At 44.9% G+C, this 136,195-nt stretch overlaps 7 protein-coding genes across 19 annotated transcripts in view; 4 read left to right on the top strand and 3 right to left on the bottom strand.

Moving 5' to 3' along the window:
* Window positions 1–16,039: 16,039 nt before the first annotated feature.
* Window positions 16,040–37,822, bottom strand: MRPS5 (mitochondrial ribosomal protein S5). 4 transcript variants are annotated; one of them, XM_032410444.1, is made up of 12 exons: window positions 37,588–37,822; window positions 34,365–34,445; window positions 32,370–32,507; window positions 31,420–31,545; window positions 29,771–30,004; window positions 27,980–28,014; window positions 26,104–26,194; window positions 23,199–23,245; window positions 22,675–22,732; window positions 22,303–22,365; window positions 19,270–19,406; window positions 16,040–16,519 (listed from the first exon to the last, which is right to left on the bottom strand). In XM_032410444.1, the coding sequence occupies exons 3-12, from the start codon at window positions 32,407–32,409 to the stop codon at window positions 16,295–16,297; spliced, it is 1,056 nt and encodes a 351-aa protein (XP_032266335.1). In that variant the 5' UTR covers window positions 32,410–32,507; window positions 34,365–34,445; window positions 37,588–37,822; the 3' UTR covers window positions 16,040–16,294. The 4 variants fall into 4 exon arrangements, with proteins under 4 accessions (XP_032266335.1, XP_032266336.1, XP_032266337.1 ...); XM_032410445.1 differs by having other exon boundaries at window positions 37,630–37,822; XM_032410446.1 differs by lacking the exon at window positions 37,588–37,822 and adding an exon at window positions 35,946–35,964.
* A 5,620-nt stretch (window positions 37,823–43,442) lies between these two features.
* Window positions 43,443–49,384, bottom strand: ZNF514 (zinc finger protein 514). Its single transcript, XM_032411179.1, has 2 exons — window positions 49,364–49,384; window positions 43,443–47,346 (listed from the first exon to the last, which is right to left on the bottom strand). Exons 1-2 carry the CDS (start codon window positions 49,382–49,384, stop codon window positions 46,339–46,341), a joined length of 1,029 nt encoding a protein of 342 aa, XP_032267070.1. The 3' UTR covers window positions 43,443–46,338.
* On the bottom strand, window positions 47,638–59,916 carry LOC116636063 (zinc finger protein 28 homolog). The gene is made up of 6 exons (XM_032410442.1): window positions 59,840–59,916; window positions 56,822–57,171; window positions 55,978–56,070; window positions 54,386–54,474; window positions 49,887–50,013; window positions 47,638–49,546 (listed from the first exon to the last, which is right to left on the bottom strand). Exons 2-6 carry the CDS (start codon window positions 56,922–56,924, stop codon window positions 49,455–49,457), a joined length of 504 nt encoding a protein of 167 aa, XP_032266333.1. The 5' UTR covers window positions 56,925–57,171; window positions 59,840–59,916; the 3' UTR covers window positions 47,638–49,454.
* Window positions 59,917–60,203: 287 nt separating this feature from the next.
* Window positions 60,204–76,631, top strand: ZNF2 (zinc finger protein 2). The gene is made up of 5 exons (XM_032410441.1): window positions 60,204–60,394; window positions 69,615–69,685; window positions 70,898–71,024; window positions 73,101–73,214; window positions 73,730–76,631. Exons 1-5 carry the CDS (start codon window positions 60,271–60,273, stop codon window positions 74,734–74,736), a joined length of 1,443 nt encoding a protein of 480 aa, XP_032266332.1. The 5' UTR covers window positions 60,204–60,270; the 3' UTR covers window positions 74,737–76,631.
* A 4,154-nt stretch (window positions 76,632–80,785) lies between these two features.
* Window positions 80,786–99,552, top strand: LOC116636060 (zinc finger protein 2-like). Of its 7 annotated transcripts, none has more exons than XM_032410433.1 (9): window positions 80,786–80,855; window positions 83,365–83,759; window positions 85,208–85,277; window positions 86,591–86,717; window positions 88,515–88,628; window positions 90,093–91,348; window positions 96,369–96,502; window positions 96,605–96,729; window positions 98,215–98,302. In XM_032410433.1, the coding sequence occupies exons 3-6, from the start codon at window positions 85,260–85,262 to the stop codon at window positions 91,145–91,147; spliced, it is 1,314 nt and encodes a 437-aa protein (XP_032266324.1). In that variant the 5' UTR covers window positions 80,786–80,855; window positions 83,365–83,759; window positions 85,208–85,259; the 3' UTR covers window positions 91,148–91,348; window positions 96,369–96,502; window positions 96,605–96,729; window positions 98,215–98,302. The 7 variants fall into 7 exon arrangements, with proteins under 7 accessions (XP_032266324.1, XP_032266323.1, XP_032266325.1 ...); XM_032410432.1 differs by having other exon boundaries at window positions 80,810–80,855; window positions 81,009–83,759; XM_032410434.1 differs by lacking the exon at window positions 83,365–83,759 and having other exon boundaries at window positions 80,810–80,855.
* Window positions 99,553–105,487: 5,935 nt separating this feature from the next.
* LOC116636061 (zinc finger protein 135-like) lies at window positions 105,488–107,902 on the top strand. The gene has a single exon (XM_032410440.1). It carries the CDS (start codon window positions 105,504–105,506, stop codon window positions 106,446–106,448), a length of 945 nt encoding a protein of 314 aa, XP_032266331.1. The 5' UTR covers window positions 105,488–105,503; the 3' UTR covers window positions 106,449–107,902.
* A 13,697-nt stretch (window positions 107,903–121,599) lies between these two features.
* The window catches only part of PROM2 (prominin 2), a 23,769-nt gene continuing 9,173 nt past the window's right edge, over window positions 121,600–136,195 (top strand). Inside the window, exons 1-8 of one of the 4 annotated variants that reach the window (XM_032410427.1) lie at window positions 121,600–121,741; window positions 133,126–133,328; window positions 133,423–133,543; window positions 133,900–133,963; window positions 134,225–134,314; window positions 134,590–134,789; window positions 135,128–135,202; window positions 136,000–136,063. In XM_032410427.1, coding sequence (XP_032266318.1) covers window positions 134,233–134,314; window positions 134,590–134,789; window positions 135,128–135,202; window positions 136,000–136,063 — 421 coding nt within the window. In that variant the 5' untranslated portion in view covers window positions 121,600–121,741; window positions 133,126–133,328; window positions 133,423–133,543; window positions 133,900–133,963; window positions 134,225–134,232. Of the gene's footprint in view, window positions 121,742–133,125; window positions 133,329–133,422; window positions 133,544–133,899; window positions 133,964–134,224; window positions 134,315–134,589; window positions 134,790–135,127; window positions 135,203–135,999; window positions 136,064–136,195 lie in introns of those variants that run through there. The other 3 variants (XM_032410431.1, XM_032410426.1, XM_032410430.1) reach the window with 3 other exon arrangements.

Genomic DNA, 136,195 nt, shown 5'->3' with positions numbered 1-136,195 from the left:
CTCAGTCATTAAGCGTCTGCCTTCAGCTCGGGTCATGATCCCAGGGTCCTGGGATTGAGCCCTGCATCGGACTCCCTGCTCATTGGGGAGCCTGCTTCTCCCTCTGCCACTCCCCCTGCTTGTGTTCCCTCTCTCGCTATCTCTCTCTCTCTGTCAAATAAATAAATAAAATCTTTGAAAGAAAGAAGGAAGGGAGGGAGGGAAGGAGGAAAGAAAGAAAAGGAAGGAAGGAACGAAGGAACGAAGGAACGAAGGAACGAAGGAAGGAAGGAAGTTACCTAACATATGTATTTTCTCCATAAGGCATATCACAGCTTTTTTGTACCAGCCAGCACTATGGTTGGGCACCATTTTAAAAAGCAAAATCACTAACAAAACCCACAAAACTGCAAGACACGTGGCATGACACAGACCACAGAAAGGACATTTGGTTACAGCATGAGGGCTGAAACACAAAGCAGAGCATCAGCTTGTCAACCCCAGCCAGAATGTGCACATCCAGAAACTCAAATTTTTTTGCCACAAGTGACTGCAAAAGTGCCACAGGTATTGAATTTGGGGTCACAAATAAGTGTTAGTGAGTAGATGAATTTGTGGTATGGAATCCACACTTAACGAGAGGCAACTATAAATATTCAGAGGAATACATGGCCCAAGTTGGATACAAGATCTTTGTCAGATGTATGTAGTGTGAATATTTGTTCCCAGTCTGTCTTTAGAAAAGCAGATTTTAGTTTTATGAAGACTAGTTTATCACTGTTTCTTTTTATGATTTGTGCTTTTTGTGTTTCTCAGACACATCAGTCTTTGCCTAACCCAAGGTCTTGAAGATTTTTTCCTACATTAACTTCTAGAAATTTTATTGAACTAACTTTTATATTTAGGTTTATGATCCATTTTGAGTTAATGTTTGTGTTTAGCCTAAAGTAAGGTCAAGATGTATTTTTTCCCCATATGAATATCCAAGGGTTCCATCATTGCATGTTGAAAAGACTATCCTTTTCCTCATTGGATTACCTTGGAGGCTTTGTCAAAGATGAGTTGACCCTCTATGTGTAGGTCTATTTCTGGATTCTCTTTGGTGTGCCATTGATCCATGTGTCTATCCTTTTGCCAATACCACAGTTTTTGTCATTGTACCTCTATAATAAGTCTTGAAATCAGGTATTGTAAGCCCCCCTTTTCCTTCTTTTTCAAAATTGTTTGACTCTTCTTTATCCTTCGTATTTTCATATAAATTCTTTGTCAATTTCAGCAAAAAACCCTGAAGGGTTTATGATTGGGATTTCATTGAATCTACAGCTCAGCTTGGGAAGGACTGATACTTTAACAGTATTGAGTCTTCTAATCTTTTTTTTTTTAAAGAATTTATTTATTTGACAGAGAGAGACACAGTGAGAGAGGGAACACAAGCAGGGGGAGTGGGAGAGGGAGAAGCAGGCTTCCCACAGAGCAGGGAGCCCGATGCGGGGCTCGATCCCAGGACCCTGGGATCATGACCTGAGCCGAAGGTAGACACTTAACGACTGAGCCACCCAAGTGCCCTGAGTCTTCTAATCTTTAAATGCAGTCTATCCTTCTATTTATTTAATCTCTTTAATTTCTTTTGGCAATGTTTTGTTTTCTAGATACATATCTTGCACATATTATTATTAATTTTCTTCCTTTTTAATGCTATTGCAAATAAGTTTTAATTTTAAAATATGTGGTGCTATATATAAAAACATATTTGATTTTTATGTATTGATCTTGTATGATCCTGCTAAACACTTATTAGTTCTAGAAGTTTTTCATAGATTCCTTAGGATTTTATACCCGTACAGTCATATCATCTGCAAATAAAGACAGTTTTACTTTTTCCTTTTCAATCTGGATGCCTTTTATTTCTTTTTGTTGTCTTATTATACTAGCTATGACCTCTAGTACAATGTTGAATAGATGTGGTAAGACTGGACATCTTTGTTTTGTTTCCAATCATAGAGAGAGAACATTCTGTGTTTCACCATTAAATATGATATTTGTGGCAGCTTTTTCACAGATGGTGTTTATCAGGTTGAAGACATTTCTTTCTATTCCTAATTCTCTGAGAGATTTTATCATGAAAGTTGTTGAATTTTGCCAAATTCTGTCAAATGCTTTTTCTGTATCTGCCGAGATAATCATATGGATTTTCCTCATTCTGTTAATGTGGTGGATTACATCACTTGATTTTCGAATGTTAAACCAACTTTGCATTCCTAGGATGAACTCCGCTTGGTCATGGTGTATTTTTAATGTTTTTATATAACAATACATGTTACTGGATTCAACTTTGTAATGTTTTACCAAATATTTTTGTGTCTTTGTTCATAAGGGTTATTGGCCTTTAGTTTTCTTGCTTTGTAATGTATTTGTCTGGTTTTCACATTAGGGCAATGCTGGCCATAGAATGAGTTGGGAAGTTGTCCCTCCTTTCCCATTTTCTAAGTTTGTGTAGGATTGGCATTGTTTTATTCTTTAAATGTTTGGTTGAATTAATCTGCAGTTTGCTTTGAGTGACAGCTCATATTTAAGTTCTGAGTACAAGGGTGGGCTTTCCTGGAGTGTCACTGCAGGGTGATCTGGATGGACTGTTTATTAAAGGAATCTCTAATACCACTATCTGTTAGTCTTTCCTCTTGCCTAGTTAGATTCTCCCAGAGCAGGCTCTTTCACTCTCCAGCCCAAAGGGGATAGACTGGCGCCCTGCCCTGTGGGAGCCCAAAGGGGGAACATTCCTATTTTAGACTCCTTCAGCCCAACCTCTAGAGTTCCATGGCATCAACAGTTCCCAAGCCTTTTGAGGATTCCATGTTATAGATTGGGTTGGTTCTAGGCTTTCCCTACTGCCTCCTCAGGGTTCAGGGGGTTTTTTAGTCTGAAAAGCTAGTTACAGTCTTTCTGGTTTCCAGCTTCTAAACTTTTTTGTCTCTCATTAGTCCTGTCCTTGTAGGTTTATGCCTTTCAAAAACAACCTTTACTATCATTTGAGTATAGTTTCAAGAAAGCACTAAAGTAGATATGCATGTTTCATCTGCCATATTTACCCCCCAAAGAACTTGTTTTTCTTTTCTTTTTTTTTAAGATTTATTTATTTATTTATTTGAGAGCGAGTGTGCATGAGGGGGGGAGGGGCAAAGGGAGAGAGAGAGAGAGGCCCCATGCAGGGCTCCATCTCACAATCCTGAGATCACCACCTGAGCTGAAACCAAGAGTCGGGTGCTTAATTGACTGAGCCACCCAGGTGCTCATTTTTATTTTCAATCCACTGTAATCTGGCTTCTGATCCCACTGCTCCACAGAAAGCTGCTCCTTCCTAGCTCACTAATTAACTCCTCCTTACGAAGTACAATGGGCCCCAATGAACATTTCTCTTCCCCAACTTCTCACCAGCATTTGATATCAGTGGGCTCCCCTGCTTGACACTGCTTCCTTCCTAGGCTTCAGTGACCTCACTGTCCTGGTCTCCCACCTATTTCTCTGGCTTGGTGACCTTCAACACTCCAACTGGAGCCATCTTCTCTTCTCCCCCCGCCCCATGTCCATAATCTTCCTTGGAGAAATCACTCAGATCCACGCCAATGATTCCCAAGTCCATTTATCCCTGCCTCTCACCCAAGTTCCAGATCCATGTACACAACTGCCTACCAAGTCTTTTCATCCATGAACATCACATGTCTCCATTTGATCAAGATGTTTACGTCCTTCAGTAGAGATTTGTTGTCTTCTTAAAAATCACATATTTTCTGTTGCGTGTGTTCCTGTGTTCTTTATAGTTGTGTTGCTATCATGGCTGGAACCTCTTTGATGTTACTTTGATGTTACATTCTCTAACTGGCCATTCCGGGGCACTGGCCTCCTGATGATTTCCTATGGGGTCACCTGTATCTGGCCACCTTGAGCCTCACTTGTATTCACTCTAAGAGTCTATCCATTGATCCTCTTGGATAATATAGGTGGACAATCATGTCCCCTGTAAGTGAAGACTGCTTTGCTCCTTCCTGTCCCTTCTCTTGTCTTGCTATGCTGGGTCAACTTCCAAGACAGAACTGAATGGTAGAGGAGCAGGCATGCATGTCCTGTCCCATATTTGAATGGAAGGAATGTTTCTAAGTTTTCACTGCTAAGTTCCAGGTTTACTCTGGTCAGGACCCCTTATCACATTAAAGGCGTTCCCTTCTACTCGCAGTTTGCCAAGAAATTTTATCAAGAGTGGGTATGACTTGGATCAGTTTTCTTTGGCCTCTCTTAGAGACATCACAAGGCTTTTCCCTTTTAAGCTGTTATTCTACTAAATTACACTGGTGGACTATTGTTGAACTAACCTTGGAGCCATTGTTCTGGCAGCCTTCTTGCCACCTTAACCCCATCATGTGATGATTTCTCCTTCTCAGGGGAGTGGACAGAGAGAATAAACCAGAGCCCATGTTCCTAAGCAAGTTTCACCAGTATCTGTTAGTCCCCTTACTGGAAGATAACCTCAGGTAGCAACATCGTGTAGCTCTGCACACTTTCCTTGTCTGATCAGTCTTTGGCGATTGGGCTTGCTTATTGTTTAGTGAAGAGTTGCACACTTCAGGTCCTGAAGGAGGATGGAGCCAAGCCAGGCTATGATCCAGACCTGTGATTTCTGCTTCAAGGGATAGAAGCAACCATTTAGAACACCCCCCCACACACACATCCACCTGCTCATGCCTTCAGTGCCTGGTTATGGATGGCAGCCAAACCCCTCTGTGTCTGCCTGTAGGACAAGTGAGCCACCAGCTCCAGAGTCCAGGACATTCAGGCTCAGGAGAAATTGTACCCTTGGTAGAAAGATGGCTGGGGGTGAGCAACACTTTTGCTAGTCTCTATCTCTTGGTGTCTTGAAAGTTCATCTTTCTGAGATCAAAGGAATCAAAGTAAAGATTCGCCCAGAAAGGGGATTAATTGACAATTTCAGCAGGGCCCAACACAGTAATGGCGTTAATGTTCTTTATATGCACCATAATTTATTGGGGATTTTGGTTTGGGGATGAATATGTGGGATTGATGCAGTTTTCTTTTCATGCACTGCATGGACTTGGGAAGCTTTAAAAAAATATATAGCACAGGGTCCAAGCCCTGGAGATTCTGATCCAGTTGCCCCAGGATGGAAACAGGAATCTGTATTTTTTAAATGATTTATTTATTTATTTGAGAGACACGAAGAAAGAACGCGGGTGGGGGGAGGAGCAGAGGGAGAGGGAGAGAGAATCCCAAGCGGACTTCACGCTGAGCCTGGAGCCTGACTTGGGGCTTGATCTCACAACCCCAAGATCACAACCTGAGCCAAAACCAAGAGCCACATGATTAGCCAACTGCACCACCCAGTCACCCCAGGAACCTGCATTTTTGAGAAGTTGTTTAGAGGCTTCTTAAGGACAGCCAGGTTTGGGAACCACTGACCAGGAAGATACTGGAAGGTCCTGGCCTCAGCTTTATCATCATTGAGATCTAGGGATTCCTGTAGGGTCTTAGAGATCACATGGATCCCACAGACCTTATAGCCTGATGTAGCCAAAGTGAAGCAGGAGTGTGTGTGTCTGTGTGCACACTACTGAATCCAGCTCTCTCTGGGAAATGGGGGACCTCAGATTTCATAGACTTGTGGTCCCTGCCCTGATAGTCCTGAGGATTGCATCTGAGTGTCCCTCTGGTACAAACACCTATATACTCTTTAGTGCTCTTTTTCAAACATGTGTGGATGTGTTTGTGATACCTACAATACAACATCATTTAAAAACACTGCTGAACTCAGAGAAGCCTTTTATAGGTTTTATTTTTCTCTATCAACAGTTACTAGAAGTGCACCTACTATTATAAGTGTCTCAGGTAGGGGGCCAATCTGTGATTTTTATTTTTTGCTTTTTCAATTTTAAGTAGGGATCTTCATCCATAGAAAGGCTGGGAAGTCCTAGGGAGAGGCCCTCTGGAGCCAGCAGTGTCCTTTGAGTTAACAGCAGCTGGGAGGTTGCTGCCCTGTCCACTGGGCAGGCAGTCACCACCCCCCAGTCCCCCCAACCCGCCTACTCGGGTGACCAGCTGGCCCGGGTGCTCTCCAGGACTTGAGTCATCCCAGTCTGTGACAGTGAGGCCTCCGTTAGAAAGGAGACTCAGGACCCAGGGATGGAGTGGGTCATTTGACTATAGAACAGTAGTAGGGGGTGAGGAGGAGGGCACTATGGCTGCCATCCAAGTGGACGCCTTCCCCCTCCCCTCCCCCACTTCGGGCTGACTATTAGATCCTTAGAGGATTTCTCAGCCCTCCCAGCTTTGAGTGGAAGAGTCTATGTGCTAGCGGCCTCAAAAGCTTCTGTAAGGGCCACGAAGACACCATGTATAAGCTCTCATTACCTAACCAACCTCATGGCCCTTCCCAAGCGAAAAGCTATAAATCTGGTGACCTGGTGGAGGGTCTGACTCACAGGCTTAAATCATATGGTCAAAGAAACTCCCCCATGGCTCCCTACTGAGAGGACATCAGACTTTGTTCCTGTGAACCTCAAGGGCACAAAAGCCCTGGCAATGCCACCATCTTGAGAACACACAGGACATCTGAGGTGTGTGTGTGTGTGTGTGCCTGTGGTAAAAGATTGCCTTTTCCTGAACTATCTTGAAAACCCTGTCCTCACAGCATTTTCCCCAAACCCCATTCACCCCAGCTGGGAAATTCTATTCAGTCCTGAGTAAACGCAGTTTCTGAGAAAAAAGTACTCCTGCCTTCTCAAGGAAACTTTAGGGGTCCTTTTGTTCTTACTCTTGCCAACCAAGACAGGTATACCTGCTTTTTGAAAGTTTGCATTAGGCCGCTTCGCTTTTACGAAAAAAAACCTGCATCACTACCTGTTTTCGCCAACTGTAAGAAATCCGAATTGGATTTTGCTCTTATGAAAAAAAGGCAAAAGGCAAAAATAGCTGTGCAGTGTTTATTTTTCAGTGAGCTGTCACAGAGGTGTGCCCAGAGCGAGAGCAGCGCCACCCAGCTCCTTCCCCGGGAACTACACTCAGCCTCTCAGCCTCCGGCCGCCAGAGCTTTGAGTCTGTACTTTATCCGGATTTCTTTTGTGCACACATTAGCAAGATATGTCCTAAGGTTTCAGAAAAGCCTAAGAGAGGTTATTTTTTGGGTCTGGGAATGCTCAAAGTTTTTCCCATATAAATTAATGGTAATTATTTCTTCAAATTATGCCATTTTGGCTTACGAATGGTTTCATAGAAATGCTCTACTTTCTGATAGCGGAGAAACCTGTAATTTTATTTTGCTAAAACTTTCGTGACAGAACGCTTAGAACTTTGCTCTTGTTTCCATTGTTAGAAGTGTTGCCATCTGTTCTCAGTGCCTTTACCTCCCGCCTGCCCCCAGCAAGGTCCTTTCCTGTTCTAGTGCTTTGAAGCAGCCGTCTTCCTCTGGCACAACATAATGACAAGGAACTCCTGGGGCGCCTGGGTGGCTCAGTCAGTTAGGTGTCTGCCTTTGGCTCAGGTCATGATCTCGGGGTCCTGCGATGGAGTCCCCCGTTAGGCTCCCTGCTCAGTGGGGAGTCTGTGTCTCCCTCTCCCTTTGCCCCTCCCCCACCTTGTGCACACTCACACTCTCAAATAAATAAATAAAATCTTTTAAAAATTAAAAAAAAAAAAAGGAATTCCTCCAGGTTTTGTTTCAACACAGGGAAAGAGGGGTTATCAGCTTTGGGGTGGGGGCTGCCAGTCTGAGGGCTTCCAGGGAGCAGAGGGCAGAGGCTACTGGAGGCCTGGTCACAGGTTACAGGCATGGGGTAAACAGGGATAAAGCCCCCTGGGCAGCAGGTAAGGAGAGCTGGCAGTTGGAGGGGAAGCCTTGCTCCCCAGGAGAAGACTAGAACCCAAAAGGGTATTGCCACCACAATCTCTGTGGAACCTTTAGAAAGGGCAGGGCAGCATCCAGGCAGGAAGAGACTGCAAGTGGATTGCCACTCACCAAGGGGACATCAGGAAGGGGTACAACTGTGGAGTCTCCTCTGAAGACTGCTGTGATCCCAGCATTAGCAAAAGGCCTGAGTGAGGTCAGACTCCCCTTTAAAAAGATCGAGGTATGGGCGCCTGGGTGGCTCAGTTGGTTAAGCAACTGCCTTCGGCTCAGGTCATGATCCTGGAGTCCCGGGATCGAGTCCCGCATCGGGCTCCCTGCTTGGCAGGGAGTCTGCTTCTCCCTCTGACCCTCCCCCCTCTCATGTGCTCTCTCTCATTCTCTCTCTCTCAAATAAATAAATAAAATCTTTAAAAAAAAAAAAAGATCGAGGTATGGGGGCACCTGGGTGGCTCAGTTGGTTAAGCATCCGACTGGATCTCAGCTCAGGTCTTGATCTCAGGGTCGTGAGTTCCAAGCCCCTCATTGGGCTCCATGCTGGGTGTCGAGCCTATGTTAAAAAAAAAAAGAGTCATCAAGAGATTCCTGAGAGCCACAGAGACCATGACTCATGGGCTTCTGTTTGCCTTGGAAGAATGCCCTTGGCCATGCTGATGGCAATCCCCCCTGCCCTTGATGCATCCCCTGGCATCTGCCCCAAGAGACTTCTCCCAGGTCTGGCCTTAGGAGACAGGGAAAACATATGCGGGGCCTCTGTCCTGGGCCCCCAAGATGACATACTTTGAAGAGAGTTTAATATCAGTTTTGGTGAGTTGAATCCCCAATGGAACTAGGGCCCACACTTCTGCAGCAGTGGCTGCATTTGTCAGATGAAAATCTTACCCTGATTTTTTACTTATATCTGAGTGTCCTTAAAGAGAGAGTCTCCTGGTTGATGTTTACTAGACATGAATTGAGCTGATCTCCGGGACATGATGAGACAAAAATAATACAGCCCTGCTGTGCGGTGTGGGCCCTCCACGGACAACTAGGAGGCCGGCGGCAGCTTCCTTCCCAAGGAGGCACCACTGCCAACGATGAACCTTAAGCTCAGGGCTTATAGCTATTTGCTCAAGAATGTACCATGAGTGAGTGTCCTATGGATATGTCCATCTCCTGAGCGGGGGGGGGAAGCTGTGACCTCACATCCTGCCGCAGTATCCAGATCTGTCTCCAGTGAGCCTGAAGTCGTGGTCTCAGCCCCAGTTAATGATCACTTGGTCCATCCCTTGTTTTATAGATGTGGAAACTGAGGCCCGAGGAAGCTAGAGCAGCCCCAGCTTGCTGTCTTTTTATTATTAGAAATTGGTGCCCCCTACCTGTGGGTGCCTCCGGCTTCAGTCTCTCTTGAAATCCTGGTATCTAACCGGGTTCGGGCAAGGGGGTGGCGCTCCCAAAGGAAACAGCGAGCGCTTCCTGACTCACTACCCCCTTCAGAAAGCGTGGTGTCCGGCGGGAGCGTCTAGATCCGCACAGAGCACTCCCTAAGCCACCAGCGGCTCAGCCTTGCAGGGTCAGAGGGGACAGGACAGGGGCCTTCCTGGTGAAAAAGAACAAAGTCTCCTTCCTGCACGTAGAGTCCAGGAGCCCAGCCCAAGGGGAAGTAGCAGGCCCGCTGTCCAGTAAGGGCTGGGGACACTCCCGAGGCTGGAGCGGGTACCGATGGTGACCCAAACACAAGGGCGCTCTCGCCCTGGGCAACTCTCAGGCGGAGACGGCCAGATTTTCCCACGGCCCAGGGAGCCGAGAACTGACGTCCTCCGGGCGCCGCCCGCCTGCAGCGGCCTCTCAGCTGGGAGTTGGGGGCTCCGCGCTGCTCCAGGGCTGCAGCATCCGGGCCGGCGCCGACGTCGGGGCGGGAGGGAAAGCGAGGCCGGCCGGGAGCCGGGGCCCTGCCGCCGACCCACCCCGCGCGCCTGCGCGGCTGCACGCACCCCGCCCCCTCCGCTCCCGAAAAGCCCCCGCGGCCCCGCGTCTCAGCAGGGGTCGCCCCGCCGGGCCCCCAGAGTTTCCAGCTAAGGCTTGGAACTAACCCCACTCCCAGGCCTCTGGAGGGCGCTCACCTGCAGTCCCTCAGTTTGGAGGATCGCCTACCACACCCACACGACTTCTACGCATCCCTTAAGGCACAAATTCCTTTACTTCTCAGAGCTCCCGGAGATTTCTTTCCAAACTTCTACGAAATCCTGTGACCTCCTCGAGACCCTCTGTGCTGGGTTTCCCCCCTCCGCCCCCAAGATTCCTCGATAAAGGAACTTCTCCAGCTTCTTAGGGGCTGGACACGGGAGCCTGTCTGCCTGGGGGCCAACCCTGGCTCTGCCTCTTACCGGCTGTCACCTTGAGGAAGTTTTATAATCTGGGAATCTCAGCGCTCAAGGGCTTTTTAGTTTAAACAAATAAGTGGATTACAACTCTGTTTAGTATGTGTTAAGTCCTCAATAAATGTCAGCCATTACCATGCTCATTATAGAATAAAAATTTAAGGGGCGCCTGCGTGGCTCAGTTGGTTAAGCCTCAGACTCTTGATTTCAGCTCAGGTCATGATCTCAGGGTCCTGAGATCTAGCCCCACATGGAGCTCCACGCTCAGGAGGGAGTCTGCTTCCTCCTTCTCCCTCTCCCTCTCAAATAAATAAATAAATAAATCCTTAAAAAATGTTTAAGTCACAGGACATAAATGCATGCCAAACAATATTCTCTGTAAGAATGAGGCTCTCAACATCAAAGTAATGGACAAATGTCTGAGGGTCTGGGATCGCTGACTTCATGCTAAGACAAAGGCAGGGGTGCACTTGCCTGGTACAGGTTACAGCACAAGGACAGTCATTGTTCCCAAGTATGCTCAGAGTGAGGCACCTTCTGCCCTGTGTCCGGGTCTCATTTGCCAGCAAGTGTTGCCTTTTTCTGAAAAGATGAGCCCTTAGAAGCAGCGGGGCTGGACTGGTGAGAGGAGCCAGCCCCACCTTACCCAGGTCCAAGAGTCCCCAAAATAGAGGACACTGGAGCCCCTCCCAGGACTGCCACTTGTCTGTTGTAGCCCACCAGCCACAGCTCTCCTCCATGGACTTTGCTCACGTGCTCCCCTCCCTCTAATACGGGCCCAGGCTGCCCCGGCAGGCAGTGTCGATTTTATAAGCAACATTCATGTTATTCCTCATTTTTAGAAAGCTGAGACTGGGGGCTGGAGGTGCATAAAGTGATTAAGCAACGTGACTGATGTCACACAGCAAGTTGGTGGCCTCTGAGCTATGGTCCCCAGACCCCGCGTGCTTCTTGCAGCTGCCCCCACCCCTGACTTACGCTTTGGGTTTGTAAACCTTAGTTTGAATGCAGTGATCTGCAGCTGAAAGAAATTTGAATATCCTCATGAGAGGAAGAGGAGCAAATGTGATTCTTTCAAGACAGTATTTGTAGCACAAATCTGAAAGCTTAACCTGAATCTTGTTGCTAGTAGGTGTTTATATCCGCCCCCCCCCCCCCCCGCCGGGGATCCCACCTCTAGCATTGCAAATTGGAATGGTTTATCTAGGTAGTAAGCAAGCATTCCTAACTACAAAATATTTCTTTGAAAGAGCAGAGGTGCATTTCTACTAGAATCATCAATTTCGACATTGTAGTAGGTCCTGCCTCATTGGATAAACAGAACAGGGACTATGTGGAGGAGCTCCCCCTGCCCCCTGGTGGTTGTAAGTATAACTCTTTAACAGTTTCAGTGAGGTTTAAATGACATAAACTGCACAGGTCTAAACGTACCAAAACTTCGGTAAGTTTTGACATATGCACATGAAAGCACTATGAAATCATCACCACAACCAAAATAATAAACATATCTATTACCCCCAAAATTTTCCTTATGCCCCTTTGTCACCCCTCCTTCCCACCCCTCCCCACCCTCTCCTAGTATTGTTGGTTTACACTTAAACAATAGAAATTACCCAATCTGAACAACAGAGTAAGCACACTACAAAAAAATAAGCAGAGCCTCAGATACATATGGGACTACAACAAAAGATCTAATGCTTATGTCATCAACGTCCCAGTAGGAAGTTGAAAAAAATAGCCAAAGAAATAAAATAATAATACAACCCACAGAACGGGAGAAAACTTTTGCAAGTCATATATCTGATAGGGGGCTTGTATCTAAACTCTCTAAAGAACTATTCCACTCAATAAAAACACAAATAACCTGATTTTTTAAATGCACAAAGGATCTGAATAGATATTGCTCCACAGAACATAAACAAATAGCCAACAAGCCATGAAAAGATGTTCAACATCCTTAGTCATCAGGGAAATGCAAATCAAAACCACAATGAGATACCACTTCATTCCTACTAGGATAACTACCACCAAAAGACAAAACGAATTTGGCAAAGATGTAGAGAAACCCTTATTCATCACCGGTGGGAATGTAAAGTGGTGCAGCCATGGTGGGAAACAGGTTAGCAGTTCCTCAAAGAGTTAAGCAGAGAATCACGGTATGATCCAGCAATTCCACTCCTAGATATATACCCCCAAAGAAAACACTAGTCCACACAAAAACTCATACAAAAATGTTCATAGCAGGGGCACCTGGCTGGCCTCAGTCAGAAGAGCATGTGACTCTTGATCTCAGGGTTGTAGGTTCAAGCCCCATGTTGGGAGTAGACATTACTTAAAAATAAAATCTTTTAAAAAATGTTCATAGCAGCATTATTCATAAGAGCTAAAAAGTAGAAACAACTCAAATGTCTTTCAACTGATGAATGGATAAATAAAAATGTGGTATATCTACACAATGAAGTATTTTTTGGCAATAAAACAAAATGAGGTATTGATATAGGTACATGAATGAATCTTGAAACATGATGCTCATTCAAAAATGCTGGTTACAAAAGACCATATATTGTGCGATTGCACCTACGTGAAATGTCCGGAATAGGCAAATCCATTGAGAGTAAATCAGTGGTTACCACAGGCTGGAGAGATAGAGTCCTGGGAAGGTACTGCTTATGTGTATGGAGTATCTTCTTCTTAAAAAGTTCTTAAATTGATTATGGTAATGGTTGCACAACTCTGTGAATAAACTAAAAACTACTAAACTGTTAAGAGAAAACTTAAAAAGAAGAAATTTTAGGAGAAAAACTTCCAAGTTTGGCAAAAGACAGATAAACCTACAGATTCAAGGAGAGCAAATACCCCCAAAAAAATAATCTGAAAGAAATCTATACCAAGACATATCATAATCAGACTTCAGAAAACTAAAGCCAAAGAAAAGTTCTTGAACACATAGAAAAGAAAAACAATACCTTGTCTGTAAGGGGAAACCATTCAAAGGAAAGCAAATTGTCATCAGAAACCAAGGAGGCCAGAAGTGACATATTTGTAGAGTGGTGAGAGAAAGACTGTCAGCCTGAGCCTGACACCTGGCTCCGGGACCTACTCTGAAAGCATAAGAAGAACTATAGTTGTATTAGTTGCATTATTAACTTAGCTCCACATTGTTTTGTTCCCTACCTAATTAACCTTTTCCACTCCTACTCCCTGTTTACCCACTGATGAGAATGGGATGGTAACATTGGTCTTGACATATCTGATTATGCCAGGTCCCAAATAGTGCCTCATTGTCCAGAAGAATGCTCACCTCCAGATTGTTTCAACACCGCCCCCCCCACCCACTAAAGGTTTTAAGAAACCCCTCACCCTTCTCTCATGCATGTAAGCTCAACAGGGCAAGGCAGATTTGGGAATGATCCCCTGCCTTCTCGTTGGGCTGCCCTTCTGATAATAAAGCTTTCTTTGCTTCAAAACCAGCGTCTCAGACATTGGCTTACTGTGCACTGGGGACATGGACAAGTTTGAGTATGGTAACAATCCTGCAATTCTCTATCTGGTGAAACTATTCTTTAGGAATGAAAAATAAAGAGATTCTCATTGAAGGAAAACTAAGAGAATTTGTTAGCTAGAGGAAGTTCTTGAAGCAGGAAGGAAATGTGTGAGATAATAGATTTATTTACTTTCTTGTTTGCTTATTTATTATAGAAAACAGATATATATATGGTAGAAAATAGAAAATAAAATACATATTGCTCTCTGCACCCAGTTCCTGGCACAGAGATCCTAAAACCACTGTCATTTCTTAAGTGATAAGAGCACTGGCAGCATCTTTTGTTCTAATAGTTGGTTTTTGACCCTAGTTCCTGACACTTCCTCAATCCCTTGGAATTTCTTAGGTGATGGCACGGTCTTTTGTTCTAATGAGGTGACTCTTGGTGGGCTCCTAGATGGGGTCTGGTCATCAGAAAGACCAAGCCATGATTAGAAGCTTAGAATTTTCAGCTCCACCTCCCATTCTCCAGAGAGGGGAGACGGGCTAGAAATGGAGTTAATGATCCATCATGCCTATGTGGTAAATGTGGTAAAGCCACCATAAAACTCCCAATAGTACAGGGCTATTGGGATTTCTGGGGGTTTCTGGGTTGGTGAACACACGGAGGTGCTGAGACTGGTGCATCCTTTCCCACGTACCTTGCCCGAGGCACCTCTTCCATCTGGATGTTCATCTGGATCTTTTATCATATCCTTTTATGATAAACTGGTAAACAGGAAGTAAACTGAGCTGCTTTAGCAAATTCATCAAACCCAGTGAGGGTGCTGTGGGAACTCAGAAGCACAGGGGACAATACACTTAACGACTGGCATCTAAAGTAGGGTGAGGGCGGTCTTGTGGGACTGAGCCCTCAACCGGTGGGGACTCCACCTTCAGGTCAACAGTGTCAGAATTGTGTTAAGTTGCAGGACATGCCAACTGCCTGGGGGAGGAAAACCCCCACAAGTCTGGTGTCAGAAGTGTTGTGAGTTCAGCAGTAAAGGGGATATGCAGGAGAACTGGGTGTTTCCCTACTCAGAATGCTAACAGAATAAAAATATGGGTAGGGCACATCTGGCTGGCTCAGTGAGTGGAGTGTGGGACTCTTGATCTCAGGGTCGTGAGTTCGAGCCCCACATCGGGGGTGGAGTTTACTGAATGAATGAATGAATGAATAAATAAATAAATAAATAAATAAAGGGACCTGGGTGGCTCAGTCAGTTAAGAGTCTGACTCTTGATCTCAGCTCAGGTCTTGATCTCAGGGTCGTGAGTTCAGGGCCTGCGTGGCGCTCCCTGCTGGGCGTGGAGACTACTTAGAAAAAAGAAAAAGAAAATGAAAAATTAAATAAATAAAATTCAAAAATACGGGTAAATACAATAGGCTTTTGTTTTCTTCTTGAGTTTTCCATATTATGTTTGATGACTGAAGCAAAAAAGTATATCTAACTTGGTCCTAAATGTAGGTAGAGGAAATTTTGAAACAGTTATAGAAACTGGGGAAGGTAAAGGATTTAAAGGGAGGTAAGGTTTCTACACTTCAAAAGGGTAAAATATCAACACCAGTAGACAGGTGATGAGTGATGTATGCATAATGTAATACCTAGAGCAACCACTAAAACAGCATACAAAGAGGTTTAAAAAGAGAATTTCTAGAGTCAAAAAGAACAGGGTTAGGGCGCCTGGGTGGCTCAGTCGTTAAGCGTCTGCCTTCAGCTCAGGACATGATCCCAGGGTCCTGGGATCTAGCCCTGCATCGGGCTCCTTGCTCAACAGGGAGCCTGCTTCTCCCTTTGCCTGCCACTCCTTCTGCTTGTGTTCCCTCTCTCGCTGGGTCCCTCTCTGTCAAATAAATAAATAAAATCTTAAAAAAAAAAAGAACAGGGTTTGCCCATTTTCCTCTACTTTCTGAGTGACTGTAGTCAAGTACTTAACTGCTCTGTAAAATGAAGTTAATAACATTCATTTTGGACAAATCAAAGTTAATATATATTAGCTATAAATATTATAGCAATTATTTTGCATATTATTTTTTATTGGATCAGGCTATAAGCCCTGTCTTCCTAATTCATTTACTTTTGCTAGTTTAAATGAATATTTAAAGTAGCCTTGAAGGGGTACCTGGGTGGCTCAGTAGGTTAAGCATCTGCCTTTGGCTCAGGTCATGATCCCAGGGTTCTGGGATTGAGCCCTGCATCGGGCTCCGTGCTCAGCAGGAAGTCTGCTTCTCCCTCTCCTTCTGCCTGCACTCTGCCTGCTTGTGCTCTATCAAATAAATAAAATCTTAAAAAATAAATAAATAAAATAAAGTCGCCTTGAATCTATGTATGTACTGTTCCTATCACAGTTCCTAGTATATACCACATGCTCAAAAAGTTAAAGCTATAGTTATTTATTATTTGTCAATAAAGAAGGTTGGCCTGTCCTTTAAAAAGAAAGTGACATTCCAACATGTGAGGGGTTGAGCCTCTTCTAGGTGCTGGACAGGACCAGCTGCTGCAACTGTATGAGGCCAGAGGGAAGCTCAGGTAGCGGCTCTCTTTAAATTCGACCATACTGAGCGCTTCATTCCCTGTGCGGCTTTCACTTCGTCCCAGTCCAGTTTGACGTCTGGAACCTCATCTTCTGGCTCGGGATCCTTTCTCAGGACTCCCTGCGGGGAGGCCACCACGATGGGCAGAGGGCCACATTCCTCCCGGAATTCTACAACGTGGAGACTCTTCTTATCAGCCAGCTGTTGATGGGTTTCCTGGGCAATACAAAATTGAGAACACCAGGTTAGGTCTATGAGAAACATCTGTAACTGAAAGAACAGGAACGTCCACGTACCACTTGGGGGACTTCCATTTCAGAGGATTCTGGGTAATGTATCTTGCAGCTAAACCATGGTACCTGGAGTGAATGGTATCATCTCCCCACTGGAATGGAGGAAGGGCCCCTGCCTCTGGTCTCTTGCCTTCCAAACCCCCCCAATTATGTGCCATGCCATGCCCAAAACTGAACTTGAATCTTATCAAGCCCCTAGTTCTAGCTACTGTTTTACAGGACATGCAGGGAGAGAAGACATTAAGAACCCACGGGTATTTAGCAGCACACTGGGAAGCTACAGGACAAACAACCCAGTTTCCAAGAAAAAAAAAGAGGGAAACCTACAGATTAGAAATGCCCTAAAAGACATGGCAAGAACTTATAATGTATTGACCTTTTCTGCACTCTAACTCAAACGAATTATGCAAAAAACTTTTGTAAAATTCAAACAAATGGATACGTTACTACAAACACTACCTAGGTAATTGATGATACTGCGGCACTGTTAACTTTTAGGTATAATAGTAGTGGGGGATAGTTTTTAATCCTTATCTTTTAGAAATACATACTGAAATACTTATGAATGCTACAAGGTGATGTCTGAGACCGGGTTCAAAACAACTGGGCTGCAAGGGGGAGGTGCTGAGAGACAAAGGTTGGCCACAGGCTGCTAGCTGCTGGCACTGGTGAGAGGGCCGTGCGGATTCATTACAGACAGCAGCCACAGAAGTCTGGAAAAAGGCAAATACACTGAGTAGATGGCTTAGTGATAGTACATTAAAATAGCTGGTATGTCCAACCTCATGTTTCCAGACTCTATGGCCATCTTGTACTATTCTAATTCTATGTAAGTTTGAAATTAGAAAAATGAGCTATTTCATAAAAACAAAATAAAATAATTTAAATTAGTGGGTCTTACAATCAATGGCATATTGTTTAAATTGGTGACATTCTTTTTCTTTTCTAGTGGCACATGAAATAATGTAACATTTTATTTATTTATGTATTATTTTTATTATTTTTGAGAGCACATGTGCGGGGGGGGGGGTGGTTTGGGGATATCCCAAACAGACTCCACCCTCAGCACAGAGCAATGTGGGGCTCAATCTCATGACCCTGAAATCTTGACCTGAGCCGAAATCAAGAGTCAGTCACTTAACTGACTGAGCCACCCAGGTGCCCCAAATAATGCAACATTTTATAGTTGATGGCATTTTAGAAGAGATGATACATGGTAATCATATCAGAAAATTCAAAGTACTAACATAAAACAAAAATATTACAGGGGCACCTGGGTGGCTCAATCTGTTAAGCGTCTGCCTTCAGCTCAGGTCATGATCCCGGGTACTGGGATCAAACCCCCCTTTGGGCTCCCTGCTCAGCGGGGAGCCTTTTTTCTCCCTGTCTCTGCCCCTCCCCCCACTCATGCACACACTCTCTCTCTCTCTCAAATAAATAAATAAAATCTGCAAAAAACAAACGAACAAAAAATATTACATAAAAGAACAAGTCTACTTGATCATAAATATAAACTATCTAAAACCAATACCTTAGTTACATCAAACAAACCTCTAATGAGAAGTCTGAATTTAGAAGTGCTTTTGAAGCATATTTTAGATAGTACCAACACACACACACACAACTGTTCAAAAAGGATCTTTCAACCAAAGCTTTTCTTCCAATTAATTTTCCTATTTTACACAGAGATACGTACAATTATTCCACGGACCACTTTACTCAAAACCAGCTATCACACTTTCTAAATATCAGGAAGACTGTCAAAGTTGAATCTCTTGAACCTGGCTGTCTTTTCTGCTCATCCAGCTGCTAAGGTCTACCCAGCCCTTCAAAGGATAGGCCATCCCTTGGAGCAGGTGAGAGGGCAGCCCAGGAGGAGGGGCTTCTCCGCTGTGGAGCAGAGCGATCGTGCGCCTTGCCCAGGCTGAGGGGGGCAGGCTGGGTGGCAGCCCAGGGCTTTCATCTCTGCAGAGAAATAACTTGGCATTTTAATGTTCATAGTTCAGGGCGCCTGGGTGGCTCAATCGTTAAGCATCTGCCTTCGGCTCAGGTCATGATCTCAGGATCCTGGGATCGAGTCCCATATGGGGCTCCCTGCTCAGCGGGAAGCCTGCTTCTCCCTCTCCCACTCCCCCTGCTTGTGTTCCTGCTCTATCTCTCTCTCTGTCAAATAAATAAATAAAATCTTTAATGTTCATAGTTCCTTCTAGCTCCGGTGTCCGTCTGAAATGACCTATGCGGGTAACATGAAAACCGGCTGTGCTTCTCCTGAAGACAGTGCTCTCGAGTGGAAAGGCTTCACTCTAGTCCCAACTGAACGGACTAAATTAGGTAACAGCCTTTCTCTTTCTACTTTACATTTCTATACCGTAAGAGTTGTAGAACAAGCATAAATTCTTTTTATAATAAAACACAGATTATAATTACTGGCTTTTATAAATATTTCATTTCACTTTAAAACAGCCATGAAGTATTTTTTAAAGGGTAATTTTCATGAACTAACTCTCCAGTTGGAGTAACTAAACTGATGCAGCCACAGGCAGCAAAGAATGCGCAAGCGCTCAGGCAGCGCCAGGACAGCAACTCCAAGAGGCTCCCAGGACATCACGGTCTAAATGCCCACAACTGAAATATGAACACGAACTTCTATTTCAGAGCCCAGGGAAGGGTTACCTGGTGGGAGAGCCCATGGAAGAGGCCCCGGGTGAGGTTGAGCATGTTGACGGACCCAGAGACCTTGGCATACATGTCTTTGATGCCAATGAGCCGGCAGATGGTGATGATGGCCCGATGGCAGCGGAGGCCGTAGCCTAGAAAAGGAAAAACGCCATCAGTCACCCTGCTGCCTTTCACACAGCTTTGGCCTCTGAGTTTGGGAGGCCCTGGTTCACATTCTGGATTCATCACTTCCCTGGAAAACTTCCATAATGACACTGATTTAAGTGAGATGTTATAAAGACTAAAAAAATAATGGGCAAAAGCAAACCATGTGGGCAAAAAAACAGGGATGTTATAAAGATTAAGAGAAATGCGTGGAAGTTCTTGACCCCCCCAGGCCTGAGCTGGCTAAGAATAGAGGGATACATCTGTTTTCACCCCCTCAATTGCTCAGTTGCACCGAGACCTTCCTCCTCTTCCTGGAAAAACTCCTTTCTTGGCTTTGGTAACACACCCTCTCCTCCGTTCCCTACAAAACACAGCATCTTAATTGCTGCTTTCAGGCACTTAGTGGAACTTGCTTATCTGATGTTTCCCCCCAGTAGAATGTGGGCTCTGTGAGGGCTAAGAAATTATTTCTATTGTATCCCCAGAGCCTAGATCAGTACCCAGCAAATGCAGGTAGCAGTGAGAGAAAGACACCCCAAATTTAGACTCACATTTTGATTAGCCAGATATGGAACTCAGCACACACCTCCCTGCTTTAAGGTAGAGGATCTACTCTATGTTACTGGCTTTCTAATTTCCAGTTTGTAATGGTAATTCAATATATGTATATAAAAATTCTATTTGGATCCAAGCACCTAACACAGAACCATCCCTTCTACTTGAAAGAGTCAATTAAATGTGGATCCCAGAGCTATGCCAGATCATGTGAAAACTAGCGACCTCAGAGGGTAGCTAAGACAGGCAACAACAGGGTGGTTTGTCCTTCTGTGCGGAGTTATATACACAGAACAAGTGTCCATGTGTGAACAAATGCATGCATGCACAGATGTGTATAAACGCACACACATCTAGAGACTGGTGCCCATGAAAGAGGGTGCAAGGCAGATCGTGGAAGGGCCTGGAAGGCAGACTCTAACCTGCTACTGCTCACTGGACGATCCCAGGCAAGAGCCTCCCTTCTCCTCCACACCTACTCAGCAGAGGTGATGCTGAGCTCCCGAGGGAAGGCAGGTAGACTGCACAGTCCCTGGACCACACACGACACTCCCCAAACAGTAGCCAGCTTTGTACATATACAAACATCCATGTAAGAGTGGTCACAGTCCTGTGGTGATTATTTGAATGTACTTTGATTGTGAACACTTCCGGGCAGGCACTGTGTCAAAACCCCTGTTTAATGAAAGTTAAATTTGCGTGTGTGTGTGTGCGTGTGTGTGTGTGGTGTGATATGGGACGTGCTTGGCAGTGCTGCGGGAGGCATTAGACATCATGCTGCAGCCAAGGAAGAAGCGTCCCATGGTCAAATCAGTTTGTGAACGCCGCCTTCTCCATCCCCCCGGGAGATTCACATCGCAGAGCATTAAAGACTGCGACAATCCCAAAGATGTACAAGCATCTTTTCTTACTTTCCCTAACTGTTTTCCCACATGGCACTCTTTCTGGAGTTCACACCTTAATTAATACCTCCTCACAGAAATAGCAATGCACAGGAACATAGTTTAGGAACTGCTGTCTATAACACAGCCTACTGTTTTAGCTTCAAGATCAGAATATTTAGCCCCAATGCACAGGGAACGGGTTCAACTATATAGAAACCTGAAAAATACAGCTTCAGGAGACAGGGAAGATAAAAAAAGCAAACTTCAGCAATTAATTCAGCCATCTTTCAAAAGTCTTTCAGATACAAATGTATCTACACCAACACTGTCCAAGAGAAATAGGACATAAGCCATAAATGCAAGCCATCTATGGAATTTTAATTTTCTCATCAACTCATTTTTTAAAAAGAGGTAAAATTCATTTTAGTAAGGTCTTTTCTTAACCTAATATCCCCAAAACACTATCATTTCAACATGCAATCAATAATAACTTTGAGATATTTTACCTTCTTTTTTTCCCACACTGAGCCTTTGAAATCTGGCATATACTTGACACTTGGCAGCAGCCACCTTTCAAGTGCTTGAGAGCCACTCGGGGTCCCAGCTACCCCGGGAACAGCACAAGTCAAGAAACCCTGACATCTAAGTGTGCGACTCAATACTTTTCTAATAAAAATAAAGGTTTTTATTAAGCATATAAATGATTATGATTTTAAAGGAGAAGGTAAGTTCTCTTGGTGCACAATTAGTACTGAATTTGATGTTTTTTCTTCCTCATTTATTTCCACATACTAGAAGCTTTGACATGAAAAATTTAGATATTTTATCTTTTTCTGATCCAAACTTTTTAAGACATACCTAGAGTATCATTTTTACTGTAGAACCACAGGCTAAACACAAATCAAAGTGCTCAAAGAACTGTATACCCAGGGTCCACTGGGCATGACTGCCCCAGCTCCGTGACCCTGAGCTCTGCCTGCCTGCTCTCCCACGGGACAGGAAGGTCCACCTCGGCATCCCCAGAGCTTAGCATAGCACCCAGCTCACAGTGTTCAATCGATACTTGACGATGTGAATGAAGGACTGGAACCGAAGAAGCTGTAAGAGTCCGCCATCTAATACCATCAATAATTCTCCAGGAGGAACTGATTGTCCCACTCATCCAAACCCAACAACTCACTCAGTTGCGCTTTCCCATTCAGAGTGTGCTCCTTCCACCCAGAATTGCCCTGGAACATGCCTGTGTTCATGGGAGCCTGAGGAGGCTGACTACTTTTTATTTCCCTGAGAGCCGCGGCCTGCTTAAATCTAACGTAGGCCTTTCCTTTTTGGTGTTTTCAAAAGGGAGTTCAATACATGTGATCAAAAAGAGAGGACAGGATGGATCTGTGATAATTTCTCTGCTTTATCTTTAACAAATTTTAAGAGTATTTTTGGTTACCTCTGGGTTGTTTCTTCATCTTGATATGTGTCCTTTTAAATCTTAAAGAAATATCGTGGAATACTGGAGGGTAAAAACATAAACATAAGAAGGATTAGGTGTGTAGCTTGAATGCCATTGTAAATACCACAGTGGAACTACTACTACCCTAAGCAGCTAGCACACACCGGCCAAGGATGAGTGACAAAACTCTGATTTCACTCATTACTAACCTTCTCAAGGGAGAAAATTTGTTTCTGTATTTTACACAATTATTTGTTCCAGAACATGATAACCAGCAGAGAAACACAAAGATAGCCATAGAGCTAAACTGTCACACTTAATGAAACAAGTGTAATCCTGCAAATTTTACAAGAGAAGATGAACACTCACTCGTATGGTCTTCGTATCGTTCTATATAATGCAAATAGTGAACTGCTCTGTTCTTCGCCTGAAAGAAAGAAGGAAAATAGTTTTCTTAAATCTATTGATGGAATTTACATTTTCTTGGAGATTTAAAAAAAATACCTTCCATAAAATATTTTATTACAGAAAATTTCACACTTATACAAAAATTTAATTATATACTTCTAAAAGCTAAAGATTTTAATTTTAAAAATTTGTAACAGTATCACTATCACACGTAAAAAACATTAACAATAATTCCTTAGTATCTTTGAACATCCTGTCAGAGTTCCAACCTTCGCAGCTGTCTCCCACTTTTGGTAAGCAATCACAAGTCTGCTAAAACCAACGGAAAAGAAAACAGGTGCTGCTAAGGCTGCTTTGGGGGAGATAAGTAACTTCTCACAGGAAGCCTCAGAGGAAGGTTCTTATTTTCATTTTTATTTTTTTGTAGTTCTAATGGTGACTAGCACACTGATCTTTTACTATCAACAAAAGAAAAATGTACATACTTTTCTGAAAGCATCCATCCGATCAGTGGCTTTCCCAACAGCAAAACCTTAAAAAAAAAAAAAAAGTAAAACTATAAAAAAGGGCATAAATTTGGCACACAATGTCTTTCATCACATTTCAAGTATCAGTTCCTACAATATTGCACAGCATTTCATTTGTCTTCTGCCCAAAGAAAACCTGTTATCCAAAACAAATGATAAAACATGAGGCTATAGGGGGGTGCCTGGCTGGCTCAGTTGGAAGAACATGTGACTCGATCTCGGGGTTGTGAGTTCGAGCCCCATACTGGGTTGTAGAGATTACGTAAATAAATAAAACTTAAGACAAAACAAAACAAAAACAAAAACATGAGGCTATAGAGACTCACGTTTTGGGGCATTTGGGAAAGATTACATTTGAAATTATCTATGAAATCCAAGGTTAGGTATATAACACTAACTTTTATAAACCTCTAGATAAAACTAAATATACCTTAAAAAAAACTAACCATGCTCTAAATTAGTAAGATAAATGGTTTTGAACATTTTTTTAAATAGATTAAAATAACCAGAAAGGTTGGGTAAAAATATATATTGCTATAGAGTAAAACCACGACTTCACTGGAACTTTCAAATGCAATTCAGATTTCAATTAACCAGGAAATAAAATCAACAATTCTAAGTTTGTGAATGCTTAACCCTATGAAATGAGATTTATCACAATTTAACAGAAATGTTGCCATTATTTGCTATTACGTTAATTATTTACTTTGAAGAATGTATTTTATTTTTAAATTACACATAGGAAAGTAATATAAAGTAATACTGCTCCATGAGATAGAAATGCAAGACATCTGAGAACCCGGGACAAAAGGGGCTGTAGATTTTAATCCCTAGTTTTGGTTTTATTTTTAAAGATTTTTTTTTTTTTTTAATTTATTTGACAGAGAGAGAGAGACAGTGAGAGAGGGAACACAAGCAGGGGGAGTGGGAGAGGGAGAAGCAGGCTTCCCACAGAGCAAGGAGCCCGAAGCGGGGCTCGATCCCAGGATCACGACCTGAGATGAAGGCAGACACTTAACGACTGAGCCACCCAGGCGCCCCTTAATCCCTAGTTTAAACAAAACAAATTAAGCCATATAAGTCTTAGAGGAAAATACAAGTGAACTTGTATTGAAGGCTTTGTAAACAAGACCCAAAACTAGAAGAGATAAAAGACTGATAAAGTTGCTATATAGGGACACTAGGTGGCTTCGTTGGTTAAGCATCCAACTCTTGATTTCAACAAAGGTCATGATCTCAGGGTAGTGAGATCAAGCCCCGAGTCAGGCTCCACATTGGGCATGAAGCCTGCTTATGATTCTCTCTCTCCCTCTCCCTATGCCCCTCCCCCACTCATTCTCTCTCTCTCTCTCTCTCTCTCTCTCTCTTAAAAAAAAAAAAAGCTGCTACAGAAAGGTTTAAAACTTCTGTGGATTTAAAACTTTTGTGTAGAAAAAAATTAAAAACTAAGTCAAATGTATGATAAAGGGCTAATGTCCTTAACTTACAAAGAGCTTATACCAATCAGTAAAGAAAAGAACAATCACCCAATAGGAAAATGGGTAAAACATGTAAACTAACAGATCTCAAAAAGGAAATAATGGCCAATAAACATGTAAAATGGTGTCCAAAATCTCATAATTAAAGAAATACAAATCAAAACTAAGAGATATGCTTAACAATCAGTGAAGTTTGATAATACCCAGGGCTGGCCAGGGTGTGTTGGTACGGTAAAACATAAACCGACGCAACCTTTTGGGAGGGCAATCTGGCAATACTTATCAACATTTAAAATGCATATAACTTTAAGGCAGCAATTTCACTGCAAGAAGCTTCCCCTATTGATATACTTGGAAAAGTACACATACAAGGAGCTCACTGGTTTTTATAAGTGGTAAAAAATGGAAATAACACATTCACCAAAAGGGAAAAGGTTACAATAATTATGTTTCTCCACACAATGGAACGCTATGCAGTCAGTACAAAGAATGAGAGAGAATCTGTTTATGCTACTAAAGGAAGATCTCTGGGCATAATACTAAGCAAGGAAAGCAAGGTACAAAATTATGGATATACTCTGATCCCTCTGTGTAAATTTTTTTAAAAGGTAAATGGTGATATATGAATACAGAATTTCTGGAAGATATAAAAGTAACTGTTAAGAGTGGTTTCTTTTGGCAACATGGTATCACATAGGTGACTTGTTTTGACAGTGTCAGTATGCGTTTAAATAGGAAGTTTTCCAGTTTTCTTTCCCTAATACATCCATGTATACACTTCAAAACCAGACGTTCACTGGGGAAATTTTACATAAAAGTATAAAGAAGAAAATTTAAATGACGCACAAACCTTTAGATTAAACACTAACTTTTTTCAGTGTATATCCTTCTAGTCTTTTGTTTTCATAGAAACATACTTACATTAAAAAAAACAAAAATTGAGATATCATACAGTCTTCTGTGAAGTTTTTTTAGTTGCTTGTTTTTAGCATTATTTTGTAAGTAATTTTCCATTATTCTTTAATGGCTACAGAATATTACAATGTGCGGCTATACTCTTTTTTGTAACTATGTCCCTACTGTTGAACATTTAGTGGCTTTTCCCCCCTAATTTTTCACTATTATACATAATACAACAGCGTCTTAAGCCCTTTCAAATATCCATTGTTCTCCATGGAAAAGGCAGGTAGAGGAAGATCTGTTCTTTTTCCTCTAAGGGATTTTATGGGTTTGCCACAAAGTTTGTGGACCCAAACCACTCAAAAGGTTTAATCTGTACAAAGAGTCTGGGCCGCAGCAAGAACCCACAGACTCCAGAGCCAAGCCCAGGCCACACCTGTCCTGTGCCTCCACCACCAGCACCGTGCCTATCACACCCCATTCACCTGCAGCTCCTCTGGCGTTCCCCACCGCAACCAGGACACGGACTGATTTCTTTCTTCCCTCTTTTGCTGTCATATTGAAAACATTTCTTACCTAAAAGACAAAATGTTTCATATATATTACACCTTAAGAAAATTCTGGGGGCGCCTGGCTGGCTCAGTCAGTAGAACATGCAACTCTTGATCTCGGGGTTGTTGAGTTCAAGCCCCACGTTGGGTGTGGAGATTACTTAAAAATGAAATTAAAAAAAAAGAAAAGAATATTCTGAAGTGAGGAACCGGAGTGACCTTGTTACACACACCTGCCCACGCCAAGTAGCTACATCATCGTCCAAGTCATGAGCACCAACAGCAAACTTTCTCCAAAGGAAACCTCTCTCCGCACTATTTCTTCAGTGGTGAAATGGACATAAGACTTTCCCTTCCTATTTCATAAGGTTGTTAGAAGGTTGGACTGAGATATCTTTTGAAGGGATTTAAAACTATACAATTCAATATACACTATTTTAATGAACTTCACAAAGGAAGTGAGTTGCTGATTAAATTTTGAAAGAATTTATAACTGACTGATAACATACCCCAATTATCAGAGATGTTAAGATATGAAAAAATGTGCATCTTAGAAATGAATGAAAATGCAGTACATAGAAAGAATTAGGATAAGACTGGATCTCTATGGTAAGGATTAGGCTCACCTGATAATACAAAATTTGGAAATACCTGCTTATTATAAACTACAGGAAATTCTATGTTTTATTTTGTTTGCTTATTTTGTTTTGTGGTTTTGTTTTTTTTTTTTTTGGTGTATTTAAAAGGCCAGGAATTATCAACCTGTTACCTTTAACTGCTTACATGGCAAGTCCTTTCCCATAAAATAAGGTTAAAGGAAAAGGGAGCTCCAGTCCACACCCATGGATAATCTTACAGGAGATCATCCACGGATACAGAATTTTTCAAAGGGATTACTTCCAAAAGGTATAAACTGGGACCCAAAGACATAAAATGCTTGTAAACATATTTTAAATTACTGATAATGATGAAAGAATATACATATCCGATCACAAATCAACAAGTGGTTTTTCCATTGGTATTTAACCCTGACCGTGTATGTGGTACTGGCTCAAAGGGAAGCTCACTCTCTTAGGAAGTGCCCTGGAAAGTGACTGAAATTTACCTGAGACAGGCTTCAGTTTAAGGACCCACAAACAGCCCTGCAGATTACTTCCTCATCAAGAGCTGGGCACTCGCAGCAACTCCAAGCTTTCTCCCCCTGCCCCATGGGGTTCCTCCCCTCTGCTCTCTGAACTGAGTGCCAAATACAGCTTGTTTAGGATTCAAGGATAGATTGCTAATCCTACTTTAGCTTTAAGAGGGAGGATTTTAATAGTAATTTCCAGATTCCATTCTCAACAATACCACTGAGGTTGCCTTGTCATGAAACCACAACCGGTCGCCCCCACAAAGGGCAGCAGTCAGGAGGGCCAGTGTCAAGTAACTGAAATTAAAATGTCATTATTTCCTTATCCAAATCAGCTCTGTCTCAGAAAAAGTCATGCATCAAGGGCTTTTCCTCGGGGGCACTGGGTGTCGCAATCAGTGAAGCATCCAACTCTTGATTTCAGCTCAGGTCATGATCTCAGGGTCATGACACTGAGCCCTGCATTGGGCTCTATGCTGGGTATGGAGCCTGCTTGAGATCCTCTCTATACCTCTCCCTCTGCCCACCCCTGCCTCCATCTCCCCCTTCCCCCCCCCCTGTACTCTCTCTCTCAAAAAAAAAAAAAAAGAGCTTTCCTCATGGTTCCTCTCGTGCTATTCCCACTCCACCCACCCCAACTTCTCCAAAGGCTCAACTGGGTATTTAATTCTGCATGCCTACCTCAAGTATCCTGGTATCAAAATCATCATATGTTTCTGTAGAGAGAAAAGAAGCAGGCACACAGATTAATGTGTCTATATAGTTAGTGCATGAAAGCATTTTTCAACACAGGCACCACCACCAAGTTTTAAGTGAGAAAGAATCTCAGATCTTTTGGTGCCACTCCCTGGTCGTCCATCACCAGTGACTGCTCCCGCACTAAATTCATAAACTCGGCCACCCTCTCCCCTGACTGCATCATCCCACCTTTCCAGCTCTCTCACCCAACAACTCACATGGTGATGGTTCCTGGAGCTCCCCAGCACCTCCAGACTCTTGACCACTATCTTCCCTTCCCTCTAACCCTCTCTGGTCTTCACAGCCTCTACCACTCAGCCAAGACACCACAAGCCATCACTTCCACCAGATCTTGCAAATGTCCTCAATTCCCTCACCCTCTTCTCTCTCCACCCTGCTATCCAGGCCAGAATCAATGCGCCTGTCTGGCCACACCTGGCCTGCTGGGTGCTGCTGGAGAGAAGTCAAAGCACAGTACACATGTGGGCCACTGAAGATTCATGGTCTCCAACTCAATCAAGTCCTCCTTGCTGCCCACTGGCCTTTTATGTCCTTCTAGGTCTTTTTCTACTCACCACAGCAGCCATTTCAAACACTCTCTGAGCTCTTTTATTTTTATTTATTTTTCCTATAGAAAATTCCAATCATATAAAAAATAAGAGAGAACAGCAAAATGAAATCTTACATACCCATTAGCCAGCTTCAATAATTATCAACTCATAGCCAATCTTCTTTTCTCTAAACTCTTAGCTCCTATTCCACTGGATAATTTTGAAGCCAGTCCCAGATACCCTGCCTCTTCATCAAAAGATTGTGGTGGCCATGCTCATCAATGTCCCATCCTACTTTCAACAGATGACCCCACGTCCTCCTCACAGACTAACTGAAGCCACCAGACAGATAGCACTCACACACCATGCCCCCAGCACGCACACATTTCCACTACCGATAGCACAGGCTCCCCTGAATCTGTAGTCACAAGTTAACCCATTTATCCATTCTGGATCTGGGCCCTCATTAGGGATTTAGTTTACGGGTTTTTTCCTCTCCAACCCATACCTTCATCCTCCCAACTGAAGCATTTTGCTCCATTCTAAGCACATTCACCTGAATCTCTCCATCTCAATTCCTCCTTTCCTCTTTAAGCCAAACTTGAGAAAGTAGCCAAACTCTTGTCTATTTCTTCATCTCCTAATTGACAAGAGTGAATTTTTCAGATGGATTTTTACTTCTTTACATATTTGGAATGGGGTTGGGGGGGAGGACTGTTTTCTAATTTGGCCTGATAAGTATTATCAATTTTTATTTCATGTATGCTTTTATAAAGCTGAACGACAACTATCTGGTTTACCTTCTGTTATCAAAACAGCACTCCCAAACCATGCTGCTCCATAGGTACCCCAGGGGAAACTGTTTTTGGGGAACTGCATCCTACAAGTGGTTTGTATAGATCCAAAATGCATACTACCACATTCAAGGTTCTGAGAAGCCACACAGTAAGGATGCCAAAAGCCAGTACTTTGCTTCCTATGTGTCAAATACTTCTTGGTTATGGGCCTCTAAAGTTCCATAAACTACAACTGAATAATAATGTGAAGTTATTCCAATAATGCTCAAATCCTTTCTTAGACAAAAGCAATCTAAACAGACAAGTAAATAAAATCCTATTAAGGAATTCTAGAACTGTAAGTGCTCTCTCTGTCACAAAGGGAAGCAACACCAGGACTCTGCTACCTCCATTGGGACCAGGGTCAGGGGGGCCAAGACTGACACCTCCCCATGTGTTTCCACTCCATCCTCGCTCCCGTTTAACCTTCGTCTTCCTCTTCCGGTCCCACTCTTCCCTCTGCTGGACCAGATCAGCCTCTACCTTCTCCTGCTCTTCCTTGCTTCTTTGGGCAATGGTCTGCACAGCTCCCTCTCTCATAAGAGGGACATTCAGACCAGGCCAGAGGAAGCCATGACGCCCTGAAGGTTTAAAAAAATACATTAATAAGAATTTTTTTAAAAATCATTCATTTCTTAAATGTTAAAATGGCAGGCAACGGGTGTACAGACAATGACACTGCTGGACAGAGCTTAAACTAACGATCACCTGGCAGGCCCCTTGGCACTGTCTATTAAAATTTTAAGTGTACCGTCCCCGTAACTGGTAATTCCACTTCATGATGTTACCTAGAGAAACATTTCTACACAAGTACAAGGCATAAGTGTGCTTGGACAAGGAGGGCCACTGAAATGTTACTTGTAAAGGCAAAGAGTGGAAACAATCCACATGTAAAGCAATATTGGACCGGTTAAATGAACTATGGCATCTTCAACCCATGAAATATTCTGCACTAAGCTGAAAGAGTAAGGTGGCGATATGGATTCTGATATGGAACAATTTCTAAGACCTATTATTGAGTGAAAAAAGTAAACTATAAGACAGTACATACCATGATATAATTTAATTTTTTTAAGAAAATATATGGTTTTTTGAGGGTATTTATGTATATAAAAATATTAAAAAACGTCAGAAGGAAACATCAAAATGAGATCAATGCCTTGCTTGGGGGCAGCAACTGGGATTGGAAGAGACAGAAAGAGCATCAACGGGACTTTAGATTTCTCTATAATCTTTGAATTTTTTACTGAGAAGGTATATGTAATACGATTGTCGTAACTTTTAAAAACGGTAAAAAATAAGATACAAGGTGAGTCACTAGAGAAAAACATTCAAATAGACAAGCAAGTGCAGTGAACAGTGTTTTCTTTATGCCTGGAAGCCTATTACAATAAAGGATAATTTGTCGGCCACCACAGCACAAAATATCGACTCAAGTACACTGTACTATGTACTCTTCAAAAAACACAAGTGTAAACAATCATGTGTTCCAAGGGTTGGCAAATTAAGGCCCAGGGGCCAAACCCTGCCCACCACCTGTTTTTGTCGAGCTTTACTGGAACACAGCTATCCCGGTTTGATCATGTATAATCTAGGACTGTTTTTGAGCTCCCATGGCAGAGCCAAATAGTTGGAACAGAGCAGAGCTTTAGTGACTCACTAAAGCTAAAAATATTTACTAACTGGCCCTTTACAGATAAAGTTTGCCATCTCTCTCAACGAATCATAAGCTCCTTGAGGGCAGTGACTGTTGCAGAAGATGCGGACACAATGGCACTTAAGGCTTGTTGAATGAAAAACTGAATGAATTCCTTTCTATGGGATTTTCTTCCCCCAGAATCATGGGGCATTAAGTGGGCCATCTGGTTGAACTCTAAAACTACAGACCCTAATGCCCTTCTTGAGAAATGTATGAGGCTTCTAGACTATAAAAATCTCTATACAACTAGGAGGAAAACCTTAAAAGGCACATTAGCTTTTTTATAAATAAGCTTACCTTCACCAATGATCTGACCCCTGTTCAAATCCTTTTTTCTCTTTTTCTTAGTTCTTTTGCCTCTTCCTTTTCTTGCTCCTGCTCCAGTCTCTGCTAAAGCGCCTTTCCAAAGCTCATCGGCTGTCACTGTAATGAAACAGGTTTTTTGGTTTTTTAATTACCAAGCAATGATCTATGGTCCCCTACTGAATAAAAAAGGCCAGAAGAGGCCAGCTTCACTTGTATCACTGTAGAATTATAGGTCATTTTCTTCTTTTTGATTTTCTGTATTTACCAAATAATCTAAAATGAACTGGCTTTATAATCCTCTTTTTAAAAAAAACAAACAGAAACTCTGTTTTTTTTAAGTAATCTCTACACCCAATGTGGGGCTCGAACTCACAACCCCAAAATCAAGAATTGCATGCTCCACCAAATGAGCCAACCAGGCACCCCAATTCTAATTTCTTTCAATTTGCCTAATTGTGAGTTCTGAAATCAATCTCCATTTATTACAAGCTAATTTCAGTTCAGATTGGACTATTTCAAATACCAGTGCAAGTAGGAGTAGTGTTAGCAAAACAATGTCTAGTTAAAATTAACTTTTCCTGATTTGTACTATCTCCCCAGCTAAAAGTGCAACTGAAAACAGACTTTGAGTATATTCTTGTTGTGAATCTAAATCAGCAGGGATTTGGGCCACAATTCAATACTCTTTAGGTCTCAGGTGCCCCAAACAAGGGGATTAAAGTAAACTAGTGCGCCCCAAAGTACAGTACAAATACAAAGTACAGTCGGTAGTATGTGAGATAATTCTAGGAGGTACACTGAGGAATATTTTACTTTAATAGCACATCATATACTAATTTCTAATGTGTTAATTCATTAAAGAAAGAAGAAAAATTAAGATACAAAAGCACCTTTTATCTTCCTGTTTCACGAAATGGGAAGTTTGTGGCCAGGCTACGTACATTTAGTGAAGAAACTATAGGATCTATACTGTTGCCCCATCAAATTACTGGGAGAAGAACTACAGCACTGTGTCTGTGGCGCACAGGTCAAGCTGCTGAAATGATGGTTGTCTCTGGTCCCTGGAGACGTGAGAGGGCCTGTAGGTAGATGGAATAAAACTCCGAGTTAGATGCCCGTGCCTGTGAAAAAGTATTGCCAGCACCAAATAATTAATCGTTCCTGATGCAAATAAGTCACTAAAATCCTGAGGACAGCTTTTCTTTAAAAAATAAATCAAAACTTAGACCACTGAGCTAACTGCCCATCCTCGTTACAGAAGTGATAGTTCATCCACATAATGGATGCAGCTGTCTAAAGAAAGAAGTAGATCTGTCCTTCCCGGGGTCCCCACGGTGCTATGTTGCCCTGACAACCCCATGATCAGCACTGTTACTCGGGGCAAATGGTGACCTCTGCTGTATTCAGCAGGCAATGTACCCGTGTGGAAAGACCTGTAAATGGTCTGGTTAGAAGAGCACAGTGCCTAACACTAGAGCACCCTACCCTTCATGTTGAAAAAACAAGCAGGGGACATGAATATACTTTACAGACTAATTTCAGAAGCAATATGTAAGAAACTGGTCACAGCGGTTGCCTCTGAGGAAGAAAACTGATGTGTTTGTGGTTAGTAGGAGAGATTTCCTTTTTTTTTTTTTTTTTGCGTTTTTTTGGAATTTTTCTAACCATATGCATGTGTCACATAAGAAAGTGTTTTCAAATAGCCATGTCTTAGAGGCAGCCATCTGACCAATCCCATGGATGCTGGTGTCCTGTGAGAGAGACGGCAGGGTGACAGGAATCAAGGACTCAAGGAAATGGGAATGTTGATCACAAAAACAGTGCACACACTCCACTATGAGAAAAGTGAGGAGGGGGAGAGAGGAAAGCTCGGGTAAGCTCTGGACCCCTCAAGCAAGGCATGAAGGCATCTCAACAAGTGGGGTTAACAAGATAAAAGGGAGTTAAGACTAAAAGTAAAGTTCAGCACAAAGAGTTCCAGAAGGTCAAGGACACAATGAGATTTCAATTCTGCCTTAACCATAGGAAAAGTGAAGAGAATAAAGTTGATTTCAGGGCACTGGGCTTGAACAGAAAGCCAAAGAGTGACAGCAGCTATTTTCACGTCTCTGAGAAGTAAGGCCAGCCTATGGCCTTCCTCACAGAAGCCTTCCACAGGCCCTCCAGCAGCTCAGGTTGGGGATACTACCTGGCTCAGAGTAGAGGGCAGAGTCAGTAGTTTATGAATGAATGAGTCACCCAAATAAAGGGAAGAGCTCGGGTAAGCTCTGGACCCCTCAAGCAAGGCATGAAGGCATCTCAACAAGTGGGGTTAACAAGATAAAAGGGAGTTAAGACTAAAAGTAAAGTTCAGCACAGAGAGTTCCAGAAGGTCAAGGACACAATGAGATTTCAATTCTGCCTTAACCATAGGAAAAGGCATTTCACTGACCACAAACACAACATGGGCTCAGGAAAGGCTGGCTTCCTTCCCTGCTGGAGAGTAACTGAAGACAGGGCCCTGTACTGTGTCAGTGTGGGAGCAAAGGCCTCTGCAAAGACACAGCTTTACTGGGATGCATCACAGTACCCAGACAGCTCTGGACCCAGTCCTGCCATTTACTGGCTGTGCGATCTTGAGCGAGTCACTAAGCCTCTCAGAGGCTCACTCCATCATCTACAAAATGGAAATGAAACCCCCTCATAAAAACTGGTAAGAATTAACCAATATAACATGTTACAAGCCTGACACACAGGTATTACTCCAAAAATCATAGCTATTATTTTTTTAAAGCCTTGAAGTATAACAACTGTAATCAAAAAACACTTGAAAACTATTCTAGCCCTTATGCACTTCCACTATAAAGAACGTGTGTTGTTCATTTACATTTATGCCTACATAAAGTACTCTAGCATTAGATCTTATAAGAAAAGGCAGTTGGATAAACGAATCTCACCGTTGCTGAGAACAGTCTTCAATGCCAAAATGGAAGCTGTTGGAAAGGTGTTTTGGTAAAGCTGTCTGGACCATATGTGACCTGTAAATTAAAAAAAAAATTCTTTTAAGATACATTTCTACATTAAAAGGAACATTTTTAACACCCAAAGAATATTAATATCTATAGGATAAAAGAACCAAGAGAAGTAAATGAGTCATTTCTGGGTCCCATGATCACTTGAATATCACATTGTATCTTCTCCTTCATGCTCACATCTAACCAGTTACCAAGCCCTATAAAGTCTCCTCAAAAATCTATCAGCCGCATCCTCTCCCATGGTCTTACTGCCCCTTCTTTGCTCAGGCGCCACCCCTCAGCCACAAGATAACGATAGTCCCTTAGCAGGTCTTGTTGCTCCCTTCTAATTCTCTATCTGTTATCAGGCAGGCCTTTCTAAAATAACGCCTGGTCACTTCCCAGGCCCGATTTATCATTCTTTGGCTCCCTACTGCCTGCAGAACAAAGTCAAAACTCCTCAACATGGCCTACAGGACTGCAACATGGCCCCAACCTTCCACATCAGCCTCACCTGCCACCACTACCCCCTCCACCCTCTTTCCCTACACCAGACTTCTAGTCGTTCTTGAACACACTCTGCTCTTCAATCCCTTTGAGTCTCTGACATGTTCTCCTGAAACATCACCTCTGGGTGAAGGCTCCCTAATTCCCACAGTGCTCCCCAAGCCCTCTGCTCTCCCCTCTCCTCCGAAGCCCCGGTGGCACCCGGCCGCAACCATACTGTGAGCCACTTCACTCGGAACAGTGCTTCCAAACAGGCTCTGACAGCATTCACTGGTAACTGATTTTTGAAAAGGGTACCAAGACAAATTAGTGGGGTAAGAATAATCTTTTCAAGAAATGGTACTGGTACAACCTAATATCCACATGAAAAAGAATGAAGTTAGAGCCCTACTTCATACCATATATAGAAATCAATTCAAAATGGATCAAAGACCTAAAGTTACGAGGAAAAACTATAAAACGCTTAGAAAAAACTCTAAGGGTAAATCATCATGACCTTGAATTTGGCTTTGGTTTCTTAGATATGCTAAAAGCATACGCAACCAAAATTAGATAAATCAGACTTCACCAAAATTTAAAACATTTGTGCTTCAAGGGACATTATATTCAGAGAGTGAAAAGATAACATACAGATTGGGAGAAAATTTTTGCAAATCATATATCTGACAAAGAAACTGCATCTAGAATATATAAAGAACTCTAACAATTCACTAATAAAAAGACAACCGTAGAAATGGGTAAAGATTTGAACAGACATTTCTCCAAAGAATATTTATAAATGGCCAAATAAACACAAAAAAAGATGTTCATAAGCCATCAGGGAAATGCAAATCAAAACCACAAACTGATATCACTTCATACCCACTAGGATGACTATAATCAAAAAGACAGATAATAACAAATGCTGACAAGAATGTAGAGAAATAACCCTCATGCACTGCTGGTGGGAATGTAAAATGATGCAGCTATGTGAGAAAACAATTTAGCCATTCCTCAAAAAGTTAAACATGGAATTACCATTTGATCCAGCAATTCTACTCCCAGGTCTGCACACAAGAGAAACAAAAATATTTCACACAAATATTTATAGCAACATCAGGCATAATGGCCAAAAGGTGGAAACAAGCCAAATATTCATCAACTGATAAATGGATAAACAAAATGTAGTATGTACATGCAACAGAAATTCAGCCATAAAAAGGAATGAAGTACTGATACATGCTACAACATGAATGAATCTTGACAACCTTATGCTAAGTGAAAGAAGCCAATCACAAAAGACCACATAGTATATGAAATATCCAGAACATGCAAACTATAGAGAGAGAAAGATTAAGTGGTTGCCCAGAGCTGGGGGCAATGAGGAACTGGGGAGATGACAGTCAAAGGGCATACTTTTGGGGTGATGAAAATGTTCTAAAAGTTGATAATATGGTGATGGTTGTATAGTTTTGTGAATATACTAAAAACCACTGAATTGTACACTTTAAGAGAATAATTGTATGGTGTGTAAATTACATCTCAATAAAGCTGCTACCAAAAGAAAAGTTTATAATATACCAAAAAAGGGGGTGGGTAAAAAAAACAAAACAAAACAAACAAACAAAAACCAGGTTCTGGAGCCAAGTGGTATGGGTACAAAAACCTGACCCCCTTCCAGTGTAACCTTGAACACATTTCCCAACCTCCGTGTCTTGATTCCCTCATCTGTATAATGGGAATAATAAAGGCATCTATCTCACAAAGGCACTGTGCAGATGAAGTGAGGAAGAGCATAAAGAGCTTAAGATAGTCCCTGGAACACAGTTAAGAGCTCATGAAGTAAAGCTACAAGTGCCACAGGTGCTATTTGAATGGAGCCTCGAAAAAGGAGGAGGTAGTCACAACACGGACAGAGGTAAAGAATGTTCAGGACAGATTTTTCTGCCAAATGATTTCAGGTTAAGTTTCCCAACAAAATGAGTTACAAGAAAATCTTCGGTTTTTAGAGGTCTTTGGGTTTCGGAATTACGAATGCTGGGTTGTGGATTTACAATAAAATAGAGCGAAGAAAAAAGGCCAAGTCGATCATGAAGCACAGAAATAGACCTTATGCTAAAGGATATATAGCAGATTGCCCCTCCTCAGGCTGCAAACCAACAAAGGTGGGAGAGGACAATTTAACAGCAAAACCACGGACATTCAAAACATCCTCCTTTTCAATAATGACACTGATCAGCCCGGAATCTAAAATGACTGATACTAACCTTATCCGACTCAAGCTGGAGGACTGCCTCCACCTGCCTCGAACCCACATCGACATCTCCACATGAACCCACCACCAAATGAATCACCATCACGCCCGCCGGGAGGACGATGCATGCTTCCCAGTTCCCCGCGCCTCTTAGCCAAGCACGCACGAGCAGTTTGGTGAACTGGAAGGAGCCTTGGACGGCGTCCAGTCCACCCTCACTTTACAGACAGGAGCCCTGCGATCCAGAGAAGGCGCGGGAGCCCGCAAGGTCACACAGCGGCTCTGGAAAGGACGGGAGCCGAGCATGATGGACCCAGGAGCCGCGTCCTGTCGCTTCTTTCCGCCCGTGTATCTGCAGTCCGCGGGCGAGCCCCCGCTCCCGCCCCGGCTCAGAGCCCCTCTCCCAGCATCCCGTCTCTCACCCGCCCGCAGGCCACACAGCGCAGGGAGGCAGCCAGCGGCGCGTACCGCCGCCGCCATGGTGGAGCCCTGAGAGCGCCTCCGTCAGGCCCGCCTTCTCCACCGCCTGCAGCGACTGCAACTCCCGAACGACTGGCCACAGCCTACGGCTGAATTCCCGAGGCCAGAGGGCCGCGCCGCAGCACAGACCCGGGTGGGGATTGTCTGTACCGGCAGCACGATAGAGTGAGTCCGGCGCAGCCGCGGACAGCCCCCTCTGGGGTCCTTGCGTTAGGACCCGGGGGCGGGGCTTGGGCTGGCTGCGGGTGTGGGCGGAGCTGGCTCATAGCGTACTCTGCCGGGAGGGGAGGACAGTGACCAGACCGAAAAGGCCGGGGCGCTTCGGTTCGGTAAGGTCCGCCTAGGGCTGACAGGAGATGGGGCTGCGGACCGTTGGCAACAGGAAGTGCGAGGTACAGACGAGCACGGAAAGGGTCTAAGTAAAGGTGCAGGGGGTGATGTCTCGAGGAGGTTTAGAATAGGTAAGACAGACAGTGAGTATAATAAAGTCGTTCATACCCAACTCCAGAAAAGCTCTGCAGTTTTTAGATTTATTAAGCACGTCAGGTACCTTGGCACGCATTTACCTGTTCTTCTGATTCTAACGTTTGGTCACACACTCATCTCCCAATCCTACGCTATGGTGTTTTCACCAACCCCGCTCATGGCTTCATAGCACCTGGGCCTGCCCGGATTGCCCAAGTATGTGGACGGAGAAAAGATACGGACTTCTTTTTTTTAATTTTATTTTATTATGTTATGTTAGTCACCATACAGTACATCATTAGTTTTTGATGTAGTGTTCCATGATTCATTGAAGATACAGGCTTCTTGTAAGAAGCTAATACTCCTGCTCAGCCAGACCTCCGATTTTCAAATTCAGTATAACAATTTTCAAACATACAGAAAAACAAAAATAGTGACAAATTAGGATTCCAAAAATTAAGATTGACTGGGCCGCTTCATCTACTCTTTTTCCTTTTTCTTTGCTGAATTATACAACCCGTTTCACCCCTATTTTATGATGCATCCCATTTCTATTTATTTTTTTAAAAGATTTTATTTATTTATTTATTTGACAGCACAAGTAGGGGGAGTGGCAGGAAGAGGGAGAGGGAGAAACAGGCTCCCCCGCTGAGCTGGCCGACCGGGACTTGATCCCAGGACTCTGTGATCATGACCAGAGCAGAAGGGAGCCACTTAATTGAGATACCCAGGCACACCTGATGCATCCCATTTTTAGTAGACTCTTAACATATGAAGTTGGGTAAATTAAAAGAGATTGATCACACAGCGCTGGCAGGGATTTGGGTAAGAGGCACTCAAACAGTGGATTAAAGAGGGAAAATTACTGGGTGCCTGGGTGGCTCAGTCGTTAAGCGTCTGCCTTCGGCTCAGGTCATGATCCCAGGGTCCTGGGATCGAGTCCCACATCGGGCTCCCTCCTCGAGGGGAAGCCTGCTTCTCCCTCTCCCACTCCCGCTGCTTGTGTTCCTGCTCCCGCTATCTCTGTCTCTGTCAAATAAATAAATAAAATCTTTAAAAAAAAAAAAAGAGGGAAAATTACTACTCAGTTAAAAAATTCATAGATGGTAGGATTTCTGCAAAGATGGTCCCAACAATTCCTTCTCTGCCTCTAACTTATATGTTATTCCTCCCATCAAGAAGTGAAGTTTAGGGGCGCCTGGGTGGCTCAGTCGTTAAGCGTCTGCTTTTGGCTCAGGTCATGATCCCATCGAGCCCCACATCAGGATCCCTGCTCAGCGGGAAGCCTGCTTCTCCCTTTCCCACTCCCCCTCCTGGTGTTCCCTCTCTCACTGTCTGTCAAATAAATAAAATCTTAAAAAAAAAAAAAAATACAGCAGTGAAACTCCAGAGAGTCAATTTTTCAGTACATATTTCACAACTAAAGAAGACATCTTCAGAAAGTAGATGTGATACAACTGGAAGCCTACTGCAATAGAGGACTTCAGACAGGATTCTCCAAGATACTCTAGAAGCAGCTGATCTTCAGAAGTATATAGCTAACCAAAGACCTCTGGAATAAATCGATGACCTCATAATGAATAGCTTCTCCCCAAGATGTCAGACCAAGACTTCTGTCAAAGTCCTGTTTTGTTTTTCTTCTGCTTGCTTATATTATTTTTCTCATTCCTATAGGTCTCTGGTTGTTATCCACCCATAATGGTTCTTTTTTCTCTTTTTTTCTTCTTTAATATAATTGTTAGGTCAGACATATTCATTCTAATGCTATTCTTAAATTATCCCGAACAGTAAGCACTACTCTCAGTCATACCACCTGCTAAATATGCCATCCATTGCCAGGCCACCATTACCAATTCTGGTCTCATCAAATGAGACTATAGGGAATTACAGCCAGTGGTTTTTCCACTTGTACCCACAGGGACAAAAGACCTTAAACAAATCAACCTGTGACTGCTAGTGTCCCTATCTCCCATAAAAGGCTAGCTATTACAATCTAATGATCAGACCACAGGTAACTAAATTTGAATTTGACAACCTTTGTAGTATAATGGGTGTTACTTATCACTTAGATAATAGGAATCCAAATAGGTAACAAAGCTAATGTAAGGCTTTGGTCCCAATCTCATGTCATGAACAGCCTTTTTCCCCTTGATTTCTATGTGCCCCTACTATATTCTGCTTCCTTTGCAGCCAGGACAAGTGTCTTGTTTTTCTCAGACTAAAACCTAATGCAGTTTAGGAATAGTATGCTAAGATCTGAGTGTGTACAGAAATCCTTTGTACAGAAATCCTAACTGTAAGTCACTGATGCTGGAAATTCTAACTCAGATAGGAGCTCCAGAATGAGGAGCTTGAATATTCAGGCACTCGGGCGAATTGCTAACTCATTGTTTATGTGAACAATCAGAGCAGTATTTCCAACGGAGGGAATTAAAAAGACTTTAAAAGACCTATCACTGGGGCGGCTGGGTGGCTCAGTCCTTAAGCGTCTGCCTTCGGCTCAGGTCATGATCCCAGAGTCCTGGGATCGAGCCCCGCATCAGGCTCCCTGCTCAGCGGGAGGCCTGCTTCTCCCTCTCCTACTCCCCCTGCTTGTGTTCCCTCTCTCGCTGTCTCTCTATCAAATAAATAAATAAAATCTTTAAAAAATAAATAAATAAATAAATAAATAAATAAAAGACCTATCACTGACTCTGGCAGAAGTTATTAATGATATGACCTCTTCCCTACATGGAAGATCTGTAAATCTGCCTTATTTCATTTGCACAAGTAGTTACGGGCACTTGCGCTACTCTAAACTTCTAATTGACTAACCATGGTGGTATCTGTGCCATGGCTATAATTTCTTGCTGTTCTTAGATATGTGAAATAGACATGGTAGCACTGGCTATATATTGCCTTAAAGAAAACACTACTTGGCTCAGTGTTTCTGCACAACTGCTCTATTATTAAATGATTGCTGTGATGATACAACAACAAAAATAGGATACAGTTTATATGGGGACAACTGAACAATCCCCAAGTTGTGAAGATCTGGAGGTCTAGTATCTCTGAATTGGCCTATGACCGAAGAGGGGGAACTGAAGAACTAAATATACCAAGCGACAGTGGACACACCATATATGACAATAGAACTCTGACACACACCTCTGCAGCAACCAGCCTGAAAGGCAAACCACAGCCTCTACAGCAATCAGCTCTGAACAGCCAAAACTTGGTCAATGACTGCTAGTTCCCTTATTTTGTTTGCCCCCACTTTCAACTTAGGATCAACCATAGAGAGCCAAATAAGCTCCCCAAACCAATCACATAAGATGTCCTGCTCCTAGCTAATGTACCTCCAGCTCTCCCATACCAACAATCTCCAATCAGGGCATACCTGAAGCTTCGTTCTTTTTCTTACTTTCTGCATGCCTCTGGATCTCTGCCAAAGGCAGGTGATAGTAGCTGATCCTTTGCTATAGCAAGCTCTGAATAGCCTTTGTGTTCTCATTTAAGTGGGCTTCACTTATTTTCACAAGTACAGAGCCCTTCATCTTACAGAGCTGGCTGAGACCCAGAGACCCAGAGAATTAAGGATGTGACTTCACACCCAAATGGCTTTGCAGTACTGGGTCTTGAAAAACAGATTCCTGGTCATCTGTCAATATCCATCATCCTCTTTTCCCTTAATAACAGAATCCCCCAAATTTTACTGGGCTCTTTGCTGCCCAGGACAAAGACCAATTTCTGGCTTCCCTTGCCATCAGCTCTGGTCCTGTATCTAAGTTCTTGCCAGTGATCTGTAAGCAGAAGTGGTATATAGCAGTTATTTGTTGAGGAATATCTAAAGTACAGTCTAAATGTTTATGCTTTATTTGGATAATAATTGAAGAATTGAGGATGTGGAGAAAAGGAACCCTCTTGCACTATTGGTGGGAATGCAAACTGGTGCAGCTGATGTGGAGAACAAAGGCAAAAGAATGTAGATAATATTAAGTCTCCTTACAACTTACAGCCCATTGACAAATACTTGGATTAAAAAAAAAAGAAGAAAAAAAAAATAATTGAAGAAGCATTTTCACATTGACTTGAGTGTGTGCTTCTGTCATAAAGAACTTGGTTCATCTTTGTCCTTGATTCCTGGGAGGTAACCCCTAAATCCTTGGAATTTCCTGAGTGATAAGAGTGTCTTTGTTATTCATAGTGGGTCTCTGGGACCACACCTGATAGTTCATGCTAATGAGATGACTCTTGGGATGCCTGGGTAGCTCAGTCAGTTAGGCATCTATCTGCCTTCGGCTCAGGTCATGATCCCGGGGTCCTGGGATCAAGTCCTGCACTGGGCTCCTTGCTCAGCAGGGAGCCTGCTTCTCCCTTTGCCTGTTGCTCCCCCTGCTTGTGCTCTGACAAATAAATAAATCCTTAAAAAAAAAAAAGAAAAGATGACTCTTGGTTGCCCCTGATTTATGCTAATTAGATTCAAGATGGGGGCTGACCAAGTCAGAAGGCTGACCAAGTCAGAAAGACCAATCTTGTGATTAGAGAGTTGGGACTTTGAGCCATGTGGTATCAGCCTGACTTCCAGGAAGGGAAGGGGCACTGGAGATTGAGTTCAACCGTGTGGTCAACCAACTATGACAACATAATGAAACCCCAGTGAAAACTGGACTATGAAGCTCAGGTGAGCTTCCCTAGTTGGCGGTACTCTGCATAGTTACACATTGCTATACCAGCAGGTGATGTGTTCCTGGGGAAGATGAAAGCCTCACATTTGAGATGCTCTCAGACCTCAATCTATGTGCCTCTTCCTTAGGTTGATTTTGATTTGTATCTTTTTGCTATAATAAAGTTATCATAATAAATATAGCCCTTTCCTGAGTTCTGAGATTTGCTCTAGAGAATTATCAAACCTGAAGGAGTAGTGGGAACTCCCAAATTTGTAGCCAGCTGGTCAGAAGAGTAGCATAGGGACCCCCAAATTTGTGGCTGGTGTCTGAAATGAGAGCAGTCTTGGGACTGTACTTTAACCTGTGGAGTTTGGCCTAATTCTGGGTAGTTGATATGAGAATTCATTGTAGTGCTACAAAATAAAATAGCAATGAGTTTTTATGTACACACATACCAACCCACCCCCCAAAGATGGAACAATGTCAATCTATATTTGAATTTGAAAAATAATTACATGAAGCAACATTGTATTTTTTAAGAAAATATTTAATAGGTAGTTTTCTAGAAGGAAAGTTTTTCATCTAGTACAAAAGTGTGAAGTCAGGGGCACCTGGCTGGCTCAGTCAGAAGAGCATGTGACTCTTGATCTTGGGGTTGTGAGTTCAAGCCCCATGTTGGGCATAGAGATTACTTAAATAAATAATATTTTTTAAAATGGGATATATCTATACAGTAAAATATTTTTTTTAAAAAAAGTGTGAAGTCAGAAGCAGTGAGAAAACATGGGCAATACAAGTTTTTCCCAAATTAACACATGGTTAGTAAGCACCTACTGTCTGCTCATTTCTGAGAGGAAGTATGAGAAATTATCTGAAGCAGCTGATAATCTGGTTCAGGAGACAAGAAAGTGGCAAGCTGATAAACAAATGATTTAAATAGATCAAGACAGTAATAAGAACTATCCCAAGACATCTTTCATTTTTAAAAACCTTAAGCAAACACAAATGCTTTTACAATTGCAAATCAGTTAAGATATGACTTCACATCAGTGTTCAAGACAATTCTTCCCTGATGAGAGGGTATTTGAACAGGGTTCTAATTATTAGGCTTCAGAGAAGTGGAGAGGTTATTCCAGGCTGGTGGAACAGGCAGGGGAGTCTGAAGGATGCCTGAGGTATGGCAAGCAAATTAGTTTGTCTGTAATAGAGGTTCTTGTCAGGAGCAGCAGGAGGTTAAGGCAGAGTGGAGCGGGCATTAAATGCCAAATTGAGGAGTGAGGATTTATCTTGTAGGCAGTACAAAGGCTTTCAGACAGGGCAGTGGGTACAGACTGAAGAATGGTTACCATGGCAAAGATACACAAGAAAGATAGATGTTAAGCAAAGATCAGCTACAAAGTTGCAGGTGTCCAGGTATATAAAGTGACTTAGGTTGGGGTTAGAAAAGGGTACTGGGAGAAAAGGTAAGACAGAACAAACCAAGCTATTACTAATATAAGAAATTTGCTATTTCTCTCCTGTGCACTTGGCTCTCTGGAAGGAAATCCCCATGATTTCTAGGTTCCTGGACTGGAATTCTGATCTCAGCTGTCAGATGCCTCCCGTTCATCCTCTCTGCCTGCACCTCTGCCTTAGCCAACCGCTTGGACCCCTAGATTCTGCCTGTCTGCATGGACCCACTTTGAACTGATTCCCTGAAGTCTAGGCTCAGCTTTCTCATCTGGACCTAAAATGCGTGAAGGACTGTCTTTAGTACAAGCTAATCTTTTTAGTCAAGGCTCTCCTGCTCTCTGCTGGCTCCTACTCCTGGCTTCTCCACATAAATTTCAGATGCATCATGATAGGAAATTGAGATCCAGTAAGCTTAGGGTTAACTCTTACAGAAAATAAAGACACGCAGATGGTTTGAAGTTACCAGACAAGATAGGAAAAGTAGTTCAGCAATAGTTGGTATATCTGTATATTTGGTATTTTTTAAAAAAAAATTTTACTGAGGTGTAATTTACATACAATAAATTTCACCCATTTTGTGTGCACAATGCAGTAATTTTTAGTAAATTTACTAAGTTGTTCAACCATCACCATAATCCAGTTTTAGGACATTTGCCCAGTAAGATTCCTTGTAACATTTGCATTTACTCCCAGTTGCCTCTCCCGGCAGCAGGCAACCACTAATCTACTTTGCCTCTGAGGATTTGCCATTTCTGGACATCTACTATAAATGGAATGGTGCCTGGCACCTGGCTTTCACTTAGAATAATGTTTTTGAAGTTTTGATTTTTTTTTCATACAATACCCACATTTTAATGATTTTAATGTTTAAAAAGATTTTATTTCAAAAATCCCAAATCTCGTAGCATAAAGATCTAATAAAAATTGCTTTTTGCTCAAACTTTAAAAATACCACTCCAATGCATGGGGGGTTTTGTACAGGAAGAACTTCAGTCTCTCAATCTCAAAACCACAGCTGTGAACCAGAAGAAAAAGAGGCCCAACCCAGTGCATGGCATTTTCAGATTAGTTTCCTTAGCCCTAAGATAGGGTCTGGCTAAATCAGTGGTGGCTCTCCACCTAGCTCAGCTTCCATTCTCTTCGCCTACACAATAACACCTCTGCTCCCATCAGTAACGGGACAGGGAGGCGAAGCATAGTGCAGATATAGAGAGCCCCCACCAGGTAGAAAACCACCAGATTTGATTTCTCAGATTCCCTTCAGCTCTTGTTTTATGAATCCCAAGTCTGAAAGGAACTTTCCCCACATTCATTAAGTTTCCAGGGTTTCTCTTTGGAGTGAAGCCTCAATGTATGCTGAGGCCTGAACTATACTAGTGGGTTTTCCCAGTTTCACCAAATTCAAAAAGTCACTCTAGGACACATTATCTGATGTGCAAAATGAGTGGAACATCGGCCAAAAGCTTTTCCACATGCATTACATTCCCAGGGCTTCTAACTAGCAGGGTGAGTTCACTGATATTTATAAAGGAAAGAGGTTTGGCTGAAGGCTCTCCCACATTCACTATTTCCATAGTGTTTTTCTCAAGAATAAATTCTCTGATGTTTATTAAGAGATGAGCTCTAATAGAAGGCCTTCCCACATTTATTGCTTTCAAAGGACTTCTCTTTTATATGTGTTCTTGGTGCTTAGTAAGGGAAGAAGTATTACAGATGGCTTTTACCACACTTGAGTTATCTGATATTTATTTACTTACTTACTGAACAGTATGTGACTGAAGGCTGTGTCATACTCATTGCATTGATAAGCCTTCTTGCCAGTAGAAACTGTCTTATGTTGAATAATTTGTGTCCTCTGACAAAAGCCTTTCCAAATCAATCACATTTACTTGGTTTCTCACTAATATGGAACCTCTGGTGTTTGATAAGAGGCGAGGTGTGACTGAAAGCCCACCTTCTCTCTTGACATCGATAGAGCTTCTCTTTAGCATGTACTGTCTGATGTTGAACAAGATAGGTCTTCCAACCAAAAGTCTTCCTACATACATTACACATATAGGATCTCTCTCCAGTGTGTGTCATGTGAATATTGTGTGTATTCCAGCTGAAAGCCTTCCTACATTCACTGAATTCATACGGCTTTTTTTCCAGCATGACTTTTCTGATGTTTAATAAGGGATGCAGTATGAGCAAAGGCTCTCCCACATTCATTACATTTGTAGGGTTTCTCTCCAGTATGAAATCTATAATGTTGAGTGAGAGATGAACTTTGGCTGAAGGCTCTCCCACATTTATTACATTTGTAAGGTTTCTCTCCAGTATGAAATCTATAATGTACGATGAGAGAGGAACTCTGACTGAAGGTTCTCCCGCATTCCCTGCATTCATAGGGCTTTTCTCCAGTATGAGTTCTCTGATGTTTAATAAGAGACGAAGTATGTCCAAAGGCTCTTCCACATTCATTACATTTGTAGGGTTTCTCTCCAGTATGAAATCTATAATGTAAAACAAGAGATGAACTCTGGCTGAAGGCTCTCCCACATTCACTGCATTCATAGGGCTTTTCTCCAGTATGAGTTCTCTGATGTTTAATAAGGGATGAAATATGACCAAAGGCTCTTCTACATTCACTGCATTCATAGGGCTTTTCTCCAGTGTGACATCTCTGGTGGCGCCTAAGTTCTGACTGGAAATGGAAAGACTTCCCACATTCATTACATTTACAAGGTTTCTTTCCTGAATGGGTTCTCTGGGAGTTATTTCTCCCTGAAGTCTGTCTGAATTCTGTATCACATCTGTAGGATCCTTCTCCTATAGGAACACTGTGTTGGTTAACAAGGACTGATCTTAAGCCTAAACTTCTCCCAAATTCACTCCGTTCATGATCTATCTTAAGGGTGGTAGATTTGTGAGTGATTGACATTTCTTTCAGATGTCTCTCCTGGTTTTTTGGATGTATCTCTAATTGGTCATCACAACCATAGGTTACTTTCAGTTTGCAGAAGCAGAGTTCATCTCTGACATGTTTTTCCACTGATGCTATCTGGAGTAATTCTTCTTTGGAAATTCCCTGATTTAGTATTGATTCCTTGGCTTTAGGCCTTTTCTCCCAGTCTGAGGGGGAAAAAAAAAAGACATTCTAGTATTAACTGTTTCATGTGCCCAGAGGAAGTAAAGTCCTATAATGGATGTAAGATAATCAAGTCTTAAAATAATATCTGGGATGGGGGCGCCTGGGTGGCTCAGTCGTTAAGCGTCTGCCTTCGGCTCAGGTCATGATCCCAGGGTCCTGGGATCGAGCCCCGCATCGGGCTCCCCGCTCAGCAGAGAGCCTGCTTCTCCCTCTCCCACTCCCCCTGCTTGTGTTCCCTCTCTCTCTGTGTCTCTGTCAAAAAAATAAATAAAATCTTTAAAAAAAAAATATCTGGGATGTGTAGTTTCTTTCAAGTATAGTGTATATCTGAAGAAGGTTTTGGAGTTATCAAGAAGTGATAAACAAGTGAATGGAGATTAGGAAAACCTGAAAAAATAGTGATTAGATTCCAGTACACAAGGTAAGTCCAAAGATCATAAAGATGAGAAGAGGGTAGGAAGATGTCCTCCACAAAGTCCCCTCAGCCCCTCAGTAATATATTACTGTATATAATTGTGATAGGCAAAATAATCCCCCCCCAAAGACATCCATGCCCTAATCCCAAGAACTTGTAAATATGTTACCTTATATGGCAAAAGGGACTTTGCAGATGGGATTAAGGGCCCAGACCTTTAGATGGGTATATTATCCTGGATTATTAAGATGGGCCCAATCTAATCACATGAGTCCTTAAAATCAGAGAACATTTCCTGGCTGGGTCAGAGAGATGTGTGAGAAGGACTCAGCCCACCATTTCTGGCTTTGAAGGTGGAGGAAGGGCACCATGAGCCAAGGAATGTAGCAGTCTCTAGAAGCTGGAAACATTCCTCAGTTGACAGCCAGCAAGAAAACAAGGATCTTAGTTTCACAGCTGCAAGAATTGGTTCTGCCAACAATTCAAATGCCAGAAAACAGAATCTGCCCTAGCAACTCCAGAAAGGAACACACCTCTCCTGACATCTTTTGTGAGACCCATGCCAGACTTCTGACCTATGAACTATTAATAAACTTGTGTTGTTTAAAGTCATTAAGTTTGTATTCATTTGTTTCAGCAATAATAGAAAACTAATACAATAATAATAACACTTCTGAAGAGGTAAATGATTAGTGATGCCAGTGCTCCCAGAAGCCAGATTCTGAGTCAGTTAGGTCTTATGTGACCCCTGGAGATCTGGATGTTTAACAAGCTCCCTGAGAGATTCTGAAACACAGCCATGTTTGTAGAGCACTGTCAACAGACAGGTATTTAAGACTAGATCCAGAGGTCACACCCTTGTTCCCATTCTAGAAGGAAAAAAGATCAAGGAAATATTAATATAGCAGAGATCAGCAACTTCCCTCTCTGTTCTCTATTCTAGGCTCCTTTAATGAGGCCCAGCCTGTGCTCTCAGGATTTGAGCACTGATTTCCTGAGATTTACCTCTGACCCAGGCTATGATTCTACCTCACAGATGGACATTGGCACAGACTGTCACCTTCCTCCATTGTGCCTGGGCTACACAAGGCAGGCAGGAGAGCTTGAGTCCAGAATTCTGCTCCAAGAGGTGAAGCCTGTCAGGTACTCTCAAGTTACCTAGGAATACATGGTCTCAAAGAGATGACATCAACAGACAGCAAGGAGAAATTTTTGCTCCTGGAACCACCTCTGTTGAAGCTCAGCTTAATCAAGCTTGAAGTGTCTTCACCTTGATCTTGACATCTGTCTGTCCTGGCCTGTAACTCTTTAATTTCTAGGCTACTCTACTGTTTGGTCTCTCACTAACTCTCTTAGCCTTGCTGATATAGGATAGCCTGGCCATTTACAACTGTCAATCTTTAGATTCCATCCAACAATGACCATATGACATCTAGTGATGCTGAGTGGCACCAAGAACCCAGAAGGGGTGAGCAGAGATGGGTACCAAAGGAAGTGTAAATGCTAGAGAAGAAAATGAGCATCTCTTCTTCTGACACCAGATATAATTACAAAAGCCTAAGAGTATTCAAAATGTTGCAGTGGAGGGCTCCTGACAAGTGGTCTTACCTTCTCAAAGGAAAGCCCCATGACCAAGGGTTCAGGGCAATTTCTCACCCATGGCTGGTCCTTATTATGTGTGATGCTGCTTAGGTCTCACTCACTCACCTGTTGAGATTTCTCCCTCTAACACATAGGGCTCTTTCCCTTCCTCCATCTGGGAGATCACATATGGTTTAGACACCGGAAGCCCTGATGGTAGAGAAAAAAGGATCATGACTATGTATGTTAGAGGCCAAGGCTTTGGCCCTAGGTCTTTCTGGGGGAGACCAGAGTGTAGATGTGGAGAGCCTCCAAAGAATAGGCACCGTAAAATATTAGGATCAGAATCATGAAACTTCTTATTACAATTTCATATGGAGCAGGACTTTTCCTAGGAATGAGAACCCCAAAGACAATGTAAATGTCTGATTCCATAACCCCAGGCCAAAACTCAGCGAACAGGTCTAGAAACCCCAAGCTTTTAAACACAATGAAATAAAGATGGCAGGCCTGACAGGCAGGCTTTGGGCTTTGGAGGAGCTGAGCTCACCCAGAGAGGCCAGGTTCTTGAAGTTCTCCAGCATCACTGCCCTGTATAGGTCCTTTTGAGCGGGGTCCAACTGCCCCCATTCCCACTGGGTGAATTCCACAGCTACATCCTCAAATGTCATCAGATCCTGAAACACAGAAGACACTCTTGTACCCTCAGGGAGCACACTCTTATACCCTCAGGGAGCACACTAACAGCCCCGGGGGGAAGAGTGGGTGGATCTCTGAGTAGAACCTTAGGATGTAGAAGGGATTCCAAGAGTTTCTAGCTATCCCAATGCCCAGTTTTGGGTTTGTCATCCCAAAAATATTTTAAGCTACTCCAGGGATTGTATTATCCTTACTACTTGGTATCCTACCCAATGCCCACTTTTGTCAGTATCACGCTGCTCAGAAATACAATCAGGATCTCAAGAGAATCAGGCCTACAGAGACATTCTGCTTAGGTAAGGGAGATAAATGCAATCCATTTCCTCAATCTTCAACATTTAATTAGAATCAACTAGAAGTAACAGGCTAATATGTTTTGCATTTTTTTAAAGATTTATTTACTTATTTGAGAGAGAGCATGAGTGAGTGTGGGAGGGGCAGAGTGAGAGAGAGAGAGAAACTCCAGCAGACTCCTCACTGAGCCTGGAGCCTGACGTGGGGCTCAATCCCAAGACCCCAAGATCATGACCTGAGCCCAAACCAAGAGTTGGGCACTTAACCAACTGTGCCATCCAGAGGCCCTTGTTTTGCATTCTCAAATGCACTAGTATCAATAGTCTCCAACTATTTTTGAAACTTGTGGCCTATGATTTTAAAGACAATTTTTACTAAGTCCAAACCAAATAATTTGGGATTTATAATAATTTATCACCACCACCACCACACAGTTCAGTGAAAGTATATCAAATGGCCTTATAATGAATCAGTAAGTCTTTTGTGAGTTTGATTACCACGAATCCTCTCGCCCAAAGCCTAATCACTTTTCAATTCCTACTCATTCAATTCCTGAATGTGCAAAACTGACAGTGAGACTCTGAATCCCAGGTCCCCACAAGGTACAACCATTCTGTGGGTCCCACCAGGACTATCCTGTCATCCTCTATAACAGCAATTAGAACACCTCCCATTTGACTTACACTGTACAATAATCCACATACCATGAACTAAAATGCAGATAAATGAAGACAGTATAAACTCCTGCTACTTTTCCCAAAATATGTTTAGAAATCAAATCCTATTTAGGCATTGATTTCATAGAATAAGTCAAAGTAGAATTTTACATTAACATGAAAGTCAGTCCAAAATAATCAAATATGGAAAACTCACTACTATAGTAACCTCTTGTGATAGATTATATTATTTGTTCAGAATATTCACTGGCTCTCCCTACAGGATTGAGTTCCCTGCCCCACTGACCCAGGTGTAGTCAAATAATCTGCTTTTGCAAATGGAATATAAAACAGGTAATGCAGGCAAGATATAGACCTTTGTTGGTATAAGTCTTAGGGTTTGCTGTTATTACAGCATAACTAGCCTAAAATGACTCATTAAAAAGCTGTACTTAATGTAGAGTTCTGCCATAACAAAAAGCCTAAAATTTGTGACTTTGGCTTCAGGGCCGGGTAGTAAAGAAACTTATTGGTGAAATGGCAACCCATGTAATTTGGTGGTGAACTGTGTGCTAAAACTGTTGTCTGTAATAACTGAAAAGATGAACAATGTAAGCATGAACTTGTGATGTTACAAGAAGAGGCTGGAACATCAGTAGTGTGAGTTGGTTGTTACTGGCAGAATTTGACAAAATATTACAAGAAAAAAAATGAGCTCAAGAGTTTGCCAGTTTGCAAAATAAAAATGGAAGGCAAAAGAAAGTGTCCAGAAATTCCAGGACTTGCAGAGTTAAGAGATTTAACCACTTCTCATTTCCAACAGGTCAAGACAATATAGATAAGGCTTTTGCATGACAGAGGATGATTAAAACTCAACCTTAGGGAAGGACCAAATCATGAGTGTGGTAGTCAAACCTTTTGTTTAAACCTCTGAATAATTCCAGATGGCTCCCAGTAAATCTTTCAGGGCCACTGAATTGCTTAGTGACTAAAACAATGGCTGTCCCAAGAAAACCCCCAGAGCTCCACAATTAAGCCTAAAAAGAGGGGCATATTTAAAAAAGAACTGTGGGTAAAATTGCTGACACATGGAAGTGACAGAAAACAGATACATTAAAAGCTGATGACATTTTGAGAGTTACACTGAACGTCCATGACTTGAAAAAATCCTTGGACATATCAACCTACTCAGGCAGGATGAAAAAGCTGGTTAGCCCTCAAGTGAGTTTCTTCTCCAATATCATTTCCTATGTGACCAAGGAGGATACTGCAAAAGGAACTTGGGAGGCAGAGCCAAGAGCTAAGGAAAACGGGACTGAGGAGCTCCACCCACAGAGCAGAACAAGGACATAACCAAAAGACTTCCCAGTCCCAAGATCGGTGGTTCTCACCAAGTCTGCCAAGTGTAATTTCATAGCTGTTACAGATCTGAGACTGCTGGGCTCCTCCCATGCTTCCCTGTTCTGAATAGGGGTGCTTACTGTGGTTATCCTGTCTCCATTGTTCCACTGTACGTTGGATATATGGATTCAGGCAATTTGTCCTTTTAGTTCATAGATCTCCAGATCCAGAGGAGAAACATCCAGACCTAATGTTGAGGCCATCACCCCATCCAGGACTCTGATCTTGATGTTCCTACTAGAGAACTAAATGGAGTTCTGGGGCTATCTTTTGGGGAGAGAATTTGTGTGGAGGGAGGGAAGTGAATATTTGTAAGAAAACAGACAGTGGTAGACTCATTTGTTCAAAATATTCATTGCCCCTCCCCTGGCACCCCTCACTATGGGAGGCTTGTATTTCCCACCTCACTGACTTTAGGCTTGGCCACATGACTTGCTTTGGCCAGTGGACTGTGGGCAGAAGCAACACATGTCCTTTCTGGGCAGAAGCCAGAAGAACCATCTCCTCGTTCTGACATTACACTTTTCCCTGCCACATAATATATCCCAGACAGGATTCAGCCTGAATCCCAGAGCAAAGAGGGTCTGGAGCAGTCACAGCCAGTCCACTACTGATATGTAACAGAGAAGAAATACACCTTTGTTAACTATAAGCCGTTGAGATCTACAGGCCATTGTTACCACAGCATAACTAGATTAAGCTCTCTGATGTACCTCTGAATGTGTACATCAAGGCCAAAGAGGTTTAAACTCTATTTATTATTCTACTAGCTATTTGTGAGACTTCCCTATTGGTGGGGGTTTCCCCCATTGGCTAGAAAATTAAACACAATGTCTATCATTAAGCTAGAATACATGAAACTATCATCTAGGTAGTACCAAGATAGTACCATCTTGGCATCCATGCTAGGAAACAATGTAGGCTTGCATCTACAGCCCTCCACTTGCTTCTCCAGCCTACTACAGCCAAACCTGAATCCACTTCTGGAGTCAGTCATTATTACCCCCTCTACCCCCATCACAACTGAAGCTGACAAAGACTAAGCAGTTACCATTTGCCAGAAGACTCCAGCAACAATATGAGGTAGTTGCATTACTGAGTGGTTAAGATCTTAGAGCCAGACAACCTGGATCTGAAACTAAAATGCCTTCCTTATGAGCTAGATAACCATGAACAAGTTACTTTCTCTCTCTGTGCCTTGGCTTTCTCATTTGCCTCTCTGTGCCTCAGTTGCCATTCCTCAAAATGAGAATGTTTGAAAGATGAAAAGAGTTAGTTTAAGTAAATTGTGTAGAATAGTTCCTGATACATATTTATTTCTCAGTACATTGGCTATTACTACTTTCATCATTATCATTAACATGATTACCATCCTCATTTTACAGTTGGCAAAGCCAATGCATAGAGAAGTTAGGTGAGTCTTCCAGCCAGGAAGTAGTGAGTTAAGTCTATCTCCTCACTAATCCCAGGAAGGTAACATCTGAACAGGGACATAGCTTCAAATGGCCTCCCCACCTGTCCATACCCTCAGAACCTCTTTGCCCCTCTTCTCCATGAGCCTTCCCCAACCTCTCCAGCACAGGCTGATTTTCCTTTTACTAAACCGTGAAGGAAAGGCCTATCTGTGCCACTCCCATCTGTCATTAAATCATGCACATCCTCACTGTGACTGGGGCTGCATCCTCCGTACCAGAGTCCTTCCCTTTCTGTGATAGTGACACTCTTTCAAGGCCAGGGCTCTCTCACATTACTTGGTACTCACTGCAGTGCTCATGACAGAAATAAACCAAAGGATCTGAGTGAGTGCATACTGAACAGAGAGGAGAGGGGCCCTGGAAAGGGGCAGGGAGGCCAGCATCCACCTTGATGGGCTCAACCTCCTGCAGAGCAGGGATTGGGGTCAGTTCCCTTTGGCGTTGAACAGAGGCTCCAGAGAAAAGGAGGCAAAGACATCCGTAGTTTAGTCATTTGAGGAAAAATGAAGAGAACCCCAACTCACCTGGAGCCTGGCTTTCAGGAATAAACTGGTTGTTCCCTTTTCTCCTGGGTATCTCTCTGGAGGAAGAGCACAGTCCTGAGAGGGGAGAACTAAGAAGGTAAAAGGAGCCATAAGGAAGGCTAACCCCATGGCCTTTGCAGCTCCCAGACTCCCCATGCTGGAGATTCTGAAGAGTCAGTGTGTCACCTCCACGGTTCTGGGGACAGAGCTGGGTCAAAGGGAGCTGAGGGGCAGCCTCTAGCTATCCCACACGAGAGAGAAGTACACAACCCCCCCCCCCCCCACTTCCTGTCCAAAGGCCACACAGCAGGTTGCAGGTAACTGAAGTATCACCATAGCCTGGCCACTCCACTGGACAGTTATTTACTGGGTATCCAATATATAGGTCCTTCTAGGCCTTTTAAAAATATAAACATGGAGAAGGCTTTCAAGGAACTTTAAATCTAGCCTGCGGTATGACAGGTTAAGCATACCAAACAAGGCCCAGGGCAAGGCCGCAGAGGGATACTGACTTTAAGGGAAAGAAGTCACACCTTTCCCCTCATCCTTGGGAAGCCAGCTCAAAGGTCAGTTCTTCCTGAGAAGTTCCCAAGCATCATTAGGTCTCTGCAAGCATACTTTGCAAGTCCCTCTATGATAGGGTTTTGTATCTGTTTTTAAAGCCTGAAAACAAACAAAAAACTAACCCCAACCATACCAGAGAAGTGGTCATAGCTAACAACAACAAAAGCATGAAAGTGGCAAGCAGCATGGTATAGTATAGGTCAGCACTTCTCCAACTTCAATGTGTGTATAGATTCCTGAGGATCTTTTTAAACAGACTCTGATTCAGTGGATGTAGGATAGGGCCTGAGAGTCTGCATTTCTAAAGAGTTTCGAGATGATTCCTGTGCTGATGGTCTACAGAACACAAGGCATAAAGGAATACAGAAGGGGTGACAGTCCCAGAGATTTGGCCCAGCTCTGCCATTGGCCAGTCTTATGACCTTGAGCATTTGCATTGAAGAATGAAAAGTCAAATTAAAATGCCCATTGGTGAAGGACAGGAGACTCTAAATTTACAAAGGAATGGCTTAAAACCTCCTGGGTCACCTGGATTGCCTCCTCCCAAACACTAGTGAAAGGGTGGCTAGAGGAGGTGCCCCCCATGTACACTGCTAATCTTGTATACAGTTGAGCTAGACGAGCTAGAGGAATCTTATTAGTTAATGAAGCAATAAAGGAAATGGTGGCAAGGCTCGAAATGGCCCCACTGCCCCCTGATCTCTGGCCAAGGACCACTCCCCCACAGGTTTGTTTATTGTTTACCCTCTCCCTTCCACACAGGAAGAGATCCTTTCCCGCCCGCCCCGCTCTCCTCTGGCCTTTTCGGAAGTCTTCCGTGGCCATCCCCTCCACTTCTACCATGGCGTCTGGATACTGGGACTCCATGCTCCTGGGCCTGGCAAATTAGGAAATGCCACAGGGAAGACGGTTGCAGGCTCTGCCCCATCAGTGGATTCCCCGGCTTCTTCCTAGGGTCGTCCTCCTCCTCGGCCCACTACTAACTCCCCAGAAGGGCTTCTGGTCCTCTGCACCCTCGAGAGCCAAACCTGATGCTGTGGAGTCCATAGCTGGGGCTAAGGGGCGACGTCCTTTCACTAGGTCCAATTCACTGTCCTGCGGCCGCAGCCCTGTGGTCCTCCCTACAGTTCAGGGAGCAGGGAGTAAGCTGGTAAGCTGGGTAACATCGGGCATTCCCACTCCGCGCGGTGACGCCCAGCCGACCCGCAGGGACCAGAGCAGGGCTATCAAACCCGGACTCCCGCCCGGGCGTGAAGCGCTGCCGCCCGGGGCGGAGCGGTTCCCCCGCTTTCAGGCGCGCTCTCAGACCCCTCACGAGCCGGGCCTGGGCGCACTAGCTCCGCTCCGCCGCCCTTCTGGGACCAGGCTCCGGAACCCAGTTCCCACGCAGACCCACACGCACAGTGACGACTACACCACCAGGCGGAAAGGCCGTAGCCGCGCCTGCGACCTTGGTGGCCAGTGCTCCTCCAAGGCCCTAAGACAGCAGGGATTCGGGGGAGAGCCGCACAGGGACACGGACCGGCCCTGCAACTCTTTCCCCTAGCTCCAAGGCCCCGTAGCCCCTCGCAGGCGGGCAGGCGGAGGAGCACTCCCAACTCTGTCACGGACTGGGGCGCGGTGCCCGGGACAGGCCTGCGCGCCGGAAGTCGCCGAACCCACAAAGAGTAAAGGCCACCACTGCCCCAGCCCCTGAGCCAAGACCCGTCCCGAGCCTGCGCAGACGGGCCGCCGCAGGGGGGTCAACCCAGCGAGCGTCCGGGGCGGGTCCGCGGGGCGGGGCGAGCGGCGCCTGCGCCCTGGGGGCCGGAGCGAACGATCTTGGGCGTGCGGGCCCGGAGTGCCCCGGAAGCCGCACAGTGCGCCACTGACCTGGGTGTAGGGTTTCCCGTGCTCTCACCACCGGCTGGGAACTGGGAGCAACTTCCATCTTAGGCTCGATAGCCGGGTTTGGGGCTGTCCAACCAGAAACCATTGGAAATTTGTTAAAAAGAGAAGCCTGGGCCCTACCCTGAATCTGCCCAATAAGGATTTCCAGGAGACTCTCTGGGCGTATCTCCTACGGAATGTCCAGGAGATCCAGATGGCTCATTGCTATTCTACAGGCCGTCCCGTGCCTCTCCGCCTTCCTCCCACTGCTCCATGTTCTGAGTGCAGCGAAGGGTCAACGAAGAAACGACTATGGACTCCTTCCTGCTCCAGAAACGAGTATCATCTGGGACCTGAAAGAAATGTAGAAAAGTTTGAATATTAAAACGATGGCTCTCAGAGGCAGTCCTCAGCCAGAGAGGGGACTTGTGAGGACTGAGAATGGTTTATAGACCCTATCTAGGCGTTCAGGGACAACCCATTGAGTCAGGGCAAAAAAACACCATTTTCCCCTCTTGCTTTTTCAATCTGTGTCACTTTTTGCCAGCACTCATGGTGGCACACATGGCCAGGATGGCAGAGCAAGTGCCCAACAAGCAAGCCCTCTTCCTCAGGGGTTGGGGAGGGGGCTAGCAGGTGGGACGGAGGTGCTGCCAGGGAACCATGGCTGGCCCAGGAGTTTCTCTTCCCTTCTGTGCTCTGGAACCAAGAAGGTGAAGGGATGGACAAATGAGAAAAAAATGTCATCTCATTGGTGACTTAGCACAACTAGATAGAAATGGAACTGCTCAGATTATCTTGAGGGGTGCCATCTGTCCCTGATGTGCCTTTTGGCATTGGCCTGCTACAGTGTCTGAAATTTTGGTCCTCTTAAATTCAGGACAGAGTGTGATAACAGAGGCCTATGTCACAATGCATATTTGTTACCCAGGAGAGTTAATCAATAGCTTAACAAGGATGTCCCCTCTTCCAGAGTGCTCTCATGTGCTACTTGATGTCAATTACGGTTAGGGTAGCTCTGGTTCCCAGCAACCTGGTAAGTTTGTGCATTACCCCAACATTCCCTTTTGCTGCTCCTTTGTAGTCAAACATTTCTCCCATTCCAACCTAGTGTGACCACTGATTTATCCCTATAGTTTAGCCTTTTCCGGAATGTCATATACAGGATTATACAGTATGTAACCTTTTGAGAGTGGCTTTTATCACTCAGCATAAAGCCCTTGAGATCCGTCTGTGTTGCATGGGGATCAATAGTTCATTCCTTTGTACTCTTGACTCCAGCTGTCTTGTAAGGAAGATTGTCCTAAGGAGCTATTCAGCACATCCATTTACATCCTATTTACCAGAACACTTGACCACATCCAGCTGCAGAGAAATGTACTCTTTAAATATGTGCCTGGCTAAAATTCTACTACCATGGAAGATGGACAGAAAAAACGGGAAACAGATTTTAGTAACAATATTGATAAACTATAGTTTACCCAGAGGAAGAGCAGGTAGCAAGAGCATCTCAAAGTCAAATTAGCCTGAGGGAGATGGCTCACCCTATTTTAAGCTAATTCTAAAAAACAAAAATGTGAAGGTGCTTTTGTAAGGCAGAACTGAAGCACAGATTGTTTTCTATAGGTCCCAGGTGTGCTCAGGCATCCATCATCACACAACCTCCAACTTTCCTGGGTTGGGAGCCCCATAGTAAAAACAGAAACTGTTCACAATTAGGGCTCAGGAATATGCAGTCATTGAGGGTGGACTAAAGATGCCCCAATGGTGGCCATTTTGAAAGAAGGTATTCCAAAAACAAAAACAGAAGTAGAAAGCCATTCCAATCTGGAATCAGACCTGGGTATTAAAAGCAGCAGTGTTTTTCAGGTATAGTGTGAAATTGTGCCTGAATATTTCTCTCCCACCCCATCACCCAGCTTCTGATCATACGCAATTTCCACTCAGTATTAAGGCTAAATAAATTAAAAACAACAACAACAACACACAGGAGGGAAGAGCAAGAAAAATATGACTTCAATCAAGTCCTAATCCTGGAAGGTCCAAACCCTTACTACAGTACAAAACCATCCCCAATCCGGCGCCAAATTATGGTTGTCAGCCCCTAAATACCCCCTGACCATTCATCTTGCTACAAATTTTTCGCACTTTTATCCCCTAGTCTGTATCTTTGCAGGTGCTATTCTCTCTGCATAGATTGCACTTTGTTGTTGTTGTTTTTTAAGATTTTATTTATTTATTTGGGGGTGGCAGAGGGAGAGAGAATCCCAGGCAGAGTCCACCCTGAGCATGGAGCCCAACTTGGGCTTCGATCTCAGGACCCTGAGATCATGACCTGAGCCCAAATCAAGAGTCCGAATCTTAACCAACTGAGCCACCCAGGTGCCCCTTCTTTCTTCTTAATATTCTTTTTCAAGTGGACCACTTACAAGACTGTAACTGTCATGGGCCTTTTCTAACTTTCTCAGCCATAGTTAACTGCTTCCCGGTTGTACTCCCCTAGTGTCTCGGACGTGACATTTGGACATACTGCATTGTGTTGTAATACTTTTACATTCTGGTTTTTCCTTTGGACCATGGTTCGTTTGGGGCAGTAACTGTGTCTTATTTATATCTGTAACAATGCCTTGCCTATGGTAGTCATTACAGGTTTTTTGAATGGAAGTGTAGACTTGTTCCTGAAGTCTATTTTATCATATTCTTGTAATCTCCAGTCTTCTCTGAAGCTCTAGCTCAGTGGTTCTCAGCTCTAGCAGCACATTAGAATCACCTGAAGATCTTTGTAACTCTCTCTCCTCAGAGTGGACCCCACGTATCAATGTGTCCAAAGCTTTTCAGGTGATTCCGACATGCAGCCAAGGATGAGAATCCCCACGATGTCTCCAACTAGGGAGGGCCCTTCCCGCAATACCAAGGCAGGCGGACTGGTGTGCGCTCAAACTGTCGGTAATCTGCCGGCTGCCCAGTTAAACAGATGTGTATCCTGGGCTTTCCTCTTCCGGCGCAAAAATGTACACGTACCCTGCCTCAGGCCCAGCCTCGTCCTAGAACCGAATTCTGCGTTTCTCCGGCCCCAATTTCAGAACCAAATCCCTGAAAGTGGACAAGCTGAAGGAGAAAAAAGGCCTCTTCAAAGTGCCAGGAGACTCGTCGTTTTCGGTCTTTCGGGCGGTGAAAACCAAGGGTACGGACCGGCCCCAAAGATCAGACACATTTCCTTCGGACGGCCCTTCCATCGGAGGACTGGAGGGACGTGACATCACACGTAGGCAGTACTTCCAGGGTCCGATAAGTCTCCCATACATCCACCAACGTTCCCTCACCCGGCTACAGCAACTGGAACGCTGTGACCGACCCACTTTGGAGCCGTCAGCCCCTTTCCCAGAAGCGTGCGCGTGCGCAGAATTTCATACGTCATATTGGAGCGCGCCGACCGCTGAGACTTCTGGGGAATGGAGTCTGTGAGAAGGCCGAGCATTATTGGGAGCGCAGACGTCAGAGCCTTCGCGCAGGCGCATTACTTTCCCGACCTGACGAGGCGCCGTCTTCCTGGGTCCCGAGCACTCTGTGCCGGAGGTGAGGGCTGGGTGTTTGACTTCGAGATGCGGAGTGAGCGCAGCGGCCGAGAGAAGGGGACACTGAGAACTTGGGGGAGGTGCTGTGGGAGTAGAACGGGGTGACGCGGGCGGTGCCAGCCTGCAGAGAGAGAGACTGAAGAGAGAGTGTAAGTGTGTGTGTATGTGTGTGTGTACACGTCCCAGCTCGGAGAGGTGCGGACGGAAAGTTGCCCCTCGCCCCCGATGTGTGCGTGTATTCCGTGGACTCTGGGCACTGTCAGGAGTGATCTTTCAGCATACACCCACTATATTGCCAGTTCCCAACTTTCAGGTTGGAAGTTTGGACCCTTCCTCCGCTCCTCTCGTCGTCCTCCTTCCCATATAATAAATATGGGTGGAATTGACATTAAATCTGTGGGGACACCCACTCCGCCCCCTCCCTCTTTCCCAGAAAACGTCTCAGATTGTCTCGGCTAGCTCCCTGTCTTGGGCCTCCATACGAGGCCCTCATTGAAGGATTGATAACATCATTTTTTAGACTACATCATTGAACTTTTTTTTTTTTTAACCATGGCACTTTAACTTTTAAGCTGGTTGGAATCCATTGTTGAAACCGATGGTTATTATTTAGCTTACTGACAAGTTTAACTCTAGAAGTAACTACATCTCTAAGATGTCTTATGATTTAAAAAAGGATATTCGTGAACTGAGTCTGAGATGCAGTCCTTAAAGCTCTTGGCTTGACATATATGGTTATCCATTAAACCAATAATTAAAGCTACCTTAATGCCTAATGTGTCTGTTTCGGCTGTCAACATCATGCACAATCTTTTCTTAGTTCAGAGGAATGAATGGTGAAACGAATGCTTTAATATCATTCTTTAGTTGCTAGGGGCCTTGATGAGGCGGGACCTTTCATGGAAGAGGTAGGATTTGAGGTGAAAAAAGAAAAGACAGGAAAGAAGTAGCAGAGCATTAGGCAGATTTGGGAGGGAGCTGATTTTAACTGGAGTGAAGTGTCAAGGAGTAGTGGGAGACAAGGGTGGAGAAAACTACACTGGCATGAGGACACAGAGGATCAGGACAAAACACAGGAGGCAGAGTGGATTGTATAGTTCTGATCTGAAGACTGACAGGAATAAAACTATTTGGGGACAGTAATTCTAGAGGTCATGTCCAGGACTAGAGAGAGGAAGGGACTTGTGGCAGGGAGCCAGTTAGGAATGCATAGTAATCCTGATGCAAGTTGTTACAGACCTGAATTAATGGTGTCAGTGGTAGGAAAGGATAAAAATGAATGCAGAAGAAGGGTCAGAAGGACCTGGTAACTAACTAGATTTGGGAGGAAAGAGAGCAAGGTAAAAGTTTGAATTGGGGGCATCTGGGAAAATAATAGAACATCGGACAAAAACGTCAAGCTAGGGAGAGGGGTTAATTGGGGAGTTGCATAGGAGAAGATGTTTTGAGGTGCTGGCAGAATGCCTAAATCAAAATTTGCAGTCACTTGGAAATGCAAGCTGAGTTTGGAAGAGATATTGGGACTAGAATGGGAACCATCTCTGTAGAGGAGGAAAATGGAGGGCCAGGTGGATGGACTTTCTGAGGGATAGCAAGAACATTGTACAAAGACTGAGTGTTGGACAGCAGCCAAGTTTCCAGGGCAAGACTGGGGAAAAGAAGCAGGAACTTGAAGAAGCAGGAACTTGTCAGAACAATCAAAAGCAGCAGAGAAATAAAGATAAGGAGAAAAGGACTATTGTAATTAGAGATGCATTGGTAATTTTCGAACGTACAGTTTCAGATGGTTAGGGGTGGCAAGAACAGAATAACATTCAAAAAGAGGAGATGGAATTGATAGGTGTGTGTCACCAAGAAGTTTGATCATGAAAGGAAAACCCAAATGAGAACTCTTTTGCTAGAGAGAGGCCATGGGATTCAGTGAAGAAAGTTTCAGATAGACGAGGGTTGTATCTGTTTGAGGATGTGGGAAAAGAAGCTACTGGTGAGGTGGGAGATGGTGGAGAAAGAAAGACTGGGTAATGCAGGGAACAGGTTCTGAGAGGCAACAGTAGTGGAAAAGGAGATAGGACACAGAGGACAATCAGGTAAAGACCCAGAAACGGAGACATTCTGTTTCATTGTCCTCACACCCCATGCTACTATGCACATAGCAGGTACTTGGACATATTTGTTGAATAGCAGGATGAATGAGTGGATGAATGGGTTGGTGTTGGGCAGTAGAAAGGAAAGCAATTTTCATTTATTGAACAGACTGTAAGATAAATGCTTTACATTAAGTGTTCATTTACTATTAAAAACTCTCTGTGAATTAAACAACTGGAGGTCAAATTTTAGCTTAAGTAATCTGCCCAAGCCTTCCCAGTTAATAATTAAATGCCTGTGGAATGCTTTTTACCACACAGACTGTCTCCTTTGGAACTCACTCTTGTGAGTGTTCTTCTGAAATTGAATGGTAGCCATGGAGGTTTGGAATAGCTACGGAGCAAGGATGGAACAGTAAAAGCTTTCCAGGCAAGGGCTCATTTGAAGATCTAGAATAAGAATTTGAAGAGTTTTTTTCTCCAGAAATACTCTGAGAACCAGTAATAGGACAAGAGAAAACAGAAGTGACTCCATGTGAATTTGGTGGATTTGGGGAGCCTTGAGTATCACTGAGCCTACTGAAGCGACTGCCGGGGAGGGAAGTCAGCCTGGCAGGGAGCCCACGGCTAATGAGCACCTTGGGAATATCGACTGCTTACTTAATGGCTGGGGAGCTTTTATGCTCACCACCATTTGTAATGTGTTCAATGCTCACTTCATGAAGTCATAATCCAATAAATAAAACTTTGAAAATTGTCTTTAAGGATTTAAACATTGAGCAGTTTCAACTACAATTTCAGATGTAGTTCCACTGATTTGTTCGAAAAGCTCAAATGCTTTAGACAATATATCCAAATACTTTGATTCCAAAGTTATTACTACACTTAACCTTAAACCTACTCTAAAACAGCAACAACATGTTGTAATTAATATTTTCGTTATTTCTACCTTCCTAAGGTTATAACATGACTTTTAGCTAATGCTAACACTTGGCATGTTATTCTGTATGCTTTATATGTATTCTACTTAAGCATCACAATAACTATGAGATAGGTACTTTCATTATTCTAATTTTACAGATGGGTAAACTGAGACAGAGGTTGAGAAACTTGCCTAAGGTCATACAGGTAGTAAGAGGCAGAGCTGGAATTTTATTTCAGGCAGTCTCTCCTGTATCTCTAAATACTAATTTACGCTCCTGTATCTCTAAATACTAATTTGGACTTCTTATTAGGGCCCAAGGGTAATGTTTTAAGACCCTCCTGGGAATGGAGGAATCTTGACAAGCAAGGGAAAGAATAGTGTCTTAACTCAGCTGGCAGGCTGCTGATGATGTCTTATTTGTTTCCATTTGTGTATATATCACTCTGCCTCCTCCTAACAAGATTCAAATCTCAATCTCTCCTCGGGTCAAAATTCTTTCTTTATAGTTATACTAAACATGTTTTTCCAATAAGTTTTTTTTAAGTTTTTACCTTTTGCATAGGTTTTAAACATTTTTGCACACTGGTGTTCACCCTCAAGGTAATATTCTTTTAAAGTTTTGCTTGGCCAGTGTTCAATAACCCATTGTCTAGTAAATATATATTGATCTGGTCTTTTGGTGTTTTTGAAAACTTAACTATATCTTATTAGTATCTCATAATTAATAAGACGAGATAGTGGGCTCATCTCCTAAGGGAGGAAGAATTAAGTCTGCATGGTTACTTTGCCTCTTTAGAAGAGCTCATGCTCTTTCTTCCTCTCCCCAGTACTGATTAGACTGTTTGGGGTTTGTAGTTCCTGATTCTGGAATTACTTGGTTTATCCCCATTCCCTAGATTTCTTTTTTCATGCTTATGTGAATGGACACGAGTATATAACCTAAAGATACATCTATACTTTGTGAATAGTCATACAATTAATAGAAAAAAAACAAAGTACTTATTTATATTACTAAAGGTATAAACATTGCCCTCTTTGTATTACAACCATTTTTAAAATAAATTGATTTTTCCATTTTGAGTATGGAACTCATGGTCTTTCAAAATTCAAACTATTTCATTCAACAATAATAATTTTTATAACTTGGCCAGTGGAAGCCAGAGTCACCTGATTTTTCCTATCCAAAAAATGTGGGAACAGCTTAAACTCTAAATATTCCAAACTGTACTCATTAGCTTTCCCTCTAAACCTTCTTCTCTGTTGCTCATCTCCATGAATGGTACCATTGTGCACACCGTTGTTCAGATCAGTGACCTGGAAGTCACCCTTACTTCTCCCATCACCCTCAGCCTCCACTTGCAATCAGTCTGTTGTCTGTTCTTCTTCTTCTTCTTTTTTTTTTTTTTAAGATTTTTTTATTTATTTGTCAGAGAGAGAGAGAGCACAAGCAGGGGGAGCTGCAGGCAGAGGAAGAAGCAGGCTCCCCGATGAGCAAGGAGCCTGATGTGGGACTCAATCCCAGGACCCTGGGATCATGATCTGAGCCCAAGGCAGATGCTTAACCCACTGAGCCACCCAGACGTCCGTGTTCTTCATGTCTTGACAGTAGTTCCCCTTCTGTCCATTTCTGCTGCCACTACTTTTGCAGTTTTCATCATTTTTCCTTATTTAATTATGAGATTCCTCACTGGTCTCCTCATCTCCATTCTTGCCCTCCTCTAGTCCCATTCTGCTATAGCCACCCAGAATGGCATGGCTGCCTGTGTCGGAGGTCCCCAAGATCACCCCACATTCAGGGATTTGCTGGAAGGATGTGGAGCTCAGCCTATAGTTGCACTCATGGCTAAGATTATGACCGTGATCTTGCAAGGATGTACAGCTAGGTCATATGGGGAAGAGACAGAGTCTGGAGAAACCCATATGCAGGCTTTCTTGTGCTCTCTCCCTGCCGTGAGGGGTCACACCATACACATCCTCTCCAGCAATGAAAATGCAACAACATGTGTGTGATGTTCCAGCTCACAAAAGCTCATTAGAGACTCAGAGCCCAAGTTTTTTTTATTGGGGGCTAGTTAGGTAGGCACCCTCTGCCTAACACATTCCAAAATTCTAGACCCTCTAGCAGGAAAGCAAGTGTTCAGCATAAACCACATTGTTTGCTCAAATAGTTTAGGCATAATGGACCACCCTTCTTTCTTAGGGAACCCTTCCAAAATCAAAGTTCCCAGACCCCAGCCAAGGACCAACCTGGCAAGTAGAACTTTCTAAGAATGGCTGTCTTGGATCTGCTGTAACTTTTCTGTATACCCCCATTCCTTCCTGTTATTTTTCCTGTACACCAAAGTAAATACATACTCATAAAAACAAAAATCAGGATATAAAGAATTATAAGAAATAGAATAAAACCACTTGTAATGCCACCACTCAAATTCCACTTACATTTTAGTATATATTCTTTTGGTCTTTTTTCTATACATATATGCATACACAAATAAGTAATTTTAAGTATGCATTCTTCACTTAATATTTGTGAATTTGTTTAAAAAAATTTTTTTAACAAAGCATCACAAACAAAGTTGAACTCTTCTGGTTATCTGTCCCAATTCCATATCCTTCCCTTCCCAGAGATAACTCACAATTTGGTACTTACTGTCCCATATAGATTTTTGTAGATATTATTTACCTGTTTTTAAGTTGTTGTTTTTTTTTTTTAAGATATATTTATTTGAGAGAGAGAGAAAGAGCGTGAGCTTGGTAGGGAGGAGCAGAGGGAGAGGGAGAGAGAATCTCAAGCAGACTCCCCACTGAGTGTGGAGCCTGATGCAGGGCTCAACCTCATGACCCTGAGATCATGGCTCTAAGATCATGACTTGAGCCAAAATCAAGAGTCAGAGGCTTAATCGACTGAGCCATCCTGGTGCCTTGTTTTTAAGTTTTATATAGTTATTACACAGTAATTCTAAAACTTTCTTATTTTTTGCTCAGTAATTTTTGTGATTTATTATTAACACAAGACTACTTCATTCATCTTAATGTATAATATTCCAATACACATAAGTTCACACACATAAAATAACAATTTATCCTTCTGATGAATATTTAAGTTGTTGCAGTTTATCACTAGTGATCTTTTCCTCAGTGATTCGTAATGCCAGCTCAGTTGTATATCAAGTTTCCCTACATGTTTGGATATGTTGGGGGATTTTTTATTCTAGTCTATTGGTCTGTTATCTGTGTGGCTATTTTTTCATGAAAATAAAAATCACATTATAGCATAGAGGTTAAAAACTGATTGACAGACCTGGGTTCAAATTCTACCTCAGCTTCTTTTAACCTTAACTTTCCTAATCTGTAAAATAGTACCATCCTGGGATCGAGCCCTGCATCGGGCTCCCTGCTCAGCAGGGAGTCTGCTTCTCTCTATCCCTCTGCCTCTCCCCAAGCTTGTGCTCTCTCTCTCTCACTCTCTCCCTCAAATAAATAAAATGAAATCTTTAAAAATTAATTAATTAATTAAATAGTACCTACCTTATTGATTTGTGAATATGGAATTAAATTATCCTGAGAAAGAGTGCTTAGTTGGGACACCTGCTTGGCTTAGTCAGTTAAGCGTCTGACTGTTGATTTCAGCTCAGGTCATGATCTCAGAGTCACGGGATCGAGCTCCATGTCAGGCTCCCTGCTCATTAGGGAGTCCACTTGTCCTTCTCCCTCTGCTCCTCCCCCTGCTTGTGTGCTCTCTCTCTCAAATAAATAAAATCTTAAAAAAAAAATAAGAGTGCTTAGCACAGTGCCTGGTAAGTGGCAAATACTCAATAAATGCTAGTTATTATTAATATGATATTAAATGGTATTACAGTGTATGGATGGGGTAGATTGCAAATTATTTAATCATATCTCCTGTTTTAGAAACATAGGGTATTTCAAATTTTTCCTGTACTGTAAGGATTAAATGAGATAATACATGTAAAGTGCTTAAAAAGTTACCACATGTAGTACTCAGTAAAGGTTAGTGTTAATGATGACTAAGGATATTTTCACTTATTTCCTTAGGACAAACTCCTAGGAAAGATTTGCTGAGCCAAAGAGTATGTGTATTCCAAGGCCCTTTATACAAATTGCAATGATCTTTCTAAAACACAAATCTGATGATAATACTTCCATGTTTAAATTCTTCAGTGATCTCCTTGCCTGTGGTCCCTCTTCCATGTATGGGAACATACAAAGCTGTCCTTGATCTAGCTGGTCTCTGTCTACTTCGCCACAGCACTGTTCACAGCCTAGACCTCTGCCATTCTAAACTAGTTACAGTTGTTAATCTTGTCCATGTAAAGACCCGCCTCCTCGTTTTTGAAAAACTTGGTGTTTTTCCTGCCTAGAATGTTCCACCTCCTCTCCCAAATCAAAACTTACCTTATATCCCATTTCTGCCAAGGAATCTACAGCCTTCTATGTAGGTGAGGCAAGCCTCTGATGGGCTTTCATAGTTTGTTGTGGGTATCTCTTTATAGTATGGATCCATCCTGTAGTGACACATTATTTGGGTTACTTGTTTGTCCTATGTTCTAAGCTATAAGCTTTGGGGGGACAAGGATAGTGTCCTACAGTTTTTGTGTTTGGTATAAATAGTTGGTGCTGAGATGTTGGTTGGACAGAAGGATGAGTGAATAGCAAGGATCAATACCCATATCCCCTTGACTGCAGGAGAGTAATCAGTGAGCCACCTCTTTGCCTCATCCTTCCTTGGGACCACACTTCCCGTCCCACTCATGACTCCTGGAAGTGCTTGACTTAACTGTGTTTAATTAGACTCTTGACTGTGGGAAACTGAGACCTACTCAGCTAACTCAAGGGAGTTTAGTGATAGGATTCACGCCAAGCCTAAGAAGGTTAGAGTGTTACAGCAATCCAAGAATAAATAAGGCTGGTCTAAATGCAAATTGGAGCCCAGGGGTGGTACTGCATGAATTGAGGGACTTCAAAGCCAGTAAAAAACTCTTAGGTCTTTGCTCCCGTGCTTCACCACTAATGTGACTAGGCTCTTCTTCCCCCCCAGCCTGAGTCTAGTCTTATCAGGTCATGCCTTCCACAGACTCATGGGTTCTGCTTCCTGGTAACTTTGGCTCCCCTGATCCTCATGGCTACTTCCATCCCTCATGATATTCTTTTCAGCTCATCGCCCACCTGTTGTCCTGACATTTCTTAGTTTATATTCACCTTTTCAAGCTAGATCACATCTCAGTCTACTACCTGCGGCCTACGTCAGTGTGGCTCCAGGAGTGAGACAGAGCATCACATGGAACAAAACATGGCTGCCCAATGGCTACTCCTTTAGCACAGGGTTGCAAATGGGGTATTTTTCCCTTAAAGAGGCTATGGGTGGGATGCCTGGGTGGCTCAGTCGGTTAAGCGTCTGCCTTCGGCTCAGGTCATGATCCAGGGTCCTGGGATCGAGTCCCGCATCGGGCTCCCTGCTCAACAGGGAGCCTGCTTCTCCCTTTGCCTGCCACTCCTTCTGCTTGTACTCTCTCTCGCTGTCTAGCAAACAAATAAATAAAAATCTTTAAAAAAAAAAAAAAGAGGCTATGGGTATTTACTTGACATGTCTTTCCATATAGTCATTTATAAGATTTCTTAGACTTTTTATCTGGTAACATCAGGGCAATATTGAATGTGAACTTATAAATATAGTATAAGCTTCATATGTTCTTGATTCCCAGGAAAAGACCTGTTCCTCTGGGATCATGGTCAAACCAGCACCCCCTTGTGTCCTGACTAATATCCATGGCCTTTTTTTTTTTTTTTTTTAAGATTTTATTTATTTATTTGACAGAGAGAGACACAGTGAGAGAAGGAACACAAGCAGGGGGAGTGGGAGAGGGAGAAGCTGGCTTCCCACTGAGCAGGGAGCCCGATGCGGGGCTCGATCCCAGGACCCTGGGATCGTGACCTGAGCTGAAGGCAGACGCTTAATGACTGAGCCACCCAGGTGCCCCTATCCATGGCGTTCATTCCAATTCTGGGTTGGGGTGGTGTTGCTCCTGGCCTTGCTTTGCTTTGCCTTCCCTTTTTGTAGGGTATTAAAAAAAAGAATGAGTATATAACTCACTGGTATTTGGAGATTTCTTGCTTTATGGGTCGGAAAACTACAAACCGTCTAAGACTGGTCTTTCTCATACCGTCTTTCCCATCCCACACCTCTTCTTCATTAGGACTCTGCCCTTTTCTACAAGGAGAGCACACAGGAGGAATGGCTGCTGTGTCTCCGACTGCCAGGTGCCAGGTGAGGTGGACTTTGTTTGTCTGTGAGTCTCCAGATTGCAACCACTTTTCTCTCTCTATCCAGAAGCTTCTTCAGTCAAACCTAGCCAGGTGAATGAAGGGCTCCGGAGGGAATGCATCTTTCCCATTTGATTTGTGGTATCCATCAGTGACCTTTTCTTGCCTTGAACATGTGCCCATTAGCTTGTCACCAGGCACATGGCCACTGTGGCCTTGGCTCTGAGAGCTTTTGCCTAAAAAAATGATGGTATAGGTTGGCTTGGATGGTTTGGGGAACAATTCTAGTCCTGACTTCCCTTCAGTGCATCCCTCTGAGAGCAGATCCCACAAAAGTGCATCCCTGTGAGAGTGGACCCCAAGTATTCCAGGAAGTGTTGGATTAGGCTGGGGAATATGACACTTGCTGAAGAGCCCCTCAGTGAGGTGGTAAGAGTCCCGAAGAGAGATGAGTGTGGGTAGAGACATGGGGCTTGCCCCATTCCTGCCTACGGACCTGGAGTCTTGAATTCTATGCTCTGGCTTATAACTTCAGCAAGCACACTGGAGACTCATCTGGGGTTTTAGGATTGGGGGTAAAGATGCAGTCTTATACAATCACAAAGCATTAGCATGAAATGAGGGGATCTGAAGGACAACCTAATCAACACCATCATTTTAAGGAAACCCAGATAATGGGTGGAATTCAAATAAGGTTGTAGATTATAGTATAATATCAATGATATTTTCTTGACTTTCATTACTATACTGTGATTATATAAGAGAATATCCTTGTTTTTATGAAATATGCATAAAATATGAGTAAAGAGGCATCATATTTGCAAGTTGCTCTCAAGAAGTTCAGGAAAAAGATAGGATAATGTGTATATACTGAGAGAGACAAAAAGATAAAGCAAATGTGGAAAATGTTAACATTTGGGGAAGCTGGGTGAAGGGTGTACATAGGCTTTCTTTGTTCTGTTCTTGCAAATTATAAGTATGAAAAAAGAGCCCCTGACATTCACAGGCTCAGCTGTGAATATAAGGATTATGACCAAGAACTTCATGCCTCAGGGAATTATGCCACTTACCCCAAGTGCTTCAAAGCCCTACTTTATCAGAACCATTTCGCTTCCCCTCCTTCCACAACCCCAGGGCTGTCACCTTTATGACTGTTTTGTCTGGTCCATATAAAGAGAAGGGTTATGAGTAAGGGACAATGGGATTGTGTTTCCAGGAATCAGTGACATTCGAGGATGTGGCCGTGATTTTCACAGATGAAGAGTGGAGGCATCTAGTCCCTATTCAGAGGGACCTCTACAAGGAGGTGATGCTGGAAAACTATAAGAGCATTGTCTCATTGGGTAAGGAGAACTTCCCGTAAGAAGTTAGACTCTGTACTGTGTTAATGGGGGGTTGAGGGGCCAATAAATGATACCTCTTCTCCCACCTGAGTTCTGAAGCACCAAGAGACAAGATGGAAGAGTAGAAGGATATGGCTTAGGTGAGCTTCTTAATCCTGAACCCCAGCATTGGACAGACTTGCTTCCTGAGCCATAGGCAGGTTGTACAACCCCAGCCTCCCTTGCTCAGCAGCCTGTCCCTACAATACAGAGGACCCACCCTCCAAAGGGGGAAAGGGGCAAACAGAAGAAGCTGAGTTACATATGCCCAGTTCCTCCCCCAGCTCATCAGTCAGGTAACTTACTCAGCTCCATCCAGAGGACTAAGGGCACCATCTTGTTGAGAGAAAATTTCTCCTCAGAGAAGCAGAGGAGGGGAGGGAGAAGTGTTTCCCTTTAAAAAGAGGGCAGTAGGGGTGTAGAAATACAAGGCTGTGCCTCAGAGTAGGTCACTAGAAATGAGTTTGATTTTGAATATTTATCTTAAGTGCAGTCTTAGAAAGAGGCCTGCAGAAGGCACTTTGCTGTTATAGACACTTGTGTGACAAAAGGAAAATTAAGAATGCCTGCTGATGGAGGCGCCTGGCCGGCTCGGTCTGTAGAGCGTGCAACTCATGATCTTGGGGTCGTGAGTTTAAGCCCCACACTGGGTGTAGAGCTTACTTTAAAAAAAAGAAAAGAAAAGAAAAGAAAAGAAAACGAATGCTGGTGTGAGATATTCATGAGAAGTAAAGGTTGGGCTCCTGTACATAATGACAATCTCCTAGGAGCTTCCAGAATAAGAGACTGAGACAGTGTGCAGATTCAGAAACAGGTGTAAAATAAGCAGCAGGTGGCAGTCAAAGGAGTCACACTGCAGATTTTCTATGAGGCAGGTCAAGAATTTAAATAGGCCAAATAGGAAAAACAGGATGGAATGTTCAGGGAGCATTAAGGGAGACTGCTGAGCCTTTGTCACAGACTTTGGTGGGATGAAATATTGGGGAGAATAGAATTCCTAAGATCAGAAACAGGAAGCCACAGGGAGGCAATGGATGTGGCCGATTTGTCAGCAGATGATCAACATTTAAGCAGATAGGTGATCCCTGGGCCCAGTAAGAAAGTGTTTCTCTTTCCCAAGTTGGGGGCCCCAATGGAAGGTGAAGTTTAGACTTCAAGACTACTTCTAGGATGGATTCTATTTCTTTAAATAACCAAAAATGGATAGATTCACTTGTAGAAATTCGTCCCAAGCAAATAATAAGATCAGCAGCCCCGGGTATACAAAAATGTTCATCACATCATTGTTTGTTAATAGCAAAACAGTAAAAACAGTCTGAATGTCTGTCAGCAGGAGATTAAATAAATTAGATTATTCCATACAATTAACATCATGTAGCCATTAAAGTGGTGACGTAGATCTGTGCTAATTGAAATAAAATAATATTTTAAGTTTATTATGTGAAAAAAAATCAAGTTTACAAGTCAGCATTATTTTATAACCCAGTTTTTAACAGAATGTATCTATAGGTATCATTCAGTTTCAAAATGAATAGAAAGAAAAAATGAATACAAAGTACAAAAGGTGATTTTTCCTTTTATTTCTACTTACCTCTAATTTTCCTACAACGAACGTGACCCACTTGTGTAAATAAAAGCTTAATACCAAAGGGTAAACCAACCAACAAAATCACACGTTTTTTACTCAAGATGATCTGTCTTCATTCTTATCTTCCCTGAGCCAAGGGCTCTTCCCACCATCCTACCAGTGCTAAAGCTATGACATCCCATTCACTTCAATGGGGAAAATAAACACATCAGTTCAAATGGATTTTATCAACTTTTTGACCAAGTGCTACTTGTTCCTTTTTAGAACCTCAGTCTTGACCTCCATTCTGAGCTTCCCTCATCCTTTTGCATTACTTTGTACTCTGCGTTCCTGGCTTGCGCCCTCTGCCTTTCCATTTTCTCTCAGAAGGACTTGGAGGTTGGGTTTAAGCTTTGGAATAGTTGTATATTTTCATCACATACCTGGCTTGTTTCTTTCTCCCTGAGCAGGACTTCCAGTTCCTCGACCTGATATCATTTTTCAGTTGAAGAGAGGGGATGAGCCTTGGATAGTTGATCTTCATGGATCTGAGGAGAGAGAATGTCCAGAGAATGTCTCTCTAGGTAACTGTGTATGAACAGGGCAGGGCAGGGCAGAGTTCTGTTTTGTGGTTGTTATTTGGGGGTGTAGGAAGGAGGCTCGGGTACCAGGTTTTTCTCACATTCACATCTTCTGCTTTCGTGTTTATTCTCTGTCACCCACCGCTTTCATTTTTTTCTCCACCCCTGAAAGTGTTACTCATCTTTATCCACCAAATGTTATTATTCTGTCAGATCTGTCACGTTGCCCATTCACACTTTGATATTCCTGTTGCCCACCATCCCCCCCACTTACCATATTCTCCTAATTATCCTGGCCATGCTCCCAATGGAAAGTCTTCTCTCTTCTGAGCTGTCCACTGTCAGTTCTGTTCCCTTTCCAAGTCTCAGTCTTTTCCCAGTGTGAACAACTGTCTGTGGGAGCAAGCAGGATGGTTACCGTACACTACTGTTCCAATTTATTGTAGCATCTCTTCTTTCTGCTGTAGTAGTTCCTACCCCAGGAAAGAAACTACAACTGTATTTTCTGTCCGTTCCAGACTGGGAGACTAAGCCTGAGATTCACGGTGCTTCAGAAGAAGAAGAATCAGAAGGAACAGCGAGGGGAAAGCTTGGAGGAGAAGTTCCTGTGTGTCCTAAATTGGAAGCTCATGCACTGGAGGGTGAGTCGGAAGCAGGAAAGGAGAGCCCTGCCGTCCAGACCTGCAAGAAGTCCCTTTCCCAGAAGGAAAGCTTGCAGCAAGGGTCTACCCCTCTTAAGAAAATTCTCACTAAAGAGAGAGACCAGGAATGCAGCCACTGTGGGAAGACCTTTTTTGACCACTCATCCCTTATCCGCCACCAGAGGACTCACACTGGAGAGAAGCCCTATGACTGTCACGAGTGTGGGAAGGCCTTCAGTCACAGGAGCAGTCTCAGTAGACATCTGATGTCTCACACTGGGGAGAGCCCCTACGAATGCAACGTGTGTGGGAAGGCCTTTTTTGACCGTTCGTCCCTAACTGTCCATCAGCGAATTCATACTGGAGAGAAGCCCTTTAAATGCAGCGAGTGTGGGAAAGCCTTCTTTGACCGTTCATCCCTTACCCGACACCAGAGAATCCATACCGGAGAAAGCCCTTATGAATGTAATCAGTGTGGGAAAGCCTTTAGCCAGAAAAGTATTCTTACTCGACATCAGCTCATCCACACTGGCAGGAAGCCTTATGAATGTAATGAGTGTGGGAAAGCCTTCTATGGTGTCTCATCCCTGAACAGACATCAGAAAGCTCACACTGGAGAGCCGCACTATCAGTGCAGTGAGTGTGGGAAAGCTTTCTTTGACCGCTCATCCCTTACGCAGCATCAGAAGATTCACACTGGAGACAAGCCATATGAGTGCACCGAATGTGGGAAAGCCTTTAGCCAGAGATGCCGGCTTACGCGACATCAGAGAGTGCATACAGGAGAGAAACCCTTTGAATGCAGCGTGTGTGGGAAAGTGTTCAGTTCTAAATCGTCTGTTATTCAACATCAACGGCGTTACGCCAAACAAGGAATAGACTGAGTTGGTGAAAGCTTTAGTCAAAGGACCTCCATAGAAACTCAAGATAGGTCTTCCCCGTCATAAGCAAATCCATCCTTTGAGCATTCTACCTATTCTGGCTACTAATCTCCTTTTCCATCTCTGCTACCACAGTGTGAATAAACATTCTCTACCTACTGTGTTATAGAACTGACGTGGGATGCCGGAAGTTAGGATGTGACTCTAAAGGGTCGACATTTTGTGGAAGTTTGTCAGACAACAGGATAAATATTAGGAGGTGATCCTTAGACACGCCTCTTGTCTGAGGCCCCACATATCACTGCACTTTAATAACTGGAGGCTTGAACAGGAGGGAAGGCAAAATGGGAGCAGCATTGTTGTTTCCAGAACAGTTCTTTTTATTGCTGTGTCCCTTTCTCTGGGAGCTTTTTTGGGCACCAACCTTGTTCTTTGTGTCCCAGCTTTTAGGTCCCTCCTCCCCCTCCTCCTACTACTAATTAGCACTTACTGAGTGCTTATTATGGGGTAAGCACTCAGTGGAGAGTTTGGGAAAGAGTAGATTATTTGGTCCTCTCACCAACCCTATGAAGTAGAAGTAGGTACTGTTACTATCCTCATTTTACAGGTGAGCAAACTGAAGTTTATAGGTGTTAAATAATTTGCCCAAAGTGATACAGCTAGGTGAAGCTAATCCTTGAATACAAGTCTACCTTCAAAGTCTGTTCTCTTAACCATTATACTATATGGTTAGTTTAATAATTTATGTACATGTATTATCTCCTCAACTAGATTGTAAGCACTTGGAGGCATGACTTATGTGTCTTTGCATCTCACACAGTGCCTTGCACATAATAGGTGCCCAATAAATATTTATCTGAATTAATGACTTTTCTGCTTACCAAGTTCTCTCTATTTAAAACACCTCTTGGATGTCCATCCTGTCTCTGAATTTTCAGTCTACCCTACACCTTTATCCTCTCAGGCTCCCATTACTGTGGTAGTCACTTCCTAATTTGAATTCTTCCCTCTTCACTATTGAACAGGGGTATGCTAAGCTCTGGTAACCCCCCAACTGAAGATTCATGTCTCACATAAAATCTGATGTGAGTCAGTCTGTCTTACTCCATCCTCATCATTTAGAACATGTTGCCTCTAAGGTTATCATGAAAGAGAAAACTGGAAGATATTTTAGGATATTTTTAAGGGCCATCACTTGTGTCCACATCTCATAAACCAGAACCCAGCACCAGAGGCTAGGAAAGTAAACAAGCACCTCAATATTTGGTTAACATCAAAAGCTTCTGTCACAAATTACATTTTGCACGTTACTGACATTTTGCACATTACTCTTAGACCAGTCTTTCTAAATGACCCTTTCCTGCTCATCATTGCCTTACTCAAGACCTAAAATAGCTCCCTGTTTAATGAAAGCTTCCCTGAATGTTTAAGGTCTGCCTTGATGTGATTCCACATCACTGAACTTTAAGTTCTGACTCCCTAAACTCTTCTATGCCCTGGACCCAGCCCTATATTTTTATTTTATTAAAGGTCAGGGACTAGGCAGCTTTGACCCTAGGCATCTGCATTCCCTTCCTAGTTGCTTGATGTGAAGCCCGGAAGAGGACTTGATTCTGAAAGGCTGTCTGGAATTTAGCTTACCTGCATGAATCCCAGTGGACCAAGATGCATTTCTCCTGAGAGGTAAAGTCAGATTCAAGAAGCTGGATTGCCGAACAGAACCACCCCCCGCAAATCTACTAACAACCCTATTTGTCCACCTTTCTTAAAGCAGATGAGTGACAGGGAAGACTTCACGTGTGGACTCTTGAAGCAACTTGAAGAAAAACACTTCAGAGAGTGCAGAATCTATCAGAGTGGATAATATCTGGTATTATTTAATAATGTCAAGTAGAAAATAAAAGGGACTATTGACAAACTTTTGACGGATGACTATATCTGAGAGTTCTGAATCTTCAATTTATTCCCTTGTCAAAAGTAAATTGAGGATCAAGTATTTCCCCAAGATATTCTGCCATTGTCAGCAAGATGAGACTAGAACAAATTCAGAATACTAATGGAGTTCTGAGTATAGTGTTAAGTGAAACAGAATGGGGACATAAATAGGATAGTTTCCCTTTGTTCCCTTTTTAAATTTGGTGATCTGCAGAGCATTTTTAAAAATGTGAAGTACTCTTCCACCTCCTACTAAAAATTCTGAGGGAAGGGCCATTTTCCCTTTTAACTGATATCTTCCAAGAGGGCATACAGTACTGGAGACCTTAAATTTTGAGGGTTTTTTTTTTTTTTTTTTAAGATTTTACTTATTTGACACAGAGAGAGACAGCGAGAGCAGGAACACAAGCAGGGGGAGTAGGAGAGCAAGACACAGGCTTCCCGCCAAGCAGGGAGCCCGATGCGGGGCTCAATCCCACGACCCTGGGATCATAACCTGAGCTGAAGACAGACGCTTAACGACTGAGCCACCCAGGTGCCCCCTTTTTTAAAGATTATTTATTTGAGAGAGAGAGCATGAGAGGGGGGAGGGCCAGAGGGAGAAGCAGACTCCCTGCTGAGCAGGGAGCCCGATGTGGGACTCGATCCTGGGACTCCAGGATCTTGACCTGAGCCCAAGGCAATCGCTTAACTAACTGAGCCACCCAGGCGCCCAAATTTTGAGGTTTTAGCTTCACCAAATGATCATTAGGAGTATCAAATCTTAGAATCTGAAATTGGTCAAATTGGAAGTATGCCATATTTTTAAAATTGAAAATGAAACTGGTAGAATTAATTTTAATATTTCGTTCAATATTTGAACTTAATTCAAATATTTAAAATTTTCATGCAATGTTATTTCAACATGTAATCAATATAAAAATTATTGAGATACCCTACATCCTTTTTAAAAAAACTAAATCTTCAGCTACTTTGTATTTAGAGCACATCTCAAATTCAGACTAGCCACATTTCAAGTGCTCAGTAGCCACCTGTGGCTAGCTTATTGAACAGCACAGTTTTGGATAGCCATCTGGAGCTTCTAGAGGGAAAAGATAAAGGGATTATTTTGATCATTGGAGATGTTGGAGGGATGCTTGCTTCTGGCCATGTGGCAAGCACTCTGCACCTGTAGAAGGCAGTCTTCTGCTTCCAGTAGGTCAAGTGGTGTCCAAGCCTGGGAAGCCTGTTGTTACCATCCCTCAGACACATTTTTAACAGATCTCAAAACAGCTGCTTTGATCTCTGTGTGCCTGACTCCTTTGTTCTCTCTGAGTTGGATCTTTTGTTATCTCAGGTGGGGAAGAGATGTTATGTATGAACCTTTAACAACCCAACCAGGATATGGAGGAGGAAGTATCTAAGGTTACCAGTTAGTGAAAGATAAAAGATACTTTGTGTGATCATTTCACCTTTTCTGAGCAGGATATTAGAATCCATTTATTATGATTCTGGAGGGAGGAGGATGTTCTATTAGCAAAGCACGAATGGGTGCTGGCAATGGATGTGCCCAGTAGAAGCCACTGGAGCTCCCCCACCACCCCAAAATTGTCAATATAAAACAGTCAGAAAAATTACAGCCATGATGATAAAGTTGGGAGGACCTGGGAATGATTTGTCCCACCACTTCCTTTCTGATTCCCTGATTTGTCTGGTCAAAAAGCTAGATCCTAGAAGTTAACTATCTCTGATATTACAGAAAAGCTAATGAAATGGAGTCAACTGTAGCTACTTCTGTGCTTCACCTTGTTTCTACATTGGAAGGTAGCTGTAAGTTGCCCTTTGACTGATATGTAGCCACCGATCTAGTTAACACATTCTTTTCTATACCCATTAAGTTGATCCACCAGTAGCAGTGTAAATTTAATTTCACCTAACACACTAGCAATTTACTTTTACTGGCCTGCCACTGAGATATTTTTTTGCATTATACCATAATTTGATAAAGCAAGATTTAAATCATTAAAATAATGAAATTATTCATCATACTAATGACAGTATCTTTTAAAAAGAGAAGGAGAAAAAGCCAATAAATAGCATGTAATCAAGTTAGTCACTGCCGTGGGCAACTGACACTCAATCCCACTGGGACCTGGGAGTCATGTTGAATGAGCCTCAGAATTGTCTGCCCCTGAAGTGAGGGGCATTTATCTACTGGCTCCCATCCCCTGTTGGTTAAGTGTTGCTGCATGAACACCCAGGGTTTCTGTAGTCATCCCCCATGGCAAAGTCAGAGACTAACTCCAGGGAGGAAAGTGACAAGGGTGGGGTACAACTGAAGCGAGGGCTTATCTGATTATGTTTGTGCAAAAGTGTTTGCTGCAGCATGGCTGGGGTAAAATTTGGGCCAAGAGAATATGAGGTAGTGTACCCAATAGAGAGTGAGCTCAATTGAATATATTGAGCTTGAGATGCTTGTGAAATATCCAGACATATGTGGAAATGTTCTGTAGGCAAGACTGAAGTTAAAAAGAGTAATCTCGGATATATGGATATCTGAAACCATATGAGTGATGGGAAATAGCTTATCAAAGTGTAGGTTCTAGGATAGGTCCTTGAAGAACACTGAGATTAAACGGGCATGAAGAGAGGAAGAGCCCATAAAAGGAGAGTGAATAGAAGAGGATAGGGAGGTAAGAGAACCACTAGGTGAGAGCAGGGTCACAGGAAAGACTTTCAAGAAAAAGAATAGTGAAAAAGTATTCAATGTTGCCAAGTGGTCAAGAAAGACAAAGCCTTAGCCTTTTCACGAAGATGCACCAAAGGCAAAGAAGGAAAACCCTGCCCATCCCAAAGCAGAAGACAAAGCAAAGGCTTTGAAGGCCAAGAAAGCCGTGCTGAAAAGCATCCACAGTCACAAAGAAAAGATCCGCAAGTCACCTACATTCCCACAGCCCAAGATACTGTGTCTCCAAAGGCAGCCCAAATACCCTCCAAAGAGCACCCCCAGGAGAAACAAGTTTAACCGCTATGCCATCATCAATTCCCCCTGACTATGGAGTCAGCCATGAAGAAAATATAAGACAACAACACATTTGTGTTCATTGTGGATGTCAAGGCCAATAAGCACCAGATCAAACAGTCCGTGAAGAAGCTCTATGACATTGACAGAGCCAAGGTCAACACCCTGATCAGGTCCGAAGGAGAGAAGAAAGCATACGTTCAACTGGCTCCTGACTATGATGCTTTGGATGTTGCCAACAAAATTGGGACCATCTAAACTGAGTCCAGCTGGCTAAATCTAAATATAAATTTTTTCACCATGGTGGGGGGGGGAGACAAAGGGTTAACGTTCCCCACCCCACCCCCCCACCCCCGTGTTTGTCGGTAACTTGGATGGTGGCGCCAAAGCCATATTGGAATGAATTTGGTTAAGGAATGAGTGGGGAGTGGAAGGTAGAAATAGCAAGTATCCTCAGTGCTGAGTAATTTGGCTTTGAAAAGAAGGAGAGGTCAAGATTGGTAGTTGGAGGGGAAAGTAAGACTAAGCGAATACTTCTTTTAAAATGTGAGAGATGTGAACACGTATCAGGATGCCTTCAGGTACAGGGGACAGAAAATTCTTCCCCAACTTGCTTAAGCCTAAAGGGACTTTATTAACTGATAGAATTGCAAAGCCCCAGTGTAGCTCTTGTTTATTGTTATAATTGGAGAGGCTGTAGAATGGACGTAAGGAAAGGCAAATTTTTATATCTGATTACAGGCAAGTATGGGAATTCTCTCTGATGCTTCTTCCGGTCCACCCCCATTCCGAAAGTGAGGGAGGAGATGAAGTAGCAGGTGCCTGAGGAGAGCAGAGGTTACAAATATCCTCCTGGAGAACTGGATAGAAAGCTGCATAAAAACAGAGGCATCCACGGTAGGGGTCCGCCTGGAGCAGGCGAACAGGGCCAGGAGACAGCTTTGGTTCTTCACCCTTCGGCTTCCCTTCATTTTTACTCCAAATGTCTCCTTCCACCTTTTGAGGAACGTATTCGTGTACCCCGTTTGGTACCTTAGGGGGCGGGGCCTCCGAAAACGGGCTGGGCCTCGTGTTTTCCGCTACGCCCGCGGCCTTCTGGGAATCGTAGTTTTCTGAGGGCACTGTGCGCAGGCGCTCTGTGGTCCTTGCTCCTTGTGGGGCCGCCGCGAGCGGGTTGGCACCCAAGGTGAGGACCAGGGGTCGGGTGTGGTGGGAGGGGCGGCCGGGAGAGGGAGGTGTTGAAGAAAGGACGGGGAAGGAAGGAGGGATACGAGGCGCGGTGACGTGAGGCTGGACCCGAAATGGGGTGTTTCGAACTATCCCTGGCCCCCGCCCCTAGGCTGCCCTTGATCTGACCTGCTGCGGGGCAGGGGAGGAGGCGCCAGCTGCAGGCCCGGCGCGACCCAGGGCGACGACGTGGCTGCGAGGTGAAGGGATATGTCGCTAGCCTGGTCCCGGAGTGTGAGATGACGTGCTCTGGGGTGCGCAGAGCCGCGCTCCGCAGTGCGTATCCCCCGGGTAGAATGGCGCATTCCCTCCCTTAGCCTTCCTTGCCGAAGCTCGCCCTGCGGTCCTTCCCCTGCTTACTCGTGGTAGGGGTTCAGTACACCAGGACTGAACTGACTCCGCGCAAACCTGCTGGTCCATCTTTCCCGGAAAGCACCTCCGTTCCGTGGGCCAGGTTCAGGCGTTTCAACCTCTTACACCCGGCTCGTTGGAGCTGCCCAGTGGCGCTCCCTCTTCTGAGTGCTGCTTTCCAATGCCAGCCAGACTTTCGTGCAAAACTTGGTATTTCAGTTAGTCAGCAAATAGTTCTTGAGTACTAACTATGTGGAAGTAGCTTTCTTAGTGTGAGGGAAGCAAGATGTGGCTCCCAAGATTTACCACCTACTTGGAAAGATAAAGATACAAAGATACTTATATACTAGGTGATTGAATCAGAAATCTGAGAGTTCAAAGAAGATAAAGACCCTGACTCTTTGTTTTGTGATGTGGATCCATTTGGTTGTAGATTGGGAAAGAGTTTATAGGCTTGGCTGGAAACATCCATAGCTTATTGTAATGACACTGGTGGGCATCTTAAGATTAATATCGCTTTTTGGTTCTGTGAGGCACATTGGATGCTGTATCCTCTATGTACCCCCAGGACTCTAAAGAGCTCTTAAGAGGAGAGGTCTGGTAGCAGGACATGAAGAATGAAACCTTAGGTGAGGAAGGTAGAAGCTTGCCTTTGCTACCTGTCTGGGTCTCTGGGTTGCAAATTACAGAAACCCAGCTCAAACTAGTATGGGGGGGGTTCATTTTGAGGATACTTGGTTAGGTCACAGAGCCCCAAAGAAAAGACTACAGGTATGTAAACTGGAACAAAACAAATTCAGGACCCTCTCTTAACCCCTTGCCCCTTCTTCTGTATGCCCTTATGTTTCATATTTCCCTGTCACTGCTGACTGGCTTTTTCTGCTCTCAGATGGCTTGACAAAATGTGACTGGCAAGGGCTCCCAAGTTTTCATGCCCTCAAGTGGAGCCTCATGAGAAGAGACTGATCTCTTTTTCTTGGTTCCACTTCCAAAATTCCATGGGAAGGACTAATTTGTTCAGATGCCAGTCAGCTTTGGCCAGGAAATGGAGTCAGTTTTTATTATTGTATGGATGTGGGTAAAGCTATTTCCTTGAAAAGAGTGAAGTGTTGGCAGAGCTCAAGAGACAGAACAATAGCTGCTGCTTGTTGCCTGTCACTCACCTTGAAGTAGAACTACTAAGAAAATTACTTTTTGTAGAGTAGTAGGCCTGTCCTGGCCATAGTCCCTTTCTCTGAGAACTGCTCTTTGTGCTCCTTGGGAATGGCTGAGTGGGCAAGAGGTGGAAACATGATCTAAGGTCATTAGTCTCTCAATGGCTAACAACCAATAGGGCCTTGAGAATTCTAAGTAGGAAACACAGAGACCATGGCCAGTTAATTGTGGGTGTTAGATCAGTAAGCCCAGGAGGGCTGGGAGTTAAAGACCTTATTGAACCTTATCTGTACAGAGGACAATGTTCTGAGAACATTCTCTTGGGGGATAAAGAGATGCAAGACCCATTTAGCCCTTGATGCCTTGAGAGAGTACCTTTTGTTTCAGCACCATTCTCATTTGTGGTCGCCTCCATGCACGTGTCAGATGGCCTGCATACACAGAAATTATAAATATAATCTTGCTATTAGCCATTCTAAATATCCAAGATGGTATATACAGGTTCTCTATGTAGAGCTCTTAAGAGCAAGAGGTAAAGATGTGCAGCACCGTCATCCTTCAATATCCAGCGGGGTACACAAGTCTATTAATGAAAAAAATAAAATCTGATTGGTAGTGGATCACAACCATAATTGGAATCCAGAAGATAGTGCCAAGTAGGATTTATCGCACTGGATCATATGGATTGTATTATATAGAATCAGCCTCAGATGAGCACTGATGGATCCCTTTACCCTTTCTTTTTCTACTCTTCTGTCCTCCCTACTGGTACTGACTCCATCTTGCAACAACTTTTGTAATAAATCCCTGACAGAATATTGTTGTAGCATTCTCTGTGGGCAAGCTTGGGGAGACCATTGTTCCTGGCTCCACTTCTGGAAGGGTTTTTCACTTTCCCTGACTAAAACTTCTGTCAGATGAATTTTTCTCTTGAGAATATTGTTATCTCTCATGTCTTCCAGGTACTGTTATGTTGCAGGTTGTCTCCATATAAGGCCCAAAGATGAGTAGGATTGGAAAGAAGAGGACAGAGATTCTTCATCCTGTTCCAGATGTATAGTTATTCTGTGTAGTCTGCCTTTGCTTTTTGATATTTGACTGCTGACAGCTTTTAAGACTCACTCCTCCTTCCCCTTGTGTCCCACACGTGGACAAGCTGATAAGGAAGCCTGAATGCTCTCTCCCTGGCATTGGCAAGAGATTCACATCACAAAAACCCCTTCCTGTGGGCATGGGAACACTCACCCTGGCCCTAACCACAATAAAAACCCAGGCCAGTCTCCTTTCCTCACTCTCTCAAGCCATTTTGGGCCTGCTTGAGAGACCTACCCTGGTCTCTCCCAGAGACCTCAGTTACGTAAGTAATAAACCTTTTCATACACTTGGTCTGTGTTTATGTGGCATCATCATTCTCAATATTGGAACCCAACTTTGGGTGGGTCCTATCTGCCTCTGCAGGTGACCATTACACTCTGGATACCCTAGCTCTCTAGCTAATCTTTTATTTCCCATGGTCGTCTGTGATGCCAGCCAATGCTGCAGGGGCAGTGGTCAGTCAGTCCATCCTGGTTGGTCCTGCTGCCCTGTTTCTCCTGCAGGAGAAGCAATTGTATTCAGTCCTGAACTCACCATTGAATATCTGGGTGTCATTTTGCATATAGCCTCCTAGTTCTGTGGAAACTTTAAAAATGACTAACAGAGGTGCTTGGCTGACTCAGTTGGAGGAGTGTGCAACTCTTGATCTCAGGGTTGTGAGTTCAAGCCCCATGTTGTGTGTAGAAATAATAAACTAAAAAATAAATAAATAAACTTAAAAAAAAATGACTCTACCAAAAAAAAATGATCCTAAAGAAACTGGCTGGAATTTCTAGAATCTGGTGTCTGACTCCGTTTTTTGGTTGGATGAGACCCGGTCACTTTCTTGAAACTTTGGCAATCAGGAAAGAATTAGGACAGGAGGCCAGTGCTCTTCAGATCCCGGTAAGGGCCACAGATGTCATGAGGCCTAGATGCTGTTTAATTACAGTATCCTTATAATGCCTACTGTACCCTAAAAATAACACCTGAGTTGGCTTGAATGTATTTCTGGTCCTTAGAATGAAACAAAACTTGATTAATACACTAATAAACTAATTTGCTTTTACTTTTTTATTCTTGATCATATGGACTTCACATTAGCTTTATTTTATTTTTTGTTTTTTTAAGATTTTATTTATTTATTTGACAGAGAGAGAGAGCCCAAGTAGAGGGAGCAGCAAGCAGAGGGGTGGGAGAAGCAGGCTTCTCACTGAGGAGGGAAGCCTGATGTGGGGCTTGATCCCAGGACTCTGGGATCATGACCTGAGCTGAAGGCAGACGCTTAACCGACAGAGCCACCCAGGCTCCCCATTCACATTAGCTTTTAAAAAAAATGTTAGTATAAGCATCCTCCTGGTCATCTTGAACTTAAAAGTCAAATTGAGTTATTTATTAAATTGCTTATTTATGTCAAAATACTACAGAGTATAATGCTTATTATAGATTTATAAAACGGGGTAAAAATTAACTTCATTGTAAACTGTTTGATTTTTTAATAGTTTTCTGGTGTGGGTTCTGTTCCCAGGAAGCTGCTAACTCAGGAACAGAGTTATGGCAATATCCATAATTTCCATCTCCTGGGAAACGAATTTACTTCTAGGCTTGCTTTGCTCTTCGTAGAGTATTGAGAGTAAGGGCTGTTTCATACCTAATTGATATGTAGAGATTTTTAGTCTGGGTCAGAGAACTACAAAATGCAGTTGGTCTCTTTCATGTTTCCTTCTCTAGCTCTGCCAACTCTGGCCTGGGCCTTTTCCAAGAGAACATAGAGGAGGAGAGAATGGCGGCCAGATGGCAGGTGAGTTGGATTTTCTTCAGTCCGGAGCTTCTTTGCAAGCCTTGGAGATTCATCCCATTATGGTAAAAGTTGGGCTCTGTAGAGAAGACGAGAATGTTTGCTGGCTTCAGATTCTCTTCTTTCTCACCATACAACACAGCTGTAGAGATCTTCCTTCTGGAATGGCCCTTCATAACGCCTTGGTGGCCGGCCCCATCATGTCTTTTGTAATGGTTGGGGACCAGAGGATTGAGGCAGCTCTGCCCTTAGCAGTGAGCTCAGGGAGTGCTTAGAGAACTCTCATGAGAATATAAAAATTCTGAATCTTCTAGTCTGGAATGTTATATTCCTTTCAAAGGGACACCATATTTTTTTTATCTTTTTTCTCCAGTTTTAGTTCTTAAAAGTATCTTCCGTTCCTCGTACACTTATCATGGATCTTCCCTTGACTTGAGAATCAGTTGTTCAGGCTGAGATCCTCATGGATCCATGAGTGTTAGAACTGAAAGGGAATTTAAAGATCATCTAATCTAATTCTTTAATTTTATGATTTAAAAAATTGAGGCTAATAACAGTGTCCCTGAAGTTTGGGGGCTCTGCCATGGATATGACATGAGGCTATCACCAAGAGTTTCATGCCTCAGGTCACAGACCTGTACCTCTTTTTTTTTTTTTTAAGATTTTATTTATTTATTTGAGAGAGAGAGAAATTGAGCATGAGCAAGGGGGAGGGCAGAAAGAGAGGGAGAAGCAGGCTCCCCGCTGAGCAGGGAGCCCAACGCAGGGCTCAGTCCTGAGCCAAAGGCAGACGCTTAACCAACTGAGCCACCCATGTACCCCATCTTTTTTTTTTTTTTTTAAAGATTTTATTTGATAGAGAGACACAGCGAGAGAGGAACACAAGCAGGGGGAGGGGGAGAGGGAGAAGCAGGCCTCCCGCTGAGCAGGGAGCCCGATGCAGGGCTCGATCCCAGGACCCTGGGACCACGACCCGAGCCGAAGGCAGACACCCAATGACTGAGCCACCCAGGCACCCCTCTTTTTTTTTTTTTTTTAAGTAGTCTCTATGTCCAGTGTGGAGCCCAACACAGGGCTTGAACTCACGACGCTGAGATCAAGACCTGAGCTGAGATCAAGAGTCAGACACTTAACTGATTGAGCCACCCGTGTGCCCCTCAGACCTGTACCTCTTATGTAAAGTATCCAGTGCTCTTACATCATTAAAATCGTTTCGTTTTTATTTCATATATCCTCCGGTGCTGTATTCTTTTCTCTTACTCAGTGAGACATAAAAGAAGACACATAGGTGAGTAAGAACATGTTTGTCTTTTCAGAAGTCACTCAAGTTTAAGGATGTGGCTGTGAAGTTCTCAAAGGATGAGTGGAAGCAACTGGTCCCTACTCAGAGGGCTCTTTACAGGGAGGTGATGCTGGAGAACTATCAGGGTTTTGTTTCTTTGGGTAAGCATGACTTTCCTTGGTGATTCAGAATCTGACATTGGGTGTGTGTGTGAAGAAGATGGCCCTTCTTTTCTTACTGGGGCAGAATTGTACATCTTCGGATAGATCCCCAGGAAGGGTGTAAGTGGTTTATTTATTTTTTGTTGTTTGTGTTTAACTAATAGCTGTCAGTACTGTCAGTAAATGGCCTTTTTGATCTGGATAGAATCTGTAGGATAAGTGAAGTTTGGTCTGAGACCCTAGCTTTAAGCAAAAAATTGTATTATATAAAATGGAAAATGGGTACCCCCTTTCCTGGGAATTTTCAATAAGGGGGGGAAATCAGATAAATGTTTATCTCTGTTTTCCTAAAATTGGAAAACAATGGAAACAACGCAGGCACTTGGGAATAGGGATTTAGGTAAATGAATCATTGTACATCCATAATGGAGTACATTGTACATCCACATGGGCCTTGACCATGAATGATATTTATAGAGTTAGAAAGATATTAATAATATCCTGTTAAATGATAAAAGCAGTATACGAAATGATTGGAACCTGAGTACATTTACAACATATATCTATATGCATAGGAAAAGTCTGGAAGAATCTACACCAAAATTTTACCCCTAATTATCTTTGACTAGTAGGCTTACAGGTAACTTTTTCTTTTTTTTATATTTCTTAATTGTCTACAATGAACATGAAATTTTTTTTTTAATTAAAAAAAAATTTTTTTAGAGAGAGAGTGTGTGTGTGTGTGCACAAGCTGGGGTTGGGGGGTGGCGGCTCAGAGGAAGAGGGAGAGAGAGAGAATCCCAAGCAGGCTCCATGCTCAGCACAGAGCCTGACATAGGGCTTGATCTCACGACCCTGAGATCGTGACCTGAGCCGAAATCAAGAGTTGGGCACCAAACTGACTGAGCCACCCAGGCACCCTGAACATGAAATATTTTTAAAACTGCAAAGATGAGGAAACATTTTTAAATGCATAGTGATTAACACCAAAGTTAGTATAGTGGTTGCCTCATGGTGGGGAGGAAGAGGGGATGAGGGAGGGGCTTCAATCTTAGTATTAATGTTTATTAAGTTAGATGGGTTCATAGGTGTTTGTTTTAGTCTTTATGCCTTTTGTGTGCTTAAACATTTAATAATGCAATTAAAAACTAAATGTAGAAAATTTATATATGTCACTAAATAAATTTATATATATGACATTTATAAATGTCACTACTTTAAATCATTAAAAACCAAAGACATTATAATTTTTCTTTTTAAGAATTTCTAAAAAATTGTTTATTAATGTTTTCAGTTTTAAGTCTTTAATATTAACTGCACATAAGTTGAATATATTTCTTAAACTGCTCTAGTTTGATTTGTAGTTGCATCAAATTCAGTATAATTGCACAGAAGTATAATTAAGGGATACAAATCTATTATTTAAAAAACTACAAAAGAAAATGGGATAGCTTCTTCACCTTAGTTCCTTGAGGTGCAGAACCTTCTCCATATTCCACTTCTCTAAGCTAAGAATTTCCCCTCAACTCACAAGAATACTCGTTCCATCTGGGGGAGGTTCCTAGATCAGAGAAAAATTAGTGAACTACTTCAATAGATCTAATTCAGACTTTCTAGAAAGTCAGTACTGACTTCCCTTCAGAGAAGGAGAATTAGCATCTTATCTCAGAAATTAGCATATGCTTTTTGGATACTTCCATTTTCCTCTCTAGAGAGTAAGGGGATCTTATTAAACCCTGGGATAGTTGTGAATTTCCATCCCAAACAGCCATTTCTCATTTTGTCCTTTGTGAGCAGGAATTCTAGTTCCTAAACCTGATGTGATTTTCCAGTTGAAGAGAGGTGAAGAGCCATGGAAACTTGATTTTCAGGAAGATGAAGAAAATGAAGTCCCAGGAAGCACTTTCCTAGGTATGTGTGAACTGGGTAGATGGGATTTCACTGGACAGTTCACTTAGAGACCACTCCTTGTGCTAGTCATAGGCCTATGGAGAGGGTCACTTCTATACTGGGTCTTTGTCTGGAAAACTTATGCCCAGGTAGCCATGTGGCTTTCTTGTCACCTTTTTCAGGTTTTTGCTCAAATGTGCTGCCTTCTCAGTCAGGCCTGCCCTGACGACCCTATCTGTAATTGAACTCTCTCCATCTCTTTCCTCCTTCCCTGCACTACCTTAGCTCTCTTCTCAGGTGTGTCTTCCTAACATACTATATTTTTACTTCCTTATTGTGTTTCGTGTTTGTCCATACCTACCCGGATGAAAATGTAAACTCCATCAGAGGTTTTATGTTGTTCACTACTGGATCCCCAGTGTTTAGAACAGTACCTGGTACATAGCACACACTCAGGTATTTGTCATATGAACAAACAGGTATCAAGGTCCCACCTGTTGGGGGTTTTGGGGGAGGAGGCCGAGGGAGGGTTGAGACCTATTTGTATTTAACTCTGATAATACTTTTTTATCTTTCCTACTTACCTTTTACCATATCTCTTCCTCTTCCTTTAAAAACCATTGTTATTGACAGTTCACTTTCTCAGGTCCTAGCTGGTCTTCCCACTTACTCTCTGCTGTTTAAACTCACTGACATGTAATAAACTGCCCAGTCATTTCCATGCTTCTTTGTGTATCCCCTGTTTTTCTGCATGTACCTCTCCCTGAAATGTTCTTCTTTTGGTTGTTCGCATGGTTAATATATCTTCCAGATGACCATTCTTAAGTTTTCCCTCTAAAGAAGACCCCACTCCAACTTCCATTCATTATTTCCTTCACTGGACTACCATATCTGTTACATTTTATTTGTTTACTCTTTGTCTTCTGTCATATAGAATATAAGCATCATGAGGGCAGGGACCATGTCCCTCTTATTCAGTAGAGTCCCAGTGACTTCTACTGTACGAAGCACTTTGTAGGCACCTAGTAAATATCTAATGAATGAACAACAGAAGCTTGTTTGGCGGGCTAATTGCGCACCTTCTACTTCTCTTCTCTGTTCTCTTCTCCTCTGCCATTTTTCAGCCTCTCTGTGATGTTTTTCTTTTGAGGAGTTATCAATAAACCAGGCAGTATTTTGTATTCATTCTTCTCTTTTTTTTTTAAGATTTTATTTATTTATTTGAGAGAGAAAGAGCGTGAGTGAGAGAGAGCACAAGCCAGGGGGAGAGGCAGAGGGAGAGGGAGAAGCAGACTCCCCACTGAGCAGGGAGCCCAACGTGGGGCTCAATCCCAGGACCCTGGGATCATTACCTGAGCCAAAGGCAGACACTTAACTGACTGAGCCACCCAGGCGCCCTTGTTCATTCTTTTCTTAACATAGATAATGTTCTTTTTTTCACTAATATTAAGACCCAGTTATATCTGTAATTTCTATTTGTTTTAGACCAGAATGCTAGACTTGAGAGCCAGAACTCAACTCAAAGGCAGGATGTTTCTAAAGAAGCAAAGTCACAAAAGACATTAATGGGAACACTCAGAAAAGATGGTCCTCTGGGTCCTGTACTTGGCCCAGAAAACCTTGAGGGCACCAAGAAAGAACATCTTTCAGGGGAGACTTTGAAGAAATCCTCCCCCAAGGAAGACTCACAAAGATCCACTCCTGCCAAGAAAACCAACAGTAAGGGGAGAAACCTTGAATGCAGCATATGTGGGAAGACCTTATATAACCACTTATCCCTCACTCGTCATCAAAGGACCCACACTGGAGAGAAACCTTATAACTGTCAAGAGTGCGGGAAAGCCTTCAGCTATAGAAGTAGTCTTAAGAAACACCTGATGTCTCACACTGGGAAGAGCCCCTTTGAATGCAATGAATGTGGGAAAACTTTCTATGACCGATTAACCCTTACCGAACATCAGCGAACTCATACTGGAGAGAAGCCCTTTAAATGTCACGAATGTGGCAAGGCTTTCTTTGTCCGCTCATCTTTTACCCGCCATCAGAGAATTCATACTGGAGAAAGTCCTTACGAGTGTACAGAATGTGGGAAATCCTTTAGCCAGAAAAGCATCCTCGCTCGCCACAAGCTCACTCACACTGGAGAGCGGCCTTATGAATGCAGGGGGTGTGGCAAAGCCCTGTTTGACCGCTCCTCCCTCATTCGCCACCGCAGAGCACACACTGGAGAGACCCCTTTTGAATGTAATGAGTGTGGGAAAGTTTTCTTTGACCGCTCATCCCTTAATCAGCATCGGAAAATTCATAGTGGAGACAAGCCCTATAAATGCACCGAATGTGGGAAAACCTTCCTCCAGAAGAGACCGCTTACTCAGCATCAGAGAGTGCACACTGGAGAGAAGCCCTACGAATGCAGCGTGTGTGGGAAGGTGTTCAGTTGCAAGTCCTCTATCATCCAACATCAGCGACGTTATGCCAGGCGGGCTTCAGACTATCACAGAGGTGCTTCAGCCCGGCAAGGGACCCCCACAGGAACTTAAGCCACTTTTGTGCAAGATAATGAAGATTTGTGTTTGAGCACCTTCTAACTGCTGCTTATTCTCATGCCTCCATTTGATACTAGAGTCTCAGTAAATAGTCTTAATGGACCATGCTATAGACTTCCCCTTGGATACCTCATACTTAGTATAATACTCTGAGGATCCCCAGATTGGTCAGAAGCTCTCCAATCAATATGTTTTGTAAGTGTTTGAAGGGGACCCTAAGATAAGCATCATATGTTTGTTATTTATTTATTTATTTATTTATAATTGTTTTTTTTATTTCTGGACCACTCCATAAGAATGGGAACTATTTCATATCTGTGCACTGCTGTGTCCCCAGTGTGGTGCCTGCCACTTATTACATATTTTCTCAATGAATGAATACCTGTCTAGTCATGAGAACTTGAGTCCCCAGTCAAAAGTAGTTTCTAGAACTAGAAACTTCAGTAAGAACATTAACATGAAGGTAATATGTATGTAGGACTGTAAATACCTTCACTATAACTGCCCTATTAGCTCTTAATCCACTCTTCTTGGAGGTTTCTGGAGCCCTGGTTTGGGTGTGCCCTTGTTCTTCCCTCAGGATCCTTAGTTTCCCTGAACTTTGGCTCTAACCTGACCTTTGGGCTCTAGTAGACTAACCTATCACCCTTGTTTCTAGGTTAATGGTTGTGTTTTGTTTTATATTTTTTAATCTCATTGATAACTAAAATTCCTTAGCCTGGTTTTGCCATTCCATCCATACCCTGGACACAACACCTTCCCTTTCTCATAATGTATTCGCGTATAATTGCTGATGGGAAAAATATTCACACCAAATATTCAAAGTCCAATTGCAAGCCGGCTGTAGCCATGGCAGATGGGTGGGTTTCCAGGCTGAAGAAGTCAGCTACAATGAACCAGGAGATGGTGCTATGTCTAGTCTCAAAGAATATCACAAAGCCAAAGTTAACTCCAGGCATAGCTCATCCATGAGTAGTCATCCTTCAGTACTAAAGCAGCGGACATGAGAATGTAACTGAGACCCAGGCTACCACATCCTATTAGACATGATGTCCTTCTTGCCAGAACATCAGTATCTGTGAAACCAAAATGCAGACTGTCCTATCCACACCTACACAGTGGAGACATAGATTGGCTTCCTCACACCTACATCTTGAGAATTCCTCCTTAGTAATAAAGCAATAATTCCAGAGAGCAGCTGAGAGAACACAAGCACTTAGATGAGGAGGAGGACAGGTTCCTCACATCTAGATGTTTTTTTTTTTTTAAAAAGCACAGTTGTTTTAATTTCTTATACCACATTGGTATTATAATGGATGAAGGATAGAGAATTAGCATGGCACTCTCTTCTTTCATCTTGTTAATAGACAGGAATCTGGAACCTTGGGCAGGACAAATGGAGTTATAGTGAAGCCCAGTAGCAGAGACCACAAAAAATCAGTCCCCATGATGATCAAAGATCTGTCCCCTTGTATGATGCCCAACCTATAAAACATGCCATAGGTATCATGTAAAAATGTGGATTCCTTTCCATCACACATGTGTCTAAAACCTGTGCAAAGTATGCAAAGAAGCAATTGACCAAATATCCCAGGATCAGTAGTTCAACTTACTGAGCCATCTTACAGAACCTCATGATTAAGTAACTTGCAAAAGCCGAAGTGTTGATAATAAGCATTGATTAATGCTTACTGTGGCAGAAGCTGTTAGTTGCCTAACTTGTAGTCATACTTCTTTTCTTTCTTAACAATAGGAAATCCAAGTCTCTTCTGAGCAACAGAGTGCTCAACTATATTGCTCAGCCTCTCTTGCAGTGAGGTATATCTAGTCAGGCCAATGAAATACGGATATATCAAATGTCAAGCCAAGTATATTGATATATCACATACCAGGTAAATGATATGTTGATATCATTGGAATTTGTTGGATAAGACTTCTAGAAAGGCACCTTAAAAGGGAGGGACATCTAAGAAACCTCCTTTTGCCTTTGCCTTTCCCTTCTTCTCTACCTGGAATGTGGATTTAGTGGCTGGAATTCCAGCAGCCATCTTGTGACTTTGAGGATCTAAGTCATGCCTGAAGGATGGGAAAGGAGAAAAACAGAAGACATCTGATTCCTTGATGATCTTTTGGAGATTCCATACCAGCTCTGGACTGCCTACTTCTGATCTTGCATGAGAGAGAATAAACCCTTATGTATTTAACCACTATATTCACAGCCAAAGGAAATTTCTGTTAAAGTTGATGGGCAAAGAGAAACAGAAGGAATTTATCTGATCAGATTCCTCCTGTTTCCCTCATACTTTCAGGTTGCTTCATCCAGCCACCCCTGGGGAGGCCAGATCCCACAGCCCACTGTGTGGCACTTCAGCAAGCCTGGAGGTGGTGCAAGGAACCAGAAACTTGAGCTGTGCAATTGTTTGGCCTGTGGCAAGCAAGTGGCACTCCCAAGCAGATAACTGCCCAGCTGAAGCTGGTGCAATCAAATGTCTGAGTGGGTTCATAGGCTCAGGCAGCTTAGTCTAGTAGAGCAAAGTGCTGAGGGTATGTGCACAGGCCCAAAGGTAACATGTAACTTGACTAGGCACATACTCATGCCTGATTTATTGCCTTTGCTATTTGTTTCCCGCCAAGTTTGATTACCTGTCTCAAGTCTGCCTTCTTCTCTCCCTACCCAAGACCTGTAGCACCTCTCTCTTCTGTTGAATCTCATGTCCCTGAGACCTCCACCTGTTTGCCACCCAAATCCACCTTTACATTTTCAGTTTTGCCCTCTTCTGTGGTGACTAAAGGATTCCTTGTTTATCACTCTGCATATCAATTTTCATCTCAAAGTAAATGGCCTTTCAAGGCACTATAGCTTCGAAGGAATGCAAAGATGCTTTCCTGGTGAGATTTTGTGGCAAACACAAAGACAGACTAGAAGGAAACAGAAGCACTCACTAAATTTAGGAAAACCCTTAAGAGACTATATCTTAAAGTGTTCCAACTCCACTCTACTGTGGAACACCAATTTATGTGCTTGGGCCAGCTGGTAGTATCCAGGGCTACATGATTTCTAAAATAGGGCCTCTGTAAATAAAAGTAGGATTACGAAGGAAGTCCAGGTTTTCCAAAAGCACACAAATGAAAGCCAAGAAAAACAATGAGGGCAATATTAGTTTCAGGCATTTACACCTTCTCTACAAGCACAGAAAAGAGTATACTCAGTTATTGATCATCTAAGTAGCAGTAAATACTCTGGGATACTCCTCCCATGGAGCTTAATCTGTGGTATATGTGTGTTGGGAGATACCCAATAAACAAAATTAATTACATGTTAGAAAGAGATAAGTACTATGGAAAAAAATGAAGTGGTCAGCGAAGGCTTCACAAGGAGAACAAAGGCTTGGAGGAGGTGAGAGAGCAAGCCATGTGGATACTTGGGGGATATCCACCCTTCACGTCTATCCAGGCAGAGGAAGAAGCGCAGAGGCTCCATAGTGGAAGCATGCCTCACTCAATTGAATGATAGGTCAGTGTGGCTGCAGCAGAACAAATGAGGGGAAAGTGGTAGAAGATGAGATCAGAGAGTTAGTGTGTGGATTTTGCAGGGCTTTGTGGGCCACTGTAAGGACTTTGGCTTTGTTTTGAGATTGGAGAGCAATTGTGTTAAGAATAGGATGTACAGGGCAAGAGTAGGAGTGAGACCAGTCAGCAGGCATTTGCAGTGATCCAGGCAACAGTTGATGGGTGGTTAGACCGGGGTGGCAGCAGTGGAGATGGCGAGACGTGGTCAGATTCTGCGTGTATTTTGAAAGTACGACCAACAGGATTTGCAGAGGAACTGGATGTGGGTTGTGAGATAAAGAGAAGAATGATGACTCCAAGGTGTTTGGACTGAGCAACTAGAAGGATGAGGTGCCATTTACTGAAGTAGGGAAAACTGTAGGAGGAAGAGTTATGGCATTGGGGGAGGAAGGGCATCAAAAGTTCAGTTTTGAACATCCTATATTAGAGATATTTATTAAACATCCAAGTAAAGAGATTGAGGAGACAACTCAAGGTCAGAGGAGAAGCCCATGTTAGAGATACGAATTGGGAATTGATCACATTTGGATGGTATTTAGAACATCTAGACTGAACAAGATTACTAGGAAGTAAGTGTTCACAGAAAAAGAAGAGCGGCCCAAGGATTGGTCTCTGGGACATTCCAACATTTAGTTGGTTCCCAAATGAGCAGCTTCAGCAGCCCTTGGGAACTTGTTAGAAAAGCAAAATCTCAGGCCCCACCCCAGAATCCTGAATAAGGTTAGATAGAGTTCAGCACTGTGTTTTAACAAGTCCTCCAGGTGATTCTGATCATGGTATAGTTTGAGAATCACTGGTTTCGAGGCTGGGGAGAAGGAAGAGGAGTCTATTTAGAAACTGAGAAGGAGTCATCAGTCAAGGAGGAAAACCAGAGTTTTTCCAGGAGGAAGGAGTAGTCAGTTTTATCAACCACTGGTGATAGATAAAGTGAGAGGAAGACTGAGAATTGACCATTGATTTGGTAACAAAAGAAGGGGGATTTCTGTGATGGGGTTGGTTAACAAAAGGAAGGTATACCCTGGTGTTCCAGACAAGTGGTGCCTTTCATATACAACAGTTTTTCAAATAAACTGTCCACTCCATAGCTCTTGCTATGGAGGGGGTTGGTTGGGAGGAGGCTCCTTTCAGCTGTTCTTTGAGCTGGTAGGGCTGTGTTCTCTACCACATGCCCTCTCTCCTCTCAGCCCTAGCTGATTGGACCAAAAGCAGCCAACGTTACAAATCAAAAGGTAAGTGTAGCTATGTGTATAACAAACCTAGTGTAATAGTGGCTTATATAAAATAGAAGTTTACATCTCTCTCACATTAAAGCTCAAGTTCTGTTCCACCTAATTGTCAGGGGCTCAGTTCCTTCTACCGTGTTGGTTTGCCATTTCTCTGGTGTTAACCTTGTCCACGTGGTCCACAATGACTTGTGTTCCAGCCAGCATGGAGGAGCTTTCCTCTTCCCTTTAAGAATCACTTTGCTCTCATTTCCCTGGCAAGAGGTAGGGATGATAAGAAATGTAATCTTTACTCTAGGAAGCTTTAGGCCTACCTAAAAGTTGGGAACGCTATTAGAGAAAAGACAAATGGACATTGTGGCTTCTACTCAAAGAGGGACAGTTAGGCTAATTTGATTTTCTTTCTTGGGAATTTGAACTAGAGAGAAAACTGGCTACTTTATTGTGGACGATACGTGAGACCATGCACCATCCTGAAGATACACCCAATCCCAGCTGACAGCTCCTCGAACTTCTCTGGAGTCTTGAGAGACTTCCATGTTCCAGTCGCCTTGAGGTTAGCGGGACCAGTTATTAACTAGTAACTTCTTGGGGATCTGACTGTGTCTGGGTTGAGGTGATTTCCAGGACTGAGATTCCACTTTTCCTTATTCTGCAGCCTGGAATACACACCCTTGGTTACTTTATATAATCTCTGTCCCCGTCACAATGGGCTAACACCATGGAGGCGCAGGAAGGAAGCGGTGGGGATGCGGGCGCCTCCCCTCGGAGGGAGTACCGCAGGTAAAGAGGGAATCCTGGGTAGGTGGTGGGGGCCCTCGGCCCGTCAGTTGCCATGCGAAGCGGGGTTTAGCTTGGCCGAACACATCTTCTGGGCCCGGGCCCAGAGTCGGCATCGAGGAAGGCGCGGCCTTTCGAGCAGCCAGCAAGGGGTTTCCTACGGGGCTCGACGCTCTTGGAAACCCAGTAACTGCATGACGTCGCGGGCTTATCAGCCCCGAATAGTGCGGTACCGCCCGGCCAGCGTCCCGCGGAGTCCTCTGGGAAGCGGCGTCCCGTGACGTGAGCCGCGCCCCGCGGAGGATTCTGGGAGTTGTAGTTCAGCCTCGAGTTCGGGCCGGCGCAAGTTGGCCCGGCGGATTTCTAGATACCTTTGTCGCTTGGCCGGGGCTTCCTCCGCGTGGTGCGGGAGGTCGAGCCTGTTGTCGAGGAGGGCTGAGCGCGGGGCCTTCCAAGTCTGAGTGGCCGGAAGGAGGGCGGCGGGAGGGCCACCCGGGTGGCGCCAGGCTGCCCTGCGAGGGTCGCGCGCGCGTTCCCGGGCCTCCGAGTGCACCAGAGCGGTGGACCCCCGGGGTCCCTCGCCCGTTCGCTGCTCCCTTCTCCCGAGGCAGTCGTCACCTGCGCGGGCCGGGGGAGGGAGTCGCCATGGAGCCTGGGGGCAGAGGTGAGAATTTCGGAGGGATGCGGCCGCAGAGCCTGCTGGAGAGAAAAAAAGGGGAAAGGCTGCCCTCTGGCTGGGGCAGGCTCTGGAAGGAGAAGCATCACGTCTTCTCTGTGAGACGACAGCCCTTTCCAACTGGTTGGTCTCACGTTGGGGTTTTGAGGGAGAGCCCGCTACCTCATTGCCCTGCTGGTCTTAAGAATGATGTATGCCTCCCTTGCACCCAAAATCACCAGATCCGACAATGTGGCTTTTGACAATGACTTCGTTTTGTCTTCACGGGAACCCCATAAGGTGGTTGGAAGGAGATTGTTATACCCATTTGGCAGATGGGGAAAGTGAGTATTCCAGAAGTCACAGGATTTGTTTAGAATCCTGGATTTTTTTCCCCCATAAGACCCGTTGCTTTTCTAAGAATGCCAGTATTGTATCTGAAAAGCCAGTGTTCAAGAAGAATTTAACTAGTCTTCCTTCATCCTGTGAGCCTGGAATAGAACAGGAATGAATCATTAAATGAGGATCGGATGGACACACAGAAACTTTGAATATTACTTTGATTCTTACTCAGCGATGAGAGTTAGAAATATGTATTTAATTTATGTGTCCAGATTTTCATAGCAGAGTCCTTCTAGAGTTTAAGGGCAGAGAAAGATAGGAGGAGTTGGAGGCAACGATGGTCATGTTTGTATTAATTCAGGGATGTTGTGGGATTGTCCCTTGATTTCCTGTGTTGACTTTTCTTAGGTGACAAGTAGCTGTGTGTGGCAGTATCCTCAGGTTTACTGCAAAGCAAGAGTAATCATCATGGCTTCTGTCTCCACTTGTAGGGTCACTTTCTGAGGACTCAGACCATCCCTGTGCTGGAGACCCAAAAGAAAATGGCATGACCACTGTGCTGCTGACCCCTGCATCCCAGGTGGGTTTAATTTCCTTTTTTCTCTTTTGTTTTCAGAACAGAAATACGATTTCCTCCATTGTTATGGAGTTGCTCAGCCATGATTCCTAGACTACTGGGTTCATCCTGATAAAATGATGAGTGATGAACCTGACAGTAAATGCTCCTCACTTGTGCAGAACTTTCCCTCCAGCATTACTTCTCGATCCACTTAGTGCTCAATTCACTCTTACTAGGTCTTTGGTGCTGTCATTGGCCTCATGGTCAGGTGCAAAATAACAGAAGCCAGTTTCCCTGACTCACAAAATTTACTGAGGAAATAAGACAGAGATAAGGAAAATAGTAATCAGCAAGAAGATATATATATAAAGATGCAGAAATGACTGGTACAGATAAGTCATAAAAGGCCTTGGAAGAGGTTTTACATCCTCTAGAGTATTTGGGTAAAAAATACTGGGATAAAAGCTGTACTTTGGAAAATAAGAGAGAGTAGGTAGTTGGAGAATAGAATACAGGATTATTCCAAGAGAGAGAAAAGCTTTGGCAGAAAGTCTGTAAGCGAGTTGGAGGTCTTCACGGGGTATGTGTGTCGCTGTAGGGTGAGCTAGAGTGTGGTAAGGGAAGCTTAGGTATGTTGTAGCCAGACTGCAGGAAAACCTACACGGGGTCTTATTCCAAAGGTAAATAAAACCCCATAAAAGTTTGTAGAGGCCCAGCAAGACGAAACATGCCTCTCTCTGATTGAAGGGAAATAAGTCAAGATGTTTCTGTAAGATCTGGCCTCAGACCCTGGGTGAATGGCAAACTCTGTGGTAAAGGCAGTGGGACTATTTGACAACTTCAGACCTGCCTCACAGCGCTTAGGTCTGAAACGCTGGGGGTTCTGATCTGAATTTGTAGATGTCTTTCAGAGGAAAGGGGAGAGAGAGTCAGTAGCCTCTGCTGGACAGTTTCCAGTTGGTCTTCCTGTGTCTTCCAGCCCCAGCACATGCACACTGAGCAGCAGCTCTTTAAACAAGTTCAATTTCTGAGGTTTTCTCAGGAAACTAAAGTCTGAAAGGAACTGCCAGTTAGTCTGTTACTGTTTGTAAAGAGAGGAGACCATATAAATTACATTGCTGTGTTGATCACTCCTGAGGCACATGGTCTTAAGGGACCATGAACTTAAATAAAAAGGGTACTGATTTTATACTTCAAGTATTAAAGAGTTAACATATGTGGAATTTAAGAAACAAAACAGAGGAGCATAGGGGAAGGGAGGGAAAAATAAAACAAGACGAAATCAGAGAGGCAGACAAACTGTAAGAGACACTTAACTATAGGAAACAAACTGAGGGTTACTGGAGGGGAGGGGGGTGGGGGGATGGGGTAACTGGGTGATGGACATTAAGGAGGGCAGGTGATGTAATGAGCACTGGGTATTATATAAGACTGATGAATCACTGACCTCTACCTCTGAAACTAATAATACACTATATGTTAATTGAATTTAAGTTAAAAGAAAACAAGATAAAATATTCAACATGAAATAAATAAATAAATAAATTATTTTGAGCAGGGGATTTTCCAAGTAGGTAGTTATCTTAACTTTATTTTATTATATGAATTGTTTTTACCATTTATTTTTGGAAGGCTGTATCATAAACACTAGAATGCTGACTGCAAGCAAAATTACCCAGTATATTCATATGTATGTTCAGGGAGCTATGGCAAAAGTGGTAGTTCAAAGAGAGACAAGACTGTTTCATTTGCTAGCATCCCAGGGACAGGTCTGTTTTAATGTATCACAATTAAAGTTGTACAGGAAATTTTTTATATAGAATTAGAAAAATTAGTAGACATCTGTCTTATCAGCAGTAAATAGATTCAGCTACAGATTCAGATGAGCATTACCCACTCTGCTCCCTTGCCCTACATTTTAGGAGACAATCTGAACTTTGTGCCTGTCACAAAAAGATAGATCAGGGTTAGGCTTGTACTCCTGCAATGTCTGATATCCTTCTCTTCCCCTCCCCACCTCTGTTCCCACACCCACTTTTACAGAACCCCATTTAAACTGTTTCTAGTAATTCTTCTTCAAGTGTTCCTTCCTTCCTTCAGCCTTTGACAAATACACAGTGTTTCTGCTCTGTGCCAGATAACTAGAGTTGCTCCAGTGAGCAAATTAGACCCGGCCTCTGCTCTCGTGGAGCTTACCGTCTAATAGGACAGACAGACATTACTCACAAAGTCCCCTCAGTGTGTGCATCACACAAGAGAAGGGGAAGAACATGGTGTGCCAGCCCAGAGAGCCAGGAAAGCCTTCCCTGAGGAGGTAACACCTGAACTGAGATCTGAAGTGTGAGCAGGATTAAAATAGCTGAAAGGATGCGGCAGGGGGAGAGCATTCAGGAACAGGAAGCAGCCTGTATAAGGGGGTAAAAGGGAATGTGGCACACATCTCAGGCAGCTGAAAGGCAGCCACCAGCTGGAGCACAAGGAATGTGGGAGGAGTAGTGTGTGATAGGGGAGAAGTAGACAGAGCCGGGGATGGGGGTGTCACACTGATCAGGGCCATTACGAGACATGGCAGGAACACTTGGGGGACTTTTGTAATTTGAGCTTGAGATACTGTTTTACAAATAAATCTACATTCTGTGACATGTATAGCAAACATCTTAACTTTAGTATGTGTTGGACAGATTTTACTCTCAAAGGAAAACTAGAGAGAAAAATATTTCCTGTTTCTTAAACTCCTTACAGTTTAAAACCATACCACAGAGAAAATAGTTAACTCGTAATTATATTTTCTCCCTTCCCCGTGTCTAAATGGTAAGGATTTCTGTAGTTGTGTAATTTAATTTATCGATCTATAGACTAATAACTTGGTCCCTTCAGGTTTTCCAGTGAAGGTTCCTTCCTCCTTGCAGGTTACATGCAGTTCTCTTGTATGGACGCAAGGAGCGAGTCTGGCTGCAGATGAGCCAGAGAATCTTACTGTTGGAAGGGATGTTAGAGGGCCTTTTGTCTAACCCTCCTGTCCTTCCTGTCTTCCTTCTCTTATGCTATCAGTTTGAGTCCCTCTCAGAGGCTCCTGGAAGATGCCTTGGTGAGCACAGGTGTGTTTGGTTTTTCAGGAGTCATTGGTGATCAGGGATATGGCTGAGGCTCTTACCCAGTGGGGGCAGCTGAACCCTCCTCAGGGAGATGTGCCTGAGAAGCATAGGAATCTGGTCTTGCTGGGTAAGGATGGCCTCCTCCCCTGCTTTGAACTTACCCAGTGTGGTACCTTTGCTTTCTCAGTTCCTAGGAGCTCTGAGAATCAAAGATTCTTAATCGCTGTGTAAGTCCTGAGACAAGCAATGTCTACTTTTGTTTCTGGATATATGTGTAACTCTGCCAGAGTTAGAGATGGACACCTTTGGATTGTATTTTCCTAGGTGGTAGCATCCTTCTTCTCTACTCCCTGACCAAGGATGTTGAGACAAAGTTCTAATGAAGATACCTTTTAAGAAATGGGTGCTTGGGGCGCCTGGGTGGCTCAGATGGTTAAGCGTCTGCCTTCGGCTCAGGTCATGATCCCGGGGTTCTGGAATCGAGCCCCACATCGGGCTCCTGGCTCAGCGGGGAGCCTGCTTCTCCCTCTCCCTCTCCCCCTGTTCATGCTCTCTCTCTCTCTGTATCTCTGTGTCTCAAATGAACAAATAAAATCTTTAAAAAAAAAAAGAAAGAAAGAAATGGATGTTTATTGTTTTAATAGAGAGAGGTAAAAACAAGTGACTTAGTTGTTTTGCTCAAGTAGACCCCATATCCATCTTCCTACCTTCTTCTGAGCACTGTTGAGGGAGAAATCTAGAACTGACCTCTCTCTTTCTTCCTCTCTCTTTTTTTTTAAAGATTTTATTTATTTGACAGAGAGCCAGACAGCACAAGCGGGGGGAATGGCAGAGGGAGAGGGAGAAGCAGGGAGCCCGATGCGAGGCTCGATCCCAGGACCCCAGGATCATGACCTGAGCCGAAGGCAGACGCTTAACCGACTGAACCACCCAGGCGCCCCTCTTTCTTTCTCTTATACTATCTTCCCTAATGACCAAGGAAATAACACTTGTTACCAAACGAATTTTTCTTTTCCCATGAACAGGGCTTCTAATTTCCAAGCCTGATGTCATCTCTCAGCTGGAGCGTGGGGAAGAGCTAGAGAAAGAAGTATCAAAAGCACCAGGTGAGTGATAACATAAAACCCAGGTGGTCAGTGGGATCAAATGGGTCAAAGCATCTTTGAAGTGCTTGTGGAGGAGCCTTTCCAGATTTCACTAGACCCATGGAAAAGTTGAAGTGAAGTCCCTTTCTCCCATGCCACACTCCAGCTCTGTGGATGATCATCTTTTATAAATGCATACTTTTAAATTTTTTTTTTTTTAGAAAATAAATACTTTCCACCCTTTCAAACCTATTCTTTTTCCCAAATAAGGTAAAAATTAAGTCAGCATTTTAGTATTTGTTCATAATATGCTTGGGTATTAGGCTCGAAACCAGGCTTTTTCATATTATTTTTTATTTTATCTCTGCAGGAAAGTGTGGCTTTTTATCTCGGACCAATGACTGAAAATTGATCTCTGAGTTTCCCCTTGCCTTCCTCTTTATCTAAGTAGAGATAGCATAGAATAGTGGTTGCATGCAGACTTTGGAACCAGTCTAAATGTGTTCAAAGCCAGTCTTAACTACTTACTAGCTCTGTGACCTTTAACAAGTGAATTATCCTCTCTGTGACTCGAAGTCCTCAACTATAAAATGGGGATAATGATAGCACTTAACTCATAGGGTTGCTGTGAAGATCAAATGAAATAATCCAAAAGAAATGCTTAGAATAGTACCTGACCAAATGCTAAGCAAGTAATAACTATTGATTAAGTCCTGGTAAATTATTTTGAAAGATATCATGAATTTGACCTGATCATTTCTATCAGAGTGGATACCACAATGGACTACCTGCTAATTATACGTTCCTAGTCTTACCCTTGTCTAACTGAGGCAGCATACCACTGCTGGATTCCCCACTCTGCCAGTTCTGTATTCCTCTACCTGCTTTCAAGGCTTTTGTTACTACCTGCCTAACCATTTCACCTTCTTTATCCTTCAACTTGAACCCTTAACACCAGACAGGCAATCTCCTACTTTCCTCCATTAACTGTGTTCTCCACGGACATTTCGGGATTTAATTCTTCCATTCCCCTTAGCTGAAAGTCCGTTTGCCTTTAACTTGTTTCTACCCATTTGCCCTTTAAAATCCCAGGTACTTCCCTGATTATATGTAGTTGAGAACATTGTATTGTATTGATTTATTTCATATGGAGTCATGGTTGGAATGGATATTAAAGACCATTTAAGCCTGGAAATATTTAAACATTTTTAGCTTTTCTCCCAGAACTCTTACGAGGAAACCTAGGATTTGGGGCAGTTTTCCTGACAGGTTGGGAACCAATCTGAGCATCTAGGGATTTGACCCTTCTTCTCCCTACATGCTGCTCTTTTTTTTCAAACTTCATTCTATTTAACTCTTTATAGGGCTTTTTTTTTTCCAAGATTTTATTTATTTATTTGACAGAGAGAGACACGGCGAGAGAGGGAACACAAGCAGGGGGAGTGGAAGAGGGAGAAGCAGGCTTCCCGCGGAGCAGGGAGCCCGATGTGGGGCTTGATCCCAGGACCCTGGGATCATGACCTGAGCCAAAGGCAGACACTTAACGACTGAGCCACCCAGGCGCCCCTCTATTTAACTCTTTAAAGTTTGTTAGGTGTGGGGCAGTCAGAGGTGATCAGTTGCTTCTTTTTTTTTTTTTAAGATTTATTATTTTATTTTATTTTAAAAATATTTATTTATTTGAGAGAGAAGAGGACAAATGGGAGGGGCAAAGGGAGAGGGAAAGAGAATCCCAAGTAGATTCCATGCTAAGTGCAGAGCCTGACATGGGGCTCAATCTCACGGCCCTGAAACCATGACAGCTGAAATCAAGAGTTGGACGCTTACTGACTGAGCCACCCAGTTGTTTGATTTGCTTCTTAATCACTAAGCTTTGTGATGATGTGAATTTGCTGATCTGGACCACTTTGTTTCTTTGTTTTTTTTTTTAATTTTTTTTAAGGTTTTATTTATTTATTTGAGAGAGAGAGAGAGAGAGAGCAAGTGCACAAGAGCAGGGGGAGGGCCAGAGGGAGAGGAAGAAGCAGACTCCCCACTGAGCGGGGAGCCTGATGCGAGACTCGATCCCAGGACCCTGAGATCATGACCTGAGCAGAAGGCACACACTTAACCAACTGAGCCACCCAGCACCCTGATCTGGACCACTTTGAATGCTAGCTTAGAGAATCAGTGTCTCATCTTGAGACCATGGAACCAACAGAGTTTTTTTTTTAAGGTTTTGAAGGTTAGTCTGTTAGCAGTGATTGGGAAATCCTGGGATGGGGAAAGATTGGTAGCAAGGAGATCAACTAACGATGGTCTTTCTCAAGGCATGAGGTGCAGAGGCTCCAGTGAGGGGGTAAAAGTGGGCAATCCCTGCAAGACTGTCTTTTCTGTCTCCACCTCACCCATTTTTAAATCTCATCTGCCATTTACCCACATGACTTCTGCCTAATCTTATTCTCTGTTATTCTTACTCATCTCCTACCTGCCTAGATAAAAGAGTATTGAGTGCCTGCTCACTCTTTCACTTTTGTGCAATTGCATTTCTTTGCCCACTCACCTTTCTTTTCTCAAGTTCTTTCAGAATTGCAAAGCTATTTTTGAGAGCTTTCAAGTTCCTGTGTTCTCTTGTAAGCATTATTCATTTGTTTATTTTTCATTCTTTTCCTACCACAGCAGTTATTTTTCTTTCCCATGTAGAAAATGATATATGTGTATTTTTGTTTCTTTCAGACTGGGAGACAATACCAGAAAGCAAGGAGCTTACTCCAGAGCAGAATATTTCTGAGGAAGAATCAGCCACTCGTGTGTTAATAGAAAGATTCCCAAAGGAAAGTTCCAGTGAATGTGAGGATTCTTTAGAGAGTCAGGAGGAAAACCATGAGAAACATTTAATACAGGAGGTTGTCACTCAGAAGAAATCTTCTGGGGAGGGAAGTTACCAGTGTGATGAATTTGGGAGAAGTTTTAGTCAAAGATCATTACTTACTCAACAGCAAGGAGAGAGACTACATAACTGTGATTCATTTAAAAAGAACTTAAAACAAAATTCAGATCTAATGAGGCACGAGAAAATTTGTGCAGAGAAGAAACCTTGGAAGTGTAATGAGTGTGAGAAAGCCTTTAGTTACTACTCAGCTTTTGTCTTGCATCAGAGAATTCACACAGGAGAAAAGCCCTACGAATGTAACGAATGTGGTAAAGCTTTTAGCCAGAGCATACACCTTACTCTACACCAGAGAATTCATACTGGAGAGAAACCCTACGAATGTCATGAATGTGGGAAAGCCTTCAGTCACCGCTCTGCCCTTATTCGGCATCATATCATCCATACTGGAGAGAAGCCCTATGAATGCAATGAATGTGGGAAGGCCTTTAATCAGAGCTCGTACCTCACTCAACATCAGCGAATTCATACTGGAGAGAAACCTTATGAGTGTAACGAATGTGGGAAGGCCTTTAGCCAAAGCACATTCCTTACCCAGCATCAGGTCATTCACACTGGAGAGAAACCCTATAAGTGTAATGAATGTGGGAAAGCCTTTAGTGATCGATCAGGCCTTATTCAGCACCAGAGAACTCATACTGGGGAGAGGCCTTATGAGTGTAATGAGTGTGGGAAAGCCTTTGGCTACTGTTCAGCCCTGACTCAACACCAGAGAACTCACACTGGGGAGAAACCCTATAAATGCAATGATTGTGCCAAAGCCTTCAGCGACCGCTCAGCCCTTATTCGTCATCAGAGAACACACACTGGAGAGAAACCTTATAAGTGTAAGGACTGTGGAAAAGCTTTCAGCCAGAGCTCATCTCTTACAAAGCATCAGAAAACTCACACTGGAGAAAAGCCCTATAGATGTAAGGAATGTGGAAAAGCTTTCAGCCAGAGTTCATCCCTTTCTCAACATCAGAAAACCCATGCTGGAGGGAAAACCAAAGAATACGGAAAAGCGTTTAGTGAGCATTCAGCCTTTGGCCAGCAAAAGAGAATTCATACTGGATAAAGACTATGTAAATGTGGTACATTCAGAACATATTTATCAAACAATTACTAAACGTGGTGTGAGGGCTACAAAGGAATTTCAGAGTGTGTTACACAAAAGACATTAATTGAGAAGTCATTGCTGATACAAGGCATAGCTTACTTAGAATGTGAAGGAGGGGTTTTACATTTTTTCAGTGCAGCAGAGGACTTTGAGTTTCCTTGGGGAAAGAGGAAGATTATTTCCAACACCCTAAGGTGTATGTAAGCTTCCAAATCCTTGTGGGAGAAATAGGGTGTGCAATGATGCAAAGAAGAGATCTTGTCTGGGCTGGATAGTCTCTTAATGCTAAGGAGATGAAGCTTTAAAGAGATGAAGGTTTCTTTTTTTTTTTTTTTTTTAAGAGATGAAGGTTTCTTTAGGGAAATTGCAGAGGCAGAGATAAGAGATTGAGAATTCACAATGAGTTTGTCCGGGGTTTGGGAGTAGAGGTGGAAGGAAAGTTGTCCTTAGGCTTAAGTATAAGGTCACTTAGGAGATAGATGAGAAGGTTCGAGAAAAAGAACTGGGGGAGTGAACTCAAGAAATGTTGATTGAGATAACTACTCAAATGAGTGCTCCCAACCAGGGAAAATATTAGTCAGACTCATTAGTTGGTCAGGTGCAAAGTTTCCACCCTGATGCCAAGGAACATTGGCCTGGCAGTCTGCTTCTGCGCTTTTTGTCTTGGAGACCTTGCTTATTGATTCACAGCCTGCTAAGAATCATATTAACTCCAGGGGTCAAGACTGACAGCCTAGAAAGAGAAGGTATAGGAGGGACCTTTGATGTTTTCAGTCTATCTTAAGGTACCTATTTTAAGCTAAGTTACCCGAGAATGTGCTTATTTATAAAGATTTTACCTCAATCGTATGTAGTTTGTACTTTAGACTTATTCATACCATAGTCAAATTAAGTTGTAGACCTGAGCTGACACTGCATATTGGATTGTGAAAGATTCGAAAAGGCTTTGAAATACTTACCTTTCACCATTTTATTCTTGGGTAGAGGCACATGACAGCCTTGTATATATGTATATATTTTTTTCCATTGAAACTTCGAAGGTTGTTGCACATATTTTGAGTATTGTGTTTTTAGTTTTCACAAGTTTGTTGATATGTCTTGATGTGGATTTCTTTGAGTTTATCCTGTTTTCTGAACTTCAATCTGTAGGTTTATGTGTTCGGGAATTTTTAGCCATCATTTCTTTGAACACATTTTCCAGCCCTCACTCCTTTTCTCCTTCCAGGACCCTGATGACACACATGTTAGATCTTTGATTGTAGTCCCACAAGTTCCTGAGGCTCTGTTCTGTGTTGTGTTTTGTTTTGTTTCCAGTATATTTTTATCTCAATCTGCTCCGGCTACCATAACAAAATAATGTAGAATGGGGGGCTCAAACAACAGAAATGAATTTCTCACAGTTTTGGAGGCTGGGAAGTCCAAGATCAAGGTGTCAGCTTTGGCCTCTGGTGAGGGCTCTCTTCCTGGATTGCAGAGGGCCACCTTCTTGCTGTATCCTCATGAGGCCTTTTTTTGGTGCTTGCATGGGAAAAGAGAGCTCTCTCTTCTATTTCCTATAAAGCTGCCAGTCCTATCTGGTTAGGACCCCAGCCTTATGACCTCATTTAACCTTAATTACCTCTGAGAAGCCCTGTGTCCAAATACAATCACTTTGAGAGTTAGCACTTCAACATATGAACTTGGGGGGCACACAATTCAGTCCATAGCATTCTGCCCCTAGCTCCCCCAAATTCATGTTCATGCAAAATACATTTGCTCCATCCCAACAACCCCTCAAATCTTAACTCATTGCAGCATCAAGTCTGAAGTCTTACCTAAATATCACATAAATCAGATATGGGTGAAGCTTAAGGTATAATTTATCCTGAGGCAAAATTCTTGTTCAGCTGCGAATCTCTGAAACCAGTTAAGTTATATGCTTCCAAAATATAATTGTGGGACAGGCATTTGATAAATATCCTCATTCCAAAAGAAGGAAAGAGGAAAGAAGGAAGGAGGGAGAGGTCCCCAGCAAGTCTAAAACCCAGCAGAACAAATTCCATAAAATCTTCAGTCTTGAGAACAAATGCTGTTTGGCTTGATGCCCCACCTTACAGACCCACTGAGGCAGTGATCCCACATTTTGGACCCACTGGGACAGCAGTCTCACCACCAAGGCTCTGCTGGCCTATTGAAACTGAGATGATGTCCCTACCCTTTCAAACAGGAGGCAGCAATGATCCTGAAATTGACTTGAGTCACTCTTTTTTGAAACATAAAGCATGTTCATGGCTGAGTAGCTTTATTGTCCAGTCCTGTAGGATCTAAGAAGTTGGACAGTCTTCCTCCATTTGTCTAGTTTTTCTTCCCTTGGGTGCCAGCTGGCTTGTTTCTGCTGGTATAATCCCTGGCTTCTGTGGAGATGCCTGAACTTAATCACACCCATGAGTCACACCCATGATCTCTTTTTCAAATGGTTGTTCAGCCACACCCTTAGTGTTCTCGGCAGAACAAGCTTTCTCATATTTTGCAACATGGGTGGACAGAATTTTCTAAATCTCCAAGTTCTAGGGTTTTGTTTGGTTTGGTTTTTTGTTGTTGTTTTTGTTTTTGCTTAACAAGTCTTCTCCAATTTATCTCTCACCTCTCATATTTTTATAAGCAGTAAGGAGGGCCCGAGCTGCACCTTTAACACTTTGCTTGGAAATCTGTGTTGAATGTCCACAGTTTCTTTGCTCGCAAGTTCTACCTTTCACAAAACACTAGAACACCATTCAGCCAAGTTCTTTACCACTTTACAATAAGGATTGCCTTCCTTCCAGGTTCCAGTAACGTGTTCCTCATTTCTGTCTGAGATTTCATCAGAGCAGCCTTTAACATCCATATTTATAGTGTGCACCTCAAAACTCTGCCATCCTCTACCCATTACTCAGTTCCGAAGGTGCTTCCACATTTTTAGGTATTTGTTAGAGCAGCATCCCTCTTCTAGGTGCCAAAATCTGTTAATCTGCTTGGGGGTGCCATAACAAAATACCATAGACTGGGGGCTCACACAACAGAAGTTAATTTCTCACCATTCTAGAGGCTGGGAGGGCCAAGATCAAGGTGCCTGCTGATGGGTTTCTGGTAAGAAGGTTCTCTTCCTACTTGTAGATGGCCACCTTCTTGCAGTGTCCTCACAATCCTTCCTCAGTGCATGCGTGTGCAGAGAGAATTCTCTCTTCTTACAAGGCTACCAATCCTATCAACTTAAGACCCCATACTTATGACCTCATTTAACCTTAATTACCTTCTACAAACCCTATCTCTAAATACAGTCACATTGATTAGGGCTTCAACATGAATTGGTGCTTGGGGGATGGTTGACACAATTCCATCCATGGTAATTTTCTTTCTGTTCAGATTGGGTATTTTATATTGTTTTATCTTCAACTTCACTGATTCTTTCCTCTGCTTCTTCCATTCTGATGTTGACTCCATCATTGGATTTTATTTCAGTGACATTTTTCAGTTCCATTTGATTCTCTGTATTCTATTTCTTTAGTGAAACTATTTTTTAAATTTGTGTCAAGCATGTTTGTCATTGCTCATTGAGGCATTTTAATGATGGCTGTTTTAAAATCTTTTATCAGGTAATTCTAACATCTGTGTCATTTCGGCATTGGCATCTGTGGGTTGTCTTCTCATTCAAGTTGAGATTTTCCTTCTGTGTGTGCTGGCAATTTTCAGTTGAAATCTGGGCATTTTGAGTATTATGAGGATCTGTGTCCTATTTAAAGCTTCTGTTTGGGCAGGCCTCTGTGGAGAAAGGGTTGAGGGGATACTGCTTATTACTGTAGGTTGGTGTTGGAGGTGCAGGGTCATCATTGGCCTCTGCTGACACCTGGATAGGGGGCCTCACTCCGGCAGGTAGGGGTGGGGGTTACAACTCCCTACCAGACCTCTACTGACACCACACCAGCAAGGAAGGGGAGAGACATCTTGTCTCTGGTTAGGATTGGAAGCCTACTCCCCACGTCATCTTCAGTGGACGCTGCCAGGGTGGGATGGGGAAAGAGTTGGTTTGGAAAATTCTGTCCTGACTTGACCCTCTCTGATACCATTGTGGTGTGGGGGTGGAGCACTGAGGAGCCTCGTTACAGACTGGTGAGGGTAGAAGTGTAGCCTCCCCACTTGGTCTTGGGTCTTTGGCTGGAGTAGGATGGTTATTGTCTAAAAGTTTTCTGTCTTCCTAGGCCACTTCTTTCCTCATCCTTTTTCCAGAAAGAACAGACTTTTCTTGCCCCCCTCCCCCCACTTTTTTTTTGGTCTGTGTTCATTGGCATTTCTCAGTTGCCAGCTTCTTCAGAATCCAGTCTGGGATAGATGAGGCAAAAGGAAAACCCAAGGACCTCAGTGCTGTGGTGTTCCTCAGGTCCTGAGGTCCCCAACTGGTCTGCATTCTCTCCACCTTTCAGAATCTTATATTGTTTTATACAGAATGTCCATGGTTTTTAGCTGTACTTTGAGAAATAGGGAAAAGCACTACTACATATTCCCCATGACATCCTTTAATTTGACACCAAAATAGCAGGTCAAGTTGTTGTCAGATTTTTGTGGCATACATAGGTCATTTGCAACCAGTTAGGATTAAGTACCAAGAGGAGTGCTCGCTTGTTCTTCAATAAAAGTTACCACGTTGGTAGGTAGGAACTACCAGGCTGCAAGCTTCATCTAGCTTTCAAGGAACTATAGTGTTTAAGTTGAGGAAATGCCAGTATTTAATTGTAGATTATAAATTTCAGAAGGAAGGATAGATATGATTAAGAATATAAACATATAAACTATTGTGTTAATTTTTTTAATTTATAGCTTTGTTCCAAGAGCATGTAAAAACCACTGGAGAATTGAATTCAGAATTTTGGTGTGCTTTTTTTCTATAATGTATTACCTGTATGTAGATGTCTGTTCATTTTAATTTGATATATAACACAGGATATCATAGAGAACCAACAAAGAATGAAAATAATTGGGATTTGGGACAAATCACTTCATCCTTTTAAATCTGTTTCCTCATTTGTATATTTTTTAAAAATGTAATACCTCCTTCAGAGTGGCTAGGTTATGTAGATAATGGATGCAAAGTGATTTGCAAGCTGTCAAGTGCTATATAACTATTAGGTGTTGTTGATATAGTCATTTAAGGCCTGTTCATCATGTATGCTTTATGATGGTGTAGTCCAATAAAAATGATGAATATAATGGAATGTGTCTTTTTATATTTTCTTAAAAATAACTTCTTGGACAGAAGTAAAATGTGTATCTTTTGAGATGATCATATGGTTTTCTTTAATCTGTTAATGTGGTAAATTATAATGATAGATTTTTTTTTAATGATAGACTTTCTAATGCCAAAAATACTTGCATTCTTGGGATTATCCAACTTCCCACTTCTGGAAGAGTTTGTTAGGGTTCTCCAAAAACACACAACCAATAGGATATATATATTCTATTGGACAAATAGTGATATTTATTATAAGGAATTGACTCATGCATTTATGGAGACTGATGTGCTATGGCCTGTTGTCTACAAGCTGGGGACCCAGGAAAACTGGGAGTGTCATTCCAGCCCAAGTCCAAAGCCTGAGAACCAAGAGCACCGAGGGCAGAAGACCAATGTCTCAGCTCAACAGTCAGGCAGGGAGAGCTAATTCAACCCTCGGCCTTTTTGTTCTATTTAGGCCCATAACATAGTGGACGATGCCCACCCTCACTGGAGAGGCACTCTGATTTTCTCAATCCCCCAATTCAAATGCTAATCTTTTCTGGGAACACCTTCATAGACACACCCAGAAATAATGTTTAACCAGGTATTTGGGCATCCCTAGCCCCGTCAAACTGATACATAAAATTAACCATTACACTAATATATTTTTACCAGTTAGTCTTGTTCTTCTATTTGCCTTTCCCCTCTTCTTTCTTGTTTTCTTTTGGATTGATTAATACGTTTTATTTCTTACTTTACAGGTTTGAAATGTATATACTCTGTTTCTATTCTTTTTAATGGTTATTGTTAACATTTTTAACAAGCTGAATTATATTAAAGCATGTTTAACTGAAACTCTGAAATTAATATCATTATTGTTCCTACAAAGACATTAAATACCCTAGAATGTTTTAACTTCAATCACAAGTGTATCAGTTATTGCTGCATAGCAAACCAGTCTAAAATTTAGTGGTTTTTTTTTTTAAGATTTTATTTATTTGAGAGAGAGAGGGAGCACGAGTGGGGGGGGAGGGGCAGAGGGCGAGGGAGAAGCAGACTCCCCCCTTAGCGCAGGGCTCCATGCAGGGCTCAGGACCCCAGGACCTTGAGATCATGACCTGAGCCAAAGTCAGACACTTAACCAACTGAGGCACCCCTAAAATTTAGTGGTTTAAAACAGCAGCTACGTATGAATCCTCATGAATCTGCAGGTCAGCTGGATGGTGCTGCTGATCTGGTCTCAGCTGGGATTGGTCCTGTGTCTGTAGTCAGGGGTGGGTTGGCTGAGGCTGGCAGAGGTTGGCCTTGGATGGAAAGGCTCTGCTCTCCTCCCTAATATTCCAGTGGGCTAGCTCGACATGCTCTCCTGGTGGCAGGGTCCAAGAGAATAGAAGCATGCAAGGCCATGTGAAGCCTCAGCTCAAAACTAGCGCACCCAAACTTTCATCACATTCCATTGGCCAAAGCAAGTCACAAGGCCAGCCTTGATTCAAGAGGTGGGGAAAGAGATTCCACCTCTGTATTAAAGGAACTGTACAATCACATCACAGAGGGTGTGGACACAGGGAGGGGTGAAGAACTGGGTCAGTTTGCAACCGATATACCACACTCCCCGCCCTCCCCCACACCCTGCCATCTTAAGTATAAGTGCTAACATTGTCATTGTTCAGATTCACCCAAATTTTTCTTTATTCCTTCTTGCATTCCAGAAGAACTTCCTCCTGGAGGCATATCCTTTCTTCCTGAATGAGATTTTTTAGAGGTTACTCTGGTAAGGATCTGCTGATGGTAAAATGTCAGTTTTTGTTGACTGATGTCTTTATTTTTGCCCCAGTCCTTGATGTATATTTTCAGCAGGTAAAGAATTCCAGACTGGCTGTTATTTTTCTCTCAGAACTTGAAAGATATTGTTCTACTTTAATCTGGCTTGGGTTCTCATGGTTTCATAATCATGAGTTATGAGCTTAAATGTTATTGACCTTACTGTGTGGGAATACTGAAAAAAATGGGTTGTGGGTGTTTCTCCAGAGAAGAATTGAATAAATCCATTTTGTCGACTGAGATTTCCTGGACCATGCAGGAAATAATACCTCAAATGACAAACGCTCCTCAAATAGGTCTGTGATTATGATTTACTAGAGGAAAATCCCCATCCCCAACTTCCATCACCAAGTTTGGGGGTGCTCACGTAAGTGTCTCTGTGGACTCCCCTTTTTGGTGGTTAGATTTATTTTCTGCCTCCTTTTCACAAAGGATCTCAATCATATGTGGTGTCCTAGATCTAACTCACCACTCTGATCCGGGCCAAGTCCTTGTCTCCTGGCCTCCAGTGGCTCTTAAATCCCCAAGTTCCAGGTTGTTAAGATTGGCATGCAAGGCGGGAAATTTCTGGTTTCTTTTGTTCTTAGAAATGGCAGTATTTTAGGGGCACCTGGGTGGCTCAGGAGGTTAAGCGTCCGACTCTTGGTTTCAGCTCAGGTCATGATCTCGCGGTGGTGAGACCGAGCTCCGCACTCAGCTCAGAGTCTGCCTGAGGATTCTCTCTCTCTCCTTCTGCACCTCTCACTCTCTCTCAAACAAATAAATAAACAAACAAACAAATAAATAAATAAAATGTTAAAAAAAGAAATGGCAGTATTTTATTAACCTAATGAATTTTACAATGAAACAACAGCAGGAAGGAAGCTGAGGATCCTCCCTCTTTTCCTCCCTTCCTTCTCCTTTTTCTTTTCCTTCTACCACATTTGCTTTGTCTATATGTTTTCCTTTGCTGAACTATTTGAAACTAAATTGCCTACATTGTGGCATTTCATCCTGATGTTGTACGTTTTGTGTATCAGCTTGCATCTTGTATGAGCAAGAACATTCTCCAACATAAGCACAATGCCATCATTCAACTCAAGAAATGTAACATTTATTCAATAATGTTATCTAACATAGAGCCAGTTTTAACTTATTCACACTTATCCCAAAATGTCATTTACAGACCCACCACCTAGTTTCCAGTCAATGATGACACGTTGCAATGTTTGTCCTGCCTCTTTAGTCTTCTTCAGTCTAGAATGGTCTTTCGACCTCTCTAGTCTTTCATTTTGAGAGGTCCAGACCAGTTGATTTGTCAAATGTCCCACAATCCATATTTTTGGATTACTTTCTCATGATTAGATTCAGATTAAGCATTTTTGGCAAGAAATCTACATAGATGTTGTGTGATCCTCAAGTCACATCAAGAGACTCAAGATGCCAGTTTGTCCTGTTATTCCTAATGCTAAATTTGATTACTTTGTTTACGTGTGGTGCAGTCCAAATTCCTTCATTGTAATTAATAATCTCTCCTTTTGGACTTAATAAGTAATCTATGAATACTTTGTTTCCCAGCAACAACCTTCCCCCAATGTTTTTGGACTCATTGATGATCCCTGCCTGAATCAATTATTAGTACTTACAGAATGGTATTTTTCTAACTCTGTCATTCCTTCTACATCAAGCAGCTGGCTGGTATCCTTACAAAAAGAACAACTTTCCATCACCACCTCCCACCCTGTTTTTGTGGTATCACTGTGGGTTCATAGATTTCTTTTTCAAATTTTATTTTAATTGAGGTTAAACATTCCTAACATGTATAAATCTTTAGTATGCAGCTTGATGAACTTTTACATATGCATAGACCCACGTAACCACCAACACATTTTAGGTCAGGATACAGAACATTTTCATTATTCCCGGAAGGCTCCCCGTTGCCTCTTTCCAGTCAATCCACCCCCACCCCACCTCATCTTCCCAGCCTCTCACCTCCCTGTCCCCCAAAGTAATTACTGTTTTGGTTTCTAATATCCTGGACTAGTTTTACCTATTCTTGATCATCATTTAAAAAAAAAAATCATATAGTATTGGGCTGCCTGGGTGGTTCAGTCAGTTAAGTGTCTGACTCTTGGTTTTGATTCAGGTCTGATCTCAGGGTTATGATATCGAGCCCCATGTCAGGCTTCCTGCTTAGCATGGAGTCTGCTTGAGTTTCTCTCTCCCTCTTCCGCTGCCCCTCCCTCCCTTCGTGCGAGCTCACTCTTGCTCTCTCTCACTGAAATAAATAAATCTTTTTAAAAAAAATCATATAGTATGTAATTTTTTGTATCTGGCTTCCTCACTCCACATTTTGTGTAATTCAACCATCTTGCATGTATCAGTAATTTGTTCTTTTTCACTGATGGTGTAGTATTCCATTGTATGAATATATGGCAGTTTGTTTATCCATCCTACTGTTGATGGATAGTTGAGTTGTTTCCAGTTTGGGGCTATTATGAGTATAACCGTTATGCACATTCCTAGTAGACATATGTTTTTCTCTTGGATATATATATATATTTAGGAGTAGAATTCCTGGGTCATGGATCACGCATATGTTTAACTTTAGAAGATAATGTCAAATGGTTTCCAAATGACTTTAGCAATTTACAACACCTCTATCAGGAAAGTATGAAAGTTCCAGTTTTTCAACATGTAACTTTAGTCTTTTAAATTTTAACGGCCTGGTTAGTAATCTCTCATGTTGGTTTTTATTTTCATTTTTCTGATAACTAATGATATTGATCACTCTTTCAAATGCTAATGGGACATCTGGATATCTACTTTTTAAAAAGTGACTAGTCAAGTCTTTTGTCCATTTAAAAGAATTTTTTGATTCATTTGTGGGAGTTCTTGATATATTCTTGACAAAAGTCCTTTGTTAGATATCTATACTGAGAATTTGATCTCCCATTATTTTGTTATGATGAAATGGAGAAAGTGGGAGCCCTTCATGCTGGCCCCTCTATCCTTTCCCTTGAGTGTACCCCCCTTTTTAGAGAAAGAGTGAGCACTTGTACACACATGAAGGGAGGGAAGGGCAGAGGAACAGGGAGAGAGAATCCTAAGCAGGCTCCACACTGAGCCAGACGAGGCGCTCGATCACACGACCCTGAGGCCATGACATGAGCCAAAATCAAGAGTCAGGCACTTAATGGATTGAGCCACCCAGGCGCCCCTAAAGTGTGGTGTTTTATAGAAGGTCTGCCTCACCTAATGCTGACATAATAGTTTATATGAAGGCTTCTTCTCCTTGTTTTGCTGCTCATGTAGAATTGGACTCCTCTGAACTTTAGAAATGAAAGGAATACTGCAGGTGGGAAGGTAAAAGTTCTATCACCATATTGGAAAATGATTTGGCAGCTTCTTATAAACATGTACCTACACATTGACCCAGAAAGGTGACTCCTGAATATTTGCCCAAGATGTGAAAATATTTGTTAGCGAGAAAACTTACACAGAACATTCCTAGTACATAGTACTATTCTTGGACACAGCCCAGATGTCCCTCAGCAGCTTAATTGAAAGACAAATTATGGCACATTCACGCAATGGACTATCATTCCACAATAAACAGAATGAGCTCCTAATACACGGATGAATTTCAAAAACATCATGTGGAGTGAAGGAAGTCAGAACACTACAGTGCAGACTATATGATTCTGTTTACATGGATTCTAGATTCTTTATCTAGAAAAGATAAAACTGGTCTCTAGTGACAGAAATTAGAAGAGTCACTGCCTCTTAGAGGAGGACTGCCTGGGGAAGGGCACAGGGATATATTCTAGGGTGATGAAAATGCTCATCTCAACTGGGGTATGGATTACAAAAGCGTGTATCTGTCTGTCGAAATGGTACAGTTAAGATGTATGTATGCAATGTATATAAAATTGTCTAAAATGTGTGTGTATATATATTATATATATATATATATAATGTATGTATGAGTGTGTGTGTATGATTCATGTCTCTGGGCTTAAAAAGAAAAAGGAATAAGCGACTGCTTTCAGCTCAGGTCATGATCCTGGAGTCTCAGGATCAAGTCCAGCATCAGGCTCCCTGCTCAGCAGGGAGTCTGCTTCTCCCTCTGACCCTTCCCCCTCTCATGTGCTCTCTCTCTCTTTCATTCTCTCTCTCTCAAATAAATAAATAAAAATCTTTAAAAAAGAAAGAAAGAAAAAGGAATGGAAGGAAATACTAATTGCCTGGCAAAGACTTAGAGTTAGCTGAGCAGATCTCGGCAGAGTTGGGGACTCCAGGATGCTGCTGTCCAGGAGCTCCCCCCGCCTTCCGCTCGGTGCTTTGAGAGATTTATTGGTCTTTTAAGAACTGCCCTGTAGTTCCCTTAGGCTTCACCAGGTGGCAGTGTTGCACCAGCCGCCAGGTGTCTAGGAGGGGTCAGATCGCTAGATACCCTGCTCTCTGGAGCCACTAAAGAGAACCGGTTTCCTTATGTTATCATCATAATCCACTTTAAATAGATGATATTACTCATCTCAATTGCCTATTTAATTCGCCAGCCTCAGCTGAAAACGACTTTTATCTTTTTCCAAAAATTAGTATCTAGGGCGCGAATGTGCCAGCACCGCAGGTATTCAAGAGAACGTGCCTAAGGCCCTGTTGAAAGCTGGGCTGAAGAAGGGCTCCCCAAATACTGAGGTGTCACCTCCCAGACTGGCTGACCTGTGGCGTAGTCCCCCTGGAGGAGTTTGGGAAGTCTACGTGATTTCCCTCCAAAGCTTCCTCCTTCGCGGGGCCGTGCCACCATGATTCTCAATGTATGAAGGAGCCCCAGGTTCAACTGATAATTACTACCATTTGTTGAGCCTTTGCCACGCGGCAGGAACTATTTTTATGCTGAATATTCATCATATCATTCCCACTGTGGGAAGTAGGGACTAGTAACACACCGATTTCCAAGTGAAGAAACAGATTAAAAGGTGTTCTGTGGGACGCCTAGGTGGCTCAGTTGGTTGGGCGTCTGCCTTCAGCTCTGGTCATGATCTCAGGGTCCTGGGATTGAGCCCCACGCTGGGCTCCCTGCTCATCGGGGAGCCTGCTTCTCCCTCTCCCTCTGCCTGCCGCTCCCCCTGCTTGTGAGCATGCTCTCTCTCTCTGTCAAATAAATAAATAAAATCTTAAAAAACAAAACAGATAAAAAGGTGTTCTGTGATGTCCCAGTGCTAGTGAAAATGGCGCTGGGCGTGACCCTGGCGGGGGGGACGCCAGGGCTACAGGTAAGGCTAAGTGGATTCAGACTCATTTGGTCGAGTGGCTGAGTAAAACCATGGGAGACATGTTTTGGCTGACATTTCCAGGATGGTATTTTGCTTTTCATCTCTTCAAAACTCTGGAGTGACTTCACCAGTTCGGTGTTTGTGGGTCTCAGTCGAAATGGTACAGTCGAAATGGTACAGAAATTAGAAGAGTCACTGCCTCTTAGAGGAGGACTGCCTGGGGAAGGGCACAGGGATATTTTCTAGGGTGATGAAAATGCTCATCTCAACTGGGGTATGGATTACAAAAGCGTGTATCTGTCTGTCGAAATGGTACAGTTAAGATGTATGTATGCAATGTATATAAAATTGTCTAAAATGTGTGTGTATATATATTATATATATATATATAAGATGTATGTATGCAATGTATATAAAATTGTATATAAAATGTGTGTGTATATATATGATATATATATATATAAGATGTATGTATGCAATGTATATAAAAATCCCATGGATTTGCTGACATTTGATCCAGAACCTTCCAGCGTGTCCGCTTCAAAAGAGAAGAAGGTGCCTGGTCTCTTTAGAAGCCTTGTCTATGGAGAAACAACAACAAGAAAAATGATTCTATTTTCTTATCATTGCTTAGCACAATACCCTGGTCCTTGCAATAGCTCCTACTAATTTAGGCTTGCTCCTTTTTTAAGCAAACAGAGTTGGAGAAATAGTCCTCCATTCATCCGTGGTTCCAGCATGGTGGTAGATACAGCATGGGCACTCGGCGAAGGTTTGTGGATTGAATGGTCTCTTGAGTTCTTGGCAAAATACACCTGAAATTATTTTTAGCCCTAATTTCAGTTTGCCTCATTAGGTGGGATGTCCTGTTCTCTGCTGGACTAATTGTTTTGGAAAGGTGCACTTTGCCCAAGGACAACTTCAAGTCACATTCAGAACCTTTGGTTTTCGTTTCTGGAAGTACTCCTTTGTCCAGGGTTTCTTATAAGGACTCCTAATTATAAATCTTTGTTTCAGCTTTACACACACACACACACACACACACACACACAGGTCTTTAATATTTCCTTTCCTTTTCAATACACACATTTCCTCAGCTGCGGACAGGCTGCTCTAGCGGACACCTGGACAGGATGGGGAGCCCACACACTGGCTTGTCTCCCAGTCTCCCACTGTGTCAGGCCTGGAAAGCTGTTGCCACAGAAATGACCAGAGGCCTCAGGATGGGGGAGCAGATTATAATCTGTGGTGGGGAGATGGCTCTGACCCCAGCTTGTCAGATGGGAAGAGGTGCCCTGGGGAAGGTGCCGAGGGAGTCTTTGGGATCCCCAAAATAGAGGCTCTGAGTTGAGGTTCCCTCTGGCTGCGCATGGAGGTGAGACTGAGGCCATTTGCCTGGAAATGTGCCTTCCGGGTGGTTCTGTCCCAAGCAAGGCCTTCACACACAAAATCTGTGGAATGTCTTATTGAGCCTGCCCTGAGTTCTTCCAGTGATGTAGTCTCACTTCTCAGAAACTCAAGTCTAGCAGAGAAGCGAACAGAAACAATTACACTACCAGAGGAGAGGTGTGGCCGTGGAGACAGGTCCTCGGGCCTCTGACCCCGCGCTCCGCCTGAGGGCTCTCGGGAAGGCCCCCTGGGTGGCGCAGGCGGAGGCTTCGCCGCAGAGAGAGCCACAGGAGGGCACTGGGGGTCCCCACACGGCACGTTCAGCGGCGGAGAGATAGAAGCATGACAGACTGGCCTGTTGGGGCAGAGACGCCTGAAGGCGGCTGTGTCTGGGGATGGGGGCGTGTGGCAGATGTCGGTGGAGAGAACAGTTGGTTGTGGGAGGCTTGGCCAGCACGTGAAGACGCTGGAGAGTGCCTGGTCCATGCGGTGGCTGTATTTAGTTAGGATAGTCTAGGTTCTGCTTCAGGAACCGCGTAACCACACATCTCAGTGCCTAATCCAACAAGGAGTTATTTTTCACTCCGGTCCCTGTGTGGTACCAGCCGGGCTTCGTGTGTATGTGGGGTGGGAAGGGGGAGAGGGGCTGGGTCCTGCGGCTCTGCCGAGGCCCAGGGATCCAGGCTGAGGGAGGAGCCGAGTCCTGGGACCTCACCCCTGCTTTTGCTGTGCTTTATTGGGTGTGGGGGGGTGTGACTCACTTTCCTTCCGCTGACAGCCTGTTCACCGGGATTAGTCACATGGCCCCAACCCAGCTACGAGGGAGGCTGGGAAAGGCAATCTTCCTCGGCCTGGGAAGAGGAGGCTGAAGCGGGGCTGGGTGAACACAAAACACTGTCTTTGCCGTAGCATTCAGCAAACGCTGGGGACAGGACCTCATTAGGGGGCAGGAATGGCCCTGAGGTATTTTAAGTAGGGGAGTGTTATGACCAGGTGGGGCCACCTGGGGGCCACCGTGTTTCTGGGGCTGTTACTCCAGGACAGGCCGAGCGGAGGCCCGGGGCCGGGGGCTTCTCCAGAGCGGGGCCCTGCGGCGCAGTCTCAAGGATTTTCTGCCAGAGTCAGAAGAGGGGATTCCAGCTCTGCCCACCCGCTGACCGGAGGCAAAAACCACGTCCCTCTGCAAGTTTCCAGGCTGCTCCGGGCTGCCTGACGTCTATCCAAGAAGAGCTACTCGAGCCTTCTTGTCAGAATTTCAGTTTGGAGAAACGTGGAGTCCTTGAGCCTGGACCCTGGAGCGCCCGCCTCCAGCGCACAGGCCGGGATCCTGCTGCTCCTGGGCTTCCTCCTTCCCTCTGCCTTGCTCTGCCTTCCTGCCCTTGACCGCCTGCCTGTGAGACAAGTTCACCTGCCCGGGGCCTGGGGCCTTGGTATCTGTACTCACCTGGGTCTCACCTGTGGATCTAATTCCTGCGGCGCCCAGCCTGCCAAGGCCGCCCCTTGCCAAACTGCTGGCCACCCGCCGGTTTGCCACCTCACTGCTTCCCGCTGACTTTGAGGTGAGTCTGCATCTGGACTCCACGCTCCCTGCCTGGGCCCTGATTTGGTCTAGGTCCTTGGTTCCAGCTTCTTCCCTTAGCACTCCCCATCCCGGCTCCGTCCCGCTGACACCCATAATCCCCACGCAGGCACGCTTACTTCTGGAGGGACTGACCTGCATTTGGGCCCGGTGCCTTCTTCACCCCAGTGCACTCCTGGCCTGGCCATTGAGGGGGCTCTGCTTCCTCAGATGGCAGTAGTTTATCCTATGGGTCACCCCACGGGGCAATGGCATTCACCCCCGTTGCCCCTCCGTCAAAGCCTTGATGTTCTCGGTCTCTTGGGTTTCATCCTCTGACCCTCTGTTGATATTTTCTTCAGTCCTCTCTAATTTGGTCTTAGAATACTTTCACTACTTTGGGACCAGGAGAGTAGAACATACAGGTACCGGGCAGCTAGATGGCACACATTCTCCTATAGGTTAAAGGAAAAGAGCCACCCCTCCGTGTGGAGGCTCTGCTCGACTCCCTCTGCATTTCACTGGCACAGCTCTGCCCCCATTGTCATCCTCCCTCACTGTCCTCTACATTGGAAGCACCGGCTGGAGCAAGGTGGGGACCTCACTGCTCTGCTCACTGACCTCCTCTGTTTTCCTGCCAGCTCGTTAGCCTGTCCCTGTGCTCTGAGAAAAAAGGCATCTGTAGGCAAATGCGCTTGGGATAGCCAAGGTGGCAGTGACGGCTGGATCCACCCAGTGTCCCACTTCCCTTCTCCCTAAGCCACAGAACCCTGGCTTTATTCCACAGGCACAGAACCCTGGCTTTATTCCAGGCAGCAGATCGCCCAGCCCCAAAGAGCATGCTTCCCAGCCTCCCTGGAGCTCTGTGTGGCCTCATGATCAAGCTCTGGCCAATGAAACGTACATTCAAGGTCTGGGAGTGATTTCTGGGAAGGCTGCTTTAAAGGAAGGTGCCTCAGCCAGAAGGAATATCAACCCCTCCTGGCCATCCCCCGTCTGGAATGTGAATGTGAGGGCTGGACCTCCAGTCGCTATCTGTTCCATGAAGCAATCACAAGGTTAGAAAGAGAAGGAGCCTGTGTTACTGTTGCTTCGTGGAACCACCAGGTTAGCCCCGAATGGCCAGCCTCCAGTCTCATTTCATGTGAGAATGCCCACTGTTTGGTTGGATTTTCTGACCTAGTCGACTGAATCTAATCCTAACAGATACATCTGACATAGAAAAAAAATTAATTAGCAAATTAAAGACAGTGGGAAGCTCTACCATAAAGAAAGCTCTCATAGGCAGAATTCCCAAGATGTCCCCTGAAGATTCTTGTCCCTTGGTTGTTCGGTCACATGGTCTTCTAGGAGTTGCTGTGATGGGACTTTGCAGATGTAATTAAGGTTATTCATCAGCTGGTTTTCAGATAGATAGCCGGTCTGGGAACATCCGGGTGGGCCCGCTGGGAGTCCCTAATCACAGACTAGGGAGCAGAAGAGGCCGCGAGAAAGCAGAGAGAGGAGATGGAAAAGACCAGAGGAAAGCAACACAAGGGGGGGTGGAGGGGATCGGAGGGATTCCAAGTGTGAGAAGGACCGGATGCTCAGTTGCTGGCTGAGGGGTCGAGGGGCCCACTGCCCGGAGCTGAGAGCGGCTTCGAGGAGCCGAGAGCGGCCCCCAGCTGACAGCCAGCAAGGAAATGAGACCCAGGGGCGCCTGGGTGGCTCAGTTGGTTAAGCGACTGCCTTCGGCTCAGGTCATGATCCTGGAGTCCCGGGATCGAGTCCCGCATCAGGCTCCCTGCTCAGCGGGGAGTCTGCTTCTTCCTCTGACCCTCCCCCCCTCATGCTCTCTCTCTCTATTTCATTCTCTCTCTCAAATAAATAAATAAAATCTTAAAAAAAAAAAAAAAGGAAATGAGACCCAGTTTGAGGCACTGCTCTGCTCTCCGCTCCGGTTGGAGGTCCACGTTCCCCTGTCCTCGGAGGTGGTCTTCCTGTCCCCTCTGCACGTGGCAGGCACCAAGCCACACGGACGCCCTGGAGGCAGCACGCTGCTGCCCAGTGTGTTTGCACATCACTGCGGGCTCTCTCGCTGCTTCACTGGGACTTCCTCCTCCCCTTGCCAGTGCATTTCGAAGGCACAGCTGCAATGTCCTCTCCCTGCGGAGGCTCTGCTCGACTCCCTCTGCATGTCAGTGCCACAGCTCTGCCCCCGTTGTCATCTTCCCTCACTGTCCTCTACATTGGAAGCACCGGCTGGAGCAAGGTGGGGACCTCACTGCTCTGGTCACTGACCTCCTCTGTTTTCCTGCCGGCTCGTTAGCCTGTCCCTAAGAGCTCTGTTGGGGCCTCATTAAGGACCCAGGGAACCCCAGAGGCTGCCCAGACCCTGGGCAGGGAGTTCTCGACATCTTCAAACATTCCGGGGACAGGTGTGAGTCCCCAAATCCCAGCTACTCACAACTAACTGAAGGCTTCCCAAAAGGTGCCTCTGGGGCCTTTCTGGGACCCAGCTCTCTCCCTGTGACCCACTGCTTCCTGCCCCTTATGCCCCGAGAACAGCCGAGAGACCCAGCTCTCTCCCTACACCTCCTTCTCATGCATACTGCCCCCCTCCCCGCCCCGCCCCGACCTCTATTGATCTGGTCCTCCAAAGCCTGGAACAGAGGCACCTGCCTGTGGTGGGTGGGAAAGGTGGGGGTGGAGATGGCCACAGGCAAGAATGGAATCCTGACACCCTATTCCATGCCCCCGCAGGAAACTTGAGGAGTGTGTGAAGTGGGGGTGCCCCTGCCCTTCAGGATAAGGACTGCTTTCCCGGAGGGGGGCTGGGTCGGCCCATGGTAGTTGCTCTTGGTTCACCTGGCCCATCAGAACCCGTGGGGAGCTCACAAAATCTGCCAATACCAGAAACCTGTCCCTGGAGAGTCACATTTAGTGGGGTGCAGCCCGGGCATCTGCAGGTGATTTTGTGGGCAGCTGAATTAAGACTCTCCCAACTGCCCGTGGTGTGGAAGGTCTTCATCTCTGCTCTTGCCCTGTTGTTCTTAATGGGTGAGCAGCAAATTTGGTCTCAAATGACAGTTCCCTTACAGTCCCCCAAAAACCTGTTCTCCAAACTGAAGGTTTAACAGGAAGAGAAGGTCTCCTGTGGGAATGAATAGTTTTGCCATGGTCCCCATTCCTCGAAAGCTGGCTTTTCTTTGGGTCAAGGTATGCCCTTCAGAAGTCCCTCCCACAGTTTTATGATGCTTCCTTGTGTCTTAGGGGCAGAGACTGGTGTGTAATTCACACCCCTAGGGGAGTCCCTCCTAATGTTTTGTGATAGCTGAGTTTCAAACAGCAGTATTTGTGCGTTGGATAAATGCACTACACGACACCTGTCATGAGATTCGGCCTTCTCTAATGAAATGGGGGTAAGGGTAGCATTCTTATTGCAGGTCACCTGGAGAGCAAAGACCTTCCCTTTCAAAGAGGCCCAGAAAAGCAACTGTCCAGTTCCTTCCTGTGGATAGTGTCCTGCCTCCTGGGGAATGCTACTGGGGGAATAATTCTGAGGGGCCTGCTGTGGGGTGCAGGAGTGCCTGTGACCTCCTGAGTGTCAAGGTGTTCCTATGTCTCCCACGGCCTAGGGGGGACCCTGGACACATTCAGCCCCATCCTCATTCTGGGGAATGCACCAGCTACGTGAGAAAGGGAAACAGAGCCCCTCTGTTGGGTCTGGACTCATCTCGTCCTTCAGTGGCCGTGACCCAGTCTTGGTGGCCAGGTCTGTGGAGGTTCAGAGAATGCAGATGAGAAGTGGTGGGAGGAGACAGGCAGGTCAGGTCCCTTGGCTCCTTTTAGTATGAAAGCCCAGAAGCCAATTGGAGCTTTTCCCTGCCCTTCCTATCCCTTCTCCTGACCTTTGGGTGGTCCTGTCCTGGACTCGGGTGGCTTCTCACCGCTTGGTGCTCTGGCCCTGCCTCATCTGGTCATGGCTATCTGGGGAGGGCATTCAAGCTCCAGAGCAGGGCTGAAAAGCACAGGACAATACCACTGGGCCTCTGCAGGGGGACCTTTGACCTCTCAGGCTATCTAGCATTACAAAGGCATCTTAGGTATCTGGCCTCATTATTGACTCATGCTAACTTGTGGTCAGCTGATCCATTATGGTCTTTTTGTCTCCACAAACAGTTATGAATCTAAGAATCTGTTTGTGAATTGGCCATAACATTTCTCCTGCTTCCATTTCATGCTGCAAGCTTGAGCCCGCCATTCCAGTGGGTCAAGATTCTTTCGAATCCTCATTCCATCATCGGGATCGCGCACCTTGCCTCCTGGTTTCGTGTAGTCGGTGTTGAGCAAGAGGGACAGATTCTGACCCAGAGCAGTCTCCTGGTTGTGGTTGGGTGGGCTTGTCTTTCCGGCCGAGCTCCTCTCTTCCAGGCCTGCAGTCATGAGGAGCCTCTGCTGCCGCAGCCTGTGTCCTTCCAGAGCTATCTCAAGGGGACAAAGGGTGGAGCCACTTTTTCCTAGTTGCAGTATAAGCTCTCTCTACTTCAGGCATTTGCCATAGAGCTCCTGGGCATCTGGGCAGGCAGGACATGCCCACAAGGAGACTCAGGGGTCAGACAGAGCTCCTGAGAGTCTGGCCGACGGTGCTGTCATGAGTACCCAGGAGGAAGAAATGGACACACGGCACCTCCAAAGAAGGAAAGTCAATAACCCTCCCTCGCAGGGAATGTGGTGACGGCAAGAGCCGGGACTGCAGAAGATCTTACAATAGGGCCAGCAGCTCATCTCCAACATGTGTCCGTTTGCTTTCTATGTCAGGCTCTAGAGGGGGCATGGCCTGCCCCTCTGATGCTCCTGGACCACACGAGGCTCCACATCACCCCAAGGTTCTGCAAACCAGACTCTGTCTTCTCCTCAAAGGGCCAGGGCTATAAGTGCCACGGGTGGAGGAGGGAGCAGATGTCCGTGTCACCTGTGGCCTAGGCCTTGACCTTGGAGAGAAGGGGTAGCCCAGGAGGCTGTGGGTAATGAGGAAGAGGATACTGGGTAGCCTTGAAGAGGTCTGGCTCAGGCCAGAAGATGCTGTCCTCCTAACTGACACAGAGACCAAGAAGTCTTGAGAACAGGATGACCCTCTGGTCTCAAGGGGATTCGCCTGGCCACGCAGAGAGTGCACAGCCTACCCAGGGGGCCTGGGCTGGAAGGACTGAAGTCTTCATCTGACCTGAATCCTCTGGACGATCTATTCAGTACCGGGCTGCTTCCTTTAGTAGACCAGAGCGCAGCCATCTCCATGTGCCTGGGCCCCTGCCATCCTGACTATGACCGCTTCTGACAAGGCTGCCTGTCCCGACACATCTGCCTCCCCTGTGGCTGTGCCCAGGCCGCCATGTTGAAAGCTGCACCTGGCCTCAGTGGTTACCACAGGGACGCTAGAGCACTTTGCTGAAGACCCCACGTGCTTCCTGTGGCCTCTCTTTGGGCTGCGCCCCATCCTTAATGCTCGGCAAGGCTCAGGAAGAAGTTCCCAGGGACATGCCACTCACCAAAGAGCCTCCTCCCTTTCCCGTCCCACCCCACCCCTTCCTTGCCTGCTTCACTCACCACCGCATGCACAGAATTTCAGCTTGGAGACTCTACCATCTCTCTTTTTTTTTTTTCTTTTTTAATTTTTATTTTAAGTAGGCTCCATGCCCAGCATGGGGCTTGAATTCATGACCCTGAGATCAAGAGTCACAAGCTCTACTGACTGAGCCGGCCAGGCGCCCCATCTCCCATCTATTCTTGAATCACATTCACTTGCAGACTCTCTAGCTGAGAGAGAATGTTTTATTTTCAAATGTTTTGAAATTTGCTTTCTAGTCTAGGGAAACATTTATTGGGAATACTTTGTGTGCCGAGTTCTGTGCTTGGGGCTAGGGGCCAGGGGGGACGTGAGGGTGAATAAAATACAACCTCTATGTTGGAGAGGCAGATTCATGACCCGGAAATATGGACCAGCCTCAAGGGACCCCCACCTGAACCTGGGGGAGGGATCTGGGAGCCTCCAGAGAGGATGACCGTTGAGCCAAGTCTTGAAGGATGAACAAAAATGGGGTGAAAGCAGAGGATGGGATACAGCAGGGGACCATGTGGGCAGGGACAGGACAGAGCAGGTATGAGAGGAGAGCAGAGCCCTGTGGGCACCACCAGGGGGGCTGAGGGCTCTGGTGGTGCTTGGGGAGACAAATTAAGGAATTCACTTTCATCCTGAGGCTGGAGAAGGAGCCACTGGAGGGTTTGAAGCCAAAGAGTCACATGGTCTGATCTGCATTTTCAATGATCCATTCTGGAGAAATGCTCAAGAGGTGGCATTGGAAGGATGCAGTTGAGTGGCTGGATGCAAGAACGAGGGACGAAGAGTCAGGGATGGTTTTGTGGCTTGGGGTATGGGGTGGTGGAAATTCTCCAAAATATTCCCACAAAGTTACACCTTCTTCCATTCTCGTGGAATTCTTACCCAAAAGCTTTTCAGAATGATACACATTAGGTGGCATACGTGTTTGGTGGCTTCTTAGAACAAGGTTCTGCTCCCACGACTGTGGCCCCCATCTTCTTGATGTTGCCTCCTGCTCAGAGGACTGTCCTCACGGCCACCACCCTGTCACTGTGGCCCGGGGGATACCGCCTCACACTGGCACCGTGAGTTTCTTGGCGCTAGGATCCAGAATGCGGCCCGCAGTGCTGTGGGCTCTGGTGACATTAGACCTGGGAGAACAGGTAGACTCAGATTGGCAGGACAGCCCTCTCTGTCCTGTTGGATGCAGAGAGGTGGTCTGCAGAGGGTCCTGGCCAATGCGCAGTAGGGAGAGGCCTCAGCCCCGACAGACCATCTGAGACAGAGCAGTGGGCACTCGATGGGTTTCCTGTTCCAGGCTCTGAGGCCCAGCGCCACCTCCCGGGCGTGGACTCCTCAAATGCCCTGTTTCTCTATAATAAATTCTCACTTTTCAGATCCTTTAGCAGCTTAACAGCCATTAGAAGAATGTTGACTAAGAAAATGTTGTGCTCCAGCCTCGACTGTCTGTCCCCTTGGGTTGGTTTATAACTCATTCGCGGGACACAGCATGGACACCTGAGGCCAGAAAGAAGGGGAATCAGCCTGCTCGCCTGATGTTTCCTTGAGACCGGCGAGGCATGCTCTCCCCTCTGTTTCCAGCAGGTGGCGCCTGAGGAGGCTGGCGGCCACACCTGGTGTCCTCCCACCCTGTTTTCTGAAAGGCAGAGCCCCTCTCCTTGCCCGCGTCTCCCCCTCCACACTCCCCACACTGACCTCAGGACTGTGGGGTTTGGGGACCATCAAACTTCTGAGAACTGTGAGTCAGGAGTGGGAAAGTGGCCCCAGGAAATAGGCCCAAGGTAACCAGGGACAGCTTATCCCAGATCAACCAGAGAATTTCCATGGAGGGCAGAGGGTCCCAGGGGGTCGCAGGAAGAAGGGACATGCAGCTGTGCCAGAAAGGTGTGACTAAAAGGAGGGGATGGAACAGGATGACCCTTGAACCCCTTTCCACCCTTCCAGAAGCCCAGCATCCCTGCTGCCGAACCGGCCCAGCCCACCCAGTCCCAACACAGCCACTTGCTCTGCTGCCCTGCCTCCAAGGAATCCAATTATAGCAGCAGGTTCCTGGCTCCTGCCTGGTGCCCAGGGCTGGCCAGGTGGGGCTGGGGGAGGGGGACGAGTCTGGGGCTGACCGGCAGGTCTGATGATAGATTGTTCCATGAGGATCCTGCTCAGGAAGGAGATTCCTGGCCTCCTCGCTGACTCGGGAAAGTCTCTCCTCCGGAACCTCACTTTGTCTACCTGTCAAACAGGCAAATTCAGTATCTTTATCGACCCTCCTGCCCCTTAGGCCAAAAAAAGAGCTTGGTATGTTTTGTTTCTTCTTGGGGAAATCTTACCTTCAAAGTACAGTGCTTTTATTATAGACACTTATGAAAACAATAGCAGTAGCAACTCATGGCTTAATTACAATAGTTGGGAAGAGAGAAAGAGTGGGAGGCTGCACGGGGTGGGGGCAGGGCTGCTCCTTTCCCACAGCCTCAAGCGTTTCCCACCTCCTGGGAAACTGAGGCCTAAGCTCCCCCGCCACCTCGCTGAGTCAGGGAATACCAAAAAACCCTAAGTGGACCATACTGCACCACAGGTGGATTACAGCAAGCTAGGAGAGGGCTATTTCTGGGGCAGGACTAACGTTAGGCAGTGCGCACCGGGGGAGGGGTAGTTCTTCCTAACAGCTCACACTATAGGAGAGAGAGCTCAGAGACCAGCCCTTCCCCTTGGCAGCTTCCAGGGGCCATGGTGCCCCTAGCGCAGGTGCTGGGCTCTGGGGAATGGGAGGGGGAGAGTGAGGGGTGGGCACAGCCTGCCTTTAGCTGTCCTGCATATTCTTGGGGCAGAGTGGTCAGGGGCCCCCCTCCACGGTCTGGGGTTGGGCCTCCAGGGGCAGTGCTGGTCCTGGACCCTCTCTGGACCCGAGGAGCCAGCACCCCCAGCCCATTCCTCATTGCAGCCCTGATCCTCATCTCTGAGTCACCCTTTGATGAGGTGCTGTTTCCTGTCTGCACCCCGTTATTAACTGGATTATTCCTTCTCTCACTGTACTCTTGTCCCGGCTCAGAAGAAACTTTGAGGGCAGCCGTAGGAAGGGTAAGGATTCTGCTGCAGGCTCAGCCCTTACTCAAATTGAAGTTACTTCTTTAGGGCTCACCCCACCCCCCACGAGCAGCCCGGAATCCCTGTGCCCCTCCCTCACCCCTGCCAACCCGGGCAGAGCCTCCTCGTTCACAGACCCAGCCCCTCCCTCCAGGGCTCCCACGGGAGAATGGAGCTGCCATGGAAACTCACAAACTTCTGCTACTTCGGTGAACACAAGTAACACATGTTTATTTCACAGAAATTAGCAAGTACAGGTGAGCAGGGAAGAATTAAAAATGGCCACGATTCTACCCAGAGAAGGTCAGTATTTTATACCTTCAGTCTACGTGCTGGGCCGTAAGCAGCTGTTGGCCCTTAAAGCATTGTATCTTTCAAGTCAAAAGAGCCATTTCCACATCATTTTCTTTACTGACCGCCCTGTGTGTCCTGTGAAATGCTCATTTCACCATTTCCTGGTGGTGGTGGCCCTCAGGATAGTTTCGTATCATGAATCATGCTGCCAGAAACATCCCCCAGCCGTTTAGCAGTATTTCCTCACAACCTGCTCAGCTTCAGGCACCCTCTGGGTGTCGGGCACACAGCCATTGACAAAGCGGAGACCTGTGTAGACACATCTCTGGCCCTATCCTTGATTATTTCCTTCAGCTGATGACTGGATGGGGCATTGCTGGGCCAAAGGGCACACCTTTGCAGGGATTCGCCCTCCCAAAGGATTGTGCCTGTCCCAGTGGCTTCTCTGAGAGCCACTCTGGGCAAAGCCTGGTGGCCTCTCTGCTCCAGATTGGATCGGCGACAGGTGCAGGCATGACCTGAGGGACAGAACGGGCCTCAGAGGAAGCTGGTGGAGGAGCCTGGTTCCTGGGTCTGTGCCGCCTGCCACCCCTTGGGCCAGGGCTGCACTGGGTGGCTGTTTTCCCAGCCCCACATTGGGCTGGTGGGTCTGGGTATGGAATATAATATTTGAAATTGGGCCACCTAAACAATCCAGAGCCACTGAGGTGTCTCCCCTACCCAGCTCGGAGGCGGCCCTCCCAGGAGGATCTGGGGAGGGGAGAGGGAGCCCGGACTCGCACCCCAGGCCGCTGAAGGCGGGTCCCCGCCAGGCCCTGCCTCCTTACCCCAGGCCTCCGCCCCTGCCCTTCCAGCACCGCGGGCGGGCGCCCAGGTAGCTCAGGAGCCCAAACCTGTCGGGCCGGTTTTGAGAGCCGCGGGGACGCAGGCTGGTGAAGGATGCACGGCCTGCCCCGCGCTCTGTCCGCACCCCCGGCCGCCTGAGCCCCGTCCGGCCTGCCCCGCAGCCCTCCGGCCCACCCCATGACGCGCGCGCCCGGCCTCCTGGCGCCCCTGCTGGGGCTGGGGCTGGGGCTGGGGCTGGGGCTGGGGCTGGGGCTGAGCCCGCCGGGGGCGGGGGCCGCGGACTGCGTGTCCCTCGGCGGCGCAGAGCGCCTGGCGTTCGCCCCGGCGGCCAGGGTCCATTGGCTGGCCCCTCGCGTCCGCCCGCGGGGGGCCCTGAGCCCCCTGTACGGCACGGTGCGCCGCTTCCTCTCCGTGGTGCAGCTCAACCCCTTCCCCGCCGGTGAGTGCGCCCCTCCCTCGGGTGGGCCTCGGAGCTGGTGGGTCCCCACTCCACGGCGGGGCTCCCCCGCCCTGTCAGCAGGCATCCGGAGGGCAGGGTCCCTGGCCTTCCCCACCCCCCACCCCGGCTTCCTTCCCAGAAGCCCCCTGGGCCCAGGGGCATCACTTGGAGAGACCTTCCTGCGTGACCTTGGGCAAGCCCTTTTTCCTCTCTGAACCTCAGTTTCTCTGCCCTCAAGTGGAAGAACTTACATTAGAAGTTCTCAAAGACCGGGCTGAGATTTTTCCCTGGGTCTAGTGGTGGTAGGGGTTGGGAGGGCCAGGAGGGGCTACAGCCCTGTCCCTCCCAGCCTGTCCCCTGCCTCTTGAGGGAAAGGGCTGCTGGGACAGGCCTCTTCTCTGCTTCTAACCAGGCAGGCGGCTTCTCCAGTGCAGGGCCTAGCTGTAGGGTCCAGGAGGAGGGGTGGGCCAGGCCTCCTCTCAGCCTCTCCCTCCTGTGGTGGCACTGAGGCCTGGGCATGATGGCACAGGGCTTCTCGGAGGGTGCCATGGTGGTGGGAGGAGCCCTTCCAGAGATTCCCTCCCCCCCCCCCCCGGCAGTGGGGGTGCACACAGGGGCAGGCAGGTGCTGTCCTCAACCCCCCCCTCCCTGGCCTGACTCTTTCCCTAGAGCTGGTAAAGACCTTGCTGAATGAGCCTGCCTCCGTGAAGGTGGATGAGGTGAGCCCTTGGGGCAGTGCCGGGGGGTGGGGGGGGAGTTCAAGGGTGAGCATGAGGGGTGAAGTAGAAAGGCCTCCTCAGCTCAGCCCACATTGCTGGGTGTCCCCCATCGTGGGGTCCCGGCCATCCCTTGCCCCCTTCCATCAGCGCTGCACTTGGCAGACCTGATTTCAAACTACAGCTCTGCCATTAACTGGCCCCGGGGTTTTGCAGGGAGCAAACGTGGACTTCAGCTTCCTCGTTTACAAGCTGGTAAATAACAAGGACCCCGTGCACCTTGCATGGGTTCAGGGAGATGTGTGCGAGGTGCCTGCCGTGTGTGCATTCCCTCCCCTTCTGGTTCCCCGGTGGCGCCAGGCAGGAGGCCGTGTGAGGTCAGGACGGCCGCTCACGCCTGCTGCCTCGCCCAGGTGGTGCGGTATGAGGCCGGCTACGTGGTGTGTGCGGTGATCGCCGGCCTCTACCTGCTGGTGGTGCCCATCGCCGGGCTGTGTTTCTGTTGCTGCCGCTGCTGCCGGCGCTGTGGGGGCCGAGTGAAGACCGAGCACAAGGCCGTCGCCTGGGAGCGAGGCACCCTCGCGGCCTTCCTGCTGCTGACCACCCTCGTGCTACTGTGAGGGGCGCTCAGGCCAGGCGGGAGGCGGGGGCTGAGGCCCGGGGTGCCCATGGGCGTCCAGCAAGCCCCTGCCTCCTCCCCATCCCTGCAGGATTGGTGTGGTCTGTGCCTTTGTCACCAACCAGCACACACATGAGCAGGTGGGCCCCAGTGTTGAGGCCGTGCCTGAGATTCTGCTCAGCCTCCGGGGCCTGGTCACCGATGTCCCCCAGGTAAGTACGATGTCCCCCAGGTAAGTACCGAGCAACCCCTCACACGGCCGCGAGCCTGCATGAGCACCAGCCCCAGGCAGGACAGAAGAGGGCAGGACCTGCGAGTTATTATTAGCACCACGCTCTAACCAACTGAGCTAACCGGCCACTTAGGACCTGCGAGTTAGAAAGGGCTCCCCCTTCAACGCATGCCTGCCTGCCTCCTGCTGGAGAGTTGCTGTAATACATAAATGCACCCAGGGCATCTTCAGGATGACCACCCAGCTGCGTGTGGCATCCCGGGAGAGAGCTGGGGAAGGGACGAGGGGGGCTGGCAGGTGGCAGGGGAGAGCAGCCTCCCGACGCTGTTTGCCTAGGAGCTGCGGGCCGTGGTACAGCAGTTCTCCCTTCCTCAGAAGCGAGTCTTGGAGGAACTGGATGGTGAGCGATGCGGCCGGCTGACAGACTGGCCGGCCCCCGGATCCCCCTGCTCTGGCCTGCCTTGGGAGACCCCTCTCATCCCCTTATCCTGGGCTCCCCCTGGGCACACCCTTGAAGAGGCAGGGGCGGGGCCCAGCCGGGGAGCACAGTAGTCCCTGTTGCTGCAGGACCAGTGCAGGGCCTGGGGAGGCTGGCTGGATGGCTGAAGAAGGCCCCTAGGCCCCTGGGGGCCAGCCCTGCAGACCACCCTGTGCTCTCCAGGTGTCGGCATGAGCATTGGGAGCACCATCCACACCCAGCTCAAGAGCACCGTGTATGAAGTGCTGGCCTCAGTGAGCAGCCTGGGCCAGGGTGAGTGGGCCCAGTGTCCTGGATGGGCGTCGCATGGGGGCAGGCCCCACCTTCACCCAGCCCGGGATTTCTTATGCCACCTCAGCGAGCCCCTCCCCTGACTTGCTCATGGCTTTATCCTAGGATCCCCAACCTGGCTTAACATGCCCTAGGGCAGTCTCCATTATGAACCTACAGAGGTTCATGACCCACATCCCTTGGGTTGGGGGGAGGGGGAGGTGTTCTATCTCCCACAAGGCCTCTGAGATTGCCGGGTCCAGAAGGTGGTCTCTCAGCCCTGCAGGTCTCTGTGGATCACCTGCAAGCCCTAAACACCATGTTGGTGGAGCTGCGGAAGGGACAGCAGGACCTGGAGCCAGCCGTCCGGGAGCACCGCGAGCGCCTCCTCGCCCTGCTGCAGGAGTCCGGCTGCCAGGGCTGCACCGAGGCCCAGAGCCGAGCCCGTGCCCTGGAGCTGGGAGCTGACTTCCACCAGGTGAGGGCCCCCCGAAGGGAAGGGGGCTGCTCTGCCCGCTGCCCCGGGAGTCCTGGGTGTTTCCTGAGGCAGATTCCAGCTCCCTTCCCTCGAACAGCTCCTCCCCTCTCCACATAGCAAGGGTTAATGCTAGTCATCCCGGCAGCCTGGCGAGAGCTTTCCCGGGCCACGTGCTGTGCTGTGGGTTTCCTGTATCTTAGCTCCTTGAGTTCTCCTTGCCACCTCGGGAGGTGGGCCCCGTTTTGCATGTGAGGACAGTGAGGGTTCCTCCCATCCTCCCTCAGGGTTCCCCCTTAGGCCTCTCCATGGACTTTGTCATACCACCGCCCCCATTTCAGGTATCCCCTGTGGACGATGTCCTGCATCGGCTGAAGGGTGTCCCAGAGGCCAACTTCTCCAGTATGGTCCAGGAGGTGAGTGCATGCCCATTCTACCTGACTTCCCCGCCACCTGGCAGCTCACAAGTGAGGGGGCCTCATCTTCCCCCTTTGGGGGTAGGAACCCAGTTGAACCTAAGACTTGGGTCAAATCAGGGCCTTCCTTACCACAGGGCTCCCTGGGCTAGATGCTCATGATGCTGGTTCTCGAGTGCATGCAGTCTGGTGGGGGAGGCAGGCCTGGAACTCAGAAGGAAGAGCTGGGCCCCTTGAGGTGGTGGGGGCTGGGGTGGCCAGGGAGCCAGGACACAAGCCGAGCCCTGAAGGTGCAGCCCTCGGGGCAGATGGGCTGTGGGGGAGGGTGCACATGAGTCAGGCACCTGTGACCCAGGGCCTGGAAAATGCCAGAGTTGGGGAAATGGTGAGTCACCTGTGCTGGGTGGCTGGAGCTGAAGGTCCCAGGAGGAAGGGAACAGCAGCTGAGGCTGGAGGAGTAGGTTAGAGCTGGACTTTAGGGAGCGAGGCCTGGCGTCACACGCAGAATGGATGAAAGAGAAGAGGATGGCCCGAGGCTGCCACAGTCTCGGCGAGAGGGGTGGGGAGAGAAAGGAGGGGTCTTCCAGGAGCAATGTTTTGGGGAGCCGAGTCAGGCTGGGCTGAGGGAGCAGAGAAGAGGCCATCCACCAAGAGAACAAAGGGAGGCCTGTTTCCTGATTTCCTGAGCTGGGAGCGCTGAGTGGGATGCCCTCCCCCCCGGGCCTGGTGCTGTCAGGGGCCCCTCAAGCTGGGACCGTGGGTGCGAAGCAGTAAACAGCTGCCTTTTGTTCCGGCAGGAGAACAGCACCTTCAATGCCCTCCCGCTCCTGGTGGCCTTGCAGACGGCCAACGTGGTCAAAGGTGAGGCCCTGTCCAGGGGCCGGGTTGGCTGCCGAGCGTGCTGCTCCCACCAGAGAGGCTCATGGAGAGGGGGTGGGGCAGTAGGGGCGGGGGGGGGGGGAGGGTGCAGGCTGTCCTCCATCTGGGCCTGGT

This window comes from Phoca vitulina, unplaced genomic scaffold (assembly GCF_004348235.1).
Source record: "Phoca vitulina isolate PV1807 unplaced genomic scaffold, GSC_HSeal_1.0 scaffold12, whole genome shotgun sequence".
Classification (NCBI taxonomy): domain Eukaryota; kingdom Metazoa; phylum Chordata; class Mammalia; order Carnivora; family Phocidae; genus Phoca; species Phoca vitulina.
Note: the sequence above shows the minus strand (reverse complement) of the source record. Positions and strands in the feature narration are given on the sequence as shown.

What these genes read in the sequence shown, in the direction of transcription:
- MRPS5 (XM_032410443.1), bottom strand. Translation starts at nt 37,641, where the DNA reads ATGGCGGCGGCGGTACGCGCCGCTGGCTGCCTCCCTGCGCTGTGTGGC. An exon ending in GGATGGATGCTTTCAGAAAA is followed by an intron (nt 22,733 to 23,198) that starts GTATGTACATTT and finishes TCTTTCTTTCAG; the next exon opens with GCGAAGAACAGAGCAGTTCA. An exon ending in GATGAAGAAACAACCCAGAG is followed by an intron (nt 19,407 to 22,302) that starts GTAACCAAAAAT and finishes TTCCTTTTCTAG; the next exon opens with GCTACGGCCTCCGCTGCCAT.
- ZNF514 (XM_032411179.1), bottom strand. Translation starts at nt 49,384, where the DNA reads ATGGGGCTTTCCTTTGAGAAG. An exon ending in TGGGGCTTTCCTTTGAGAAG is followed by an intron (nt 47,347 to 49,363) that starts GTAAGACCACTT and finishes AGTTAATACTAG; the next exon opens with AATGTCTTTTTTTTTTCCCC.
- LOC116636063 (XM_032410442.1), bottom strand. Translation starts at nt 56,924, where the DNA reads ATGGTTTCTGGTTGGACAGCCCCAAACCCGGCTATCGAGCCTAAGATG. An exon ending in TATGGACTCCACAGCATCAG is followed by an intron (nt 54,475 to 55,977) that starts GTTTGGCTCTCG and finishes TTACCTTCTTAG; the next exon opens with TTCTCCCCTCTCAGGACTGT. An exon ending in CAAGAACCTGGCCTCTCTGG is followed by an intron (nt 49,547 to 49,886) that starts GTGAGCTCAGCT and finishes CTCTACCATCAG; the next exon opens with GGCTTCCGGTGTCTAAACCA.
- ZNF2 (XM_032410441.1), top strand. Translation starts at nt 60,271, where the DNA reads ATGGAGTCTGTGAGAAGGCCGAGCATTATTGGGAGCGCAGACGTCAGA. An exon ending in TAAGAGCATTGTCTCATTGG is followed by an intron (nt 71,025 to 73,100) that starts GTAAGGAGAACT and finishes CTCCCTGAGCAG; the next exon opens with GACTTCCAGTTCCTCGACCT. An exon ending in TCCAGAGAATGTCTCTCTAG is followed by an intron (nt 73,215 to 73,729) that starts GTAACTGTGTAT and finishes TGTCCGTTCCAG; the next exon opens with ACTGGGAGACTAAGCCTGAG.
- LOC116636060 (XM_032410437.1), top strand. An exon ending in TCAGGGTTTTGTTTCTTTGG is followed by an intron (nt 86,718 to 88,514) that starts GTAAGCATGACT and finishes CTTTGTGAGCAG; the next exon opens with GAATTCTAGTTCCTAAACCT. An exon ending in CCCAGGAAGCACTTTCCTAG is followed by an intron (nt 88,629 to 90,092) that starts GTATGTGTGAAC and finishes TATTTGTTTTAG; the next exon opens with ACCAGAATGCTAGACTTGAG.
- LOC116636061 (XM_032410440.1), top strand. Translation starts at nt 105,504, where the DNA reads ATGAGGCACGAGAAAATTTGTGCAGAGAAGAAACCTTGGAAGTGTAAT.